The sequence below is a fragment of the Aquarana catesbeiana genome, linkage group LG02, assembly GCF_042186555.1.
Source record: "Aquarana catesbeiana isolate 2022-GZ linkage group LG02, ASM4218655v1, whole genome shotgun sequence".
NCBI lineage: Eukaryota > Metazoa > Chordata > Amphibia > Anura > Ranidae > Aquarana > Aquarana catesbeiana.
In genome coordinates this window covers 146527189-146671367 of record NC_133325.1, presented here as the reverse complement: position 1 = coordinate 146671367, position 144179 = coordinate 146527189, and positions in this window count along the sequence as shown.

The following is a 144179-nucleotide window of genomic DNA, read 5'->3' as shown; positions in this document are numbered from 1 at the left end:
ACCACAGACCCCCCACCTCGGGAAGAAGGGGAAATACCCCCAACTAGGGATGAGCCGAACACCCCCCTGTTCGGTTCGCACCAGAACATGCGAACAGGAAAAAAGTTCGTTCGAACATGCGAACACCGTTAAAGTCTATGGGACACGAACATGAATAATCAAAAGTGCTAATTTTAAAGGCTTATATGAAAGTTATTGTCATAAAAAGTGTTTGGGGACCTGGGTCCTGCCCCAGGGGACATGGTCAATGCAAAAAAAAGTTTTAAAAACGGCCGTTTTTTCAGGAGCAGTGATTTTAATAATGCTTAAAGTCAAACTATAAAAGTGTAATATCCCTTTAAATTTTGTACCTGGGGGGTGTCTATAGTATGCCTGTAAAGGGGCGCATGTTTCCTGTGTTTAGAACAGTCTGACAGCAAAATGACATTTTGAAGGAAAAAACTCATTTAAAACTACTCGCGGCTATTGCATTGCCGACAATACACATAGAAGTTCATTGATAAAAACGGCATGGGAATTCCCCAAAGGGGAACCCCGAACCAAAATTAAAAAAAAAAAATGACGTGGGAGTCCTCCTAAATTCCATACCAGGCCCTTCAGGTCTGGTATGGATATTAAGGGGAACCCCGGCCAAAATTTTAAAAAAAAAATGACGTGGGGTTCCCCCTAAATTCCATACCAGACCCTTCAGGTCTGGTATGGATTTTAAGGGGAACCCCGCGCCAAAAAAAAAAAAAAAAACGGCGTGGGGTCCCCCCAAAAATCCATACCAGACCCTTATCCGAGCACGCAACCTGGCAGGCCGCAGGAAAAGAGGGGGGGACGAGAGTGCGGCCCCCCCTCCCTCCTGAACCGTACCAGGCCACATGCCCTCAACATTGGGAGGGTGCTTTGGGGTAGCCCCCCAAAACACCTTGTCCCCATGTTGATGAGGACAAGGGCCTCATCCCCACAACCCTGGCCGGTGGTTGTGGGGGTCTGCGGGCGGGGGGCTTATCGGAATCTGGAAGCCCCCTTTAACAAGGTGACCCCCAGATCCCGGCCCCCCCCCTGTGTGAAATGGTAAGGGGGTACATAAGTACCCCTACCATTTCATGAAGAAAGTGTCAAAAATGTTAAAAATGACAAGAGACAGTTTTTGACAATTCCTTTATTTAAATGCTTCTTCTTTCTTCTATCTTCCTTCATCTTCTGGTTCTTCTGGTTCTTCTGGCTCTTCTGGTTCTTCCTCCGGCGTTCTCGTCCAGCATCTCCTCCGCGGCGTCTTCTGTCTTCTTCTCCTCGGGCCGCTCCGCACCCATGGCATGGGGGGGAGGCTCCCGCTCTTCTCTTCTTCTTTTCTTCTCTTCTTCTCTTCTTCATTTTCTTCTCCGGGCCGCTCCGCAATCCATGCTGGCATGGAGGGAGGCTCCCGCTGTGTGACGGCGCTCCTCGTCTGACAGTTCTTAAATAACGGGGGGGGGGCCACCCGGTGACCCCGCCCCCCTCTGACGCACGGTGACTTGACGGGACTTCCCTGTGGCATTCCCCGTGACGTCACAGGGAAGTCCCGTCAAGTCACCGTGCGTCAGAGGGGGGTGGGGTCACTGGGTGGCCCCGCCCCCCCCCGTTATTTAAGAACTGTCAGACGAGGAGCGCCGTCACACAGCGGGAGCCTCCCTCCATGCCAGCATGGATTGCGGAGCGGCCCGGAGAAGAAAAGAAGAAAAGAAGAAAAGAAGAAGAGAAGAAGAGAAGAAAAGAAGAAGAGAAGAGCGGGAGCCTCCCCCCCATGCCATGGGTGCGGAGCGGCCCGAGGAGAAGAAGATAGAAGACGCCGCGGAGGAGATGCTGGACGAGAACGCCGGAGGAAGAACCAGAAGAGCCAGAAGAACCAGAAGAACCAGAAGATGAAGGAAGATAGAAGAAAGAAGAAGCATTTAAATAAAGGAATTGTCAAAAACTGTCTCTTGTCATTTTTAACATTTTTGACACTTTTTTCGTGAAATGGTAGGGGTACTTATGTACCCCCTTACCATTTCACACAGGGGGGGGCCGGGATCTGGGGGTCACCTTGTTAAAGGGGGCTTCCAGATTCCGATAAGCCCTCCGCCCGCAGACCCCCACAACCACCGGCCAGGGTTGTGGGGATGAGGCCCTTGTCCTCATCAACATGGGGACAAGGTGTTTTGGGGGGCTACCCCAAAGCACCCTCCCAATGTTGAGGGCATGTGGCCTGGTACGGTTCAGGAGGGAGGGGGGGCCGCACTCTCGTCCCCCCCTCTTTTCCTGCGGCCTGCCAGGTTGCGTGCTCGGATAAAGGTCTGGTATGGATTTTTGGGGGGACCCCACGCCGTTTTTTTTTTTTTTTTTGGCGCGGGGTTCCCCTTAAAATCCATACCAGACCTGAAGGGTCTGGTATGGAATTTAGGGGGAACCCCACGTCATTTTTTTTTTTTAATTTTGGCCGGGGTTCCCCTTAATATCCATACCAGACCTGAAGGGCCTGGTATGGAATTTAGGGGGACTCCCACGTCATTTTTTTTTTTAAATTTTGGTTCGGGGTTCCCCTTTGGGGAATTCCCATGCCGTTTTTATCAATGAACTTCTATGTGTATTGTCGGCAATGCAATAGCCGCGAGTAGTTTTAAATGAGTTTTTTCCTTCAAAATGTCATTTTGCTGTCAGACTGTTCTAAACACAGGAAACATGCGCCCCTTTACAGGCACACTATAGACACCCCCCAGGTACGAAATTTAAAGGGATATTACACTTTTATTGATTGACTTTAAGCATTATTAAAATCACTGCTCCTGAAAAAACGGCCGTTTTTAAAACTTTTTTTTGCATTGATCCATGTCCCCTGGGGCAGGACCCAGGTCCCCAAACACTTTTTATGACAATAACTTGCATATTAGCCTTTAAAATTAGCACTTTTGATTTCTCCCATAGACTTTTAAAGGGTGTTCCGCGGCATTCGAATTTGCCGCGAACACCCCAAATTGTTCGCTGTTCGGTGAACTTGCGAACAGCCAATGTTCGAGTCGAACATGAGTTCGACTCGAACTCGAAGCTCATCCCTACCCCCAACACAAGCAGAGCAGGAGGAGGAAGAAGACGTGGTGGAAATTGGCACCACAACAGGTGAGTGTCTGTGACCACAGGCTCAGGTAAGAGATGGATGCCGGCATATTTATAATACATGGGTTTTTTTTGGTTTCTCTCTTTTTAGGTGATCGTGATGTTGTGGATCCAGGGCATTTCACCTCGGAAAGTGCACAGATCCTTATTGGGGAGATCATGGGGTGTAATTTAGCATTGGAAAACCTCAAGAAAAACATCAATGATGTTATTCAAAAAAATAATAACATCATTGATGTTTTGGGGAGAGTTTAAAACCCCTCCAAATCCCTTTGTTTTTTTGTGTGCTACAATGTTAAAAATGTTTTAGCAATTTTTAGAAAAGCCAAATTTTGAGGATGCACACAGTGTGTCAACATGTGCTATCTGCCATCATGGGAGATCAATGGAGGCGTTTTGGGGGTGCAACCCCTTCCTCAATAATAAAGTAGCTGAGAGGAAGGGGTTGCTCCCCCAAAACACGTCCCTTGATCCCCCGTGATGGCAGCTAGCACATGTTGACATTCGTAAATTGGTGTGCATCTTCAAAATGTGGCTTTTCCTGGGGTGACTTCACCCCATCTGAACGCAATATCAAACACAGTTCCTAAATACTCATGTCTGATATTGCCTTCAAGTTTTACCTAATGTGAACTTTGTAAGTTCAAGATTTGTGTCTTTCTTGTTGTTTTGAAACATGCCTGTTTTATCTTAAATGGACATTTCTATTTTTGATAATGCCACCACAAAAATTGTTATACAACAAACATGTTGGTTTGTTTTAAAAACCTTTTCTAAATGCACATGTGATTGTGCAGGTATTAAAAAGATTGTTAATCAAGAATGTGTGGATTATTGTCTCAACGCTACAACACTTTTGTGGTGATGTAATTGCTGCTTTCTGTGACAATGGGTGTTATTTCATAAGGGCAAATCCACCACCAAGTGCAGTTTCAGTGCATTTTCAAGTGCACTTGTAGTGCAACGTGTATTTGCCTTTAGTGAATAACACCCAACAGTGCTTTGTATAAGGTTACACAATCACACCATTTTCAGGACTCACCACATTTCGGTCAGGGTCAGCTAAAACAAACACAAGCAGTAAATGTCACCAAAGATTTGCTTAATTTTTTTTTATTTGATCAAGGTTTCACAAATTGTCTGGCATATTGATGCCCCCCCTACCCGCAAAGAACTCAAGGTATCTTAGCCGGACATCATAGGCACTCAGGGAGGGCAAGCCAGAACGGCCACTTTCAAGCGCCGTCAGGGTTGTTTCATTTATAATTCTGGCCTCAGGCCCAACTGAGCCAGCATAGTTGGCAGAATGTTGCCATAAAAAGTTATGTAGAACACAGCACGCCAGGATTATATGATTCAGTTTATACTCCGCCATATGGATGGGTGTAAGAAATAGGCGGAATCGGCTGGCCATGATTCCAAATGTGTTCTCCACCACTCTTCTGGCTCTGGCCAGCCAGTAAGTAAAAACCCTCTGGTCCGGGGTGATCGGGAATGGCCGCATAAGGTGGTCCCCCAGCGCAAAGGCTTCATCCGCAACGAAGATGAATGGGAGTCCTTCCACATTGTCTTCTGGAGGTGGCAAGTCCAAGCTGCCATTCTGGAGACGCCTGTAAAACTCCGTCTGGGCGATGACTCCACCATCGGACATCCGGCCATTCTTCCCCACGTCCACATACAGGAACTCGACACCAGCCGACACCACCGCCAACATCACAATACTATTGAACCCTTTATAATTATAATAGTATGACCCCGAGTTGGGTGGTGGGACGATGTGGATGTGTTTCCCATCAATTGCCCCTCCGCAGTTAGGAAAGTCCCACCGCTGGGCAAAGTGGGAGGCCACAGTCTGCCATTCCTGTGGCGTGGAAGGAAACTGTTGAGGAAAACCAAAAAATAATTAGTATTTTTGCACATAAACATGGAAAGCAGATTAGACACAAACATTCTTGGCCAACATCCAGATAACATTTATTAAGGGGAATTTTACAACACCAAAGTATAAGGTACACCTATCATATTCCCCCTCCCCCCCTCTCATCGGCCATTTCTAACATTATAGGGGGGGAATCATGGACAGGTAACCCTCTCCACTCATTGAGAGATGAATGCCTAAATAATGGGTATTACTTGGAACAGCCCCTCCTTAGTTACACTATTGGCAGCCCACTGGACAGGTAAGAAGTGTCATAATACAAAGATATAAATACACATTGTACACATTTGAGCACATTTGGAAATTCTACTATTACCTATCAAGATAATAATAGGATACAAAAACTTTAAACAGTACCATTTGAAAGTATACAGGCAGGCCCTTGCACTACATGCTTTGGGGAATTCATCCATAAATCTGAGCACAGAAGAGATGGGTAGAGTGTGTATGGGTTTGCCAAAGTCAGCAGATAGATGATTGAGGATAGATAGAGAACTGTTATCAGCTGACTTAGCAGTTGGGGGGAGGGAGGGTTAAAAATGATTTGGGGACCCCCCCAAAAAAAGCCTCTGGCACTCTGCCTGAATTTAAAGCACCAATCACATTTTAAAACATTTTAGAGGGTGTTTGGGGTAAAGCACTACTATGGAGCTGACAAAATACATTGTTAAGTGACTACATGAGGTGAATATAGGGCCTGTAGACCATGCTGGGGAGGTTAGTGAAGGCAAATATGTATGAAGGAGCAAAATAATAATTACATAAAAATCCAGCATGCATGAGGACAAAGGGGACATTCACAGCATATTCCAATCATGGTAATTAGGGAATGAGGAAAGAAATACAATATATTATCAAACATTAAATACAATAAAATGTGATATTAAAGGATAAAAATCTTACCTTAATATACTACTTCTGTAGGACCTGGATGATGGCAGAACAGGTCTCTGGGATAATGATACCCAGAGCCTGGGGGGAGATGCCTGTTGAAAACTTCAAGTCCTGCAGACTTCTCCCTGTCGCCAAGTACCGCAGGGTGGCGACAAGCCTCTGCTCCGGAGTGATGGCTTGCCTCATGCAGGTATCCTGCCTGCTGATATAGGGAGTCAACGAAGCCAACAAACGGTGAAATACGGGGTCCATCATCCGGAGAAAGTTCCTGAAATCATCAGAATTATTCTCACGGATCTCACGGAGCAAAGGCATATGACAGAACTGGTCACGCTGAAGCAACCAATTCTTGGTCCTTGAACTCCTCCCCACCCTGTTCATGGACTGGACTTGTGTCAAGGTCAGGACCCCAACACCAAGCCCCCGCACAGCACGAACTCTACGAGGAGTAAGTATACGCAACATGGCTAGAAAACGGTCGACTGCTCAGAACGAAGTAACCGAACGCACTGAAGAACAGCAAGGCCTGTGAAGAGCGACCTGAAAAACAGTAACAAACGAACAAGAACACAATGACTCAAATAAGTCACGCGTAGCTTGCTTGCACGCACTGAGGAGCAGATACAAACCCACAAGCACAAAGTGAACAGCAGAAAACGATCTGAAAACCACGAGTCTGAAAAAGCGCGAATCGTCTCTCACCAAACTTTTACTAACACGAGATTAGCAAAAGGAGCCCAAAGGGTGCCGCGCTTGGTTCTGAACTTACCTTTTCTAGTCTCGTCGTACGTGGTTTACGTCACCGCGTTCTTGGCGATCGGAAATTCCGACAACTTTGTGCGACCGTGTGTACGCAAAACAAGTTTGAGCCAACATCCGTCTGAAAAAATCCTAGGATTTTGCTATCGGAATGTCCGATCAATGTCCGACCGTGTGTACGGGGCATTAGAGTACAGATTCCCCCATATAAAGTGTATTTCCATCTTTGCAGCTATTTTCAATTTGTTGCATATTCCCATTCGCATATGAAATGTAGCATAACTATACTATAAACTATTCAAATATTTCTCCTTATCATTTTATTTGCAGAAAAATCATATATATATATATATATATATATATATATATATATATATATATACAGTATTTATCCTATTTAGCTTTTCCCTTCTATGTAATGTTAGCAAGGGGACTGGTAAGTTATGTTTATCATAATTAACATTGTCTCATGTCTCCACATTATCATCTGTTAGTGCAGTATATGTAGTCTTAGACTGAAAGATGATTCAACCACTAAATTACCAAAATAAAGAATAACTATTTAGCTGTCAAAGACCTGAAAATTGAGCCAGTGATGATGGGGAGATTGTCCAGCTACTGTCCAACCAGTCTGGCCTCTCACCAGCAGAAACCATGGTGTGATACTGGAACTCAGGGTCAGCCTATCTACTTTGCTTCTTAGTCCCTAGTCACTTATAACATGCCATGCAACAAGGCCTTTAACTACCTACTGGGCCTCAGATACCTAACCTGGTTATTGATCCCTGAGCTAAAACCAGCTATAGAATCTCAGAACAGAAGGCACAGAGTTACTGTACCTAAAATAACAGGAGCTGCATATAAACTCTATTGCAATAAACAGGTTCACCTGCTAAAATATTGAAAGGTGACCACTACATACATAAAGTAACACAGACTTAGCATCTGGCACTGTGCATGTGAGATAATAACAATAGGACAGAAATGTGTCTGTCACTAGGATTCAGAGGAATAAGTTATGGGCAGCTACAGTTAACCCACCAGAACACTGGAAAATTACCTAATAGTCTCTGCTTCTGGCCTGGATAAAATACAGCAGCAGCTCCTGTATGTAGACGTGTGATCTCCAAAAACCTCTCTACTACCATTTACTTTTTTCCTCTGTGTTCCTGACCCAGCCTCCCGGAGACATAAAGGGCATACATAATTAAGGGCATACAATAAAGGGCATACATAATTAACTGTGCAATATTACGAGCACAGGTATCCACAAATACAGACATTAGGGGCAGCAGATGCCTACATATGTAAAATTCGGACCAAACATGGTTTCGGTCCAAACTGTAAACTCATCCCTAATTACTAATGAAGAAAACACATTCCCTTGTTTTACTTGCCCTTTCATATAGTGTTGGCAAGCCTATATTTCTAGACTCTGTAGCTCATACATGTCTTGGGCTACAGCAGATCTGGACATTTGATCTAATTCAGTAATTTTTATGTTCCTTTAGTAATAGGGAACATAGACAAACAGTCAAGGACTCACCTGGACATTTTTTAACATTAAGTGAAAAGGTAGAGTAGAATTGCTGGATCTGCAGTGGAGTTGCTGAGCCTGGAGATAGAGATATGGACATACTGCTGCTGCTCCTCTCAATGCTCTTCAATAGACTGTCATACATTTAAAATAATATAGATCATAGAATTACGTTTGTGTAGTTAAGTTTGTCTAAATAGACAGCAAATTAGTAGCAGCATGCCTTCAGTAACCCTTTGACTGAAAACTTGAACACGGTCATCAATTCAGTAATAAGTCTCTCCTAACTTGAACACGGTCATCAATTCAGTAATAAGTCTCTCTTCTGACTCTGACTTTTGGGTTGTGCTGTTGAGCTCCCTAAACAACAGATGTTTTACAACAGAAGAGTTAACAGTCTCTAAAAAATACATGAAAAGGAAATCAAAGCTCCACCCGTTGACTTAAAAGGAGAATTAAAATTGTTATAAATGCAATTTTACATAAAGTATGTACGCATCTGCCAAAAAAATGTAAAAAATAAAAAATACAGACCATAATAAATAAAAAATATAATATTTTTTTTTTGCATATTTTCTATTTTGAAGCTACAGTTTATCTTATAATCTTAGCAATTATGTAATTTGAAAGATATTCAATTTCCACTTTTAATCAGCCTAATTTAATAACTATATTTCACATGTTTAACTTCTAAAAATGGCTTAAATATCAGGATGTTAAAGTTTATCATGTGCTTTTATTACTTTGAATGATTTCAATGTACAGTATACTGTATGTGTGTACAGAATTATAAACTTTACACTTTGATTTAAATATAATAATATAATTTTATATCTATATCTTAAATATATCAAAGTGTCAAGAAAAAGCTCTGTATTTTTTTCTGTTCTTCTATAGCGGTTACAGCTTATAGTTGGGCTGACAGCTAGATAAGATCTAAGATGCTTCAAAGAAGTTTTGGAGGTGAAGTAACAGTTTCTGGAGCAGCTCTGGAGACATCTGCTGGGCGCTGTGGGTGGGCTGGGAGTGGATGCTATAGGTTTGTGAAGCTCTGAAGCTGAAGCCATTCCAGAATTTGAGCTAGCATGCAATACTTCCAACCCTACTGTGAATTCTTGCAAGCAATATAAGATTAGATGGGTTGGACAGTTTTACAACAGCAGGGCAAATATAGAATAACACATGGCACAATTACCAAGGTAGCACTGATTGTTCCCTATAGCTGCCTGTGAAATAACCAGTCCAGAACACACTAGGCTGGCAAAAGAGAACTATGCTAACACATCTGTTCCAGTAGTAACTACCCTAATGTGGTAAAGCAGTGCAAAGACAACGTTAAAAAGGGGAGTGCAAATAACTATACCAAGAGCAATATAGCCTATCTACTGCAAAAATGCCCTGCTTACCACTGGCTAGTGGCCTAACAAGTCTGCCAGAGTTGGGCCGTTGAATAACTCTTAGGAATGCTCACTTTCTTGGTTAGAGTTCCTGTAATCTCAAGGTAAATAGAAGCATTGCACAGCAACTAGTTATAGTGGCAACAACAGCCAAATAAACACAACAGGGTGCTCAATAGGTCTCTCACAACTCTGTGTTCTCATACTGTTCTCTCAGGCACATTCCACTCCTGGACAACCACTCCTATAGGCAGGATAAAAGTGGATGGAGAGTAGGCCACAGCTTCTCAATGAAATCAGGTGAATGGCAGCTCTAAACGTTCCTTTCAAGCCGGTGTTCCGTCAGAATCGGCGACCCATCAGATTAGGTAACGGAAGTGATGTTTCATCAGCTGCGCATGTGTTACCACCACTACCAGGTTTGCTAATCTGACAGAATACCTGTAATCAGAAGAAGGCAGCGGACATCTTACTACACCCAGCTACGTCTTGAATTTTACAGTAATTTTAGCAATAAAGTGAGCGTATGTAAAAAAATATAGTATATTGACATCTGTGATGCTGTTTGGATGTTTAATTTTGAAAGCCTAAAGGTTTAGCGCTAAGCAGTCAGGTTGTACCAACATGGCCTCCACCACCTTCCTACTGCTGTGGTGTCCAGCTTCTTTCAAAATTTAACATCAAAACAGCATCACAGATGTCAATATAATATATTTATTTACATACGCTCACTTTATTGCTAAAATGTGTGTAACATGTCTGGCGTTCTTATGCCTGCAGGTGTTCTGTCAGATTAGCAAACCTGGTAGCGGTGGAACACATGCGCAGTTGACGGAACGTCACTTCCGTTGCCTAATCTGACGGGTCGCCGATTCTGACGGAACACCAGTATTCATTGGTGATCTTGTAGCTCTGCCCTATATTGCTCTGCCACTGAAATTCCCTGCATCCTGGTTCTCAGCACAGCAGTTCTGTCCATCTGTTTACTTTAGCGGACTCAGGGCACAGCATATTTCTTCCTTACAGCAGCCTGTTCCATACACACAGTACATCACACATGGTCTCCTCACCTCCTCCCTCAGTCGGTTGGAGTTGGAGATTTGGTCAGGATCAATGGTGTCCTCAATGCTGAGAAATACAGACACTTATCCATAATGCCATACCAACAGGGAGGCGTGTGATTGGCCCCAAATTTTTTCTGCAGCAAGATAACAACCAAGAAGAAAGAGTTATGGGAATGATGATTTGGTTCCTACAGTGCCCTTATCTCAATCATCGTCTGGGATTACATGAAGAGACAGAAGGATTTGATGCAGCCTACATCCACAGAAGATCTGTGGTTAATTCTCCAAGATGTTTGGAGCAACCTACCTGTTGAGTTCCTTCAAAAACTGTGTACGTACCTAGGCGAATTGAGGAATTGATGCTGTTTTGAAGGCAAAGGGTGGTCATGCTAAATATTGATTTGATTTGGATTCATGAGCTCTGGACTCATGTCAAAATTTGAAATATTTGGATGTAGCAGGAGGCAGTTTGTTTGCGGAAGGGCTGGAGAGCAGTACAATAATAAGTGTCTGCAGGCAACAGTGAAGTATGGTGGAAGTGCCTCACGCCAAATATTGATTTGATTTAGATCACATCCCATGAGACATTGTAAAACTCTGACATTCACAGACATGATTAGGCATGACTAGGCATGATGGGAATTGTAGTTCCTGAACATCTGGAGGGCCATAGTTTGAATACCCCTGATTTAGATTATTCTTCTGTTCATTTTTATTTTGTTAATGGATAAAATGTAAATTATTAACACTTCTATTTCTGAAAGCCTTCTTAAATTTACAGCATTTTTTCACACCTGGTTAATAAGACTTTTGCATGCATGTCTTTTCAAAGTTTGTGCAGTAAGTAAAAAAAAAAATATTAAGAAACAAAGAGATCTTGCTTGAGATTCCATGGTTAATCCTATAAAATACAACAAATAATTTCTTAATTAACCTTCAGTTTTTGTATTCATCTATTAATTTATCTAACAGTTTATATTAGCTATCATCATCATAAATCAGCATTAGAGACATTTTAGGTAGAAATCTTTTGATACCAGGGTAGCACCAATCAAATCCCATTGTGTATCAAAATAGTAGGAAGCGCCAAAATAGGCAAACAAAATTGTAAAGTGTAAATTTGTATATTGTATATAAATTAGATTTGTGAAAAGATAGTTTTTAATGGTAGGCATGTAAATAATAGTGAATTTATAACCAAAGTAATTTTTTTTCATTTTTAGTTAGAGTGACCCAGCTGGGTATTCACCCTATCTACTTGTCCAGGTGCCCATTGTCATTGGGCCAGATAGATTTGACATTTTTCACTGAAGTGGGGATGCCTGTTCTGGTGACAACTCTTAAAGATGGAATATCCACTCACTTTGGAGACATTTCCGTTCACTTCTTTCTGCATATTTGGGAGGAAGGAAATTTCTCCAATGGGACACAAACAGCAGAAAAGTAACTGAAAAGAGTTGTAATCAATCCCTACTTTATTTAAGTTTTGGTTACAATTATACTTTAAAAAATGTAGTCCTTAGTTAGAAGAAAGGTAAATTTGATCTTAAGCATGCTAAAACAGTAAGGTTTGAATCAGTGTTAATTTTGGCATCAAATTTCGATTTAGTTTTAGCCATAGTCTTTGGACTAAAATGCCATTTTAGTTTTAGTCATCGACAATTGATTTATTTTTAGTCGTATTTAGTCGACTAAAATCTGCAGTACATTTTAGTTGACTAAAATGATTTTAGTCGACTAAAATCATTTTAGTCGACTAAAATCATTTTAGTTGAATAAAATCGAATGTGTTTAGTTAAATTGAAATGCATTATTTAAGCATTTCTCTAGAATTTCCAAACTCATTATATACACCTGGAGTAACAAAATCTAATATTATGTTATTAATTATGGTATTACAGTTTGAACAAACTCACAGACACAGGTTTAGCTGCTCTGGATGGTCTGAGGAGGCCTGTAATGCACAGGGCTCTGGATGGTGGTCTGAGGAGGTCTATCATGCTGCACAGTGCTCTGGACAGTGGTCTGAGGAGGCCTGTCATGCTGCACAGTGGTCTGAGGAGGCCTGTAATGCTGCACAGTGCTCTGGATGGGGGTCTGAGGAGAGGAATGTAATGAACAGTGCTCTGGATGCCGGTGGTCAGAGGAGGCCTGTAATGTACACACTCACAGTGCTCTGGGCGGTCTGAGGAGGCTTGTAATGCAGAGTGCTCTGGATGGTTGTGAGTCAGGACTCTCAACAGGAGGCCTGTAATGCACAGTGCTCTGGACGGTCATCTGAGGAGTCCTGTGATGCTGCACAGTGCTGACTGCTAAGCATGCTACCTTGCTTGCTGGGAGCTGAAGCACTCACAGGCTCTACATAGATGGAGCTCCGAGGAAACCCGAAGTTCACATGGGTAAGTGTCCCTCCCTCATATCTTCGTTTCTTTTTCGTTCGTTGATGTAAATGGAATTGATTTTCATCATAGTTTTCATTAGTGGACGAAAATGTGACTCACTTTTATTTCGTTTTTGTCACTGTAAAAAGGCTGCTGCCAAAAATTTTGACAAAAATGTTTGGATAGACTAAAATAACCCTAGTAACCAGATTATGTCAAAAGTAATTGAAAGAAAATGTGGTATGGTTTAACAAAATGTCACTACTGAATTAGCCACATTAGTTATCTTTATTATTTTGTTATTAAGGTTCAATCTCTAGATGTGTGTCTAAATGGCTTAGACTTTATTTGTGCATGTTCCAGATTGTAACAGATCAAGACCTAAGATTTATATGCACCACCACCTTCTCTCTGCAAAGCTCCATTCCTCTTATTTGTTTAGCAAGATGCTACAAAAGCCACTTAAAAATCCTTCTTAATGCTGCATACACACGGTCGGAATTTCCGTCAAAAAAAGTGTGATGGGAGCTTTTGGTCGGATATTCCGTCCGTGTGTATGCTCCATCCAACTTTTTCTGTATGAATTTCCGCCAGCAAAAGATTGAGAGCTGGTTCTCTATTTTTCCAACACAAAAAGTTCTTGACGGAAATTCCATTCGTCTGTATGCAATTCCGACGCGCAAAAAACCACACATGCTCGGAAACAATACGACACATGCTCGAAGCACTGAACTTCATTTTCTCGGCCCGTCGTAGTGTTGTATGTCACCGCGTTCTTGACGGTCAAAAGTTCCGAGAATTTTTGTGTGACCATGTGTATGCAAGTCACGCTTGAGCAGAATTCCATCGGAAAAACCACCCAAGATTTTTCAGACGGAAATTCCGATAGTGTGTACAGGGCATAACTTACCTCACCCTACTATTTTTGGGGCTTTTGCTGTAGTTGTTTTTTTCCCCCTCCACTCGCATACTGCCATTCTGCTCTAACTGTCACACTCCATGAGAACCTTCTTAGATGTCACCATCAGCCTCTCTTTCAAATGCGAATGGGTCCTTGTCTGCAGTCTTCCTCCATCCACAATGTTGTATTTGAAGCAGTTAAATTTTAAATAAAATTAGTGCAAACACATTTATTAACCAGTATAATACAAACATAGTAAAATTTGCCAGTTGTAGATGTTCAACATGTCTCATTATATACAGCCTTTATCTATCCTAAACACGAGAGGCTTGCACTATGTTTCTCAAATCATTTGGAATTGGCATTTTATACTTACAAGAAGTATCAACTAGCTTTTATTTTTATAGGCGTTATACACTTGTTGATACCAATTCCGCCATTTTTTGACACTAATGACTAGAATTATATATTTACTGAGACTAAAGACTAGAGTTATACAGTACAATAAAAAATATGTCATATTCCTCCTTGACCCCACAGTGTGTTTAGATGGCCAGAGTAAAGTAATAAAAAGAGTTTTTCTCCCTTAATTAGCCTTTAGCTTGTAGTACAGGTATAGATCTATGGTCAATGTAGAATAAATGTAGGAATCGGGGATCAAATGTATTAGCTCTGTTTGAGCTTGAGCTCCCTTACTCCCACCAGCTGGCTGGCAGCTGACTATTTTGGGATATATACAGTTCAACAACATTTGGGTTTGCCAAACTGCCCATAAAAAGCTGTAAATTAATATCCCATATTTATTAGGCTGTGAGATATAAAGCACTTTATAATCCATTGAACACATGTCATACAGCTGTACCTATCACAAAACAAATAGTTTTCTTTAGTTTTGCTAGAAGGATAGGCTTTTGGCTGAGTTTTAAAAAGGACCAAAGGGTTCCCTAGACTGACTATGTGTATTCAGCAAATGGAAATGATGCCATAAAGCTGAAAGGAGACATGTAATAACATATAATGAGAGATTTATGCTGCTGGGTTATTGCATAAATCAAGTGTTGCTAGGTGTCAATTAAAAAAAAAAAGCTAGATCAGTGTCTCTGTCTTTCATTTGATCTCCCTACTTCGATTGCTCTAAGTAATCCATTCTCGATTTGCTTTTATTTATCTTGGTGCCATCTTGCTATGGCCTGGAGCATCTTCAAGTGCCAGTATTGATAGGGCTTGAAATTTTTCCACACTCCCTAAGACTCCTTAGTCTTTAAATCCAAACATACTCTCACTCCTGCCAGGGAGAAGGTTTTTTTTTTTTTTTTTTTTTGGCTGAGTGTGTGAGTGCTGTAAATCAACCAGCAGCAAAGATTTGACATCTGGATGGGATCCAGATAAATAGCTCTACAAGAAAAGCAAGGCACGAAAGCGTACAGCTACCTAGAGGGAGGCAGGAAGAGGGAAGCCGAAGAAACAAGAAGGGAATAGGGGGGGAACAAAGAAAAGATACAATAGGCGCTATTCAGACTTGAAAAGCTAGCAAAGAGACAGAGAAACTGCAACTGGTTCTCATAGACAGACAATTTTGTAACAACACAGAATAAAAATCGTGGTTATTTCAATCATTTTCTGTTTTGGATCATAGGAAATCACACATTTTCTATAAAAATTTCTGAATGTTTTATGTATAGGTAAGCTTACTTAAAAAACAAAGCTGTTGTGCAGAGTGTAGTATCCCTTAGCAATTAACCTTATTTTCCCTTTCAAGTTGGTGATTGCTTTTGCTTCATACAGTTCACACATTTCTCTTTGCTTTGTTAAAGGGCACCAGACCATTAATATTTCAGATTTCTGTGTTGCAGGTCAGTTGTGTAACATGATGATTCTTACATATGTTTTCCTTCTGACAAAAAAACTGGCAATAAAATGTTACTAAACCCAGGACCCTGCATTCACTATATCTGGTCTCCCACAGTACACTGAACATGGAAATGCAATTATTTTAGTAAATATAACCTGCTAAATACCTTTTTCTCATCAACAGTATATAGCAGTCTTGTGACTTCTATCAGTGTCTGGTTAAAGCTTATAGGAGGAGTTTTCATTCCCCCCCTGATTGTCCTGTGAGTCTGCAGGACCCCAGCTCTGTCTGGACAGTGCTGATTGGCTGGGTGCTGATCACATGCACCCTCCCAAGAAAAAACAACCTCTCTAGCAATACTCACCAATACACACCAAACTGAGCATGTGCAGCTTGCCCCCAAGGCTCTGTTCTATCAGCAGATAACTTGGGGACAGTGGAAGAAGGAGAGGATAATTTTTACACAATGCAGAGGATTAACCCCTTAGGTTCCACAATGAGTATAACAAGCATGCTTTACTGCATATACAGACTGATTTTACTGTTGTGGGTTTAGGTGGTAAATAAATGATGTCCTTTCTTCTCTAATGTATATCTTATATACTGTATATACACTGATTAGACATTCAAGGCATTTCAAGAAAACCTGTACTTATAGATATGGGTGGTTTCCTCGCTATTAGGGATGAGCTCGATGTTCGTGTCGAACATAAGTTTAACTCGAACATCGGGTGTTTGCCCGTTCATATTAATATATATATATATATATATATATATATATATATATATATATATATATATATATACACTCTAGTGTTTATATACAGTGGGGATAGAAAGTATTCAGACCCCCTTAAATTTTTCGCTCTTTGTTATATGCAGCCGTTTGCTAAAATCATTTAAGTTCATTTTTTTCCTCATTAATGTACACACAGCACCCCATATTGACAGAAAAACACAGAATTGTTGACATTTTTGCAGCTTTTTAAAAAAAGAAAAACTGAAATATCACATGGTCCTAAGTATTCAGACCCTTTGCTGTGACACTCATATATTTAACTCAGGTGCTGTCCATTTTTTCTGATCATCCTTGAGATGGTTCTACACCTTCATTTGAGTCCAGCTGTGTTTGATTATACTGATTGGACTTGATTAGGAAAGTCACAAACCTGTCTATATAAGACCTTACAGCTCACAGTGCATGTCAGAGCAAATGAGAATCATGAGGTCAAAGGAACTGCATCTCTGGAGCTCAGCCACAGTGATCTTTGGGTTCTTCTTTACCTCTCTCACAAAGACTCTTCACCCCCGAAGGTCAGCTCTAGGAAGGGTTCTGGTTGTCCCAAACGTCTTCCATTTAAGGATTATGGAGGCCACTGTGCTCTTAGGAACCTTAAGTGCAGCAGAAATTTTTTTGTAACCTTGACCAGATCTGTGTCTTGCCACAATTCTGTCTCTGAGCTCTTCAGGCAGTTCCTTTGACCTCATGATTTGCTCTGACATGCACTGTGAGCTGTAAGGTCTTATATAGACAGGTGTGTGGCTTTCCTAATCAAGTCATGTGATGTTTCAGTTTTTCTTTTTTAATAAATCTGCAAAAATGTCAACAGCTCTGTGTTTTTCTGTCAATATGGGGTGCTGTGTGTACATTAATGAGGAAAAAAAATGAACTTAAATGATTTTAGCAAATGGCTGTAATATAGCAAAGAGTGAAAAATTTAAGGGGGTCTGAAAATACTTTTCGTCCCCACTGTGTGTATATATATATATGTATGTGTATATATCTATATATCTATATATATATATATATATATATATATATATATATATATATACTCTGCATTCAATGTAGCGTATATATACAGTGCATACTTTCTAATACACTTCAGGTGGTGTACACAGTATCTAATACAGTGTGTAGAGTTTCTACTACACTTCTGGTAGTGTACACAGTATACAATACAGTGCAGCCGTTGTACAGTTTCTAATACAGTGCAGGCGGTGTACACAGTATCTAATACAGTGTGTACAGTTTCTAATACACTTCAGGCAGTGTACACAGTATCTATTACAGTGTGTACAGTTTCTAACACACTTCTGGTGGTGTATGCAGTATACAATACAGTGCATCCGTTGTACAGTTTCTAATACAGTGCAGGCAGTGTACACAGTATCTAATACAGTGTGTACAGTTTCTACTACTTTTCTGGTGGTGTACACAGTATCTAATACAGTGTGTACAGTTTCTTATACACTTCAGGCAGTGTACACAGTATCTAATACAGTGTGTACAGTTTCTAATACACTTCTGGTGGTGTATTCAATACAGTGCATCCATTGTACAGTTTCTAATACAGAGCAGGCGGTGTACACAGTATCTAATACAGTGTGTACAGTTTCTAATACACTTCAGGCAGTGTATTAATGCATACACAGTATCTCACAAAAGTGAGTACACCCCTCACATTTTTGTAATTATTTTATTATCTTTTCATGTGAAAACACTGAAGAAATGACACTTTGCTACAATGTAAAGTAGTGAGTGTACAGCTTGTATAACAGTGTAAATTTGCTGTCCCCTCAAAATAACTCAAAACACAGCCATTAATGTCTAAACTGCTGGCAACAAAAGTGAGTACACCCCTAAGAGAAAATATCCAAGTTGGGCCCAAATTGTCAATATTTTGTGTGGCCACCATTATTTTACAGCACTGCCTTAACCCTCTTGGGCATGAAGTTCACCAGAGCTTCACAGGTTGCCACTGGAAGAAAAATTTTACAGCGCACACATGCAATAAAACATTCACCTCCAGCAAGGCTAGTTTAAAAACACCTAAACATTCTCAAAAAAATATTTTCAAAAATATGGGGATTTGGTCACACCATATTGCTATATGGTACTAAGCCCACTTATTGCGACAAAGTACCCCATGATTAGTGGGTCCTACACTAGCCATACATTTGGGAGATCCTGCTTCTCTGAACCATGAGAGCTACACTCTTCTAAATGGGAGAATCTTGAGGTCTCCACCTATGACACAAGTGGACACTAATGAGAGGTACTTAATGAGGGAGTAGGGTGCTCTTATCCCAAAAGGATTTGGTCAGAATCCATACAATACACAAACAAGATATTTGGGGGGCACACCTTCTCATTAAAGCTGGTGCAGCCGTAAGACCATACAATAGAAGAAAAATTTCACCAGAGATTCACAGGTTGCCACTGGAGTCCTCTTCCACTCCTCCATGACAACATCACGGAGCTGGTGGATGTTAGAGACCTTGCGCTCCTCCACCTTCCATTTGAGGATGCCCCACAAATGCTCAATAGGGTTTAGGCCTGGAGACATGCTTGGCCATTCCATCACCTTTACCCTCAGCTTCTTTGGCAAGGCAGTGGTCATCTTGGAGGCATGTTTGGGGTCATTATGATGTTGGTGTACTGCCCTGCGGCCCAGTCTCAGAAGGGAGGGGATCATGCTCTTCTTCAGTATGTCACAGTACATGTTGGCATTCATGGTTCCCTCAATGAACTGCAGCTCCCTAGTTCTGGCAGCACTCATGCATCCCCAGACCATGACACTCCCACCACCATGCTTGACTGTAGGCAAGACACACTTGTCTTTGTACTCCTCACCTGGTTGCCGCCACACACGCTTGACACCATCTGAACCAAATAAGTTTATTTTGGTCACATCACACCACAGGACATGGTTCCAGTAATCCATGTCCTTAGCCTGCTTGCTTCAGCAAACTATTTGCGGGCTTTCTTGCGCATCATCTTTAGAAGATGCTTTCTTCTGGGACGACAGCCATGCAGACCAATTTGATGCAGTATGCGGTGTATGGTCTGAGCACTGATGGGCTGACCTCCCACCCCTTCAACCTCTGCAGCAATGCTTGCAGCACTCATACATCTATTTCCCAAAGACAACCTCTGGATATGATGCTGAGCATGTGCACTCAACTTCTTTGGTCGGCCATGGCAAGGCCTGTTCTGAGTGGAACCTATCCTTTTAAACCGCTGTATGGTCTTGGCCACCGTGCTGCAGCTCAGTTTCAGGGTCTTGGCAATCTTCTTATAGCCTATGCCATCTTTATGTAGAGCAACAATCCTTTTTTTCAGATTCTCAGAGAGTTCTTTGCCATGAGGTGCCATGTTGAACTTCCAGCAACCAGTATGAGAGAGTGAGAGCGATAACACCAAATTTAACACACTTGCTCCCCATTCACACCTGAGACCTTGTAACACTAACGAGTCACATGACACCAGGGAGGGAAAATGTCTAATTGGGCCCAATTTGGACATTTTCATTTACGGGTGTACTCACTTTTGTTGCCAGCGGTTTAACCAATAATGGCTATGCGTTCATTTATTTTGAAGGCATAACAAATTTACACTGATATACAAGCTATACACTCACTACTTTATATTGTAGCAAAGTGTAATTTCTTCAGTGTTATCACATGAAAAGATATAATAAAATGTGAGGGTATATTCACTTTTGTTAGATACTGTATGTATATATATATATATATATATATATATATATACAGTGGGGATGGAAAGTATTCAGACCCCCTTAAAATTTTCACTCTTTGTTATATTGCAGCCATTTGCTAAAATCATTTAAGTTCATTTTTTTTCCTCATTAATGTACACACAGCACCCCATATTGACAGAAAAAAAAACAGAATTGTTGACATTTTTGCAGATTTATTAAAAAAGACAAACTGAAATATCACATGGTCCTAAGTATTCAGACCCTTTGCTCAGTATTTAGTAGAAGCACCCTTTTGATCTAATACAGCCATGAGTTGTCGGGGATCCTCTGCCATTCCACCTTGCAGATCCTCTCCAGTTCTGTCAGGTTGGATGGTAAATGTTGGTGGACAACCATTTTTAGGTCTCCCCAGAGGTGCTCAATTGGGTTTATGTCAGGGCTCTGGCTGGGCCATTCAAGAACAGTCACGGAGTTGATGTGAAGCCAGTTCTTCGTTATTTTAGCTGTGTGCTTAGGGTCATTGTCTTGTTGGAAGGTAAACCTTCGGCCCAGTCTGAGGTCCTGAGCACTCTGGAGAAGGTTTTTGTCCAGGATTTCCCTGTACTTGGCCGCATTCATCTTTCCCTCAATTGCAACTAGTCGTCCTGTCCCTGCAGCTGAAAAACACCCCCACAGCATGATGCTGCCACCACCATGGTTCACTGTTGGGACTGTATTGGACAGGTGATGAGCAGTGCCTGGTTTTCTCCACACATACCGCTTAGAATAAAGGCCAAAAAGTTCTATCTTGGTCTCATCAGACCAGAGAATCTTTTTTCTCACCATCTTGGAGTCCTTCAGGTGTTTTTTTCGCAAACTCCATGCGGGCTTTCATGTGTCTTGCACTGAGGAGAGGCTTCCGTCGGGCCACTCTGCCATAAATCCCCGACTGGTGGAGGGCTGCAGTGATAGTTGACTTTCTACAACTTTCTCCCATCTCCCGATTGCATCTCTGGAGCTCAGCCACAGTGATCTTTGGGTTCTTCTTTACCTCTCTCACCAAGAGCTCAGATTCTGCAAAGCCTGCAAAAGGACTCTAGGATTCATGGTATCAAAGAGAGGGATCATTACTGGCTGGCAACCCTTCTTGATCCATGTTGCAAGGGTAAAGTTGCAGAACTCATCCTGCCTTCGCAGAGGGAGCAGAGGATGAAACATCTTCAGGAGGCCTTGAAGAAAGGTTTGTGTAATGCATTTACAGACCCTGGGAGGTTACCATTTCCTGGTGCTGGACAACGCATTGCTGATGCTTCGTTCAGTCAGAAGAAGAGCGGTGGAGAAGGTGGCCGGTTGACCGATGCCTTTAAACAATTTTTCAGTCCTCAGTGCCACGGTCTGATCAAGCAACCATCGCCAGCGTCTGCATTATATGGTGCAGGAATATCTAGGGGCAAGAGCAGACTTAGAGACCTTTCCAACAGAGCATCCACTGGGTTACTGGGTCGTGAGGATGGACCACTGGCCAGAACTTGCTCAATACGCAATTGAGCTACTGGCCTGTCCTGTATCCAGCATGCTTTCTAAATGCACATTCAGTGCTGCTGGAGGGTTTTTAATGGATCAAAGAGTACGCCTGTCCACAGACTGCGTTCATAGGCTCACTTTTTATAAAAATGAATCAGTCTTGGATCAGCAGCTATCAAGCACCTGATGCTGATGTAACTGATTGAATTTGCTATGGATGTGGGATCCCTTGACTGCCTATGCTGACTATCCTATTCCTCCTCAATCTTGATGATGCTAGCTTCCAACAATATTTTTGGTTTAGGGCACCACCACCACCACCCAAGGCCCAATTTTTCTGCCCCTGTTTATCAGGGGCATGTAATTACAATTTTTGATATAATATTTCACAGCAGAGCCTGTTCCTGCACCCAACGAGAGTATCTGTGAGGGGTTGCAATGTTGTGGCACCACCACCACCTAAGGCCCAAATTGTCTGCCCCTGTTTAACGGGGGCATGAAATTACAATTTTTGATATAATATTTCACAGTAGAGCCCGTTCCTGTACCCAAGAGTAACTGTGAGGGATTACAGTGTTCTGGCGCCACCAAAACCAAAGGCCCAATTTTTGTGCCCCTGTTTAACAGGGCCATGTAATTTCAATTTTTGATACAATATTTCACAGCAGGACCTGTTCCTGCGCCTAACAAGAGTAACTGTGAGGGGTTACAGTGTTCTGGTACCACCAACACATAAGGCCTAGTTTTTCTGCAGAGTATATAGGGGAGGCCGAATAGTATATACACTATTGTTCAGAGTATATAGTGCCTGGGGTCCCCCCACGCCATTTTTTTTTAATGTTGGTGCGGGGTTCCCCTTAATATCCATACCAGACCTGAAGGGCCTGATATGGATTTTGGGGGTGACATCCATGCCATTGTTTTATTGGTATTTTTGGCGCGGGTTCCCCTTAATATTCATACCAGACCCAAAGGGCCTAGTAATGAACTGGGGGAGGGAAACCACGCGGTTTTTTTCAATGATTTTTATCTATATTGCCAGGATCCGACAATACATTACAGCCGCAAGCAGTTTTAAATTACAGTTTTTCCTTTAGAAATGTCCTTTTGCTGTGGTACCACTTCTATACTGGGCCTATTCTGGCACTCCTCTCCTACATGTAAAAATCATCATTTTTTTTCTAGAAAATAACTCAGAACCCCCAAACATAATATTTTTTTAGCAAACACCCTAGGGAATAAAATGGCGATTGTTGCAACTTTCTATGTTGCATGGTATTTGCGCAACAATTTTTCAAATGCTTTTTTTTTGGGGAAAAAAACAGTTTCATGAATTAAAAAATAACAAAACAGTAAAGTTATCCCAATTTTTTTGTATATTGTGAAAGATGATGTCACGCGAGTAAATAGATACTCAACATGTCACACTTTAAAATTGCACACACTCATGGAATGGCGTCAAACTTCGGTACTTAAAAATCTCCATAGGTGATGCTTTACATTTTTTTACAGGTCACCAGTTTAGAGTTACAGAGAAGGTCTAGTGCTAGAATTGTAACGCACTCAGCAATACCTCACATGTGTGGTTTGAACGGTGTTTACATATGTGGGCGGGACTGTGGGCGTTTGCTTCTATGTGCGAGCACACAGGGACGGGGGTGCTTAAAATTTTTTTTTTATTGTTTATTTTACTTTCTTTTTTTTATTTTTACACTTTCTCTTTAAAAAAAATTTTGATCACTTTTTATCTTATTACAAGGAATGTAAACACCCCTTGTAATAGGAATAATGCGTGATAGGTGTTCTTTATGGGGAGATAGGGGGTCTATAAGACCCCACATCTCTCCTCCAGGCTTGAAAGCATGAGATCAAAAAAAAAATTGATGACCCCATGCTTTCCAGCCGCGATCGCGGCTTTGTTTACAACCGATGGTCATAGAGATGGAATCTCTATGCTCGTCATTAGGGATGAGCTTCGAGTTCGAGTCGAATTCATGTTCGACTCGAACATTGGCTGTTCGCAAGTTCGCCGAACAGCGAACAATTTGGGATGTTCGTGGCAAATTCGAATGCCGCGGAACACCCTTTAAAAGTCTATGGGAGAAATCAAAAGTGCTAATTTTAAAGGCTTATATGCAAGTTATTGTCATAAAAAGTGTTTGGGGACCCGGGTCCTGCCCCAGGGGACATAGATCAATGCAAAAAAAAGTTTTAAAAATAGCCGTTTTTTCAGGAGCAGTGATTTTATTAATGCTTAAAGTCAAACAATAAAAGTGTAATATCCCTTTAAATTTCGTAGCTGGGGGTGTCTATAGTATGCCTGTAAAGGGGTACATGTTTCCTGTGTTTAGAACAGTCTGACAGCAAAATGACATTTCGAAGGAAAAAACCCATTTAAACTACTCGCGGCTATTGCATTGCCGACAATACACATAGAAGTTCATTGATAAAAACGGCATGGGAATTCCCCACAGGGGAACCCCGAACCAAAATTTAAAAAAAAAAATGACGTGGGAGTCCCCCTAAATTCCATACCAGGCCCTTCCGGTCGGGTATGGATTTTAAGGGGAACCCCGCGCCAAAAAAAAAACGGCGTGGGGTCCCCCCAAAAATCCATACCAGACCCTTATCCGAGCACGCAACCTGGCAGGCCGCAGGAAAAGAGGGGGGGACGAGAGTGCGGCCCCCCCTCCTGAACCGTACCAGGCCACATGCCCTCAACATTGGGAGGGTGCTTTGGGGTAGCCCCTCAAAACACCTTGTCCCCATGTTGATGAGGACAAGGGCCTCATCCCCACAACCCTGGCCGGTGGTTGTGGGGGTCTGCGGGCGGGGGGCTTATCGGAATCTGGAAGCCCCCTTTAACAAGGGGACCCCCAGATCCCGCCCCCCCCCTGTGTGAAATGGTAAGGGGGTACTTAGCCCTACCATTTCACTAAAAAACTGTCAAAAATGTTAAAAATGACAAGAGACAGTTTTTGACAATTCCTTTATTTAAATGCTTCTTCTTTCTTCTATCTTCCTTCATCTTCTTCTTCTTCTGGTTCTTCTGGTTCTTCCTCCCGCGTTCTCGTCCAGCATCTCCTCCGCAGCGTCTTCTATCTTCTTCTCCTCGGGCCGCTCCGCACCCATGGCATGGGGGGAGGCTCCCGCTCTTCTCTTCATCTTCATCTCTTCTTCCTTCTTCCCTTCTTCTCTTCTTCTCTTCTTCATTTTCTTCTCCGGGCCGCTCCGCACCCATGCTGGCATGGAGGGAGGCTCCCGCTGTGTGACGGCGTCTCCTCGTCTGACAGGTCTTAAATAACGGGGGGGGGGGCCACCCGGTGACCCCGCCCCCTCTGATGCACGGGACATGACGGGACTTCCCTGTGGCATTCCCCGTGACGTCACAGGGAAGTCCCGTCAAGTCACCGTGCGTCAGAGGGGGGTGGGGTCACCGGGTGGCCCCGCCCCCCATTATTTAAGAACCGTCAGATGAGGAGACGCCGTCACAGCGGGAGCCTCCCTCCATGCCAGCATGGATGCGGAGCGGCCCGGAGAAGAAGAAGAAGAGAAGAAAAGAAGAAGAAGAGAAGAGGATGAAGAGAAGAGCGGGAGCCTCCCCCCATGCCATTGGTGCGGAGCGGCCCGAGGAGAAGAAGATAGAAGACGCCACGGAGGAGATGCTGGACGAGAACGCCGGAGGAAGAACCAGAAGAGCCAGAAGAACCAGAAGAAGAAGATGAAGGAAGATAGAAGAAAGAAGAAGCATTTAAATAAAGGAATTGTCAAAAACTGTCTCTTGTCATTTTTAACATTTTTGACAGTTTTTTAGTGAAATGGTAGGGGTAAGTACCCCCTTACCATTTCACACAGGGGGGGGCCGGGATCTGGGGGTCCCCTTGTTAAAGGGGGCTTCCAGATTCCAATAAGCCCCCTGCCCGCAGACCCCCACAACCACCGGCCAGGGTTGTGGGGATGAGGCCCTTGTCCTCATCAACATGGGGACAAAGTGTTTTGGGGGGCTACCCCAAAGCACCCTCCCAATGTTGAGGGCATGTGGCCTGGTATGGTTCAGGAGGGGGGGCCGCACTCTCAACCCCCCTCTTTTCCTGTGGCCTGCCAGGTTGCGTGCTCGGATACGGGTCTGGTATGGATTCTTGGGGGGACCCCACGCCATTTTTTTTTTTTTTTTTGGCGCGGGGTTCCCCTTAAAATCCATACCAGACCTGAAGGGTCTGGTATGGAATTTAGGGGGACTCCCACGTCAAGTTTTTCAAACTTTTTTTTGCATTGATCCATGTCCCCTGGGACAGGACCCAGGTCCCCAAACACTTTTTATGACAATAACTTGCATATAAGCCTTTAAAATTAGCACTTTTGATTATTCATGTTCGTGTCCCATAGACTTTAACGGTGTTCGCGTGTTCGAACGAACACAAACAGGGGGGTGTTCGGCTCATCCCTACTCGTCATCCGGCGGGTGGATTCTTTCTCCGGGTCCCCAATGGCACATCGCCTGTAAGAGCAATCACTGCCGCTATGATCATTCTAACGGTGCACAGAATTGCCGGCTCTAAAAGATGATACCTGAATGATGCCTGTAGCTGCAGGCTTCATTCAGATATCTCCACTGTAAGTCAAAGACGTCATATGACGTCCTTGGGCTGGAAGTTGTGGTATTGTTATAAACATGGGAAAGATGCGCTACTTTACCGACATACTAAGGACACCCCCCAGGCACAATATTTAAAGGAATATTTCATTTTTATTGTTTCACTTTAAGCATTATTAAAATCAGTGCTCCCAAAAAACCGGACGTTTTTAAAACTTTTTTTTGTATTGATACATGTCCCCTGGGGCAGGACCCAGGTCCCCAAACACTTTTTATGACAATAATTTGCATATAAGCATGAAAATGAGCATTTTCGATTTTTCACGTGCGCATCCCATAGACTTTAACGGTGTTCTCACAAATGTTTTGCCCGTTCGCATGTTCTACTGCGAACTGAACCAGAGGGGTGTTCGGCTCCTCCCCATCTGACTAACTCTGGTTTCAGCACTTCCAAATTCTCTGACCTGGAACAAGCAGCAAATCAGTGCCCAGGCTTGAGATTAGTTAAGCTATTGGATCAACATTAAAGCGAAGCAATGAGCATGTTTAAGAGAATGAATCAGTAATGTTAGCCATTATATTCAATAGAGACTTCCCTTGCAGTATCCAAACACAGTAGGTGACAATTGGATGAAAATTGTTGGGTTGGTCAGCAATACCATGTCTATGGGCAACACTAGACAGACCAATGTCCTTTCACTATTCCTATTCCTGATTAGCCTGTGTTGGCAGTGCTTTCTCTCCTGCTACAGCCCCCCTACCTCATTCAACAAAACAATATAATCCAGGATTCCAGCTTTTGGAGCATTTTTTTTTTCCTTGGAGCTGTTAAATTATGCAGGCACATGCGAACACCTTCCTAAATATATGGGCAGTATCATGATCCAGCCAAGAGTTAGTTGGCCTGGATCACATTTTCACTTCTCTTCAAATCTGTATGATAGTCATAGTCCAGCCAGGGAAATGTTAATTCAGAATACACATAGCATTCCAACAAGTGCTGAGGAAATTTGTGTGCCTGTACAGTGGGGGGTGAAGGGGTGGCTTGGCCGGTCATAGACACTTAAGGTCTTAGGGAACCCATGCCATGCCCAATCTACTGGAGGTCATTGGAAAAAATGGCTGTTATGTTGGTGGTCAAAGAAAAAAATGCCCCCCCACATACAGACAGATGAAAAGTTCATTAGTGTCATGCAGTCTATGACCACATAACAATGCAGGCACCATCAAATGGGGGGTCAATCAGCCACAGCTCAACGACCCCTAACAACACCTGGAGGAATCCCAGGGTTCCATGAAACTTGGGTTGAAAATAGCTGTATTCCACTGCAACCTGTTATCACAGTTTGGAGGTGCGACATATGTGTGTACTTTATTTTCAAAATTCTGAAAAAAAAGGTAATAACTCTCATCCCATGCAGCGAACAATCATAAAACCTTCTGTAAAAACCTGGTGGCGCAGATAGAAGCTGTTTGACATCAAACATTCTAGTTTTTTGGGAAATATGAACTATTTATATAATATTATTAATAATATTTGGGTCTTTGGCCCTCAATCTAGGAATATTAAATATTTTAAAAAAAATAAACTGGTTTTGATTTCTTGAAGAATGCAAAAATTTGACTTAGGATTGTGTGTGTAGTTGTATTGTATCATCAATACACAATAGGTTGGGTTGTAAGTCACTGCTAGTCTGTATGAGATTGCATCATGTGGATGCACCCTTGTGTTACCTGTATTACAGTGGTTGGCTGACAGAGCACAAGATGGGAACGGTGATTGCGTATAGTTCCCAGCCCACAGGATAGCTTAGGAAATCTTTAGAGGTGTGGGGAAATCACCTAACTACTTCAAAACCATTAGGGGCTATTCGCATAAGGTGATTTGAGGTTGCAGTCAAAATGGCCGAGATTCTGCCTACAATTCCAAATCATGGCAGAACGCACAACTTGCGCTTGAGTGCCATTATTCTTAATGGCACCCCAAACATGGTGTGATTCTGCCGCAATTGTCACATGAAAAAATTGTGTGGCATTCGCAGCAAAACGTATGGTTAAAAATCATACTAAGCATGTCTCCCAAAAAAGGAGCAGTAGCTTCTTTTGGGCGACAAACGCACATAGGGCATGCCACTGAAGTGAGTAAGCTGCTCTATATGCGACACATGTTTCCCTGTGTACTGTAAGTCACGCTTACGCAAGGTCTAAATGGGGCCATAGAGTGCACCAGATTGTATGCAATATTTGCATCTGCCGATGTATGTCCAGCCACCTAGATTATGGTAGAGTCTCCCTCTAGTGGTGGCTGACAGTAGGTAACTGTGACTGTGTGTGTTTGCACTATCTACAGTGTATATGCCAGTCTGCTTGTGTGCAGAGTGTACTGACTAAAGTTGTCTGGAGCAAGGCTCCTCATAAGCCTGAAAGTTGTGAGTGGGGCGCAGTGTTAATATTAGTGTGTGCATGTTGTTAATGGCCGCTTCCTATGTCTAGATTGGAGATCTTTGTGGTTCTCATAATGATTGGCTAACTGCGGAAGCGCTCAGTCTGGTAAAACTAGCGTTCGTAACGGAGATAGCACATTCGTCACGCTGCAAATTTAATAATCTTTTAATGCAGCGCATTCTCTTCTTCTTTATAATGCTAGAATAATGAAGTTGTGTTGCTGCTCATATTCACACAGAGTTCTCACAAACTGAGTTCTTTATTATTTCTCGTGATCTCCTGAATAATATTTTTTTTTTCGTCAGATCTCCATAATAATGTTTCGATTTTATTTTTATAGTGATCTTTTTCTAATTATTTTTTTTCTCAAGATCTCCTTTTTTTTTTTTTTTTCTAGTGATCTCCATAATATTTTTTGTCATTTTGTGTGTCAAGTTACCACAACACTATTACTATCTTGTATTTTTTAACCTCAAGGAGATTGGTTGGTGTTGGTGTTCCTTGTTAATTTGACATTGTATTTTTTAAATTTACCAGCATACTCACAAACTGTCCTTTTTTAGTTAAAACACATAGCCAATGATTTTTGTAAATAAATAGACATTTATTAAGAGGTCATAACAAAATAAAGAGGAAGGCAACACTGGATAAACTGGTGAAATTAGTGAAGCCTTTGTACCCCAGGGCACACATCAACTATTTGACATGCAAAATTGGTAACCTGAGGAGTCCGTTTAATAGGGAGCACAATCCGGCCCAGGACTCCGAGAGATCAGGAACAGCAGCAGGAGACATATATGTCCCCAGGCTGTGGTCATACACAGCCTGTGTCTTTTGCCAGACCAGACCAAACCCAGGCCATCACTCTCTTGTCTTCCTTCCACGCTTCCTTCCATGCTTGCTTCAAGGCTGTGGCTCTGGTGTTGGAGTTGTGGCAGGAGGTGAAGGTGGAGGATGGTCCAACTCACACAGGTGGGTTTTGCTTGTGAGTTCGCCCCTCAACTCCTTATTTAGGGCCATATATATCACTTCCTCACAAAAGAGGCATTGGTCCACCTCCATTTCCTGCATTTTTTTGGCAGCCATGCAGGCATAGGCCTCAAGAAGACTGGGGGGGTTCTGAGGGCCGCAGAAGCCTGCCAAATTAACCCAAGTGCTGACTCCTCCACGCTTCTCCCCTTTCTCTGCCTTTTTTGTTGAAGGCGGAGGGGAGGAACCTGGGATTCGGTCAGGCTACTGGGCCCAGCCACCTCCTGGCTGCCACTTTCCCCTGCCACCTCCTGGCTGCCACTTTCCCCTGCCCCAGCCTGGCTGCCACTTTCCCCTGCCACCGCCTGGCTGCCACTTTCCCCTGCCACCTCCTGGCTGCCACTTTCCACAGCCTCCTCCTGGCTGAGGCTTTCCTGTGTATGAAAAAGGGACATCGTTTTAGTTTATTGTTCATCAATCACACACAATTTTGAGAAATATGTTGAACAATGCTATACCTGACTCAAGCTGGGCTCATCCACATCTTCTTCCTGGGTGAAAGGTCCAGGTTGAACATCAGAAGCCTCAGCTGGGGTGGAAGGAAGAGTGGAAGGAAGGGTTGAGACAGACGGCCTGATTTCAGTCTGGTCTGGCAGAAACCGCAGTCTGTCATAGTACCACAGCCTGGGGACATAAACATCATCTGCTGCTGCTCCTGATCTCTGGGAATCCTGGACCTTCTTGCGCTCCCTATTATAATTGCTCCTTAAGCCACCAATTTTGCACTTCAAGGTGACCGGATGTTAGAGTGAGAGCGAGCGAGCCTCCCCCAGCCCGATGCCTCCGTGACCACTGGATTCAGCCAGCGTCCGGGCCCGACTGTCGGAGCCTCCCTCACCCTGCAGACCTCAGCGCTCTCTTGGCTGCCTGGCTCCCCTAGTTCTGCCCTCCCGGCGGCGTAGTGACATAGCCGCTCGGGAAAGTATATAGAGCGGAGCTTATGAAACGGTGTGGAGGAGCTCAGGCTGCCTGCTTGTGACAGTTGCCCGGGCAACGGCCTCGGTGTCGGCGGGGAGAAGCAGCGTGGACGGCGTGTACCACCGGCGAGGGGATTAACCCCCAGAGGCGTCCCTGCGCTGCCCAGGTATTTGGCAGTATCAAGGTACCATCCTTTGCAGCTACACCAGGGGTGGACTGTTTCTTCCCATTTTTCTTTAAGGCTTAGTTTTCCAGTTTTCTACTACGGACAGGGGGAGGGGGTGGTTCAGGTGGGCCCAGGCAGCTTGACACACTGTCACTCAACGATTAATTTGGCATTTAGGCAGGCTTGGGTTATCTGACACTCTGATACATTGTGATCTGTGCCTGTTAGAGGAGAGGACACCCCCTGGTGGCTAGTGAAGGGTCGCGTTAAAAAGAGAGACGCTAACCCCTCGCCATATTACACTAATTGAATTGAGCTGAAACACCGCCTAGTCTTAAAAGTGGATAATCACCTAAGTAGTACCCGCAAACAGGTAAAGGCAAAGAGAGGGAGAAAGGAAAGCATCAACTCCGCGAGCGGTTCAATCCTTTCACACACTCCCTTGACTTACCTAATAAGCCATGACCAGGAAAAAGGGAGAGGAACTGCAACAGCAGGACAGCGCCAGCTCCCAAACGACCCGCACATCAAAGGAAAAGGCGAGTCAGGCAGCAGCTGCCGCCGCGGCTAAACTGGAAAAATTTTCGCATCTCCCTACCTCATCCCCATCCAAAAACACCCAGCAGCAGCAGGATGGGCTGCATGCAGGGGGTTTAGGGGATAGGAGGAGTCTAGGAAAAGGGCCAGCGGCATCACACACAACAAAAACGGTGAGCAGCAATAGATCTGCCGGCGAGTCCGCGGGATCAGCAGCTAGCAAGACTGCGGCGCATGACGCCCCATTAGAAGCCGAACCCACACTAAAAGATGTCCTATGTGCTGTGAATTCTTATAAAGCCTCCTTAAGCGACCTGTGCGACCAGCTGATGGGATTAAAAGAAGAGATACCTACGCTAAACCAAGAATTGCAAAGGACTATTGTTAGAACAACTGCATTGGAGGAGAGAGTTAGTCAGGCTGAGGACGAACTAATCCCATTGAAGCAAGAGCTCAAATCATTAAAATTGCAGATGGGCTTGCATAAAGGCAAAATAGAGGAAATGGAGAATAGGTCTCGCAGGAACAATGTGAGGATGGTAGGCCTGCCGGAGCGGTGCGAGGGTCCCCACCCTGAGGAGTTCCTGGAGAAGTGGCTTAAGGGAGTGTTTGGGATGGAAACCTTCTCCCACCTCTTCGCTATTGAAAGAGCTCACAGAGTCCCAACTAGGGCCCCAGCACTTGGAGGACACCCTAGGCCAATAATAATGAAGCTCTTCAATTACAGAGACAAGGTAACATTGATGCGTAGGGCTAGAGAGCTGGGGGATATTCTATACAATGGAGTCAAGATCTTACTTTTTCCTGACTATTCCCCAGACCTACAGAAACGGAGGGCTGAATTCAGGGACATTAAGCGCAGCCTGCGGTCCTACAATCTAGAATACGCTCTGCTGTACCCTGCACGATTGCGCATCACTGCCTTGGGGTCTACCCACTTTTTTGACACTATAGTGGGGGCAACAAAGTGGCTAGATGACAATAAAGCGGACCTGCAGAGCTAGGGATCAAACAAGGCCAAACCTGGATAGGAAAAGAGGACAATGTGACTTTTTTTTTTCTCTTTGTTTTTTTTTTTTTTTCTTTCTTTTTTGTTGTCCTTTTTCGCTTCTTTTTTTATAGCAACCAGTAATGGACACGGGGGACGCGGGAGGGGGGAAGGGGGGGGGATGTGAGATGGAAGCACGGAGGAAGGATGTGATTTCACTAGTTCTGTATGCTCTAAATGTTGTCTCGGGGTTTTGGAAGAGGGTGGAGGGAGGGGGGTAAGAGTGTGGTAGCGAGTCACAATATATTTTTTCAGCACAAGCATGGGGAGGTATTCTCTGTATGGCTGGGAGGGGGGAATAAGGTCACAAGCACAGCCCCTAGGGCTAGCCTAACTAGGCAGAGGGGGGGGTCACAAACAAGGGTGGTAACAAGGGGGATGCAGGGGGAGACATAGGGTTAGGCAATGGGGTAAATACAAGGTACATATAGTCACGAAGGGTGGGCTTGTAATAATAAATGTAAAGTATATCAGCACGTGGAGTTTGCACTTGCAGCTAGGAAATACGGGGGGAGGGGGAGCCCCCGGACGCGGGGGCCCTCCGCCCGTCCCCAATTTACTTATTTCTTATTCTTTGTCTTTTTTTAACACAACCACAGTGCTCACGAATAATTTGGCATTTACTAGCACACAAATGAAACGCCCTCTCCTTTTTGGACACTTTTTCTTTTTTCTTTCTTTGGCTTTTTTTTCTTTTTTTTTTTTTCCTCGTCTCTTTCTTTCCTTCTCTCCTTGATGCGCTCTTGCCCTCTCTATCAAAACATTTCTTAAAATGCTAAAGATAGGCTCTTGGAACATCGGGGGTATGGGTGACCCAGTTAAAAGGGCAGCAGTTTTCGCAGCAATGGAAGCTCATGGCGTTGGACTGGCTTGCCTGCAGGAAACTCACCTCACTAATGATACCAAACTACATGTTCGGAACCATAAATTTCAAGTACAGTATCATTCAGTTCACACCTCATATTCAAGAGGGGTGAGCATATTGGTGGGGAGAGGTATCCCATTTTCCTGCAGGGAAGCCAGATTCGACGCGTTGGGTCGCTATGTCTTTTTGAGTTGCGTCGTGGAAAACAAGCCTCTGGTAATAGCAAATATTTATATCCCTCCCCCGTTTAAAACAGAGATCATTTTGGAGCTGCTGGAATTTGTGGAGAGCAAGCTAGATGTACCGATAATTTTGGTGGGGGATTTTAATGCAGTTTTGGATAATAAAATGGACCGTTTTCCGCCTATAAACCGGGCGGAAAGGTTATCGGAAGGCCGCCTAGGCCAACTTCTGGTAGAAGTTGGGTGGTGCGACCTGTGGAGATCCCATAATCCAAAAATCCGACAGTACTCTTGTTATTCGGGATCACACTCCACTCTCTCACGAATAGACATGGCAGTAGGTAACAGTGAAGCTTTGCAAATAATAGGGGACATAGAGTATAAGCCGAGGGGTATCTCAGACCACTCCCCCCTGATCCTGACTCTGAATTTAAATGCTAGATCTAGCCGGAAAAGGTGGACAATAAAACCACTATGGTTGGATTTAATAAGTAGCCCAGTAGAAGTTATTTCCAAACTAAAAGAGTTTGTAACGTTCAACGTAGGCACAGCCCCTGCGAGGGTAGTGTGGGACACTTTAAAAGCGTTCCTTAGGGGACTATTACACCAACAGGTTGTCATAGTAAAGAAAAAATCAAGGGAACGGGAGGTGAGGGCTAGTAGGGAGGCTATGGAGTCAGAAGCACAATATGTGGCGGACCCAACCCCCGCAAAGCAGGAGGTCTGGCTCAGTAAACAACAAGAATACAGGGAATTAATTAATAGAAGAGCAGAAAATAAAAGACTGTTCCAAAAGCAAAATTACTATGGCGAAGGGGAGAAAGTAGGTCGGATGCTGGCACTTATAACTAAGTCTAACCTATCCCCATCGGCCATTCTCTCAATTAGGACACCGGCTGGTGAGATTACTTCTGACCCCGCCAAGGTCCTAGAGACCTTTACCATGTTCTATAGGGACCTGTACAGGTCGCGCCGGAGGTCGGACCGGCGTGATATGGATGGGTTTGTGGAGGGGGTGGATCTGCCCGTGCTTTCGGAAGGGGACAGGAGTGAGATGGAGTCTCCCCTGACCCTGGAGGAGTTGCAAAAGGCTGTTGCAGAGCTGTCAGGCCAGAAATCCCCTGGCCCGGATGGTCTGCCATTGGAGATTTACAGAAAGTATGGGGAGGCCCTACTTCCGGAGCTGCTAAAAGTACTGGAACAGGCGACTAAGGATGGGAGGCTACCCTCATCAATTTCGGAGGCTGACATAGTGGTGATACCAAAAGAGGGAAGAGACCAACTGGAAGTCACCTCATATAGACCAATATCACTACTGTGCTCGGACGCCAAGATCGTAGCAAAGGTGCTAGCGTCCAGATTAAATAAGTGTATCGCAAAACTCGTGCACCCAGATCAATCGGGATTTATTCCCGGTCGGTCTACCAGCACCAACATCAGAAGGGCATACCTGAATCTCCAGGTTCCAACGGAGAACGCGGGGCCTAGAGCCATACTGTCTTTGGACACCGCCAAGGCCTTTGATAGCCTGGAGTAGGAATATCTTTGGTGGGTGCTGGAGAAGTTTGGATTCGGCCCCGTATTCATCAACTGGTTAAAAATTCTTTACAATCATCCAAGGGCAAGACTCAAAATAAACAACGACTACTCGGAAAGCTTCCCCCTCGAAAGAGGGACAAGACAGGGTTGTCCCCTATCCCTGTTGTTGTTCGTCTTAGCTATGGAGCCACTGGCGGGAGCGGTGAGATCATCACCTGAACTACAGGATTTCCATAGAAAAGGCGAGGAAGAGAGAATAGCGCTTTTTGTGGACGATGTCCTATTCTTCCTTGGGGATATGTCCTCCTCGCTGGAGAAAGTAATGCACCTATAGGACTTTGGAAAATTCTCAGGGCTGACCATCAATTGGGAGAAATCATCGCTCCTGCCGGTCGATTCATTGGCCAATTCTATCTCAATGAGTTTACCCCAACTGAGAGTTACGGGGAAAATGAAGTACCTGGGTGTCGTGCTGTCCAAGGACCCTGGTACGTTTATCGAAGACAACCTGGTCCCCCTCCTATCAAAACTTAAAAAAAAATGCGACATCTGGTGTAGACTCCCCCTATCTATGGCGGGCCGGGTTAACCTGATCAAGATGGTATGGCTGCCCCAGTTACTATACTTGCTCCACAACTCCCCAGTATGGATTGGGGAGAAGTGGTTCCAAAGAATCCAATCCCTTTTTAGGGAATTAATCTGGAAAAAAGGACAGGCCAGGATAAGCCTACAAAAGTTACAGTGCCCCGCCACGGAGGGGGGACTGGGGGTTCCCCACCCGTTTACCTACTTCCTGGCAGCACAGTTACAGCAACTTGGGGTTTGCGCCATTGACGGGGGGGAAGTAAGAGCGCCCAGATCGCTCTGCAGAGAAGCCCACATAGCTCACTGGTTGAGGCATTGGAGGCAGACTCATTTCAGGGAGAGACTTCGATACTTAAAATGATTACCAGGGTCTGGCAGACAGCTAAGCGAATAATGGGGTACAAGGGATTTTCAGAATATTCACCAATCTGGAACAACAAGAACCTGCAGGAACTATTATCCGTCGACAGGAACAAACTGTGGGAGAGGAACGGGATTCGTCGACTGACTCAGATATATGAGGGGAATTCCCTGAAACCCTTTGAGGAACTGAGGCACGAATACGGGCTACCAAGCCGTGTATTCTATAGCTATTTACAGATTAGACACGCCTTAAGCAAGCAGTTTGGAAGCCAACCCCCCACATGGTGTAAGATCCCACTATTACAAACAATAATCAAATCAGAGACCTCCAAGGGGTCAATCACAGAGATATATACTCAATTAATAAAGAAAATGAATACGCATGTAGGCTCTTTCGGGGGTAGGGACAGATGGGCGGCCGATGTGGGGGAGATAACGGACATACAGTGGAAAAGGATTCTGGAACTAGGATCGGAGGTGTCGGTCTCTCCCTCACAAAAGGCCTCCCATCTGATGCTATTGCACAGGTCCTACCACACACCAAAAAAGCTCTTTATGTTTGGTCGTCGAACCAATGACGAGTGCCCCAGATGCAGGGGAACAGGAGATCTGATCCATATGTTTTGGAGATGTCCAAAACTAGTGAGATACTGGCCCGAGATTGTAAAGAAAATAAACACTACGTTTAAAACCAACCTAGAGATAGATCCTAGGACTTGTGTGCTGGGGCACGTTACTAATGAACCAAGAGATAGGAACACGACGGTTGCGGTAGCAAGATGCCTGTTCCAAGCCAGAAAATTAATCGCACAGTCTTGGCAATCAAGAACTCCTCCCACCCTGGAAGAATGGCTGGGAACTGTCAACTCCACAGTGTGGAATGAGAGTACATTCCACACTAGGTCAGGCAGCTACAATAAATTTATAAGAATGTGGAACCTGTGGATTCAAACAATGCCGTGCCCGTCATTTATACTATCCTAGGGCCGAGACTATCCGCTTTCTATCAATGGGGTGGGTTGAGCTAAGAGCAGCCCAGAGGTTAGAGCCGAGTAAAGAATAATGTATGGAACCTAGGTAGGTCGTTAGATGTGCCTTGAACATATAGGGGTAAATAGGGGGGGGATATAGGAGGGTGGGTGGGGGGGTTCACCAGATAGAAAAGTATTAACACATATAGATACGTATAATAGCTATATGAGAATACGCGGTTAATCGGCTTTGCATGTTATGTATCTTGCAAGGAGGTATTATTGTAATTTTGTACATTGAAATTTATATTGTAATACAACATCTACACAGCTTTATGATATAAAAGGAGGGAAGAAAAGAAAAAAAAAAAAAAAAAAAGGGGGGAAAGCATTGAATGGCCGCAATGATGTGACTGGATATGGGACACACGTGAATAACATTCTGACGACAGTCCCTGGACAAAGTTAACTGAAGTGGCAAAAAAAAAAAAAAAGGAGGGGAGAGAAAAAAAAAAAAAATTTTGCACTTCAAATAGTTGATGTCTGCCCCGGGGATCTGCAGCTTCACAAATTCCAGCAATTTATCCAGTGCTGCCTTCCTCTTTAGTCGACAAACTAAAACCTAATGTCAGGCTAAACTCTCCTAATCTTGTCCCAATATAGGCCTCAATCTATAAGCAGTATAGGCCACTGATGCCCCAAGTTAAAATTGTACCTTTGGTAGAACGATCGTCGCTTCCGCTACTCCTTCCTCCGCTCACAGATCGTCGCACGCGTGTTACGCTTTATATACACTGCACATTCATTAAACTCTGCCCACCCCTGATATTCTTTCTAGTATTTTCCTCGCCCCTTCTCTTTCAGCGCAGTGGGAGAGCACATAGCGGAGAAAGAAGTGCATGAAGGCAGCAGCAGCAACAACGAAAGCCCGGAGCCACTAACGTCCCGATCCCGGAGGAGATTTAAGGCCTCAAATATGTCCTTTGTAGAGATGGTGGAGATGGTGGACATCTTGAAGAGGGCCGACTATGATGGGAAGCATGGACCTTGCCCAAACCCAAATCTGAGAAAGGCCAAAATCATGACTAAAGTAGTTAAAAGTCTGCACAGGAATTTTGGGGTGTGATGATCCAAGGATCAATTGAGGAAACGCTGGTCAGACCTGAAATTGAGGGAGCACGATCAGTACAGAAGAATCAAGAGAGTTCTTCAAAAAAAGTAAGTAGTTGTCCTGTGTTCCTATTATTATTATTATTACTTGCATGCTGCTCCATGTGCTTTTCTTTACTGCTGTACAGTTTAAAATGGCAACTTTCAGGTTTGTGGGCACAGTAATCGTTCGTAGTAAACATCGTTCGTTCACCCACTAATACAATGTTTTTGGCAGATCCAGGTTAACTACATTTGTTCAGGCCTATTTGTCTTAAAAGAAGTTTAGTACATTGTTGTCTAGATGGGTTTGTAACTAGAATGAAATGCAAACTTGATTCAGTGTAAGGAGAGGACACTCAGCAGCTGTTTACACATCTGGACGCAGGAGCACTTGTGTGGGACACCAGAACAAACTTTTTAGGGTGTCCCACACGGGTGCTCCAGTGGATACTAGGGGTGTCTCCATGTGTGAAACTTTACCAAAAAAGGTAAGTATTCCAGCTTTAAGAAAGGGAACAAATGATGTCTTCAGCTTGGAACTCTGCCAAAACAGACAATTGTACAACACTTCCAAGCAATGTTTCATATTACTATTTCTGCCCTCAAATATCTGTGTGCTAAGTATACCTTTTTTTTTTTAATTCACATAGGGGAGAAAAGAATCAGGACATCAGAGGACACCAGGGACCCCCAACCTCCTAAAGAAGGTGAAATCCCCACACCACAAACAGAGGATGTGGAGGAAGGAGAGGTTTATGATGCGGGCGAAATAGTGACCACAACAGGTGAGTGTCTGAGACCACAGCTTCAGGTAATAGATGGATGCCTGCATATTTATAATACATGGTGTGTTTTTTTTTATTTTAGGTGATGTGGATATTGTGGAAGAAGAAACACATTTCACAAGTACAAGTGCACAGATCCTCATCAGGGAGATCATGGTGTGCAATAGGGATTTACAGAAGATCAAGGAAGACATCAATGATGTGGAAAAAAGACTCAAAAACATCACTGATGTTTTAGGCAGAATCTAAAACACACCTAAATTTAACAATTTGTTTTTATTTATCTAACTTTTCTTTAAAAACTTGAAAGCCAAATTTTGAAGATGCACACAGTGTGTCAACATGTGCTATCTGCCATCACGGGATATCAATGTACGTGTTTTGTGGGTGCAACCCCTTCCTGGCAACTAAAGTAGATGAGAGGAAGGGGTTGTACCCCTGAAACACGTCTATTGATTCCCCATTATGGGAGCTAGCAAATGCTGACATTAGACACAGGATCAGGAGGGAAATCCCCATTTTGACTCTCAATTTGTATGCATCTTCAAAATTTGGTTTTCACAGGGGTGACATCACCCTATCTGATGAAGGCAAGATCAACACAGTTTGGACATACTAATGTCTGATATTGTCTTCAATTTATCAAAGTTGAACTTTGTAAGTTCCTGAGTTGTGTATTGTTTAGTGGTTTAAAAACATGCCTGTTTACCACAAAAAAGGATACAGTATTTCTACTGTCAAAAAAATAAAAAAAATGAATTCCAAAAATATGTTGGTTTGTTCAAAAACCCTTTTCTAACGCACATATGAATGTGCATAGAGTAAAAATGTTTCTACTCAACAATGTGTGGCTTCTTCTTTTAACGCTCAATAGCAGTTTTTTGAGTAAGTTGGTGTTTACAGTGACAATGGGGTTATTTACTAAAGGCAAATCCACTTTGCACTACAAGTGCACTTTCAGTGCACTTTTGCAGTGCACTTGTGGTGCAAAGTGGATTTTCCTTTAGTAAATAACACCCACAGTGCTTTATAATTTGCAACAATCAGGCCATTTTCATCACTCCAAAAAATTAATTCATGGTGCTGAAAATGATGAATATTTTTATCAGTAATGCATCACATACATTAACAACAAAAACAAGGCGTGTGTGTAGCAGACCCACAACATAATAGTTAGCTGAAGAAGAGATTGTCACCTCATGTATTATTATTATTATTATTAATAAACAGGATTTATATAGCGCCAACAGTTTGCGCAGCGCTTTACAACATGAGGGCAGACAGTACACTTACAATACAAATCAATACAGGAGGAATCAGAGGGCCCTGCTCGTTAGAGCTTACATGTATCAAAGAAATTACGTTGCACTATTGAAGAAAATGGCCAAAAAAAAAAAGCCCATTGGATAACCTAGGAGACAGCTAAAAGAAACACAAGCAGTAAATCAAAGGAAATATTATTTCAGTTTAAAATAAAAATGTATTTAAAAAATGTTTCTTAACCACTTCAGCCCCGGAAGGATTTACCCCCTTCCTGACCAGAGCACTTTTTACAAATTGGCACTGCGTCGCTTTAACTGCTAATTGCGCGGTCATGCAATGCTGTAACCAAACGAAATTTGCGTCCTTTTCTTCCCACAAATAGAGCTTTCTTTTGATGGTATTTGATCACCTCTGCCGTTTTTATTTTTTGCGCTATACACGGAAAAAGACCGAAAATTTTGAAAAAAAATGATATTTTCTACTTTTTGTTCTAAAAAAAATCCAATAAACTCAATTTTAGTCATACATTTAGGCCAAAATGTATTTGGCCACATGTCTTTGGTAAAAAAAATGTCAATAAGTGTATATTTATTGGTTTGCGCAAAAGTTATAGCGCCTACAATCTAGGGTACATTTTCTGGAATTTACACAGCCTTTAATTTATGACTGCCTATGTCGTTTCTTGAGGTGCTAAAATGGCAGGGCAGTACAAAACCCCCACAAATGACCCCATTTTGGAAAGTAGACACCCCAAGGAAATTGCTGATAGGCATGTTGAGCCCATTGAATATTCATTTTTTTTGTCCCAAGTGATTGAATAATGACAAAAAAAAAAAAAAAAAAAAAAATTACAAAAAGTTGTCACTAAATGATATATTGCTCACACAGGCCATGGGCATATGTGGAATTGCACCCCAAAATACATTTAGCTGCTTCTCCTGAGTATGGGGATACCACATGTGTGGGACTTTTTGGGAGCCTAGCCGCATACGGGGCCCCGAAAACCAATCACCGCCTTCAGGATTTCTAAGGGCGTACATTTTTGATTTTACTCCTCACTACCTATCACAGTTTTGAAGGCCATAAAATGCCCAGATGGCACAAACCCCCCCCAAATGACCCCATTTTGGAAAGTAGACACCCCAAGCTATTTGCTGAGAGGCATGTTGAGTCCATGGAATATTTTATATTTTGACACAAGTTGCGGGAAAGTGACAATTTATTTTTTTTTTTTTTTTTTTTTTGCACAAAGTTGTCACTAAATGATATATTGCTCACACAGGTCATGGGCATATGTGGAATTGCACCCCAAAATACATTCTGCTGCTTCTCCTGAGTATGGGGATACCACATGTGTGGGACTTTTTAGGAGCCTAGCCGCGTACGGGACCCCGAAAACCAATCACCGCCTTCAGGATTTCTAAGGGTGTACATTTTTGATTTCACTCTTCACTGCCTATCACAGTTTCGGAGGTCATGGAATGCCCAGGTGGCACAAACCCCCCCCAAATGACCCCATTTTGGAAAGTAGACACCCCAAGCTATTTGCTGAGAGGCATGGTGAGTATTTTGCAGCTCTCATTTGTTTTTGAAAATGAAGAAAGACAAAAAAAAAAATTTTTTTTTTCTTTTTTTAATTTTCAAAACTTTGTGACAAAAAGTGAGGTCTGCAAAATACTCACTATACCGCTCAGCAAATAGCTTTGGGTGTCTACTTTCCAAAATGGGGTCATTTGGGGGGGGTTTGTGCCACCTGGGCATTCCATGGCCTCCGAGACTGTGATAGGCAGTGAAGAGTGAAATCAAAAATTTACGCCCTTAGAAAGCCTGAAGGCGGTGCTTGGTTTTCGGGGTCCCATACGCGGCTAGGCTCCCAAAAAGTCTCACACATGTGGTATCCCCGTACTCAGGAGAAGCAGCAGAATGTATTTTGGGGTGTAATTTCACATATTCCCATGGCATGTTTGAGCAATATATAATTTAGTGACAACTTTGTGCAAAAAAAAAAAAAAAAAATTTGTCTCTTTCCCGCAACTTGTGTCACAATATAAAATATTCCATGGACTCGACATGCCTCTCAGCAAATAGCTTGGGGTGTCTACTTTCCAAAATGGGGTCATTTGGGGGGGGTTTGAACTGTCCTGGCATTTTATGCACAACATTTAGAAGCTTATGTCACACATCACCCACTCTTCTAACCACTTGAAGACAATGCCCTTTCTGACACTTTTTGATTACATGAAAAAATTATTTTTTTTTGCAAGAAAATTACTTTGAACCCCCACACATTATATATTTTTTTAAAGCAAATGCCCTACAGATTAAAATGGTGGGTGTTTCATTTTTTTTTTTCACACAGTATTTGCGCAGCGATTTTTCAAACGCATTTTTTGGGGAAAAAACACACTTTTTTACATTTTAATGCACTAAAACACACTATATTGCCCAAATGTTTGATGAAATAAAAAAGATGATCTTAGGCCGAGTACATGGATACCAAACATGACATGCTTTACAATTGCGCACAAACGTGCAGTGGCAACAAAATAAATACATTTTTAAAAGCCTTTAAAAGCCTTTACAGGTTACCACTTTAGATTTACAGAGGAGGTCTACTGCTAAAATTACTGCCCTCGATCTAACCGTCGCGGTGATACCTCACATGCATGGTGCAATTGCTGTTTACATTTGACGCCAGACCGACGCTTGCGTTCGCCTTAGCGCGAGAGCAGGGGGGACAGGGGTGCTTTTTTTTTTTTTTTTTTTTTTTTTTCTTTATTATTTTTTTGCTTTTTTATCTTATTTTAAAACTGTTCCTTTCATTTTTTTTTTTTTTTAATCATTTTTACTGTTATCTCAGGGAATGTAAATATCCCCTATGATAGCAATAGGTAGTGACAGGTACTCTTTTTTGAAAAAATTGGGGTCTATTAGACCCTAGATTTCTCCTCTGCCCTCAAAGCATCTGACCACACCAAGATCGGTGTGATAAAATGCTTCCCCAATTTCCCAATGGCGCTATTTACATCCGGCGAAATCTAAGTCATAAAATGCTCGTAGCTTCCGGTTTCTTAGGCCATAGAGATGTTTGGAGCCACTCTGGTCTCTGATCAGCTCTATGGTCAGCTGGCTGAATCACCGGCTGCATTCTCAGGTTCCCTGTTGAGACAGGAGAGCCAGAGAAAAACACGGAAGACGATGGGGGGGGGGGGGGCATTCTCTCCCACTGCTTGTAAAAGCAGTCTAGAGGCCAATTAGCCGCTAGGATTGCTTTTACATGAAAGCCGACCGCTGGCTGAAAAGAATGATACCAAGATGATACCTAAACCTGCAAGCATCATTTTGGTATAACCACTCAAAGTCGTGAATGCTGTACCTGAAGACAAAAATATGGCTAACAATAAAGCACAGTAAATGGTAAAGTATAAAAAATTGCATACCTGAAAAGCAAACATGATAAAACATAATAACAATAAAACATTGCAGAATAGAATACAGTAAAAAAGAGCAGAACAATAGAGAGAATAGAGAGAGAGAGAATAGAGAGAGAACAATAAAACTACAACTATTACTTTTTATTTTATATTTTTGTTTGTGTTTTTTTTTTTTTTTTTTACACTTTTTTTGTAACTGTAACTTTTATAACTGTAACCGGTTCCAGGTTCGGGTCTCTCAAAATGCGATGGCATCTTGGGAGACCCTGTGAAAGTGTGTCCTAGTCTGTGCAATGCTGTACCCTACGCTAATACTCAGCTAGTGAATGGTAGCATTCAAAACATTCACCAATGCAAAGACCAGGATTGTCAGGACAGGAGGGACAATAATAGCGGGTGTCACGCCTATATCCGCGCTTACTGCAGACACGACATCTTTTTTGGGGGAGTTCGTTGGGTAGGGGTACTCGGGAGGACATAAAGAAAATGCCTCTCATGCAGCCGACTGCATTTGGTTGGGGATGTGAATGGGGGAAGTACGGGCGCTGCAGAAGCGGTGGGTTCCCAATTAGGATTGGCGAATGCAGCAGGAAGGGCATTATGGGCACGACGGGCCTGTGTTTGTCTTCTTTGTGGCAGCGGGACACTACTTGTGCTTGCCACCTCACCAGCTTGAACTGCACTTATGGGACTCGCCACGTCACCAAGTGTTACTGCAGTGCTGGTTTGACTACGACCGGGGTGTACTAGGCCGCTGGCGCTTGCCAGTTCACCAAAACGCTACCAAAAAAACTGTTAACGATCGCAGGGATCAGGCCTGACTCTGCGAACGCTGCAGTTATGCGTTTAGTGTTTTGTAAGTGACAGTGATCGATCGATACTGCACTTGGGTGGGCTGGGCTGGGCCGGGCGGAGGGGCAAAACGCAGGTGCTAGCAGGTATCTGGGCTGATTCCGCTAACACTGCGTTTTTGGGAACCCTAAACTGCTGGGGATGCCAGTATAGATCTGATCGGATCAGATATTGATCCGATCAGATACTATACCACTAAGGGAGGTGTACGGTGCGTGCGTGGGTGTTAGCGCTACTGGCACTAACCTGACGCTGCCTGGGGCTGGTGCTTGCCAGTTCACCAAAATGCTACCAAAAAAACTGTTAGCGATCGCAGGGATCAGGCCTGACTCTGCGAACGCTGCAGTTATGCGTTTAGTGTTTTGTAAGTGACAGTGATCGATCGATACTGCACTTGGGTGGGCTGGGCTGGGCCGGGCGGAGGGGCAAAACGCAGGTGCTAGCAGGTATCTGGGCTGATCCCGCTAACACTGCGTTTTTGGGAATCCTAAACTGTTGGGGACGCTAGTATAGATCTGATCGGATCAGATATTGATGCGTTCAGATACTATACCACTAAGGGAGGTGTACGGTGCGTGCGTGGGTGTTAGCGGTACTGGCACTAACCTGACGCTGCCTGGGGCTGGTGCTTGCCATTTCACCAAAACGCTACCAAAAAAACTGTTAGCGATCACAGGGATCAGGCCTGACTCTGCGAACGCTGCAGTTATGCGTTTAGTGTTTTGTAAGTGACCGTGATCGATCGATACTGCACTTGGGTGGGCTGGGCCGAGCCGGGCGGAGGGGCAAAACGCAGGTGCTAGCAGGTATCTGGGTTGATCCCGCTAACACTGTGTTTTTGGGAACCCTAAACTGCTGTGGACGCTAGTATAGATCTGATCAGATCAGATATTGATGCGATCAGATACTATACCACTAAGGGAGGCGTATGCTGCGTGCGTGGGTGTTAGCGTTACTGGCGCTAATCTGACGCTGCCTGGGGCGACGCATATCACCGCCGGGCGATCAGGGGGCTAAATCTTTATTCGGCGGGTGCCCTGACACTATAAAAAATAAACAAACTAACCAGCGTCACCCGTAACGGTTATACAGTGATCAGTGGTGAAAGGGTTAACTAGGGGGCAATCAAGGGGTTAAAACATTTATTAGGTAGTATATGGGGGTCCCTGTCTCTATAAAACGCTGACGGCGAACCTAAATATTTACCTCACTAACTAGCGTCACCAGCGACACTAATACAGCGATCAGAAAAATGATCGCTTAGCGACACTGGTGACAGGGGGTGATCAAGGGGTTAAAACTTTATTAGGGGGGGTTAGGGGGGTACCCTAGACCTAAAGGGGGGTAATACTAACTGTCCTAACACTGTAAATGTCACAAACTGACACCAATACAGTAATCAGAAAAAAAAAAAAAAAAAAAAAAAAAAAACCTGCTGGTGTCAGTTTGTGACAGGGGGGGGGGTGATTGGGGGGGGATCGGGGGGCGATCGGGGGGGGGATCGGGGTGTTTTGTGTGCCTGGCATGTTCTACTGTGTGTGTGTGTGTTGTGCACTCACATTGCAGTCTTCTCTCCTCGGCCCGGAACGGAAAATACCGAGCCGAGGAGAGATGACATCATTTCCTCTGCCTCTGTGTACAATACAGAGGCAGGGAAATGATCCCATTGGCTGAGAGCGATCGCGAGGGGGGGGCCACGAATGGATGGCCTCCCCCTCACCTCCGATCGCCGGGGGAGATTTGCCGACCGCCGCTGGCACCGGGGGGGGGTCCGATCGGACCCCCCACCCGCGGGCAGGCAAGGACGTACATGTAAGTCCTTTTGCCTGCCCGTGCCATTCTGCCGACGTATATAGTCGTGCGGCGGTCGGCAAGTGGTTAAACATTTTCTGGCATATCAATGGCCCCCCTACCCGCAAAGTACTCCATATATTTTAGACGGACCTCGCGGGCGCTTTGGGGGGGGCAAGCCAGGACGGCCAGCTTCAAGCACCGTTAGGGTTTGGTCTTGAAATCCGGCCTCAGGCCAAACTGAGGCCACATAGTTCATAGAATTTCTCCTTAAAAAGTTGTGGAGAATGCAGCATGCAAGGATTATATGGTTAAGTTTATATTCCGCCATGTTGATTGGCGTAAGGAATAGGCGTAACTGGCTGGCCATTATCCCAAAAGCATTCTCCACGACTCTTCTGGCTCTGGCCAGCCAGTAGTTAACAACCCTCTGGTCCGGGGTGAGGGTCCTCATCGGGAACAGCTGCATCAGGTGATTACCCAGCCCAAATGCTTCATCAGCAACAAAGACAAACGGCAGACCAGCCACATTGTCTTCTGGAGGTTTCAATCCCAAGCCACCACTGTGGAGCCATCCGTAGAACTCGGTCTGGGCGATGACTCCACCATCCAACATCCAGCCACTCTTCCCCACTTCCACATAGAGAAACTCATATGTCGCCGACACCACCACCAACATCACAATACTATTAAACCCCTTATAGTTGTAATAGTATGGCCCCGAGTTGGGGGGTAGGACTATGTGGACGTGTTTCCCGTCTATTGCCCCTCCGCAGTTGGGAAAGTCCCACCGCTGGGCAAATTGGGAAGCCACAGTCTGCCATTCCTGTGGAGTTGAAGGAAACTGTGGAGTGAAACAAGAAAAAAATAAATTAGTACTTTTGCACATAACATTGTTTTGAAGGAGTGTTTAAAGACAAAAATATAAGGTCCACTTATCAGATTCCTCACCCCCTCTGATGGCCCATTGTAAAAATTTTAGGGGGGAGGAATATTTTGGACAGGTAACCCTCTCCACTTCATTGAGAGCTGAATGCATAAATAATGTGTGTTACTTTGGCCAGCTCCTCCTTACTTACACTATTGGCAGCCCACTGGACAGGTAAGAAGTGTCATAATACAAAAATATGAATACACACTGTACAAATTGAAGCACATTTTTACATTCTGCAATTACCTATCAAGATAAAAGGGGAACAAAACTTTAAACAGTAGTATTTGAAAGTATTCAGGCAGGCCCTTTCACTACATGCTTTGGTGAATTTATCCATAAATATGACCACAAAAGAAGTAGGTATAGTGTGTATGGGTTTGGCAAAGTCAGCAGATAGAAGATTGGTATCGATTGACTTAGCGGTTGGGGGGAGGGAGGGTTCCAAATGAGTTTGGGACCCCCCAAAAAATGCCTCTGACACTCTGCCTGAATTTAAGGACACAAATAACATTTGTACACATTTTAGGGGGTGTTTAGGGTAAGTACTACTATGGAGCTGACAAAATACATTGTTAAGTGACTAGGCTAGGTGTGTATGGGCCCAGGATAGCATGCTGGGGAGGTTAGTGAAGGCAAATATGCATGAAGTACAAAAAAGGAACTTTAAAAAATTCCAGCATGCATAAGGATAAAGAGGACATTCACAGCGTATTACAATCATGATAATTAGGGAATGGTGAAAGAAATACAATACATTAGCAAACATTAAATACATATAATGTGATGTTAAAGGAAATCTTACCTTAATAAAGTCCTTCTGCAGGACCTGTATGATGGCAGAACAGGTCTCTGGAATAATGATCCCCAGAGCCTGGGGGGGGTTTGCCAGTCGGGAACTTGATGTCCTGCAGACTTCTCCCCGTCACCAAGTACCGCAAGGTGGCGACTAGCCTCTGTTCAGGAGTGATGGCTTGCCGTATGCAGGTGTCCTGCTTCATAATATAAGTGGACAGCAAAGCCAACAAACGGTGAAAAACGGGGTCTGTCATCCGGAGATAATTCCTGAAATCATCAGGATTATTATCACAGATCTCACACAACAAAGGCATGTGAGAGAATTGGTCATGCTGGAGCAACCAATTCTTCGTCCATGAACTCCTCCCCGCCCTGTTCATGGACTGGGCTTGGGTCAAAGTAAGAACCCCAACACCAAGCCCCTGCACAGCATGAACTCTACGATGAGTACATACCCGCAACATGGCTTCAAAACGGTCGGCTGATCAGAACGAACTGAAAAGGCCTGAGAAGAGCGAGCTGAAAATCAGAAACGAGTGGACAAGAACGCACTGAGAATCAAATACATACTATAAAAATACGCACCGAAAATCAGATGCGAACTGACTACACGCACTGAAAACCAGATACGAACCCACTAGCACAAACTGAAGAGCAGTAACGATCTGAAATGCACAAGGCTGAAAAGCGCAAATCGTCTCTCACCAAACTTCTATTAACACGAGATTAGCAAAAGGAGCCCAAAGGGTGGTGCACTGGCTATTGAACTTCCTCTTTATAGTGCTGTCGTACATGTTGTACATCAGCGCATTCATGACGATCGGAATTTCCGACAACATTTGTGCGACCGTGTGTATGCAAGACAAGTTTGAGCCAACATCCGTCTGAAAAAAATCCCAGGATTTCGTTGTCGGAATGTCCGATTGTGTGTACGCGGCATTAGTCTTTCTTTTCAGAATGGTCCAGACAAACTGTGATCTTGCATTTCTTAGCTATGTATTAGCTATCTGTTTGCATGTTAAAGCAGAGTTCCGCCTGAAAAAAAAAAAAAATAAAAGTCAGCAGCTACAAATATTGCAGCTGCTGACTTTTAAAATAAGGACACTTACCTGTCCAGGGCACCCGCGATGTCCTCATCAGAAGCCGACCCGTCCCTCGGCTCCTGGCAGGAGGTGCCGGCATCTTCAGAATCTTCAGTAAGGGAATCAGGAAGTGAAGCCTTGCTCCCTACTGCGCATGTGTGAGTCGCTCTGCGCGTTCTGAGTGGTCTCTGCTGTCTTCTGGGACCTCTGTGTCTCCCAGAAGACACCGAGGGGGACGAAGGAGAGGCTGGACATGCCGTAGGTTGCCACGGATACTGCGGCAATCTTTCGCCGGAAGTGGGAGCAAACACCTGGATTAGACAGGTATCTGCCCCCCCCCCCCTTAAAGGTGCCAAATGTGACACCGGAGGGGGGGGGACCGGATAAGTGGAAGTTCAATTTCTGGGTGGAACTCTGCTTTAAACTTCAGACAGATATCAAAGACACAAATTACTTCAACTCTGTAATCGTTACTACATTATTAAATGTATTTTTTAAATACAAGCAGTGTAAATACCTGAGTTTGACCTTGTATAAGCCTTTTGTTGACCCTGTACAGCAAAGTTCAGAAAAGGAGAGGGAGAGCAGCACAAGGAACCAATCAGTTCATGAGTTGAGGAGAAGCATGCTGATAGGGTGAGAGAGCAGAGTGATAGAGGGAAGAGCCCATTACTGTGCTGCTTCTCCTTTCACTGTCCAGTCACAGGCTGGGGGTGGGTCCAGTACAACCTATGCTCAGAGGAAGTGGGCTGAATGATGGAAACCATGGGCCAGAGGACATTTAAAGGCAGGAAAAAATATTCCAGGGGAAATCTCTGGATGGAATATTGCAAAATCGAGTTCTGGTATTTTATCTTTTAATAGGCTATTTATTTTTATCTTGTTATATTTGGCTCCAGTTGTACTTTAGGCATCTGCATGGTAAAGCTGGCCATACATTATACAATTTCCTTTAGATTCACCATTAACTTTGTAGTGCAAGAGACTGCCTGATTGCATGTATATTAACAGTTTAAGTTCGACTTCATATTATATGTTTTTGATTAATCTAAAAGAAAAATTTATAAGAAAAATGTATAATGTATGGCCAGCCTTGAGATGAAGAACCCTCGCCAGTTTTTGAAAGTCTGCCATGCAGATGAGAGGGATTACGTTTTAATATTGTGTTTGTGGAAGGTTATCTGTGTTAAAAAAACAAAAAAAACTCTGTGCTAATAAACACAAAAACCTACCCACAAAGTGTGAAAATGTGTTATAAATCAAAACTCAGCATTAAATAAAATGTAAATGGAAAGCTGCCAACATTAATAATAATCTAAAACCATACATGTAAAGCTCTATCATCAGTGTTCACAAACATCAAACTTAGGTAATGCCCTGGGCAGAGTGTCTGACATTATTATGTTTTTGCTCATGTTCGCTAGTTACTGATGCCAATAGCGCTATTTTGTACACAAACTTTTTTTGAAAGCGTATTCACTAAGAATGCATAGCAGTTTCTAATCAATATCACATTATGAGCAGTGTGCTTCCTATTTAAATATATGGTCCATGCGGGAAGAGGTGTAGTAGTTTGAGTGGCTAAATACCTGCAGCCCCACGGTCTTGTGGTGTTGAATGAATGCCCTGGAAGTCATCAATGTGGGTCCTGTGAATTGTCCATGATATCCTGGGAAAGACATCTGAATGGGTCTGGAGTAGGAAGGAGCGTGGAATGGTGGCATAACAACAAGCGCTTTTTGACCTCCTTGTGGTATAGGAGTTATATTACAGGGTAAGGAGTTTGGCTATCTTTTCTGGTGGTGGTGGCGGCTGGATTAGTTTGCTTGCACTCTGGCACAAGAGAATTTGGGTCTTTTGTTTTCACAATAACTTTTGTGTACTTTATTATTTTGAATATAAAAAGGACTTTATTGCAAACATAAATTGCATGTGGTGTATTGTAAATTTAATTGGAAATTACCTATGTTTGTGAATGCTAAGGATAGCACTTTAATACAGGGGAAAATGGGAAGCCGTCCTGGGCCCAGTCATTGTTGTGGGGCCCAAAGCAGCTGCCCCTTGAGCCCGCAAAAACTGTGACTGATAGCACAGGAGTTGGGACACACCTGGACAGCAGCATTGTATTCAGCATGGCGGGCGCATGGCAGTCTCCACCGTTCTGTGCTTCAGGTCTTAGACAAAGCTCCTCCCCCCAAGCCCACGGAGGGAAGGGACACTGCAAGCCAATGGGAATACAGTGTGTAGAGAGCGTGAGGGTGGGGGGGGGTGTTACAACAGGCGCCGCCTGCTCCAGCTGTACTCAGTGTGCTCACCTGCCTGGTTAAAAATAGATGATTAACCTCAGTCCAACAGACAGCCTTTCGATGCTACTGCCTAATGTGTTATATTACACACACATACACACTGGCTGCTGTATTATTACACTTCGCCACTGACTGCTGTGCTGTCACAAGGCAGGGAGTCAAAACAGTTGCATTAGATTTTCTTGGTCTGAACCTTCCCCTAATCTATGTCCCTGTGCGGGACACACTGTCAGGAGGATATGTGGGATATGTTGGCAGGAGTTGCTGCAGGTCCTCTGTTGGTGAGGGCGCTGGACTCTTTATTAGGACTAATTGCAGGGGAGCTGAAGTGCTGTGAGTAATGAATCGGGGGAAAAACTGAGGCACTGTGAGTAGTGTAGAGTATAGTGAGTATTATTGGAGCAATGTGAGTAACTTGGAGTACTGGGACTAATTTGTAGTACTGAGCGTAATCTGGAAAAGCTTGGAGTAACTTGTGAGCAACTTGAAGTACTGTGAATGATTTTGGAGTACTGTGAGTGACCTGGAGTAACTTGGAGCACTGTGAGTGTTCTGGAGTAACTTGGAGCACTGTGAGTGTTCTGGAGTAACTTGGAGCACTGCGAGTGTTCTGGAGTAACTTGGAGCACTGCGAGTGGTCTGGAGTAACTTGGAGCACTGCGAGTGGTCTGGAGTAACTTGGAGCACTGCGAGTGGTCTGGAGTAACTTGGAGCACTGCGAGTGTTCTGGAGTAATTTGGAGCACTGCGAGTGTTCTGGAGTAACTTGGAGCACTGCGAGTGTTCTGGAGTAATTTGGAGCACTGCGAGTGTTCTGGAGTAACTTGGAGCACTGCGAGTGGTCTGGAGTAACTTGGAGCACTGCGAGTGGTCTGGAGTAACTTGGAGCGCTGTGAGTGGTCTGGAGTAACTCAGAGCGCTGTGAGTGGTCTGGAGTAACTTGAACTGCTGTGAGTGATCTAGAGTAGCCTGGAGTGGTGCAAGTAATATGGAGTACTGTGAGTAATGTTGGAGTATCTTGGAATATTGTGGGTAAATTTGGGGATTTTTTGAGTAATCTGAAGTAACTAGGGGTAATGTGATTAATTTGGAGTAACTAGGGATATGTGAGTATAGTGAGTAATTCGGAGCATTGAGATTGACGTGATACTAAGCAGGAAGAGAGGAGGCCATGTGACCAGTGATCAAGAAAAGGCTGCCTATTGAAAATAATGGAGGCTAAACTACAGCCTCCACCAAGTATTGCAGCAGTAAGGAGGACCAGCTAGCTACACTATAGCTTTAATAATGCCTGAAGGTCTTATTGACTGCTTTAAAGCGCCCCAACAGTTACCAACCCCAACACTAAGCCAGCTTTGTTTGTTTTTGGGGATGTTGGGGAGGGGCCAAGAAAATGTTAGCCCAGGGTACAATCAAAATTAAAGACGGTCCTGTTTATATGTATGGTTTTAGGTTATCTGTGTGTTTCTAAAGTTTGTTAAACTCGTCACATTACACCTTGTGGACAAATTAAATTGTACAATGGTCATGCTGAAATCTGACCTCCTTTACACATATTGATGAGTATCTGAACTCTTGGCCAATTCCTATGCAGCAATGATATAAATTAAGGTAACAGCTGTTGATAACCACCAGACCTTAATCATATTGGCAGTGTACTAAGATTGTTAAAAAATCAAAGGACCAAGATATTTTAATGATAACCACTCTTAGTAAACTTATTAAAATGATATAGGAAATAAAGAACAGGCAGCAGAGGTCCTTGCACATGCCTCTCCTAATGTACCATATACCCCAGGAAGTATGGTATACATATAGTGGTTTCCAACTCTGAAAGCCAGACATTTAGTATGTACCCCTGCAATCTTTGAATTCAATGTGATGAGCCTTACTAACCAACATCTCTAAGTGGCTGCTTTTTAATTCCTGTGTAGTGTGAAATCTGGTTTATTTTGATAACTGTTTTCCTGGACATATTCATGAATAATGGAATAACTATAGGGATTCATTTTGATGCATCACTGTTCATTATCATTTTCCAGGGTTTCCTGTTCATGGACAGGATACTAATAATTCAGGGTTTTGTCTGGTGACCATTGGCATTCAACAAGAGCCATACTTTCTATAGTCAGTTCTACAATAGTCCTATAGTTTCTTACCACTCACAGACATCACAGGTGAGAATTGTGCTTTAAGCCTGAGTGCCCAATAGAATAGTGGATTCACTTTCTGCACAGATTGTCCTATTGTCTCCACAGTCCTCAAAGTTACAAATATTTAACCACTTCCATACCGGGCCTATCCTGGCACTCCTCCTCTACATGTAAAAATCATAATTTTTTGCTAGAAAATTACTCAGAACTACCATACATTTTATATGGTTTTATATGGTTTTTTTAGCAGAGACCCTAGGGAATAAAATGGCATTTGTTGCAACTTTTTACGTCACACGGTATTTGCGCAGCAATTTTTCAAACGCCTTTTTTTGGGGAAAAAAACTGTTTCATTAATTAAAAAAAAAACAAAACTGTAAAGTTAGCCTAATTTTTTTGTATAATGTGAAAGATGATGTTACGCCGAGTAAATAGATACCTAATATGTCAGACTTTAAAATTGCGCACACTTGTGGAATGGCGCCAAACTTTGGTACTTAAAAATCTCCATAGGCGTCGCTTTAATTTTTTTTTACAGGTTACCAGTTTAGAGTGTAGCACCCTGATGTTTAGACAGGGTTGCTATCAAATTTAGTTGCCAGGCGATAGGTGCCTTGGCCAATTGTTAGGAGGTCAATTGATTTCCCCCTAATTCTGGAATTGCTGTACTTCTCTTTTCTGTCACTAGATGGCCGGGTGTCTGGTGTCATTAGACAAGGATGGGGTTTCTCAGCCAATTGGCAGGGATTTTCTTGGGTCCCTTGGCCTGCTAGGAGAGCCTATTTATTTTGGTGGAGTCAGGTGATCGGGGTTCTGTGCCACCTGAACGGGTGGACAAGTGTTGTGTTGCCCCGGGCTGCTAGGCCAGGAACCTAAGGCCTATCCCGGGGACATCTGGCTGCTAGGCTAACTGAGAGCCTATCCAGAAGTAGTGGAGGGTTGGGACTGCGGGCTTGTAGTCCAACCAGAAGTAACGGTTCCGCTGGCCGGGGAACCAGTCGTGGTCGGAGGTAGGGAAGCTGACGCCACTGTCGGACCATCCACCTTGTTACCGGAGACCACTGTGAGTAAGCTGAGGCCAGTACCAGAGCAGACTTCTCGCCAACCGGGGACGGTGAAGAAGTGGGAAAGCATCAGCAAGTGCCAAGTCAGGGACCCAGCAGGACAGCATAGGTGACGCTTGTGGACTGCCAAGCTAGGGACCTAACCTGTCAGCAAGGGTGAAGCTTGAGGAGTATCTTAAGTGCCAAGCCAGGGACCCAGCAGTGAAGCGGGGGTGACGCTTGAGGAAGATACTGAGTGTTACAGTGAAAGAGCCCAGGGGATCCAGGGGCTATTGGATCTGAAGTCTAATGAGAGAGACTGGGAGCTCGTTGAGTGAAGACCCACAGTGAGTGAGTGTGGGGTAAAGAGAACTGTTCATGCTGCAGATAGTTGAATACCTTTACCGTTAGTAACAGCTACAAGATTGTTGCCATAGGAGACAACGGTCCTACCCATACAGAAGTGGTGTCCGGCTGGAGGCCTTCACCTGTATAGCTGTCTGCCTATAGAAGTCTGCCAATTAACATTGCATCTACTTAAGGGTGTCCTGGCCCTAACCCTCTCTCCCACAGTTCTGTTTAAGAGACAATAAATTTCTTTGCATTCAAGAAGTGTCAAGAAGTGTCTGGCACCCATCATTGCATTACACCCACCATGCCTTGTAACTGACTCCACACAGAAGGATGTCAGCTGTCCCTAACTCTGGGGGACACCATTAGGCCTAGAGAGGCCCAGGACTTTGCTACAAGAGTTACAAAGGGGGTCTTGGACTACAAATGTTGCTCTTGCTCTAAAGCTCGTGGCGATACCTCACATGTGTGGTTTGAACGGCGTTTACATATGTGGGCACGACTTACGTATGCATTCACTTCTGTGCGCGATCACGTGGGGACATGGGTGCTATAAATTTTGTTTAATTTTTTTATTGTGTAATTTACGTTTATTGTTTTATTTTTACACTTTCTCTTAACATGTTTTTAAATCACTTTAATTCCTATTACAAGGAATGTAAACATCCCTTGTAATAGGAATAGTGTGTGACAGGTCCCCTTTATGGAGATATCTGGGTCTGGGATATCTGAGATATCTATAAGACCCCACATCTCTCCTCTAGGCTGGAAAGACCGAGATCAAAAAAATAAATAAACAATCTCGGCCTTTCCAGCTAAGTCCCCAGCAATGTTTACTTCCGCGGACCGGACGCCATAATGTCCCACCCGGTTCTCTGAAGGTCACAGATATTACTGGGGGCCATCTGTTCACCGGAAATCTCTATGCTCAACTTCTGGCACCGGCGGATTCCTTCTCTGGTTCGCTGATCGCATGGACGAGCTGGAGGGCGGCGGGAGGGGGGATGTCCCCTCCCGCCACCTGTAAGAATGATCAAGTTGCTGAACTGCCCCTATGGTTGTTCTTACGGTGCTGGAAATCGCTGGCTGAAAAAGATGATATCTGAATGATGCCTGTAGCTGCACCCATCATTCAGATATCCCCACTCAAAGTCCAGGACATCATATGACGTCCTTGGGATTGAAGTGGTTAAAGGGGGATTTTTTTTTCCACTCCACTGAGAACTTTGGTAAAATATTTCCTAGAAATTAATACCTATATACTGTATTTGTGATGTAAAACATACTGTGCACATTAAAGGAAAAGTCTGTCAGATATTAAACAAATTTGTATTGTATGCTCAGATACAGTAATTTCCAGGACTTGCACTCACATGTACAGCAGAAAAGGGGCTACAAGTGCAGCACTTTGACCACCTAGAGAAGAATTATAATAAAACAAATGAAATTATTTTGTTAGGGGTGTTTATCTCATACCAGAGAATGACTGTTCAACTTTAAAGCGGTAGTAAACCCAAAACCAAAAATGTACCCCATTGCAGCTTACCAATCCTTAGATGTGGTGGCTGAATTAGTTTTATTTTTTAGGCTTTTTTCCCCTTGTTTTCACCTGGTGATTCAGCCAGTAACATACTGTAATTGGACGGCCATAGATGGTTCGAATCTCAGCCGGTTCAGCAGGAACCGGCTGAGGTTTGAACTGTGTGTGGGCAGGCTGAATGTACCAAGTTCATTGGCTGATCAACTGGGGTACAACCAGCCTGCGGAATTCAATTGTGATTACTGCTAGTGGCTACTATAGCCGCTAGCAATAATTACTGTTTTCTCCCAACCTGGACACCTATGGACAGCAGCATTGTTAATATGGGGGGGGGGGAGTGTAATGCAACCGCCACATCTAAGAATTGGTAAGCTGCAATATAATAAATGTTTGCTTTTGAGTTTATTACATCTTTAAACATCCAGCTAAGTTGGGAGAATTTTTTAAGTTTACCCCACCTATTCCAGTTCCATACCATTAAGCAAAAATTAGCTTGTAAAATAGAATAAAACGTGCATCCTTAACTATGTAGCACACCCCACGTAGGAGCTGCAGATAAAAGGGATCCCCCCACTCCTGGACAGCCAGGCACACTGAAGCTTCACAGGCACACGGAGTCAGAAAACAGTCCGTAACTTTTTTTAGGGGTTAACAACTTGGATAGGAATGGGAAGTTATGGAATGCCCACTTGACTTCAGCAAACTTCAGGAATAGCTTCCTAGTTGAATACAGTCTCCTTCACTTGCCTCCTGCACACCCTTGGCTTCTCTCTGGCTCAGCCTCTGCTGGTACACTCCTGGGGGAACTTGACAGTCTCCTTGTCGATTTAGCAATGGCCCATTACAGGCAGGAAATCACAGTATCTTGACAGTAGCACAAGTGGAGTGACACAACGTGTAACTTTTCCTTCTACTTCCTTTGTGGTCACTGATCCCAGTACCACCTCTTCAGGTCCTGCCAGTCTGCCTGGCTGCAGCTGCCTCTCTCACTAGCACTCCAGGCTACCTCTTCACGCCAGTCCATCCAACTGACTCTTCATCAGCCCATCCGGCTGACTTTCAGTAGATCTCTCAGAGAAGGATTGAAGACCTAACACTTTCCCGCCGGGCCAAAGTAGAATGACGGCCAGGCGGGGGCTCCATTGTCCTGACTGGACGTCATATGACCTCCTTCAGAACAAGCCACTCAATCAGTGTCCGTCAGTGCTGCCTTATAGTGTCCATCAGTGATGCCTGTCAGTGCCTCCTCATCAGTGCCGCTCATCATTTCCCATCAGTGCCACCTATCAGTGCCCATCAGTGCCCATAAAGGCTGCTCATCAGTACCACCTATCAGTGCCCATCAGTACCCCCTATTAGTATACATCAGTGCTTCATATCATTGCAGCCTGTCAGTACCCATCACTGCTGCATATTAGTGCCTCCTCATCAGTGCCCGTCCGTGCCGCCTCATCGGTGCTCATCAGCGCAGCCTATCAGTGCCTGTCAGTGGAGCCTCATCAGCGCATATCAGTGAAGGAGATAAATTGCTTATTTACAACATCTTGAAACAGAAACTAAGAAAAACAGGGTTTTTTTTTCAAAATTTTCGGTCTTTTTAAATTTGTTTAGCAAAAAAATAAAAAACTCAGCAGTGATTAAATATCACCAAAAGAAAGCTCTATCTCTCTCAAAAAAATGATAAAATGTTGTTTGGGTACAGCATTGCACGACCGCGCAATTGTCATTCAAAGTGAGACAAAGCTGAAAATTGGCCTGGGCAGGAAAGGGGTGAAAGTGCCCGGTATTGAAGTGGTTAAGCACACCGTTGTCTTTAAGGGAGACTGGCTACATGTGGCAGTCTCCCCCCTTTGCTAGGCTGGATTCACACCTATGCATTTTTAGTGCTTTTTGCATTTTGCAGATTTGCACTACAGAACTTGTTCCATAGGAAACCATGTTAAATGGACTGTAGTGCAAATCTGCAAAATGCAAAAAGCACTAAAACTGCATAAGTGTGAATCCAGCCTTAGTCCCCAAAAGTGTTATACTACTCACTCTGTCCTCTCTTGCTTCCATGCCTCCCCATGTCTATTTGTGGAGTTATCTCAGCCCCTTGTATAATTCTCCTTTAAGGGGGCGTGGTGGGGTGTGTGTCCTATGCCTACATACTTTTGCTAATAGGTGTCCCTCGTTCCCATCTTAAAAAGTTGGGCAGTATGTGCAATAATAAAGCCTCACTCCCTACAGAGTACAGTGGACATAGCATGTGTGCCGCATCCAAACTTGCCGGCCTGGAAACCTTGAGTGTCCGAATGAAAAGCCAGCTAGCTGACAGGAAGGAATGTTTTCACATTCTTTAAGGGATCCGCAGTCAGTAGTAAAACCTAATGATCACAGACAATTAATATTTTCTCTGCTTAAAAGCTGTAGTAGCCTCCCTGACGGTATTCCCGAGTGTAGCTCGGGGTTAAATTTCAGTCCCATTAGCAGTAACCCAGAGCCACACTCCGGATTACATTGCAGGATCCTGGTGCGGAGTTACTTACCTTGTCCCCAGGATCCTGCGATGTCCCCCGCTGTGTCTGCGGGCTCTGTCTCCTCCGAAGCCTCTCCGTGCCAGGCTCCGTTCCCTGCGAGCGTCGCGACGCACGGGGGCGGAGCCTGGCGGCAAATTCAAAAAAATGTACAAACCATAACACATACAGTACTGTAATCTTACAGATTGCAGTACTGTATGAAATTATTTCACATCCCTTTTGTCCCCAGTGCTTTGGCCCATGCCCTGCATGCAGTTTTATGTTATATATACTGTTCTTTCTGCCTGGAAAAAGGAGATTGTCCATAGCAACCAAAAAGTGTCCCTTTACGCCAAAAGTGGCTTTAGACCAGCTAGAAAACAGCGATAGTAAATTAGAACATTTGCAGAATTGAGCGATAGTGAATCGTGGGGAAATTTATATTATTATATTATTATTTTTTTTAATTATTTATATTTATTTATTATATTATAATTTATGTTTTTGTGTTTCAAACTTCATCATACCCGGGATATCTACTAGACTCTTGTTTGGACAGATTTAAGTGTGTTATTGTTAAGAATTACAGGCCTACAATATAAAACGCCAAATTTCCATGAAAATAATTGTACCGCTTTCAGCACCTAAAATCCGAAATAATCATACCGCCAGGGAGGTTAACTGTTAAAACAATTAATGTCAGAATAGGCACATTGCAGTAGAAATTGAAAATCAAGCCTGAGATGCTTAAGTCTAAAACTGAAGTCATTTATTGTATGTTCCTGTAGCGGTACCCCGAAGGGGCTGCTGGTTGATGATGACATAAGCTCTTCCCTTCTAGTGCAGAGGCTGCCAGCACACACAGAGCACAGTTCAAGCACATTGACTGAAGGAGCAGTGTAGGGGAATGCCTTTTTATGTGATTTATTGCTTTAAACTTAAACAATGGGGGAGGCAGCAAGGTATGGGATACAGTAGGCCATCAGGTACAATAAGAGGACACTTTTCTTTGTGTTACAATCTTCAGAAGCAAATCTTCTGCTACACTTTAGAATACATACCCCTTTAAAGTGACTAACGGAAATACCAGAGATAGGGACCCCATGAAAGAATAACTACTTGGTTCGAACATCCCAATATCACCCATTCACCAGTATGCTGTGGAACAGTCAGTACTCACGAGGCCAGCAAACAGCTGCGCCCATTCAGCTTCCTCCAGGTGCCTTCTAGTGAGGTTCTGTAAACTGGATCCCTCAGGGTAAACTCGGGGTGTTGAAGATAACCTTAGATGTAGGCCCCCAGCTCTGCCACAGCTGGGCCTCGATCAACTTGACTTAGTGGGAGGTGTGTGTGTATGTGGGGGGGGGAGGGTGACATCCCTTCTACAGGAAGACCCCGCTACTCTCTGGAGTTCACACTATTTATTAGTCTCGCCAGCCACATATTAGGCCAGGGATTTGCTGGTACTCAAATATTAGGCTAAACATTTGACTCTCCCCTCCCTTTGTTCCAGAATTCTTTAGTAGGCAGGGGGATTATTCAAACCTGCAGCCATTGAAACCCAGAGCAGCCTAAATAAATCAATCACTGCTCCAATGACTACAAAGCTGTCACACAACAAAAAATGAAATTTACCTAACATCCTTGCAGCTAATGCAGGAGCGTGCTACATTCCTTAATAGCCACACAGGATATACATCCACTTTGTGTGCAACAAATGCCTTAGTAATCACAGTTATTACCTTGTAAATATATCAGAAGCATCATCACTGTGCTATAAATAGCCTGTGCAGGTAGCAGAGCTGTAGGAGGGGCCCAGCACTCCCCAACACTACGGGCCGCCTGCAGAAAACTACAGGAAGGGGCAGATACCAGACCAGTTATTCTGCACAAGGAGAGAGCCTGTGATTGGTCTTTTATACAGAAAGCTCCTATACAAGGGCAAAGATTAAAGCTTGATTAATGTACAGATCTGAAAGAAATACACAAAATGCATCAAGATTCAAGTAAGAATATACATGCCTCTTGTATTTTGACAATATTTGATTATCCTGGAGCTCAGCTGAATTGTGCACATATACCCAGGTATATATAGTTATTTTTAGAGATACCTCCAAATGAATTTTGCCGCAAAGTCCCATTGCAGGGGCCCCTGAGAATGATGCAGTGTCTGTCTTTTTGTTGGAGACCCGAAGACAAAATGAATGGTCATGGGGTATCCCTCAACTTGTCTGATCAGCCTGAAATGGAACTTCTCACTGGCAAGAACAGTGGTGTGGCATTGAAACGTAAAGACAGCCTATCTACTCTGTACTGTAGTGCTTCCCTAGTAGTGTTTAAAATACCTAGAGCAGTGTAAAAACTCTATTGAAACAAACAGATTCACTTACCAATATACAGCAAGTTGGCCACTACATACATTCAGTAGCACAGACTTAGCTATCAGGCACTGTGCATGTGAAACAATAACAAAGACAGGGCAGAGATATTCTATATGTCACAAAAAGATTTAGATATACACAGCTGCAGTTAAACTATTAGATAATAGGAATATTTGTATAATGGTCTCTTCTGGTCCAGGATTTAGTAGCATGGACAGGATATGTGGTTTAGTCCTTTTCTCTCTATATACCTCCTTCTGCCAGGGTTTGAAAGCCACCATCTTTGAGGCAGGAAGTGCATACATAATATATTTACAGGCATTTACAAATTCAGACAGTAGAGGGCAGTAGATCCCTACACTTGTCTTTAATCAAAACAGATAAACAAAATCTGATTGATCATTATTCATTTTTTTGGTATCACCTGTTGTTAGACATTCTATACCTAATAGAACCATTTGAGTTGAATAAAATGGAAAAAGTGTATGACCAAAAGTAACCAGTCAGAATCCATCCTGTACTGGCTGTACAATGCTGCACAATCCTTTGGGACCTCTGTACATGAACTTTTGCAACAAAACTGCTTTTCTCTTCATGCAAGTCAAAAAGAATGCAGAAGCAGCTTAAAGCAGCTTTATGCAGCTAATAAGGTCAACTGCAGATAAAATTTTCCTCAGATAGGACTCAGGAGTATTCCATATTGATCTCAAATGCAAGCTAAATGTACTAGACATCATGCCGCTTTTTAGTTCATTTACACAACCCTCTAGATTTACGAAAAACAATGTAACAAAAGGGTCTACCTAAACAATGCAGTCCCTATTCAATCAGGTAACCCTTCACCCTTCTTAGGTGTTGGTGGATATTAAGATATGTGTATATAGGTGTGTGGCAAACTGTAAGGATTTCGTATCCACTGTGCCCAAGTTAATGTGTAAGAAACCAGGCTCTTTGGGATGCTTTACTGAAAAAGCCCGGTGGTAGTCATTGTTGATGGTTGGTGGTTCATGTTATATAATTGGGCCAGAAGAAAGTAGTGATACTCGTGGCAGAGAAGAATAGTGTCCTCCAATGCTTACCTCCCCATTGTTCGGTGCTACATAGGACAGCCTCAGAGTCTTCCAAAAAATGTTGTTGCTGGATTACACTAGTCATCAACTTGTTCAGCTGCATTTAACAGTCCAGTTATGTCAGTAAAGCCTCCAATTGCAAGGAGGTGATGATGGATGAATGATGTGTTGAGTTAGCAGGTTGTTAGGTGTTTGCTTCAGACCCCACACACCCTGCTTTTCATTCTTGAGCTGGCATAGTCGGTACCCTAGATTTATTTGGTATTTCAGTGTGCTTGATTTTGGATGTGGCTGTACACCCGGGCATTGTCGACAACATTGTCGACTTTTAATTATCGTCTATTGCCTATTAACTGTGATTACAATTTGTCTATTTTTTCTATATACTGATCAATAAAGTTTTTTCAAGGAGAAACCGCTGGCTTGGTAGGTGTTTGTGGTTCATATTAATATTAATAGGAAAATGCTGCTTTGCTGGCCAATAGCTTGGCCAGTCCTTGATGTGTGTCATATTGGAAACCAAGAAATACTGCCGTGTTAAGCTTTGTTTTTACATTGTAACAATAGACTGCTGCCATGCCAGCCATGTGCTGTTTGATGTGTCTTTTGCTGTTTTTGGCAGAGATAGTGAACACACTCCATTACAATTAGGAGTTGAAATGTGCATTTTACATTTAAACAGACCTGTTTACATTACTAGGATTAGTTCCCTTTGAAATAAAAGGCTCAGTGTATGTACCTGGAACATTACGTTGGTGATGCTTTTAAACAAAAAATGAAAAAAAGAGGTTGAAGATAGAAAACAGCTCATCAAACAAAGAAACGACAAATCAGTTCAAAGAAATCAATAAATATACAGTATATAATAAAAAGAGCAGTGTATTTTCTCCCTCTAAGCAAATACCTGTTTTCTTTAAAGAACATTATCCATATTGCTGCCTTCCCATGTGTATGTAATGCATTCTCCTGATTGGCTACAATGGAAATCAATCAAGCTCTTGGAATTTTCTGCTTTTTCTGTCCAGGGATGGCAATTTAGTAAGGTGTGTTGCCAAGGCAACAGAAACCCTAGACATTATAGGCCGAACTTATTGTTCCAGAGAGCCGAAAGGCAGCAAAACAGGAACATATCCCAAATGGAGGCAAAAAGAAATATCCAAACTGACATAAAATAGAATTATTGAATGCAAAGAAACTATATTAAAATTTAAAGTGTGCACTTGTAAACAGTAACAGCATGACATAAAGTGTGGAACTAACCTGTACCAGCCAAAATGAGAAATCAGAACAGGAAAAGACACGAAAAAATAAATAGTTTTTATTTTCATAAAATCTATTCTATCTTTTATGTGATGACTACCATACACATTTAATATAGCTCTCAATATTTGCATTTATTAAAAAAAAATGCAACATACAGATTATAAATTTGAAAGAAATGTATCAATCATCTGATCTGTCCAGAAAACCTTGGTCCTCTGACCAGTGAACCCCTGTATCCCAAGGGATATACAATATTACTACAGTTGTCACATTTGATGAGACAAGAGCAGTGAAGCTGGAATCTCATGCAGGTTCTAAAAATGAAAACTGCATAGAGAGCTTCAACTGGATATTTGTAAGCTCTTTTACTTACACATCATAGGAATGCAGCATAAAACCCTCCAAAAATAGCAACAATTCCTACTTTATGGACACTTTGTCAAGTCAGAAAGCGAAACCCGACTAGTTTATGGAGATGTAGGCAGTAGTGATTGGCAAATGGGTTTGATTCAAGAACAGGTTTAGCAAATGTGTCCAAAAATCTGTGAATTACAAATGTTAAAGTGTTACTAAACCCAGTAATTAGGGATGAGCCCATGGTCCAGTCAAACGTCAGTTCGACTCGAACATCGGGTATTCGTTTGTTCTAAAACGAACCGAACATATGGGGCGTTAGCTGGAAATTCGAGCGCCCCATAATGCACTGCAAGATCGCAGTGCATTGCTGTATGATGATCAGTCAAAGCATGCACCTGTCCTGCATGCTTTGACCAATCACAGCGCGCTCTCTTGAGAAAGCCATGATTGGCCAAAGGCAAAGTGCCTTTGGCCAATCATGGCTCAGGGGGACTAAATTATATAAGGCTGCTTACATAACGGCCGCGTATAGTGTGTGGAGGGAGATAGATTGGGCTAGATTAGGCAGGCAGGTATATATATATATATATATAATATATATATACACAGTCAGGTCCATAAATATTGGGACATCTACACAATTCTAATCTTTTTGGCTCTATACACCACCACAATGGATTTGAAATGAAACAAAGATGTGCTTTAACTACAGACTCTCAGCTTTAATTTGAGGGTATTTACATCCAAATCAGGTGAACGGTGTAGGAATTACAACAGTTTGTATATGTGCCTATGTCTTTTTAAGGGACCAAAAGTAATGGGACAATTGGTTGCTCAGCTGTTCCATGGCCAGGTGTGTGTTATTCCCTCATTATCCCATTTACAAGGAGCAGATAAAAGGTCCAGAGTTCATTTCAAGTGTGCTATTTGCATTTGGAATCTGTTGCTGTCAACTCTCAATATGAGATCCAAAGAGCTGTTACTATCAGTGAAGCAAGCCATCATTAGGCTGTAAAAACAAAACAAACCCATCAGAGAGATAGCAAAAACATTAGGTGTGGCCAAGTCAACTGTTTGGAACATCCTTAAAAAGAAAGAACGTCCCGGTGAGCTCAGCAACACCAAAAGACCTGGAAGACCACGGAAAACAACTGTGGTGGATGACCGAAGAATTCTTTCCCTGGTGAAGAAAACACCCTTCAAAACAGTTGGCCAGATCAAGAACACTCTCCAGGAGGTAGGTGTATGTGTGTCAAAGTCAACAATCAAGAGAAGACTTCACCAGAGTGAAAACAGAGGGTTCACCACAAGATGTAAACCATTGGTGAGCCTCAAAAACAGGAAGGCCAGATTAGAGTTTGCCAAACAACATTTAAAAAAGCCTTCACAGTTCTGGAACAACATCCTATGGACAGATGAGACCAAGATCAACTTGTACCAGAGTGATGGGAAGAGAAGAGTATGGAGAAGGAAAGGAACTGCTCATGATCCAAAGCATACCACCTCATCAGTGAAGCATGGTGGTGGTAGTGTCATGGCATGGGCATGTATGGCTGCCAATGGAACTGGTTCTCTTGTATTTATTGATGATGTGACTGCTGACAAAAGCAGCAGGATGAATTCTGAAGTGTTTCGGGCAATATTATCTGCTCATATTCAGCAAAATGCTTCAGAACTCATTGGACGGCGCTTCACAGTGCAGATGGACAATGACCCGAAGCATACTGCGAAAGCAACCAAAGAGTTTTTTTATAGGGAAAGAAGTGGAATGTTATGCAATGGCCAAGTCAATCACCTGATCTGAATCCAAATGAGCGTGCATTTCAATTGCTGAAGACAAAACTGAAGGGAAAATGCCCTGATTTGGATGTAAATACCCTCTAATTAAAGTTGAAAGTCTGCAGATAAAGCACATCTTGTTTGTTTGATTTCAAATCCATTGTGGTGGTGTATAGAGCCAAAAAGATTAGAATTGTGTCGATGTCCCAATATTTATGGGCCTGACTGTATACAGTGGGGACGGAAAGTATTCAGACCCCCTTAAATTTTTCACTCTTTGTTATATTGCAGCCATTTGCTAAAATCATTTAAGTTCATTTTTTCCTCATTAATGTACACACAGCACCCCATATTAACAGAAAAACACAGAATTGTTGACATTTTTGCAGATTTATTAAAAAAGAAAAACTGAAATATCACATGGTCCTAAATATTCAGACCCTTTGCTCAGTATTTAGTAGAAGCACCCTTTTGATCTAATACAGCCATGAGTCTTTTTGGGAAAGATGCAACAAGTTTTTCACACCTGGATTTGGGGATCCTCTGCCATTCCTCCTTGCGGATCCTTTCCAGTTCTGTCAGGTTGGATGGTAAACGTTGGTGGACAGCCATTTTTAGGTCTCTCCAGAGATGCTCAATTGGGTTTAAGTCAGGGCTCTGGCTGGGCCATTCAAGAACAGTCACAAAGGTTGTTGTGAAGCCACTCCTTCGTTATTTTAGCTATGTGCTTAGGGTCATTGTCTTGTTGGAAGGTAAACCTTCGGCCCAGTCTGAGGTCCTGAGCACTCTGGAGAAGGTTTTCATCCAGGATATCCCTGTACTTGGCCGCATTCATCTTTCCCTCGATTGCAACCAGTTGTCCTGTCCCTGCAGCTGAAAACACCCCAACAGCATGATGCTGCCACCACCATGCTTCACTGTTGGGACTGTATTGGACAGGTGATGAGCAGTGCCTGGTTTTCTCCACACATACCGTTTAGAATTAAGGTAAAAAAGTTCTATCTTGGTCTCATCAGACCTGAGAATCTTATTTCTCACCATCTTGGAGTCCTTCAGGTGTTTTTTAGCAAACTCCATGCGGGCTTTCATGTGTCTTGCACTGAGGAGAGGCTTCCGTCGGGCCACTCTGCCATAAAGCCCCGACTGGTGGAGGGCTGCAGTGATGGTTGACTTTCTACAACTTTCTCCCATCTCACGACTGCATCTCTGGAGCTCAGCCACAGTGATCTTTGGGTTCTTCTTTACCTCTCTCACCAAGGCTCTTCTCCCCCGATAGCTCAGTTTGGCCGGACGGCCAGCTCTAGGAAGGGTTCTGGTCATCCCAAATGTCTTCCATTTAAGGAATATGGAGGCCACTGTGCTCTTAGGAACCTTAAGTGCAGCAGAATTTTTTTGTAACCTTGGCCAGATCTGTGCCTTGCCACAATTCTGTCTCTGAGCTCTTCAGGCAGTTCCTTTGACCTCATGATTCTCATTTGCTCAGACATGCACTGTGAGCTGTAAGGTCTTATATAGACAGGTGCATGGCTTTCCTAATCAAGTCCAATCAGTATAATCAAACACAGCTGGGCTCAAATGAAGGTGTAGAACATCTCAAGGATGATCAGAAGAAATGGACAGCACCTGAGTTAGATATATGAGTGTCACAGCAAAGGATCTGAATACTTAGGACCATGTGATATTTCAGTTTTTCTTTTTTAATAAATCTGTAAAAATGTCAACAATTCTGTGTTTTTCTGTCAATATGGGGTGCTGTGTGTACATTAACCACTTGCCGACCGCCGCACCCCGATGTACGTTCAAAGTTTGCCGGCGGATATCATTGTTATGGCAGCAGCTAGCTGCCATAAACCCGGTATCCCCGTTTTCGTGTGGCGGTCGGCTTTCAGATAAAAGTGGTCGCTTACTGAAGCCGTCGGTAGTGGCGGAGGCGATCGTGTCCTTCTCAGTGCTGTGCCTGGAGACGAGTGAGGAAAAGATGGCGCCCACTCGTCTCCATGACACTGCTGGGCGGAAGCGACGTCAAAACGCCACTTCCGCCCATACGTCTTAAAGGCACATTTTTTTTTTCATGTCATTTTTTTAAATGACTTTTTTTTATTTTTTTTTTATTGCATTTTAGTGTAAATATGAGATCTGGGGTCTTTTTGACTCCAGATCTCATATTTAAGAGGTCCTGTCATGCTTTTTTCTATTACAAGGGATGTTTACATTCCTTGTAATAGGAATAAAAGTGACATAATTTTTTTTTTTTTTTTTAAACAGTGTAAAAATAAATAAAATAATGTAAAATAAATAATAAAAATTAAAAAAAAGTTTTAAAAACCCCCTGTCCCGACGAGCTTACGCGCAGAAGCGAACGCATATGTGAGTAGCGCCCGCATATGAAAACGGTGGTCAAACCACATATGTGAGGTATCGCCGCAATTGTTTGAGCGAGAGCAATAATTCTAGCCCTAGACCTCCTCTGTAACACAAAACATGCAACCTGTAGAATTTTTTAAACGTCGCCTATGGAGATTTTTGAGGGTAAAAATTTGACGCCATTCCACGAGCGGGCGCAATTTTGAGGCGTGACATGTTGGGTATCAATTTACTCGGCGTAACATTATCTTTCACAATATAAAAAAAATTGGGTTAACTTTACTGTTATCTTATTTTTTTATTCAAAAAAGTGTTTTTTTTCCAAAAAAAAAGCGTGCTTGTAAGACCACTGCGCAAATACGGTGTGAAAAAAGTATTGCAATGACTGCCATTTTATTCTCTAGGGTGTTAGAAAAAAAAAAATATATATATATAATGTTTGGGGGTTCTAAGTAATTTTCTAGCAAAAAAACAGTTTTAAACATGTAAACACCTAAATTCCAAACCGAGGCTGGTCCTTAAGTGGTTAATGAGGAAAAAAAATGAACGTAAATGATTTTAGCAAATGGCTGCAATATAACAAAGAGTGAAAAATTAAAGGGGGTCTGAATACTTTCTGTCGGTTACAGTATATCCACCTGACATCCGGCCGTAGCCGAATGACGGCTTCAGCGCGGATGTCAATTCCCGGGAGGCCGTCATATGACGGCCTCCCCTTTCCTCGCTCCCCGTGCGCGCTCACGAGCGCGCAACGGGGAAATTCTGTGTTGGCCGTGTCCCTTGGACACAGCCAATCACAGATCGCTGTAAACGGCCAATCACAGCGGCCGTTTACAGCGCGATCGCTGCCTCCAATGAGAGATGATCTAAAATGTAAACAATTGAGATCATCTCTCATTGCTGGCTCTCTTTCCTCACACAGAGACAGCGTGTGAGGAGAGAGAGATCTGTCAGCCATCTGTGAGTTTGTGATTAACATTTACTGTGCCTACAGTGCCCACAGTGCCCATCAATACAGTGCCCATCAATACAGTGCCCCATCAATACAGTGCCCCATCAATACAGTGCAGCATCAGTACAGTGCCAATCGGTGCCCACCTGTGCCAAATCGGTGCCCACCTGTGCCAATCGGTGCCCACCTGTGCCAATCGGTGCCCACCTGTGCCAATCGGTGACCACCTGTCTGCCCAGCGGTGATTAGTGTCCAGCTGCACATCTGCACAATCAGTGACCACCTGTGTCACCTCATCAGTGCCCACCTGTGCCACCTCATCAGTGCCCACCTGTGCCACCTCATCAGTGCCCACCTGTGCCACCTCATCAGTGCCCACCTGTGCCAATCAGTGCACATCTGTGCTGCCTCAGTGCACATCTGTGCCGCCTCATCAGTGCCCATCTGTGCCGCTCCATATGTGCCGCTCCATCTGTGCCGCCCCATCTGTGCCGCTCCATCTGTGCCGCTCCATCTGTGCCGCCCCATCTGTGCCGTCCCATCAGTGCCCAGCTGTGCCACCTCATAAGTGCACATCTGTGCAATCTCAGTGCACATCTGTTCCACCTCATCAGTGCCCACCTGTGCCGCCTCATCAGTGCCCACCTGTGCCGCCTCATCAGTGCCCACCTGTGCCACCTCATTAGTGCACATCTGCACACATAGGGCGGCACAGTGGTGAAGTGGTTAGCACTCTCGCCTAGCAGTAAAAAGGGTCGCTGGTTCGAATCCCAACCACGACACTACCTGCCTGGAGTTTGCATGTTCTCCCTGTGCCTGCGTGGGTTTCCTCCGGGTACTCCGGTTTCCTCCCACATTCCAAAAGCATGCTGGTAGATTAATTGGCTTCTGTCCAAAATTGGCCCTAGTATATGAATGGGGAACTTGGATTGAGAGTAGGGAATGATGTGAGTGTGGGATGTACAGGGTTAGGGATAATTGTAGACACCCACACTCACTCAGGTTGAACTGGATGGACTGGTGTCTTTATTCAACCTTACTAACTATGTAACTATGTAACATCTGTTCCACCTCATTAGTGCACATCTGTTCCACCTCATCAGTGCACATCTGTTCCACCTCGTCAGTGCCCCTCTGTGCCACCTCAGTGCCCATCTGTGCTCATCAGTGCCGCCTCATCAGTGCAGGCTTAGCAACCATGGCCAAAAGAAGCTTTTCCGCCGAGGAGGCGTACCAAATACTGTCCCAGGCCGACGAGAGCAACGGGGAGCTCTCTTTTTCAGATTCCCTTTCCGATTCCGAGTCGGACATAAACTATGAGCCAGTCCTCAGTAGTGAAACACTGAGTGACTCAGAGGAGGAAGAGATTCGGCCCGCCAAACGAAGGCGTTCTGGTGGGGAGGCAGTGGCATCTACCAGCACGGCAGTCCCATCCACCAGCACGGCAGTCCCGTCCACCAGCACGGCAGTCCCGTCCACCAGCACGGCAGTCCCGTCCATCAGCACCGCAGTGCCTCGGCAAGAAAGGCCAAGGACCCAAGCCAGCCTTCCCTATGCCCTGCAGAACCCCTTGTGGCTTCCTCCTAATTCAGGAGAAGCCAACATTCCCCCTTTCACTGCCCAGCCAGGAGTCCAGGTGAACACGGATAATTTTTCCCCAATAGATTTTTTTAATTTATTTTTTACCGAGAACATGCTGTCAAGTATTGTGGCCCAGTGCAACCTTTATGCACATCAATTCATTGCGAATAATCCAACGTCCTACTATGCCCGTCCCTACGAATGGAGAGACCTAACGGTGGTGGAGTTGAAGGTTTTTTTAGGGCTCACATTTAACATAGGACTCACGAAAAAAAACACTTTGCTGTCCTATTGGTCAACCCACCCCCTCCAACACCTGCCAATATACTCCAAGGTGATGCCCAGAAACAGATACCTCATGATATTGAGGTTTCTTCATTTCAACGACAATACCCAGTGCCCTCCCCGAAATGACCCAAACTATGATGGACTTTTCAAAATTCGGCCACTTTTAAATTATTTTTCTGCACTATTCCCCCTGCTGTTTACCCCAGACAAAAACATATGTGTGGATGAGTCCCTTCTTAAGTTTAGTGGCAGGCTTAAGATGAAGCAATATATTCCCAGTAAAAGGGCACGCTATGGGGTGAAGGTATACAAATTATGTGACCGAGTCACAGGTTACTTGTATGCCTTCAAAGTGTACGAAGGGAAGGACACCCAGCTGCAACCCCCTAATTGCCCAGACTACTTGGGATCAAGCAGGAAAATTGTTTGGGATCTCACATACCCCCTACTGGAGAAAGGCTACCACCTGTATGTAGATAACTTCTACACATCTCTGCCCCTGTTCCACAACCTGCATCAGATGAAGACGCCTGCATGTGGTACCATCAAAAAGAACTGGAAGGGCTTTCCTCAAAGTCTGGTCAATAAAAAATTGAGAAAAGGAGAAACGGCGAGTCTACGAAACAACGAGATTTTGGCAGTGAAGTGGAGAGACAAAAGAGATGTATACATGTTGTCTTCAATCCACGATGATACCTTCATGGAAATCCCCAGAAGAAATGGCCCCATACAGAAACCTAAATGCATCTTTGACTATAATTTGTTTATGGGGGGAGTCGACTTGAATGACCAGATGCTAGAACCGTACCTTGCCACAAGACGGACATACCATTGGTATAAGAAAGTCGCAATTTATTTTTTTCATTTGGCCATCTACAATTCTTATGTCATTTATCGTAACTCCACCCAAAACCCCAAACGCTTCCTTGGCTACCAGGAGGACGTTTTCACTGCCCTTACATTCCCGAACGGCTCCCCAGAAAATATCCGATCTGATGTTCTAAGTCGACTCTCCGAACGCCACTTTCCAGATAAGATCCCTCCCAAACCAACAGGCCAACGACGGCAAAAAAAATGTAAGGTGTGTACCAGAGCTGGATTCAGAAGAGACACATCTTATTATTGTGCACAATGTCCTTCTGAACCAGGCCTCTGCGTAGGTGAATGTTTTCGTCGTTACCATACTTCAGTAAATTATTAGTGAAGTATGGTAAACGTAAGCCTCCGTTCCTGCAATTTACCCTCACACCCCTTATGCCACTGCCTCCTCTGTAACTGACCCTGGCTTGTTATTTGACCACGCTTCTGCCTAACGATTCTGCACATACCTCTGCCTGATCTGGAACTGACCCTGGACTGTTATTCGACCATGCTTCTGCCCAACGATTCTGTACATACCTCTGCCTGATCTGGAACTGACCTTGGACTGTTTGACCATGATATTTGCCTGCCTCTTGGACTGATCTTGTACCCTGCAACTGGACTAGTGGGATTCAACACAGGGGTCTCACATATGTGAGGGGCTCCAGAATTGTTTTTCTGGATGAAGAAAACAATTTATTTTGTTTTCTCAATCCTAGATTAGGGTCTGGAGACTCGGAGGCTTCAAAGAGATTTGGGTGGGAGAAGCCTCTACCCCTGTCCCCATTCTGTCCTGAACGAGGCCCTACTTCTGCCTGTAGGACTTACTGCCGTCACGCCTCTGCCTGTTGCACTGACCACACCACATGGACCTGCCTACTACCAGGACCAATATTTTTGGCACTGCGGACAATATCTCTGCCTGCACTGACCCTGGACTTTATATGGACAGTAACCCTGCCTGCTGCCTGGACAATTGTGTTCGCCGCTGCTGACCAAGTCCCTGCCTGCTGCCTGGACCAGTGCTAACCTCCTGTGTACAACTGCGCTACTACAACCACAGGTAATCTTTTTTGTTTACGCTTTGCTCAGCATAATGTATTTTGGGGTGTAATTCTTGGTATGTGCATGCTATGTGTCCCTGGAACACCTGACGGTGTTCCTTGCATGTTTGGCCTCTGTATGTGGCCAGGCAGTGAAAAAGTCCCACACATGTGGTATCGTAATACTCAGGAGGAGTAGCAGAATGTATTTTGGGGTGTCATTTTTGCTATCTAAATGCTATGTGTTGGAAATATCTTATAAACAGACAACTTTGTGTAAAAAAAAATGCGTTTTCATTTTTTTCCATATTTTCCAAAAACTTCTGGAAAAAAATAAACCATTCAAAAGACTCATTATGCCTCATAGATTATACGTTGGGGTGTTAGCTTTCCAAAATGGGGTCATTTTGTGGGTGTTTCCATTGTCCTGGTGCTCCAGGGCCTTCAAAAGTGCAATAGGTGGTTGAGAAATGTGATGTGTAATTTATGCTCCTAGAACACCTGATGGTGCTTCATGCATGTTGGGCCTCTGTATGTGGCCAGGCAGTGAAAAAGTCCCACGAATGTGGTATCGTAATACTCAGGAGGAGTAGCAGAATGTATTTTGGGGTGTCATTTTTGCTATCTAAATGCTATGTGTTGGAAATATCTTATAAACGGACAACTTTGTGTAAAAAAAAATGCGTTTTCATTTTTTTCCACATTTTCCAAAAACTTCTGGAAAAAAATAAACCATTCAAAAGACTCATTATGCCTCATAGATTATACGTTGGGGTGTTAGCTTTCCAAAATGGGGTCATTTTGTGGGTGTTTCCATTGTCCTGGTGCTCCAGGGCCTTCAAAGGTGTAACAGGTGGTTGAGAAATGTGATGTGTAATTTATGCTCCTAGAACACCTGATGGTGCTCCATGCATGTTGGGCCTCTGTATGTGGCCAGGCAGTGAAAAAGTCCCACACATGTGGTATCGTAATACTCAGGAGGAGTAGCAGAATGTATTTTGGGGTGTCATTTTTGCTATCTAAATGCTATGTGTTGGAAATATCTTATAAACGGACAACTTTGTGTAAAAAAAAATGCGGTTTCATTTTTTTTCCACATTTTCCAAAAACTTCTGGAAAAAAATAAACCATTCAAAAGACTCATTATGCCTCATAGATTATACGTTGGGGTGTTAGCTTTCCAAAATGGGGTCATTTTGTGGGTGTTTCCATTGTCCTGGTGCTCCAGGGCCTTCAAAAGTGTAATAGGTGGTTGAGAAATGTGATGTGTAATTTATGCTCCTAGAACACCTGATGGTGCTCCATGCATGTTGGGCCTCTGTATGTGGCCAGGCAGTGAAAAAGTCCCACACATGTGGTATCGTAATACTCAGGAGGAGTAGCAGAATGTATTTTGGGGTGTCATTTTTGCTATCTAAATGCCATGTGTTGGAAATATCTTATAAACGGACAACTTTGTGTAAAAAAAAATGCGGTTTCATTTTTTCCCACATTTTCCAAAAACTTCTGGAAAAAAATAAACCATTCAAAAGACTCATTATGCCTCATAGATTATATGTTGGGGTGTTAGCTTTCCAAAATGGGGTCATTTTGTGGGTGTTTCCATTGTCCTGGTGCTCCAGGGCCTTCAAAAGTGTAATAGGTGGTTGAGAAATGTGATGTGTAATTTATGCTCCTAGAACACCTGATGGTGCTCCATGCATGTTGGGCCTCTGTATGTGGCCAGGCAGTGAAAAAGTCCCTCACATGTGGTATCGTAATACTCAGGAGGAGTAGCAGAATGTATTTTGGGGTGTCATTTGTGGTATAGACATGCCATGTGAGAGAAATAAGCTATTACAATGACAATTTTGTGGGGGAAAAAAAAAAAAAAATCTCAATTTTGCAAAGAATTGTGGGAAAAAAATACAACTTCAAATAACTCACCATGCCTCTAACTAAATACATTGAAATGTCTACTTTCCAAAAAGGGGTTATTTGGGGGGCATTTGTACTTTCCTGGCTTGTTAGGGTCTCAGGAAATGAGATAGGCCTCAGTATATCAGATGTGATAATTTTTTTATGATTTGCACCATAGCTTGTAGACTCTAAAACTTTCACACAGACCAAATAATTTCCACAAATTTTTGGTTATTTTTACCAAAGATATGTAGCAGTATAAATTGTGGCCAAAATTTATGAAGAAAAATTACGAATTTGCAAAATTTTATCACAGAAATTAGAAAAAATGTGTTTTTTTTCAAAATTTTCGGTCTTTTTTCATTTATAGCGCAAAAAATAAAAAACCCAGACGTGATCAAATACCACCAAAATAAAGCTCTATTTGTATGAAAAAAAGGACAAAAAAATCATTTGGGTACAGTGTTGCATGACTGAGTAATTGTCATTCAAAGTGTGAGAGCACTGAAAGCTGAAAATTGGTCTGGATAGGAGGGGGGTTTAAGTGCCTAATAAGCAAGTGGATATACTCTGCATTACTCTGCAGACTAGACTACTCTGCAGACTAGATATTCAGGTCTGGTATGGATTTTAAGGGGAACATCATGCCAAAATGTTAAAAAAAAATGGCGTGGGGGTCGCCCCTAAAATCCATATCAGACTCTTATCCGAGCATGCAACCTGGCAGGCAGCAGAAAAAGAACTGTACCAGGCCACATGCCCTCAACATGGGGAGGGTGCCCCAAAAGCACCTTGTCCCCATGTTGATGGGGACAAGGGCCTCATCCCCACAACCATTGCCCGGTGGTTGTGGGGGTCTGTGGGCGAGGGGCTTATCGGAATCTGGAAGCCCCCGGCCCCCCCCGCTATGTGAATGGGTAGCAGTACATTGTACCCCTACTCATTCACCAAAAAAGTGTCAAAAAAGTAAAAACGACATTTTTGACAATTCCTTTATAAAAAAGTGTCCCGTGATGTCCATCCTTCTGCAATGACAGTGCCGATGGACCCTAAAAATAGAAAAAAAAAAGAAGCGTCACCTCGATGGGAGGCATCCTGCCGACTGCTGTATTTTCGCATTGACAGTTGTTATATAGCCAAGGGTGGGGCCGCCTGGTGACATAACCGGGTGACCTCGCCCCTTCTGATATCATGTGACGTCAGAGGGGACAAAGTCATCCATTTATGTCACCGGTGGCCCCGCCCTTGCCTATATAACAGCTGTCAAAGCAAAAAGATGGCAGTCGACGGGACGCCTCCCATGGGGGTGGAGTTTTTTGTTTTTTTCTCTTTACTGTCGGACACCGTGATTGATTGATGGATCGCGGGACACTTTTTTTTTATAAAGGAATTGTCAAAAACTGTCTCCTGTTGTTTTTACTTTTTTGACACTTTTTGGTGAATGGGTAGGGGTACAATGTACCCCTACCCATTCACATAGGGGGGGCCAGGATCTAGGGGCCCCCTTTTTAAAGGGGGTTTCCAGATTCCAAAAAGCCCCCCGCCCATAGACCCCCACAACCAATGGCCAGGGTTGTGGGGATGAGGCCCTTGTCCCCATCAAAATGGGGACAAAGTGCTTTGGGGGACCCTAAAGCACCCTCCCCATTTTGAGGGCATGTGGCCTGGTACTGTTCAGGAGGGGGGCCGCTCTCTCGCCCCCCATTTTCCTGCGGCCTGCCAGGTTGCATGCTCAGATAAGGATCTGGTGTGGATTTTGGGGGGACCCCCACGCCATTTTTTAAAAAAAAATTGGCATGGGGTTCCTCTTAAAATCCACACCAGACCTGATGGGCCTAACCACTTACAGACTGGAAGATTCTCCTGCTTAATGACCAGGCCATTTTTTGCAATACGGCACTGCGCTTTAACTGACAATGGCGCGATCGTGCGCCACTGTACCCAAAGAAAATTTACGTTCTTTTTTTCCCCACTAATAGAGCTTTCTTTTGGTGATAAGTTATTTTTTGCGCTATAAACAAAAAAAGAGCAACAATTTAAAAAATGTATATTTTTTTTTTACTTTTTGCTGTAATAAATATCCCCAAAAATGTTTTTAAAAATTAAATTTCTTCATCAGTTTTGGTCAATATATATTCTTCTACATATTTTTGATAAAAAAAAAAAAAAAATCGCAATAAGCGTATATTGATTGGTTTGCGCAAAAGTTATAGCGTTTACAAACTATGGGATAGATTTATGGGATTTTTATTATTATTTTTTTTTACTAGTAATGGCGGTGATCAGCGATTTTTAGCGGTACTGCGACATTGCGGCGCGCAGATCGGACACTTTTAAAAACATTTTTGGGACCACTGACATTTTGACATTTATACAGCAATCAGTGCTATAAAAATGCACGGATTACTGTATAAATGTCACTGGCAGGGAAGGAGTTAACACTAGGGGCAATCAAGGGGTTAAATGTGTTCCCTCGTTTGTGTTTTTAACTGTGGGGGGATGGAACTGACTAGAGGAGGCGACATATCGTTATTCCTAGCTAGTAGGAACAGACGATCTGTCTCTCCTCTCCTCACAGAATAGGTATTTGTGTGTTTACACACACACGTCCCTGTTCTGGCTCTCGTATGTAAAAGTATGTAAAAGGGCCGACGCACAGCTCCGATGGTTCGCGGGATTGTGCCGAGTGCCGACCTGCCACAGTATAATGACGCGGCATTACATTTTTTCCTTTAGAAATTAAATTTTTCTGTGGTACTGTTATAAACATGGGATGCTACTTTACAGGCAGACAAAGGGGACCCCCAGGCATGATATTTAACCACATGCCAACCGGGCCACAGCTACAGCGCAGTCGGCTTATTCTGGGAGGGTGTCCATGGACGTCCTCACAGAATCGCGCTCCCGTGGGCTCCCTGGGGTGCGCACCCGGGAATTTCTGTGACCGTCGGTTCCTCCGGACCCCGGGCGTCACGGGGTAAAGGGCCAATGACAGTGGCCCTTTACCACATGGTCGCTCCGTCCAATGATGGAGCGATCACTTGTCAACAAACCGGAGCTTGTCCGGTGCAGCTCCTCCCCTCTCCTCGCACCGATCGGTACAGTGTGCGAGGAGAGGAGGGAGCCGGACGCAGCAGCGCTGTGGGCTGTCTCTGGAGTGCCCACAGTGCTGATCTGTGCCCATCCATGCTCTATCCATTCATCCATGCCTGGCTCATTCATGCTCCATATGTGCCCATCCATGTTCTATATGTGCCCATCCATGATCCATATGTGCCCATTCATGCTCCATATGTGCCCATTCATGCTCCATATGTGCCCATCCATGTTCCATATGTGCCCATCTATACTCCATCCATCCCTGGCTCATCCGTGCTTCATCCATCCCGGCTCATCCATGCTTCATCCATCCCTGCCTCATCTGTGATCCATCCATCCCTGGCTCATCCATGCTCCGTTCATCCCTGGCTCATTGGTGCTCCATCTATCCCTGGCTCATCAGTGCTCCACCCATCCCTGGCTCATCCATGCTCCATCCATCCCTGGCTCATCTGTGCTCCATCCATCCCTGGCTCATCTGTGCTCCATCCATCCATGGCTCATCCGTGCTCCATCCATCCCTGGCTCATCCAAGCTCCATCTATCCCTGGCTCATCCATGCTCATCCATGGTTATCCATGCTTCATCCGTGCTCATCCATGGCTCATCCATGCCCATCCACGGCTCATACATGTCCATCCACATCTCATACATGCCCATCCAGGGCTCATTCATGCTCATCCATGCCACATCAGTGCTCATCTGTGCCACATCAGTGCTCATCTGTGCCACATCATTGCTCATCCATGCCACATCAGTGCTCATCCGTGCCACATCAGTGCTCATCCATGCCACATCCATGCCACATCAGTTCTCATCCATGCCGCATCCTTGCCACTACAGTGCCACTACAGTGCCCATCAGTTTCTCACAAAAGTGTAATAGGTAGTCAAATTCGATTTGAAACGTATGTCACTGATGGTGCTCCCTGCATGTTGTGCCTCTCTATGTGGCCAGGCTGTGAAAAAGTCTTACACATGTGGTACAGCCATACTCAGGAGGAGTACGAGGAATCTATTTTGGGGTGTCATTTTTGCTATGTACATGCTATGTGTTAGAAATATCTTATAAATGGACAACTTTGTGTAAAAAAAAAATGTGTTTTCATTTTCTTTCCATGTTTTCCAAAAATGTGTGGAAAAAGATTACATGCTCAAAAGACTCATTATGCCTCATAGATTATACGTTGGGGTGTTTACTTTCCAAAATTGGGTTATTTTGTGGACATTTCCATTGTACTGGCGCTCCAGGGCCTTCAAAAGTGTAAGAGGTAGTCAAAAAATGAAATTTTTAATTTATGTCCCTAGAACGCCTGACGGTGCTCCCTGCATGTTGGGCCTCTGTAAGTGGCCAGGCTGTGTAAAAGTCTCACACATGTGGTATCATCATACTCAGGAGGAGTAGTAGAATGTATTTTGCGGGGTAATTTGTGGTATACATATGCTGTGTGTGAGAAATAACCTGTTAATATGACAATTCTGTGGGAAAAAAAAAAATCTTTATATTGCAAAGAATTGTGGGAAAAAATTACAGCTTCAAAAAACTCAATGCTTCTTACTAAATACATTGGATTGTCTACTTTCCAAAAAGGGGTAATTTGGGGGGTATTTGTACTTTCCTGGCTTGTTAGTGTCTCAAGAAATGAGATCTGAGGCCTTCAGTACATCAGGTGTGATCAGGTGAGATCAATTTTCAGTGATTGGCACCATAGCTTGTAGACTCTATAACTTTCACACTGACCAAATAATGTACACTGATTTGGGTTATTTTTACCAAAGAAATGTAGCAGTATAAATTTTGGCCAAAAATTATGAAGAAAAATTACTAATTTGTCAAATTTTATAACTGAAACAAAGAAAAATGTATTTTTTTTTACTAAATTTTCGGTCTTTTTTCATTTAAAGCGCAAAAAAATAAAAAACTCAGTGGTGATCAAATACCACCAAAAAGAAAGCTCTGTTTGTGTGAAAAAAAGGACAAAAATTTATATGGGTAGCATGTTTTCTGACTGAGTAATTGTCATTCAAAATGTGACAGCACTGAAAGCTGAAAATTGGTCTGATTAGGAAGGGGGTTTAAGTGCCCAGTGGGCAAGTGGTTAAAGGATACCTCATCTTTATTGTTGCACGTTAAGCATTAAAAATCACTGCTCCTAAAAAAACGTTCATTTTAAAAACTTTTTTTGCATTGATATATGGTGCGAACCGAAGCGGGGGGGGGGGGGGGGGGGTTCCGCTCATCCCTACCAGTAATATGAAAATAGTTCATTTGCCCCCCCACAGTGCTCACAGCTTATAAATCTTCTTTTAAGGTTAAAATATTGCAACTATATACCTTTTTGGATGATCTGTATACCACGGTTAAATCACAAACTGCACAGTTTCTTCAGTGCTGAGAGTTCAGGAAGTCAGAGATTATCACTGCAGCCTGTATACACGCCCACATGTATGATGTCAATATCATGTGACCTGGCTATCTCTGAGAACAAGAAACTGTTCTCTCCAGCATAAAAGACACAACTGAGCATGTGCAGGTTGGCTATTGCCTGAGTGTTATCTGGCCTGCCCCAGACAGACATTGCAGATAGGGGAGGGGGGGGATCTATGCATACAGGATAAAACAGCCTTTTTACACAATGCAGAGGATCAACCCCTTAGGTTCCACAGTGAGTATAACAAGCATGCTTTACTACATATACAGACTGATTTTACAGTTGTGGTTTTAGTAACACTTTAATGCAAAACCGATTGAAGTCTATAGGAGGAGAATCTTGAAAATCACTTTTCTCCATTTTCAAGACACTAATGCCGTGTACACACAGGCGGACTTTTCGACCAGACTGGTCCGACGGAACGAATCCGTCGGATAATCCGACCTTGTGTGGGCTTCATCGGACCTTCAGCGGACTTTTTCTGTCAAAAATCAGACGGACTTTAGATTTGGAACATGTTTCAAATCTTTCCGGCAGACTCGAGTCCGGTCGAAAAATCAGTTCGTCTGTATGCTAGTCCGACGGACAAAAAAGGATGCAATGAACTTCCTTATTCTAGTCCCTTCGTACGTCATCACGTTCATACCGACAGACTTTTGAACGGACTTTAGTCCGTTCGTGTGTGGGCAAGTCCGGTCGTCCGAAAATCTGTCGTAACTCAGTCGAAAGTCCGTTGGAAAGACCGTCGGATGTTTGATGCTGAAAGGTCCGCCCGTGTGTACACGGCTTAAGTGGTAAGAAATTTGCATGGGGAGCTGGTATCTCTTTTAATAAAGCTTAAAGTAAAACATTAAAAATAAATACATTTCTTTAAATAACATGCTTTCAGTGTGTCCTGAACTTGCCTGTGAAGTGGTGCATCCTACAGACAAAGGGAATGGGAAGCTTCAATGTATATGCTTCTGCTCCATGTGTGTCTGCCATATAGTCCCTTTCACCTCTAGTGTATTGAGGTGCAAGTACTGATCATCCAGCCATGTGGAACAATCGCAATAGGATCCAAAAGGCTGCACACTTGAAAACTGCATCCAATTTATTGATAATCTTTAAAATACCATGAATGAAGTCATGAATAAGTGCTAGCAGCGGGAAACGCGATGACTGTGTTTCCTGCTACCAAGGTGTCTCTGTTGCTGTTTATGGTATTGTAAAGATTATCAGTAAAGTGGATGCAGCCCTTTGGATACTGTTGCATTTATTCCAGATGCAGCCACTGTCTTGGTATTCTGACAGCCTCAATCCTTAGTGAACCAGTAAATCTTATGATTGCATCATTTACTGTAAGAAGCTTTCACAATGTATGTAAAAACCAGACTTAAAGTGAAAGGAAAGCCTAATACTTAAAGTGGATGTAAAGGTACAGCACAGAGCAGCCTCAGAATTATTTTTCTAGGTTTCCCCGCCAGCACTCCTGACTCCTCCTCTATGTCCAGTGGCCCCAGGGTAAGCACCCTGGGGACACTTGTGTGTGCTCACTCCTGAGCCCAATCGCTGCGTCCATTGACACAGACAGCGGACTCAGCCACGCCCCCTTGCTCCCTTGTCACTGGCTTTGATTGACAGCATTGGAAGTCAATGGTTCCTGGTGCCCCAGCAAAGCCAGTGAGACCCAGAAGTGAGGGGAGAGAAGAGCTGCAGAAGTGCACAGCACTGGATCGAATGAAGGGCTCAGGTAAGTAAAAGGGGGTTGAGGTGAGTGGGGGATACTGATGTCTAAACATTTATTACCTTAATGAAAGGAATGCATTAAAGCGTAACTCCACTTTTGTTGGGTGCGAAAAAACATTCCCCCCTGGGTGATCTATGTGCATTGCAAGGATTTTAACAAACTTTGTTGTCGATTCCTACCTTTTGTTATTGTGAAGAAATAGCTGTTTGTGTCCATCTGGGAAAGTGAGTCTAATGGGAGTGGTTTCATAATTATCAATCAGCTGCAGCACCTGCAGGGCACTAATGAGGAAAGCTGCTGGGCCTGCATTCTTTTAGAAATGATTTCCTAATTGGGAGTATCCCCCAAACATGAAGCTTTTTGTTGCAGGGGATGCCTGAAATCTGATTTGTATCTTAGTACAGACTTCTGGGAAAATCAGTGAGCCAATCACACAAGCAGGAAATTATGTTTCTTAGGGGGCGTTCTGTACACATTCTATGTACAGAACACCTCCAGGTAGCCATATTGCATTGCATTTTACAGAAAATTACAGAGCTGCAGATTGAAAAGGAAAGGTAATTTTTAATAACATTCAATTAAAATATGACTTGCGTCGCAATTATTGTATTATATATACTATATTATTTTTTTTCCTGCGAAAGTGGAGTTACCCTTAAAGCATTTTCAATATAGGAGAAGGGCCTGCACAACTGTGCAAAACTGAAGGTAAGAAGTTTAAGGTAAAAAATGTTTAGGTTTTAGAACCACTTTAAATTCTCCCCTGCAATCATTAATGTAAGCTAAGTTCAGGCTAATGTCTCAAAATGAAAAAAAATCACAGTTTTTATACCTTTTATTTAGCAGTATCGAATTCCTGTCACATGCCTTTTCCCTTTTCCCTTATCCCTCTCCCTTTGACATCACTTTGAGAAGTGACACTGTTCCTGTGTAGCCAATGGGCGCATACAGAATAAGAGGAACTGATTATAGGTTCCCTGGTCAGTGCTCTCTCCTGAATAAGGATGCTTTGTGCATCTTAATTCATGAGAAAAATTAAGAAATAAAAAAAGAACCATTCACACAGGACACAGGAGGGCTGGGGGAGTCCAGTGAACATATGCAGTAAAGCTGTGCAGGGCTTTGAATCAAGACTACCACAGGAGAAGGGAGCTGGATGCAGGGAGAACTGTCAATGGAACTGACAAACGGAAGTGCCCTGAGGTCCCAACTCAGCTCACAGTCTACAATGAGCATTATACCTTAACTCCTTATGATCCCACCTTGTAGTGTGAGTGTAACACATAATGACCAGAAAACTTCACCCGATACCACCATGTAGTGTAAGTAAAATCCCCTGGATTCCACTTTGTAGTGTGTGTGTGAGTGTGGTGCTGTATACAGGTGCACTGTGCTTTACATAAAAGAATAAAAAAAAAACTACTGCACTGACAGGTGCCCTTTATTGTTAAAGAATGGGTGGGTAGATAATAAAAAGTTACAGCTTCACATAAGAAGGTTTCGAGCCACCTAATGCACAAGTAATAAAAACAAACCAGAAAAGTGCTGCCACCTAAGTGTAGACGTTTAATGGGAAGTAAAGGGTTAATAACAAAATACACTCACTCTGTGTGACGGAAGATGCTCAGAGAAGGATCCACTGGGACCATTGAAGCCTACAGAGTTTGGCAGGTAAGAGGCTGGAATAGCAGAATTTAGCAGGGAAGCTGGTGGTGAGAGGTAAGCCACTGTGCTAGCATTGCAGTGGCGCACCTCTCACCACCAGCTTCCCTGCTAAACTGCACATTCTGCAGATGGCTGGGAGGGACGAGGGCAGTGCTAGGCAGGAATGGGAAGGACAGGGGTGGGTTTGCTCAAATCTCTGCTGGATTTCTCACACAGACAACAGCTTTAGGAAGTCCCTGTGAGCTCTCAAATTCACCTGAGCAGGCATACCATTGTCAGTAAAGAACAGAAGACTGATTATGTAGCTCAGATTAGTCTTTCTAAGCTAGACAATCAGCAAGTCTAAAAATGCACAATATCAAAATTAAAGATATTTAACATAGTAATCATCAACAGTTAATTTTCAATTTTTTTCTAACCAGTTTAGGACTGCCCTATAGCAGATTTAGTGCTACAGAGCGGCACCTGTGCACCGCGTCATGTATAGATACATGATTCAGCTCTAGCGGGTAAGGCTTGCACGCCTCTGGGGGCTCGCTCCCGCTGTGATCACACACAGTGGGAGCCCAGTGGTGGGTTTCAGCGGGCTCGATGTCCGCCAGCACCCGCCGATGAATGAGGAGAGAGGTAGAACGGCAGTCTGCCTATGTAAACAAGGGACATGGATCTATGCCTTTCCCTACTAAAAGCACCTCCCACACAGTACACAAACACAGGCCAAGCACACATTTAAACTTTTGATCGGTCCTGATGGTAACCCCTACCCAGCCATTGTCATTAGTACAGTGACAGTGAATATTTTTTAGCACCGATCACTATAATAATGTCACTGGTCCCCAAAAAGTGTCAAAAATGTCAGTTAGTGTCCAAGTTGTCTGCTGCAATATCGCAGTCCTGCTATAAGTCGTTGAGCGCCGCCATTACTAGAAAGAAATGTAACAAAATAAAAATAACTTTTTTTATTTTTTAAAGATAACTTTTGCACAAACCAATCAATATACACTTATTGGGATTTTTTTGCAAAAATATGTAGCAGAATACATATTGGCCTAAAATTATGAAGACCTTTTTATTTATTTTTCATTAGATATGTTTTATAGCAGAAAGTAAAAAATATTGTTTGTTTTTGTTTTTGTTTTCAAAATTGTTGGTCTTTTTTTGTTTATAGCACAAAAAATAAAAACGCAGAGGTGATCAAATACCACCAAAAGAAAGCTCTATTTGTGGGAAAAAAAAAGGCATCAATTTTATTTGGGTACAGCGTCGGACGACCGTGCAATTGTCAGTTAAAGTAACGCAGTGCCGTATCGCAAAAAATGGTTCGATCATGAAGGGGGTAAATCTTCCGCAGGTCAAGTAGTTAAATAACAATCATGTTATACTTACCCGCTCTGTGCAATGGAATTGCACAGAGTGGCCCTGAACCTCCTGTTCTTGGGTGTACTGCTGGTGCTCCTGGCTCATCCTCTGAGTGTGCCCCCATAGCAAGATGCTTCCTATTAGGGCACACTCGCAAGTTTGATTTCCTGAGCCATGCTGCCTGCTTCCATAGACACAGACAGTGCAGCTCAGCTCCACCCCCTACACCCTTGTCACAGGATTTGACTGGCAGCAGTGGGAGCCAATGGCCCCCATGGCCTCAGCAAAGCCTGTGAGACCAGGAAGTGAGAGGAAAGAGCTGCTACAGACTGGCACAGCACTATATTAAGTGTAAGGGGGTGGGGGGTGAGAGGGGGATATTACTACCTAAACATTTGCAGGGAATGCATTAAGGTAAAAAAAAGTTCAGGCTTTAGAACCACTTTAAGCTAGACATACTATATGTGAATTTAAGCAAATTTCACTCTGTGAGTGTCCCTGTTGCCACCATACCACCTGACATCCTTTAATTGAATTATTGAAGGAGCCAGATGGAAATTTTTTGGCTGAAAAAAAACAGCCCCGCTGTTCATGTGTTCTGACAGCTGCCCATGCTGGCTTTCAGAATACCATAGCCACAGCAGGAGCTTTGTCCTTCTGCACTGTATAGTGTGCGCTGCAGGCTGAACAAAAAAAAAATCTGTGTATTTGCACCTTAAAGCATATCCATGGTCAAAATTTAAAATCATATATTCATTTCTAGATTGCATGTCTAGCCTCCTCCCATTAATCGAAACAATTGTGACGTTTGTAAATTTACTTTGTGAAGATCCCCACACATTTACTTTCTTGAATTCTGTGACACCCATTCACTATGTCCTGTGAGTAGGAACATTTCACAGAGCCTGCCTACTGATCTACAGAGGTGCTGGGAGGAGGAATTTCAGGAGGAGGGGTCAGTACAGGAATTACAGCCTGCATGCAGAAAGGTACCATGGGATATGTAGTCCTTATAAATTAACAAGTAAACAGCAGGGGAGAAGATGCAAAGCATGCAGGAATCCAGGTAGTTGTGGAAAGAGATGGCCAGCAGACAGGCAGAATTCACAACATGAAAGGAGATTTTGCAAGTAAACTTATATTGGATTCTCAAGAATAACTTTTGTTTGTCTTACTATTACAATGCTGATGTTATAAAATTAAATTGTATGCTGTGACTATAGATCTCCTTTAACCACTTGCCGACCACCTACCGTATATTTACTGCAGCAAGTTGGCTCTATTGTGCAAAATCACGTACCTCTACGTCATTTCGTGCAATAGCCACAAGGGATGCCAATAAGTGGTTACGGGAAACAAGGCAGATCGCCGTTCTGACAGGGAAAAAGGTGGAGATCTTGTGTTCCTGCAAAGCAGGAACACCGATCTCTGACTTCATTCAGTCACAGCAACTCCCACACAGTTAGAGAGCACACTTAACCCTTGGATCGCCCTGATGGTAACCCCATCTCAGCCAGTGTCATTCGTACAGTAACAGTGCATATTTTTAGCACTGATCACTCTATTAGTGTCACTGGTCCCCAAAAAAGTGTCAAAAGTTAGGTGTCCGATCTGTCTGCCGCAATGTTGCTGTCCCGCTAAAAATCGCTGATCGCCATCATTACTAGTAAATAAATAACAATTTCATAAAAATAGCCCATCGTTTGTAGACATTATAACTTTTGCACAAACCAATCAATATAATCAATATACGCTTATTGGGATTTGTTTTACCAAAAATATGTAGCAGAATATATATTGGCCTAAATTGCTGAAGAAATTAGATTTTTTACATTTTTTTTATCAGATATGTTTAATAGCAGAAAGTAAAAATTTTTTTTTTTTTTTTTTTCAAAATTGTCCCTCTTTTTTTGTTTATAGCGCAAAAAATAAAAACCACAAAGGTGATCAAATACCATCAAAAGAAAGCTCTATTTGTGGGGAAAAAAGTACATACTTTTTTTTAGTGTACAGCGTCGCACGCCCGCGCAATTGTCAGTTAAAGTAAAGCAGTGCCCTTTCGCAATAAATGGCCTGGTCATTAAGGGGTTAAAACCTTGCGGGGCTGAAGTGGTTAAAGAGTAACATCACTTTTCTTGAGAAAAAAACATTCCTTCGCTGGGTGATCTATACATTTCAAGGTTTTTAACAAACTCAGCAAAGCCTGTGAGACCAGGAAGTTAGAGGAGAGAGCTGCTACAGACTGGCACAGCACTATATTAAGTGAGGACTCAGGTAAGTGTAAGGGGGTGTGTGTGTGGGGGGGGGGGAATATTACTACCTAAACATTTGCAGGGAATGTATTAAGGTAAAAAAAATGTTTAGGCTTTAGAACCACTTTAAGCTGGACATACTATATGTGAATTTAGGCAAATTCCTGACAAATTTCACTCTGAGTGTCCCTGTGTGAGTGTTTGGGGGTTACAGATTTTAACTTGTAAGCAACAAATGTCAGAAATAAGCTTAGGCATGAAAACCCCCTTCCTAACCAGACCAATTTTCAGCTTTCGGTGCTCTCACAATTTGAATTTCAATTACTCAGTCATGCAACACTGTACCCATTTGAAATGTTTGTCCTTTTTTCACACAAATAGAGCTTTCTTTTGGTGGTATTTAATCACTGCTGTTTTTTTTCTTTTTTGCGCTATAAATCAAAAAAATACTGAAAATTCGGTTAAAAAAAAAAAATTCTTTGTTTCTGTTAAAATTTATTGCAGAGTATTGGCGAGTATTGGCGAGTAGTGGCGAGTATTGGCGAGTATTGGCAGAGTATTGCATAGTATTGCAGAGTATTACATAGTATGGCAGAGTATTGCAGAGTATTGCATAGTATGGGCACTGAGCAGCGCTGTGGGCTGGATCTGTAGTGCCCACAGCGCTGCAAACGATCTCTCTCCTCTCACACTGTACCGATCGGTACAGAGAGGGGAGGGAGGGAGGAACCGGTTTGTTTACAAGTGACGCTCCGTCATTTGACAGAGCGATCACGTGGTAAATGGCCGCTATCACGGATTTTCCCAGGTGCGCAGGAGCGCGATTCTGTGAGGACGTCCCATGGATGTCCACCCAGAATAAGCCGACCACGCTGTAGCAGTCTTTCGGCTATGGCCCGGTTGGCATGTGGTTAATTAAAATAGATGTAAACCCAATCACTAAGATCTCATATAAGCTTTAACATATTAACATTTCAAAAGCAATCTTCTAGATTTTTAATCTGCAGATTTTGCTTAAATAGTACCTGGTGATACTGCGTTGAAGATCCTTGCTTAGGCACTTTCTTTGGAGTGACAACACACTGTCCCTGTCTACCAATTGTGCTCCTGAAATGTATTTGAACACACATTAGGCATGGTTCACTGTTTCCATCAGGAAACCCACCCTGAGAGATTCAAAGCAGCTGTCGCGGTAGTGCATGTATGTCGATGGGAGTGGCTGTGAAGAGGCCGCAGGAGATTAGCAACACTTACATGCTACAAAGTATGAAAAAAATAATATTTCTTAAAATAATGGCAATTTCTTAGACACAGTGTTTTAACAAACTAAATGACATTTGATTAGAGTTTACATCTATTTAAAAAAAAAACACTGTATTTTTTTGCATCCAGATAAATATATATTACAAGAAAGGCTAACGTATGATGCAAAACAAAGTTAGCATGTGTCTATAACAGCAAACATATAAATACTGTATGCCTATGTAACCTATCACTGTAGTTGTGCCTGGACTACAACTGTTCAAATCCAGAGCTGAGTAATGCTGCCATCTATGGGAAAGATTGCAAATGACATCAATAAAGAAGATTTATTTCTTTATAGCCCAGTAGTGTGAAATGGCAGGAGTTATTTACCTACTTTTCATGCACACGCACGGAGTGTGCTGCCACACTGTTAAAAAGAATTAGTGCTGCAGGATATTTCCTCGACTCCCAAAAGTCACCATCCAAGGAGTAGAGTCACACTCCTGAAATAAATAGGCTGGCCAGAGCAATGGTTTATTGCACAAATAAAACACTGAAATGCACTGACCAGCAATCAAAAAAATAAAATACAGTAACATGTTATATTTGGAGAATTTTCTAACATATAGCCTATAGCATGTGTGCAATCTTCTTTTTTTTAAAGAAATTTGCAAATGCTTATATATTTATTTAATTCACTGCTGCAATATTTAGGTAACTTCTTTATATATAGGGGTTTTATTTTTTTAAAAAAAGAGAAGAAATACATTAGAATAGATGCACATTAATGTAATTTCAGCTTTAAATTTGCCTTGAAATAAAATAAAACTCTATGCATACTAAAAAAAATAAAAAAATAAAAACAACATAAAATCACACTGAATTCTTCTTTAAATTACAGTGTGCTGCAATACTCCAGAGCACCCTGTTGTTTCTAAATGCTTGCACTATGATTTTAAATGTAAAAGGATGACATTAAAATCTCATAAGAGCCAGCCCAAAGGAATGCATCCGATTCTGTATACGAATTAACTGAACCTCACACAATGTTTAGGAGTCCTATATACTACAAACTGCCATAACTTACTGCACTAACTCATCATGGTAGATTTCATTACAGGTTAAGTGTGTCTACAGTCAAAACATTTTTTTAAGCTGAACTCCGATCAGCTTAAAAATATGACAAGTGTGTGCCAGCTGTCAGAATACAATATCCACAGTGAAAGATTGATCCATCTGTGCTGTTTAGCGTGGATGGAAGAATCTGTTAGATTTCTTTTGTTTGGTCCTCCGGCTGGACAAAAGAAGTCTTTACATGTATAGCCACCTCTAGGGTCCTACAAGCTTCCTCTCTGACAGTTCTTGTATTGACATCTGCTCCCCAAAGCCACTTCCCTTCTCTAGTAGTGTTGCTTTCCCTCTCACTGATGTCATCACATACAATGCAGGACCGGAAGACGATGATGAAGGACCTGTCCACATTTCAAGGTGGGAGTGAAGAAGACGAGAGCACAAGCTGCTATGGGCTGGCAACAGAAGGTAAGTATTTCTCTCTATAAGATTCCACCATTATATACTGTATATAAAAGAGGATGTCCAGGGTTGCTAATAAGTTGCTAAGGCCCCATATTTTACACCGTGGGATAGAGGCAACAAACATGTAAATTCTCTAACACCAGATAAGGGAGATGCAGCAGAAAGATTCTACGGGCGTCATTGGGGATAAAAATATGAAATGTGAATTCTGGGCAGATATAAACAACACAAATTAATGTCATTCAATCATCAATACATTCATTTTTAATTGCAAGCAGTGTAAATATCTGAATGTGAATTAGTATCAGTCTCTTGAAGCCCCTGAACAGCAGAGCTCAGAGGAGGTTCATGACAGCCTGGGCTCAGAGGAAGTGGGTTGAATAATGTTAGCTCTCATTCAACCTGAAAGAATACCTAATGGTTGAAACTGAGGGGGACAGCTCCAAACTGAATGTGTGTATTGCAGCAAAAGTTGAGTTATGTTTAATCTTTTAATGGGCTACTATTTTTTTATTTTTACTGGAGCTCTGCTTGAAGGTACAGGATTTGTTCTGACAGTCTATGCAACTGCTGGCCCTGCTGTTAGTTTTAGGCCAGGGCTAAATTGACAAATTTATTTTCTGGTTATGAAGACATTAAAGTACTTGTCGACAAGGGCCTGAAATCAATGATATCAATACATTGCAAATTTTACAAATTTTCAACAATGAGTTAAAGAGGTGTCCAGGGTTACCTGCCCAGGGTTCCAGCGATGTCAGCACCCCAGCTGATTTTCAAATCGGCTGTCAGGTGCTTCCATCGACATCCCTGGTAAGGGAAGGTTACCTGTCAAAAATAGGTACCCGTTCCCCACCCCTCCCCCGTGAAAGGTTCCAAATGTGGCACCGGATGGGGGGAGGAGACAGATAAGCGGAAGTTCCATTTTTGGGTGGAACTCCGCTTTAAATCCATTGCTTACAACTGATTAAAATCACCAATGTAGCTCCAGCTTTAGAATCCCCCTAACATTTTAATTTTCTTTTCAATGTTTTTAAAGTTTTTTTTATGATTACAACATACTAATAACAATGCTGTTGGAACTATGAGTGAGAAAAAAATGTATATTAGTATAAATTTGTATATGTAAATGTTCAGCAGCTTCATGGGTAAGTTCACTAAGCACACAATGATAACACACTGGGAACTGGCTGGAGAGGTCTTCTCAAACCTGTGTGCCATGTCCTTCTAAGAGGTCACCGTTGACTATGATTATAAAATTGTATGAAAAGAAAACAGTCCATGTAGCCTACAGCAAGCAGTCACATTCTTCCTTTCATTTCCTACATTTAGACTGTCAGTTTATTTGGGCAGCCCTTTTTCCCATGCCCTGTATTTGTATCTGCTTTCTATGGAATTTCTAATGTGTGCCCTTTATTTTGATGTATGAGGCTGTGCAATATGCTGGTGCTTATATATAAAGGATAATAAAAAGTAATACCCAGCACTGAAAAATGACATCTGGAATATGACTGGTTTCTATGAGTAAACCACACTTTTCTTCCAGACATTTTGATGAGGCGCTTTACCTCCTTCCATTACAGGAGACTAAATGTCAGTTAAGTGTCTGAGGAATTTTGTACAAAAAGTTCTACATAGTGTATAAATATAGCACATAAAGATCTGACTACAGGTTAATGTACGTTTATCCTTGGGTTCTTTAGTATCAGAAAATTGTTAAAGCAGTTTTAAATTGTATGTACCCATTCTGGTAGTGTAACATCAGAGTAATCCTTAAATGTACAGTGTGTATAGAAAAGAGTAACATTTTGTTGCTTAACGCCAAAATCACAGAGTTGGAAAAATGACCCCCCCACACACCTAAAAATGACTTGTAAACTCAATCAGGTATAGCTAATCACCTTCTCAATGGCACACAAAGCCATTTGACTTTCAACTGTGATCAGCTGTGGTCATTTTGATTAGTTCAGCATGAAAAGAGCTTTCCTGGAGCATTTCAGTCCCTGGTAGTGCAACTGAAGCAAACAACAAACTATGGGTGGCAAGGCATCGTAAAAGAATCTCAGGGATAAAGTTGTGGACAGGCACAAGTCAGGAGATGGATACAAAAAAAATGCAAAGGCGTTATCAATGCCTAGCAGCACAGTGAAGTCTATCATTAGGAAGTGGGAGGTATTTGATACAATGCAGACCCTCCCTGGATCAGGACATTGCTCCAAACTGGAAGAAAAACCCAGAAGAAACTGGTCAGAGAGGCTACCAAGAAGCAGTTGCAGGAATTTATCACAAAGAGTGGTCATTGTGCGCATGTGACAATATCACAAATTCTCCACAAATGTGGTTTGTATGGGAGGGTTGCAAAAAAAAAAGCTACTCCTCAAGAAAGGCCACATGCACTCATGACTGAGCTTTGCCTAAATTCACCAAGATTCTGAGGCCACATAGAAAAGTGTTATGGTCAGATAAGACTAAAATTTAATTATGTAGCCTCAACACCAAACCATATGTCTGGTGGAAATCCAATACAGCTCACTGTCAAAATAACACCATTCCTACATTAAAGCATAGAGGTGGTAATATCCTGTTATGGGGGTGTTTCTCTGCAGCAGGGACTGGAGCACTTGCCGGGATAGAAGGAAAAATGGATGGGGCAAAATGCAATCAAATTCCTCCTATCCAGATGTGCAAAGTTAGTAGAGACATATCCCAACAGACTAAAGGCTATAATTAAAGCAAAGGGTGGTTCAACAAAATACTGACACAAGGGGGTGATCCTTTTTCAAACTCAGTAATTCTGTTTTTGAATTGATTTTTATTTTTTTTCACGTGCTCGTGTTATATCTTTCACTTGGATGTTTTAAGTTGCATGGAGTAAATACAGCTGGATAAAACAAAAACTGTGTCTATCTTAATTTCGGGCTGCAAAACAACTAAATGTGATTATTTTAAAAGGGGGTGAATCTTTTCTATACCCATTTGTATAATTAGTATGAGAAGTAGGTAACCATAATACAAATGCCTTGTAATATGTACAGTGTAATGCTATTACAGTCTGAGTGAAGAGATTAACTTTGCTTTTACTATAGCAGGAGGGCTATATAGTAGGGGCACAGAAGTGGCCAGTTTAATTTTCCAAAATGGACACTAGGTTTTAACATAGCTAGGGTTGGGAACCGTATAGTGAACAGTAGGTAGTGAAGGTGCTTAGGTTACTGCTAGAGGTCCCAAGGGTAGTAAGTGGGGTGTCCCATGTACAATGAGGGAGTACCAGCCCTGCCTCCGCCAGTGTGGGGCATTCTGGGTAGAGGGCTCTGTATATATAGTCTGGCAGAAGTTTTCGTACGGTTGGTTGATCATGGGAAGCAGTGTAAAGATCAAGGCATGCAAAAATGTAATCTTTGAGGCTCTAGCTCGTGGGAGCTTCCTCTTGGTGGGGAAGCAAGGAAGGAGAGGTGCAGGACTAATGGGCTTTATTCACATCCCTTTGACATTGAATGCAGGATTTTGGCAAACCCTCAAAAATATTAACTATTCTCAGTGTCAGGAACCATGAAACAGACAGAGACAGAAAATGCAGTAAAAATCACACCTTTTAATAAAATGGTAAAAATGGTATAACTGGTAACATAGTCAAAACCTAGCCAGGGTTCGGTAGCCAAATTGGGTAGTCAGATCAAACCAGGAAATCAGGAAGATCAGTGTAGTCAGAGGCAGCTGACAGAATCAGGAACCAGAAGGGATGTCAGCCAGGCAAGTCTTCAACAGGAACACAGCAGAGAGTCTCTAGATATGTTGACCAAGGCAAAGGCATTGAATAAATGAACCAGGCAGTTTAAATAACCAGAAGGGGCTGGCTGTGGGCTTGACTGGCGAGCAGGAGATGATCAACAGGTGTGCCACTGTGGAAGGATTACTGGCAATTAACCGACAGCTGAGAAACCTGAGCACAGAGAAGGAAGGCCCGAGAGCCCAGCCCTGACACTCAGCTTTCATCTCTGCTGTTCTTTAACTGTTTGCAACTAAGGAATGTGCTGTCACCATTGGGAAGTCTGGAAGAAAGTATATATGTAAATTAACTGTGTATCAGTTAAGAGTTTAAAATATTTCATTGTGTGGATTTTTCCTCCTCCTAACATCAAGATGGCAACATCTTCCAAAAACAAATAGCTCCTAGGTGAATCTGCTAATTACTGTAATGCCTGAGGAAGGTATGGAACTGGCAATTGGGTGGTGCTGGTTATGCCAGGCCAGGGGGACCCCCCAGGAGTGTTTTTGTATTGGTGCTCAGGGGATAATCCTGTGCTCATAGACTAGAGCCTCGGTGAGTTTACAGGAAACAACTTATGTCAGACAGGAATAGGTTAAAGAGTGCAGGTCCTCCCCCACCACATAGCTGTATATGTAGTGGATATGCAGCCCAGCATGTGGTTAGGCAACACATAACATCACCAGGATAGTGTTGGAGAATTGTATATGATGTCTCGGTCAGAGTTTTCAGACATTTAAAGTATATCTAGAGCCATGACCTTTTCTGTAAGCTTTAAATGGTGTGGAAGGGTTAGAACCCCGTCAGGTTTTCATTTCTGACACCATTTCCATTATGGGGATTTACTTTCTGTATTTGTACTGGTGACCACTGTCACTGGGACTGGAAGTAAGGGCAAATCCAAAATGTTGCATTGTCACCAGAACAGGAATAGAAGGGAAGTGTTCCAATTGGTACACATAGGAGAGAGCTGTTTCAGCTCTGTCCAGCAACAGATCCTTGATATAGCGATCTATTGCTGGTTATTTGTACACAGCAATAGAGCAATATTAAAGTGATCTGTTGCACCACAGCTACATGGGGAGGTCTGAATTAGATCTCCACTGACCAGGTTATACACTGGAGATCAAAATTAGAGAACAACCTACAATTTCGTAAATTTCAAGGTCACTGCTTAGTCCTATTTGAAAAGATCTAAACAGGAGTAAAACAGCAGGTTTGTTAAACATATTTCATGAGTTACATATATTTTGAAGCACAGAATAAAAAACTTCAATGAGATTTGAAAAAACTTTTGATAAAAGTTAGAGACCACTTTCAGATACCTCCCAGTTATTGGTGTTAATCTGGCACCTTGTGCTAATTTTTTTTAATTATCTGACAAACCCTATTTACCGAACAGCCTAACTTTCCAGTTTTCACTGACTTTGCAAGCTGACTTTGCAAGCTGGTGAGCCGTTCTAAGGTGACTGAAACCCTCTGGCAGAGAGGGTGACAGCCCAGGTTGTGGAACGCTACGCTGTTGATGCGGAAGTCGGCTATAGTTAGCCAGCGGAGCATTGGTTCTCCTGTTTTTTAAACTATTTTTAAATTATTTACAATAAACTCTGTTTTCGGATTTACACTATGAGGCTCCCCTTTTCTACATTTATATGGATGTCTACCGCTGGGGATTATTAGGAGGATTTCCGTGGTAAAAAGGGGAAGATTACGGCAACCGTGTGAAGGGTCTACTACAAAGGAACATTGCTGCTGGATCCTAGCCTACACGCCTACTACCCCTGCAGGGGTTAGGCGCTCTGGTGAGTGCGGGCACGAGTGGGGTTACAGATGAAGGCGGGGAGCAATGACGAATCATTATACTAATATTTTTGGATTGGTGTACTGAAGTTTTTACAGACTATACGCACATTCATTTTTTCCAGGATTTAGTTATTTATAGTTATTTATATACACCCATTCAAAAAAGTTTTTATCATCATTCCCACACAGATTTTTTCACAATATATTTTAGTTTTATTTGTTTTGCCATTTTTTCACTGCTGTGGATTCACTTGAGGACTTTGCTCTATTTTAATCAGCTTTTTTAGCTATCTAGCTATTCAGCGTGTTATTTGGTATCACTGTTATTTATTGTTTATGAATTCTATTTATTCCTTTCATATTTTAGATCACATATTTTTCTAGCACTTTGCACTTTATTGCACATCAATGGGTTTGGTTTAGATTATTTTCTTATTTATTTTATCATTTATTTCTTGTTTAATATATGTTGATCACTCTTGAACAGCACCAATTCCCCTGTAATAGGATTTCCTTAGAGTGAATACAAATGTTTATCAGAACCTTCTTCGACAACATGCCGTTTTCAGATCCTCAGAGAGTTCTTTGCCATGAGGTGCCATGTTGAACTTCCAGGGACCAGTATGAGAGAGTGAGAGCGATAACACCAAATTTAACACACCTGCTCCCCATTCACATCTGAGACCTTGTAACACTAACGAGTCACATGACACTGTGGAGGGAAAATGGCTAATTGGGCTCAGGGTGTTGAGTTATTTTGAGGGGACAGAAAATTCACACTGTTATATAAGCTGTACACTACTGTACATTGTAGCAAAGTGTCAGGTACAAACAATGACGATGGATAATCTGGATGCCATTTTCATGCATTACACAAGCATTGAATGCTCACAATGTTACTCAAATTTTTAGCAACTGCAAACCTGTGAAAAAGTAGCCAGTGTGCCAAATCGTGCCCTCTTCAGCCTGATTTAATCTTATCTTAATGTAACATTAAGGCCTCATGCACACTGGGCAATTTTACAGCTGTTGTTTTGGGCGTCAGATGTTTTTTAACTGCCTCTAAAATCCTCTGTAAGTTATCCTATTTGTTTATGCACACATAGGCTTTTATCAGCTTTTTTTGGCAGGAGAGTTTAGTGGCAGAAAAAACCCTCTGCCAGCGTGTTCTGGAGCAGCAGCGTTCTTGCAGAAACAATGCTGACAGCTCCTAAACCCTACTAAACTCTCCTAAACTGTACTAAATGTTGGTGTCCGGCATTTAGCAGAGTTTATCTTTATTTTTTTTAAGTGAATAGCTATTTGTTAAGAAGCGGGCTAGGAAGCCGGCCGCCGCATCTCTAACAACGGATGAGTCATCAGCTGTCAGTGGGGTTCCCTGCTGACAGCTGAATGTAAAAAAAAACATTGCCGGCAGTAAAAAAAAAAATGGGCCCCCCCCAAATCCATACAATACCCTCATTGGCTGGTATGAGCCTGATCATACTCAAGCAAATCTCAGTATGAAATATAACAATCACCCACAATTTTCATGATTTTTAGTGCATGCAGACTTTTTAACACATGATCGCTGAAACAATTGTTCCCTATACATTAAGATAAAGCCATCCAAGCTGAAGTGTGGCAAATTTAAAAAAAAAAAAAAAAAAAACAGCACCAGAGATAGTACTTACAATGAATAGAAAGTATACCATGTGCTGGTGGCTGCTGTGTTTGGTTGAAATTTTAATTCCCTGTATTTACCCACAGCAGCAAACTAGCGGTGCTGTTGGGGTTAATATGTGGGTGACAAGCACTCATAAAATGGACAACTATGCCTGTGCTTTCCATCCTCCCAAGCTCACCCCCAGCTCCTTTACTCCATTTACAGAAACCGTATTATTGGTTCCCTGTGGATGAACAGAAGCTTTGCCTCCTCTGATCATAGAATGTGTTTTATAGAAATAGCTATGAGTACTAAAACAACTTTAGAGAAAACTATACTCTAAAAATGTTTTAATTCATGTAAACCACAAGAATCAAGATTGCCCTGAATTCTTCCAAGGTTATCACTTGTTATCACAACATAGAACACCTTTGGGATGAATTAAAGCGGAGACTGCGGGCCAGGCCTTCTCATCCAACATCCGTGCCTGATCTCACAAATGTGCTTCTGGAAAAATGGTCAAACATTCCCATAGACACACTTCTAAACCTTGTGGACAGCCTTCCCAGAAGAGTTGAAGATGTTATAGCTACAAAGGGTGGGCCAACTCAATATTAAAGCCTACGGACTAATGCTGGCCATACACTATACAAAAAATCAGCCGAAATTCGGTCATTTAGACAGTTCGTTTGTTTTTCAGCCAGTTAATGGGCACAAAATCGATAATCGTTGGGGCATTTTTAAGCCGAAAAAAAGAAGGACAAGTTTGGAAATTTTCTGCCGAACGAACAATAAGCTGAAAGGTTAATGTGTTTCCCGTCCGTACTGACTGCACTAGGTATATGTAAAAAAAAAGAACAAAAAATGTATTCATTTATGTCCACTGAAGGATTTATCGGTCATTACATAATGGCACTATCGTTTGTGCTCACGGCCGAAAGTTCGTTTTTCGAAAATGGGTTCGGCCAATTTTTTATATAGTGTATGGCCAGCAGAGAACTGGGATGCAATAAAAGTTCATGTACATGTAAAGGCAGGGTGTCCCAATACTTTTGGTAATATAGTGTACACATATATATATATATATATATATATATATATATATATATATATATATATATATATACACACACACACACCCACACACACACTTGTGTGTCAGAGCTCCGGGGTGCACACCCTAAGGCAATAGGCTGAGCACACCTATGAGGCCACTAAAAGGATTTGGTAACCAGTCCTGAGCCACAATAAAGAAAAATGGTTTAGAATTTAGAATTTTTTATTTTGAATAGCATAATGAAGATTATATAGGCCTACACATCTATCCAAATATATCCAAAAAGAGGAACAAATGGAAAGAAAAGTGGGACAGATGGATTTGGTTCCAAAAGAGGGACAAAAGAAATCTATAAAATCCCTCCAAAGTGAGGTAGTTCCTGGTTGTTGCTAGAGTCACAAGAACTAGTGTTCCCATTGGAAGAGTACACCTCTAATAATGTTTTAGTGAAAACTCTAAATTTGGGATTGTCTTTCATATTCACATTTGGTAAACAGGACAATTAGTGAGGTTGAATCTCCCTAACTGGGAGACAGACAGCAATAAAAATCTGACAGGTGTTCTAATCCATCTGCGCTCTATCCAGCTATAATTTAAGTAAAATATCTTATTGTTATAAGTAGTTTATTAAATCCCCAGCACCTGTCCCTTTGGCAATAAGCTACAGAGAAGGACTGTGCTATTTGTGTGAAAGCGGCTGTCTCTCTACAGCAGTCTGATAACCCCTGCTGGATCAAACTTGGAGTTCTCCAATCAGAAAGTAGTATGAGCTTTGCTGAATGCGGGACTGCATCTCTGTCTCTGTAAGGGGCATTTGGGGGCTGCTGCAGAGAGACCACTGCTTCCACATATATAGCAGTATAGCAGTGGTTCTTCTCTGCAGCCAAAAGAGAAGTGCCTGGACTGGCATTCAATCATTTAGACTACAAATAACAATAAGTCATTAAGGCTGGGTTCACACTAGTGCAAATTGGATGCGGGCTTCCCCGCATCCAATTCACATGACAGGGGATTTTGACCGGCTCTCTAGGGAGCTGGTTCACACATCTCTGTGGTGGCTGCGGAGTGAATTGCACAGGAGTCCTGTGTGCCTTTGGCTCCATTTCAGAACAGAATTCAGGCAAAAATTCTGCCCTGATTCATCCCTGAAATGGAGAACATCACATCAGTGTGAACCCAGCTTTAAATGTAAGTATATTAACTGCATATGCCTACTTTCAAAAATGGTATGGTATGGTGTGGAATGGGGAAAAGGGGGGGGGGGTGTAAAGTGGCATCTCTTTCATACTGCTCACAATATTAGTAGCACATCTCAGTTTCCTGTAAGCTCAGTGATACAGAAAGGAAATGAGTTATTGCCTCAATAACATGCCAGATACATGCAATCATTTACGCATCAACAATCTGCTGATTCATTCAAGATATGCACACTATATTGTTAATAACATGCTTTTTAGATTGCCTAAACTTGGAGGGGGGTTACACGTTGAAGATTGCTGTCATAACAAAAATTTGTTATTTAATGGGATTTGCCAAATATTCTAAAATATTTGATACATTTATAGAAATTTTCAATCAATGAGTACCTCTCAAATGTTGTCCCTTCTCCTGGTTACTGGGATAGATATTTAAAAAAAAAATCAAGTTGCGCTATGCCAGTAAATTTGGATGCAACAAAAACAGAGAACGCATTATTTGTCATTCTGGGAAACAACCAATCCTCCATCTGTAAACAGTTACAACCTAAAATTTATGAGTGTGTTTAGACATGACAAGGCCAAAAGACATATGGTAGGAGTGACACAGAATATAAATTAGTGGGCTGGTTTGCCCAGATGAAAAAAAAAAAAAAAAGAGTTTCTTCACATTCATTCTGCCTTGTTTGTTGACAGCAGCCAATAAGTGTGTCTGCCTGTTGTCTTCAAACTGATTAGTAGCACCAGCTAACATTGATTAGCAAATCCGGACCACCACAAGGCTGTTTGTGTGTCTCTTTGCACTATTAGTGGATCTGCTGTCAACTACTCATCAATCCTTGTGGTTGTGGCAAATGTGTGAACAAATGTATTGCAATGGCTTAAAATCTAGCCCACTTCCAGTTTATTTTTTGGAAGTGATCACTGTTGAGAAACCCTCATAAGAAAAGCAGCTCAGATTTGATAAAGTAAGAAACAACATGAAGTGAAGGTGCACCTGTGTTCATCTTACAGCTCAAACTGCATGTAGGTCAATTTAAAGCACTATTAAACCCAAAAGCATTATTATATTACAGTGTAGCTGCATTTAATTATGTGATGGTTGCATCTGTTTTCTTTTTCTCTTTCTATCCTTTCTTTTCATCTGGTGATCCAGCAAGTGAATCTGTTGTTAAGCAGTAGTAAACCGCTGAAAAAAAAACCCTGCAAGACAATAGCATAATGTGCTAGTATTCATCGCATATCAACACATTATGAAATACCTTAGAACGAAGCTCTGCAGCGGCGCCAGGTCACCACTGAGGGAGCTGACATGTTCGCTCTCACAAAATGCAACTGACAAAAGGCCATAAACACAGTGCATGGACATGCACAGAACGCGGAGTACAGCTAACGCGTTTCGGGGTGCACCCCCTTCCTCAGAGAATACCAACACATTATGAAATACCTTAGAACAGTGGTCATCAACCCTGTCCTCAGGGCCCACTAACAGGCCAGGTTTTATGTATTACCTTGGGGAGATTCAGACTAGAATAATGCAATCACTGAGCAGCAAATGATATCACCTGTGATGTATTTCACAGGTCTGTTAGTGGGTCCTGAGGACAGGGTGGATGACCACTGCCTTAGAACGAAGCTTTGCAGCGGCGCCCGGTCACAGCTGAGGGAGCTGACATGTTCCCTCTCACAAAATGCAACCGAGAAAAAAAAAAAACATTAAAATCCATGCGTCCGGTGCCCTGAATGTAGATTAGGGCCTGGGCGCATGGATTAGGGGGGGCCTAAAAAATAAAACTAATGCAGCCACCACATGGAATGATTGGTAAGCTGTAATATATTATATTTTTGGGTTTGGATTTAACACGGCTTAAAAAAAAAATATATAGAGCCCCTTTCTTCTATGAATAGATTTTTTAATTGAAAACTGGTACATTTCACTTCACCATGCTTCACACTATAGTAAATCAGGTTCTGGATGTGCTTCTGTATGTATAAGGGATTAGTGGAATGATTTCAGGGAATTGGTTCTGTTGTAAAATTACCAAGTGTAAACTCTCAATTTCACTAGCTGTGCTGTGTAGCCAACATTTTGGGAAAAATGGATTTAGAGTATTTTAATTTATATCAGTTAGCACTATTTGTGTTTTTTTTTTCCTCATGTTTTTGATTTTTGTGTAGTCTTGGCTTCTTTTCCTTAAATGAAGACAAATATTTAGGCAGATAGGACACAACTATCTAATACTTGCAGTAATTTAGAGGAAATAAAAACTCTATATTTTGCATATTGCTACTGAAGGCTACCAAGCATTGGAAGAGACTGATGCACAGTACATGTAATCAGATGATTGTCCGGATTATATGATCACCATGTTTGGTGCATATTAGCAGATTGCTGTTTACATTTCAAGAGATCTGTTGATTAGGTCTGTCTAGTCTTCTGTTTACCCATGCAGATAAGCTTGGAAGATCGGAAAAGGATACTTTCTACCTGGTCTAAAATCATGGCAAGTCCCTAGTTAAAGTTTTATCCCTATAAGGCCAGCCATAGATGGTTCGAATCTCGGCTGGTTCAGCAGGAACCGGACGAGATTCGAACCATGTATGGGCAGACTGAATGTGCCAAGTTGATTTATAGATCAACTTAGCATCATCCAGCCTGCTGGATTTTACATATGATTATTGCTAAAGGCAAATATAGCTGCTAGCAATAATCACTGTTCTCCCCCGGGAGAATGCAATGGCTCGACAGGAGGGATTCCCCTGACAACAGTGTCTATGGCCTAAATATCCACAATCTATCTTCTCCCGCCGCTGTCCTCTCCCCGAGCCCTGTTCTCCCCGAGCCGTCTCTCCCGCCACTGTCTTCTCCCGAGCTGTCTGTCCCACCGCCGTCTTCTCCCCACCACCGTCTCTCCCGCCGCCATCTTCTCTCCGAGCCGCTTCTCCCGCCGCCGTCTTCTCCCCGAGTCATCTCTTCCGCCGCCGTCTTCTCCCGAGCTGTCTCTCTCACCGCCTTCTTCTTCCCACCACCGTCTCTCCCGCCGCCATCTTCTCCCTGAGCCGTTTCTCCCACCGCTGTCGTCTCTCCCGCCGCCGTCTTCTTCCATTTCTTGTCTTGAGGCTGTCATTCTCCGTTGTGACGTCCCCCGCTTTCTGACATCTCTTATAAAGTCATGGGGCGTGGCCACCCAATGACGTCACCCGGAGAGCCCACCCCTTGTGACATCCCAAGGGGGCGAGCTCTCCGGGTGACGTCATCGGATGGCCACGCCCCATGGCTATGTAAGAGATGTCAGACAGCAGGGGATGTCACAATGGAGGAAGACAGCCCCAGGATAAGAGCACCCTTTTTTTTTTAGCAGGTAACCGGCGGCGAGGAAGAAGACAGCAGCGTGGGAGAAGACAGCTCAGGGAGAAGATGGTGGTGGGAGAGGACGGCCCCGGGAGAGATAGCGGCGAGAGAAGACGGCTCCGAGCTGTCATGTTGAGGGTATGAGGCCTGGTATGGTTTGGGGGGGTGCTCGCTCGTCCCCTCCCTTTCCTGACCTGCCGGGCTGCATGCTCGGATAAGGGTCTGATATGGATTTGGGGGGGACCCCACGCCATTTATTTTTACAAACATTTTTCTCATACGAAACCAGATTGTATGATTTTTGTTTAACCGCTTGCTGACCAGCAGCCGTCATTATAATGCGGCAGGTTGGCACGGCTGCGGAAATCGCTGTAGGTGTACGTTGGCTGCTTTAAGATCGATAGGTGGTGCGCGCATGCCAGCGGCGCGACGCTGGAGCTAATGCTCGTGGCCAGCGGCCGCGATGTCCGCTGGCCACCCGCAATTGCTTCTCAGAGAGCCAGACCGGGGATCTGTAAATGTAAACAGACAGATCCCCATTCTGACAGGTTAGTAAAGAGAGATCTGCTCCTCCTCTAGTCAGTACACTGCCCCCACAGTTAGAAACACCTCCCTAGGGAACACTTAACCCCTTGATTGCCCCCTAGTGTAAACCCCTTCCATGCCAGTGACATTTATACAGTAATCAGTGGCTATTTTTAATGTGTCTAACCAAATTAAAATAATTACCTTACAGAAAGGAAAATACCAGGCCACTGGAAAGCAGAAAACTCTTATTTTTTGTTTTGTAAGTGTTTTCCAAATTCAGGTGGTGCTTTATTTTCCTTTCTAAATGCTGTTCAGTTATACTGGTTGGCAGCACAGTGGCTAAGTAGTTAGCACTTCCACCTAGCAGTTCTAGGGTTATTGGTTCAAATCCCAATCAATACGCTACCTGCATGTTCTCCCTGTGCCAGTGTGGGTTTCCTTGGCTCCTGTCTAAATTGGTCCTAGTTTGTGCATGTATGAATTTGAGCTAGGGACCATAGATTGTGAGCTCCTTGAGGTCAGGTGATGTACAATATATATGTAAAGCGCTGCATAAATTGACAGTGCTATACAAGTACCTGTAATGATAGTAAATACATTGGTTTTGGTCACTTTTATTTTACTCCTATTTTTGTAAATTTTTATGTTTGATATCTTTTTACATTTTTATGTTTTATATCTAAAGGTTAGATCTTTAACACAGGATTCCCAAAGCAAGAGCACAGAAAATGTTACTCTTTTAAACAGGTGTTCGATTGAAACCTTGGATGGAGCCATACAGAAAGAGGGAAGTTAGTCATCACATGAATTTACTCACTTGTGTGATAATAAGCTTAAACTACTGAGCTCTGTAGCAATAGCCTTATTTTACAACAAAAAATGGAAAGCATGTTAAAAGAAGCCTTAACGTAGACCTGCTAACTGATAAAGACACTACAATATTTTTCTAGCATTGGCCATAATTAATAAATAAATATGCATAAAATCACTATACATGGCCTTTAAAAACCGCTGACCATCTGACTTCAATATTTAAAGCCAATGAACCAGAACAAGTATACAGATCAGGCAAGTTAGAGAAAAGTCCTTGTCTGTATAGTAATTTGAGGGTTAGTGTCTCTACTCTGAAACAAAAGGGTCTGAATAACAACCAAACAAAAAGAATAATGAAAAGGAGAGATCAGTAATGGCAACCTAAGTGTTATGCCTCGTACACACGGTCGGATTTTCCGACGGAAAAAGTGCGATCGGATTGTGTTGTCACAAATTCCGATCGTGTGTAGGCTCCATCGGACTTTTTCCATCAGAATTTCCAACACACAAAGTTTGAGAGCAGGCTATAAAATTTTCCGACAACAAAATCCGATCGGTTAAATTCCGGTTGTGTGTACAAAAATCCGACGCACAAAGTGCCACGCATGCTCAGACTAAATTAAGAGACGAAAGCTATTGGCTACTGCCCCGTTTATAGTCACGACGTACATGTTTTACGTCACCGCGTTCAGAGCGATCGGATTTTCCGACAACTTTGTGCGACCGTGTGTATGCAAGACAAGTTTGAGCCAACATCCGTCAGAAAAAATCAGATGGATTTTGTTGTCGGAATGTCTGATCAATGTCCAGTCGTGTGTACAGGGCATTACTCTTTAGACAGGTCTCCTTTAAATAAGCGTAATAGTAAAAAAAAATACTTCTTCTTATGCTGTGATAGGTATTTTCCAGAAATCAAATCTTAATCTGAAATCATGTGGAGGTAGCCTCCAAGAGATGGGCAAAGAACCAGTGGGTAGGAATTTTATAACAACATGTCACCCAGCAGTTCTAGATACATTGTTTTAATCACATCGGATGGAAATTGCACTCTGTAGATTTTTATGTTTAAAGTGTTATATATTTTTTAATATTCTGCATGCTTAATTTCATAATTAAATATCATTTAATGTCTTTATATAAGCAAAATTTGTCATTCTCTGCGTTTTCTTAACAATATGAGCACTTTTTTCTCTTATCTGCAGGGCTGTGATAGAACACATATCATGAATTTTGAAATTAATTTGCTTGTTTTCATTAGCAATTGTGTATCAAATAGCCAGACTGAATATTTTAATATTTCAAGTTTATTTTCATATAATCATAGTTGACTACTTTGCATAGTTTATGGGCTTACTATCAAAGGTGAAACTAAGAGAGGATGTGAGACACAAAGCTGTGGGGGTGCTTGAGGGCTGTTTGAAGACCAAGTTGAGGTCTCCTCTGCCCACTAAAGAAAAAGGAGTAAATGTGTTAACTGCACATTGGTACCCCTCTGGTGCCTCTCACTACTCAAGGGATGCACTGACATGTGTGGGGAGGCACATGAAGCTTTGACAGTATGTAAAACAATACATGAAGACTCTTCATGTGTAGAGTTGGGTGAATGGATGAACACTCGAATTATCGGGGCGTTTGACCTTTTGTTCAGGCCACCGAATGACCACAATGCACTACCCTGCCGCACAGTGCATTGGAAGCCCTGATTGGCTGAAACAATGAAAGCTTTGCCCAATCAGGGCACATAACACTGTCAGAGCCATGATTGGAGAAAGTAATGATGACTCTATCCAATCATGGCTCATTGCTCTTAGTCCCACCCCACACTATAAAAATATTCTCCCCATAGCGGCCATTTGCAGTGTGATATATGCATGGGGAGAGATAGAACAGTGCTGCTAGCGAGTTAGTGTGCTATATGGATGAGTATAAATATAGTGAGTATGCCTCAGGTTCAGGGTCGGCCTAAGACATTTGTTGCCTGGGCCCAAGAATGAAATAATAATAAATAAATAAATAATCACGCCCACCAAATGGCCCCCACATTCATGAATTTATATAATGATAACTAAAATTACATTTATCAGAAAATCTGATTAAAAATGCCATAAATCTATTCCTGATTTTGTAGACGCTATAACTTTTACGCAAAGCAATCAATATACGCTTGTTGCGATTTTTTTTAACCAAAAATATGTAGCGGAATACATATTGGCCTAAACTGATGAAGATTTTTTTATAGCCAATATCTATAGGAGGGGTTTCCATCATCCCTGCTAAGTTTCATTTTATACAGTATGTCTTATTTTGAGTCTGATGTGTAATATATTTGAAGTTGCGTATCAGAGACCGGTATTGTCATAATATTGAAGCCTCTTGATATTTGCATACATTCAAGGATTCCACCATTTTTGTTAAGTTAATCAAGTAAGTTAAGTTGATTAGTAAGTTTTCTTTTGTGTGTGGGAGCACATAACAGTGCTTAGCGGCAGGCCTTTTACTGACACTTTTTTTATTTTACCTTCAGTAGTTTATTGTAAATAGTAGTGTGGTGATTACCTATTATACTAAAGATTGGCATGTGGAATATATAAACATCTACAGATTTTATGCAATAGAGGAAATCCGGATGGCCGCACTCCGGTGAAAAAATGTCTTTATTGAAAAAAAATCAGTCCATACAGCAATCAAGGACAGTGGATGAATCACTGACGCGTTTCACACCCCTTACTGGTGCTTAGTCATAGCTAAAGGTACGGTATCTGACAAAAGTGATTACACATTTTTGTAAATATTTTATTACATCTTTTCTTGTGACAACACTGAAGAAATGACCCTTTGCTACAATGTAAAGTAGATAATGTACAGCTTGTATAACAGTGTAAATTTGCTGTCCCCTCAAAATAACTCAACACACAGCCATTAATGTCTAAACCGCTGGCAACAAAAGTGAGTACACCCCTAAGTGAAAATGTCCAAATTGGGTCCCATTTGCCATTTTCCCTCCTCGGTGTCATGTGACTAGTTAGTGTTACAAGGGCTCAGGTGTGAATGGGGAGCAGGTGTGTTAAATTTGGTGTTATCGCTCTCACTCTCCCATACTGGTCACTGGAAGTTCAACATGGCACCTCATGGCAAAGAACTCTCTGCGGATCTGAAAAAAAAAAATTGTTGCTCTACATAAAGATGGCCTAGGCTATAAGAAGATTGCCAAGACCCTGAAACTGAGCTGCAGCACAGTGGCCAAGACCATACAGCGGTTTAACAGGACAGGTTCCACTGAGAAGAGGCCTCGCCATGGTCAGCCAAAGAAGTTGAGTGCACGTGCTCAGCGTCATATCCAGAGGTTGTCTTTGGGAAATAGGCGTATGAGTGCTGCCAGCATTGCTGTAGAGGTTGAAGGGGTGGGGGGTCAGCCTGTCAATGCTCACACCATACGTCGCACGCTGCATCAAATTGGTCTGCATGGCTGTGGTCCCAGAAGGAAGCCTCTTCTAAAGATGATGCACAAGAAAGCCTGCAAACAGTTTGCTGAAGACAAGCAGACTAAAGACATGGATTACTGGAACCATGTCCTGTGGTCTGATGGGACCAAGATAAACTTATTTGGTTCAATTGGTGTCAAGCGTGTGTGGCGGCAGCCGGCTGAGGAGTACAAAGACAAGTGTGTCTTGCCTACAGTCAAGCATGGTGGTGGGAGTGTCATGGTCTGGGGCTGCATGAGTGCTGCCGGCACTGGGGAGCTACAGTTCATTGCGGGAATCCTGAATGCCAACATGTATTCTGACATACTGAAGCAGATGATCCCCTCCCTTTGGAGACTGGGACGCAGGGCAGTATAGCAACATGATAACGACCCCAAACACACCTCCAAGATGACCACTGCCTTGCTAAAGAAGCTGAGGGTTAAGGTGATGGACTGGCCAAGCATGTCTCCAAACCTAAACCCTATGGAGCATCTGTGGGGCATTCTCAAACGGAAGGTGGAGGAGCGCAAGGTCTCTAACATCCATCTACTCCATGAGGAATCCAGTGGTAACTTGTGAAGCTCTGGTGAACTCCATGCCCAAAAGAGTTAAGGCAGTGCTGGAAAATAATGGTGGCCACACAAAATATTGACACTTTGGGTCCAATTTGGACATTTTCATTTAGGGGAGTACTCACTTTTGTTGCCAGCGGTTTAGACATTAATGGCTGTGTGTTGAGTTATTTTGAGGGGACAGCAAATTTACACTGTTATACAAGCTGTACACTCACTACTTTACATTGTAGCAAAGTGTAAGTGTTGTCACATCAAAAGATATAATAAAATATTTATAAAAATGTGAGGGGTGTACTCACTTTTGTGAGATACTGTACATGTCTAAAAAACATATATACAAAGATTGAGCCTATCTCCATTGAACCTACAGATGTAACCAATGAAAAATTCAAAAAGGCAATCAGGGCAGCTGAAGCAATTGCACCAAAGGAGAGGTGCAGCCACAATGCCCTTTAACCCCTGGTATGCCAAAAGATGCTCACTCTTACAAAAAAGTTTTAAAAACTATGTAAAAATATAATATATAAATGGAGTGTAGAGGAACATAAAGAAGCTAAACCAAATTATTTATGTCATAAATTATGTATATATAAGAGAAATGGTGTGTGTGTGTGTGTGTGTGTGTTTATATATATATTTATATATATATATATATATATATATATATGCATTTACCTATGATACACATACAGTATGTGTGCAAACAGTTAAAAAAAAAAGAAAAACACTAAATATTGATAAGTCAAAAAAAGGAGGAAAATCCATTATAAATTTATTAAAACTTGTATTATTTATTTATTAAATCCATTATAAAATTAATAAAATAATGAATAAATAAATGGATACCATGACAAAATCAATAAAATGCATTATATATCTGTAGCGCTGGTAGATTTTTATCTACCGCTGATAGGTAAATTTAGTGGGTCGCTTATTATAGGAAGTTAGATTTGCCTCTGTTCCAGCTTGGCTGACGTTGCATGCAGTTCCACATTGTGCCGGTGGGTGTCGTTGTCACTGGCGGCAGGTGTTGGAAAAGCAACGTGTTGAAGCGAATGAGTGCTCCTCTTTCCCAGAGATAACTCGTGGAGGTGGTCCTCCGAGTTGCATTCTGGGAGAGGGTATTTATGGGACAGACACCATGTTTTAGGGTTCGTTTTCAGCCACCTGCTGGCCCTCCTGGCCGACAGGTATGCATTAGGAATACCACCTCGTGGTCCTCCGTTCCGGAGCCCCACGTCGCTACGGCATGTGGGTGGGCCCAGAGGCCTGTGTGGGGCCTGCCACAGCAGCGGAGGAATGGTCCTGAGCTGTCTATCCTGAGTAAAGAAGCTGGACAACCGAGAAGATCCCAGGGGAGGACCCGTCATGGAAGGATCATGCAGAGTGCTGGTCTGAAAAGGGGCCTGGTGACTCGGTTGGAGGACGCATTCCGAAGTAATCTTACAGTATAGTACTGCCGGGTTGGCTTAAAGGTTCAAGTACTGTATCTGATTTTCACCACAAACCAATACATCCTGTGGCAGAGGATCGTACTGATTTTATTCCAGATAAGTCTGTGGCAGAGACTTTTGTTCGTGCTACGTGCTGGCTGCCAGGCAAGTGAGAGATGTCTATCCAGGTGGGCAAAGATTGAATCCTACAAAAAAGGGACTATTCAATTGCAAGTGTTCAATTACAAAGAATGTTCTGAAGAAATACAACAGAAAGGTATTTGAGCTTCCCTGCAGCTTTCCTATTACCTCTTTCCTGCTACTTCCCTTGTTTGTTTCATTAATGCATTGGAAAACCTACTCAAGTGTTTGGTGCTTATATCGTCCAGAGGTAAACTCAACGGAACCCTAGACCCGTTGCCGGTGAAACAGAGGTGTCGAGAGTGAAGGTAACAAGCCCGCTTAAACCAGCAGCTCCACCGAGAGTTATTGCTACATATCATATGAGTAAATGAATGCATGTATGTATATATACATACATGCAAGATATACAAACTATACCAAAAATACAAAATGTGATGCGTTCCAGGAGTGATAGGGATGGACACCCGAATCGTAACAGTCCTACAATGTGTCAATTATAAATATCCAAATAAATCTCCCAACAATCCAAGAACACATGAAAGATGTATAAAACAACAAAAACAAATAAAAACCAACAGACCCCACACATAAAGTTGAGGACTAAAAAGAAGGAATATAGATGACTCAAAGAAATTAGGATTATTTCACAAGATGAAGTTGCACAAGATGAAGTTGCACAAGATGAAGTCGTACAAGATGAAATTGCACAAGATGAAGTCGCACAAGATGAAGTAGCACAGAAGCTATGATCATATAGAGAGATATATGCCCAATACATAGAAGGTAACCAACATCTCCAATATTGTATATGTGCATATAAATGTATGTATGGATGCATGATTGTAAAACATGCATTAGGGAATGCCATAGAGCAGCGATGGAGCTACTCTAAATCAATGTTAACACATATAAAAATGTGCAATAAAGGAGGAAGACAGGACAGGGCTCTTCATTCATAGAAGTGGGAAACATCCCATTCAAAATTTAAACCAGACGGTTTTCTAGTATTAAAAGAGAATATCCAGTATACCTCCTTTTTGCACAGACTCCTGAATTTATCCCCACCTCTTACTGGTGACACCACCTTCTCTACCCTCTGAATAACGAGGCTGGAGATATCTTTATTGTGACTGTCATTCCAATGTGTAGTAACGTTAGCATGATTCTTTTCTATGTCATATAGATGGTCTCACGAGGGCCACGTACCTGATGTGAGACCGAAGTAGTAGGGAGGCCTCCCTTGCACCTCGGGTCCTTAAAGCCTCTGGAGATGGAGACAGAGACTTGGTGGGGACACCGAGTGGCAGGGGTGCCAAGGGTGCGGAGCACTGTGCAAGGCTTAGTCCAGGGTCCGAGCCGAGGTCAAGTCCAGTTGGGCAACGAAGCATAAAATGGTTAATCAGAAGACGAATGGTTGAGATGCAAGCCAGGGTCGGTTCCAATCTGGCAGCTGAGTGCAAAAGGGGCAAAGAAGTAGAATGGTTAAGGTACAAATCCGAGGTCAAAGGCAAGCAGCAATCAAAAGTAGTCAAATAGGTTTCCAGGTCACAACAGGTTCAAACAGCTCACACACTAGCACAGGAACAAGGGGGGACTGAATATAATCCAGCAATTTGGGAGTGTCTGGTCTGGAATATATATATAGGGAACGAAAGAAGGTAGGGAGTAGGGAAAGCCGCAGTTCGCTGCTTCTGTCGGCAGTTATCCTAACCCCCCACATATAGGGGAAACCACAGGGGACTATTTCGGTACTGGAGGTAGTAGGGTATTGGTACAAACAGGTGAAGGAAAGATAGTAGAATAAAAACTAGGTTTTTAATAGAAAATCATTTTAAAAAAAGAGATAAATTTATCTCGAAAGTACAATAACATATACAGTTGTCATACAGAACAAAGCAGTACATACAACCACATGAATTGTATCCAATAATAACAGAGATTGCAACAATGACTTGGATTCTCGACCGGTTTCGCGGTGTTCACCGCTTCCTCAGGAGAGTAAAGTCTATAATGTGGCATAAGGACAGATAATAAATATACAGAAATTCACAAATGCATAACATTTTTGTAATGGTGGCAGCGAGATCATTAAATAATACATTGAACCATAATATACAAATTGAGTATAAGAAAGGACAGGCTCACCCGTTCAGAATTTCTCTGTGGATATGTGGGATATAGGGAAGTTTGAGGTCACTTCCTGTGCGCTTCCTGGGCATTTTCTCGCTTTTTTCCATCAGGTTGATGTCACTTCCTGTGCGCCTCCTGGGTATTTTCCTGCCTTTTTCCATCAGGTTGAGGTCACTTCCTGTGCGTGTCCTGGGATTTTCCTGCCCTTTTCCATCTAGTCTTCTGCACAGGTTGGCTGCTCAGTTGGCACGGATTTCCTCTTGTGGCAACGCGCCATTGGTGCTTGCGTAGTAAGCCATGGACTCTTACAGATGGTCATGGAGGTGGTCCCTCAATCTATGTGTAGTGCGACCCACGTACTGTATTACTGGCACAATTCACAAGTGATAATGTAAACAAAATACCTCGTATTACAGTTAAAAAAGGATACTTCACGCAAACCGAAATACTGAAACCAAGACCCCCTGGACACCTCCCACCATCTTTGGACAGACTATCCCCCAAAGCACCAAAGCCAAAAGTCTCTGAGTCATCTTTGACTCAGAAATGTCAATGGATGCACAAACAGGATCAGTAGTCAGCAGATCTCACCATCTTCTCCGCCTGCTACATAGACTCATCCCCTTCATTCCAGAAGAGGACAGAGCAGCAGTAGTTGGAACAATCATTAATTCCCGACTCGACTACGCGAACTCCCTCTACATAGGACTACCTAAATATCAGATTGCACGCCTACAACTCATCCAAAACACTGCAGCAAGACTGGTAACAGGAAAAAAACCCTGGGAATCCATCTCTCCATCCCTGAGGAGCCTACATTGGCTAACCATAAGGAATCGGATCACATTCAAGACCCTCTGCCTCACCCACAAATGCATATAAGAAAACGCTCCTCAATACCTATGCGAGAACATAAAATACTACACACCTTATCGCAATCTTCAATCAGCGAAACAAAACCTCCTCCTCATTCCCAAGTCCCGCTACAAATCAAAGGGAGACCAAAGATTCGCAGTCCAAGGACCACGGCTATGGAACGCTCTACCAACTAACATCCACTTATAAGAAAACCATCAGGCCTTCAGAAAAAACTTAAGACCTACCTTTTCTAAGGAGCTGGATGACACAGGATGGATAAGCGCCTCGAGGCGATTCTGTTCGCATTTGCAGTGCTATACAAGTCTTTCATTCATTCATTCATTCATTCATTCATAAGATCTTAGATTGTCTATTCATTGTAGTCTAACAAATAATGTTGCCCCTTTTAATATGGGCGCAACATGAACATCCATTAGTGCCACATTTAAAGTGCTTTTAAACTGTACCAATGCAATGCAATTGGTGTTTTTTGCTGGAATATAAACTGAGAGACAATGATCTACCCAAGGTGGGTCCTCTACGAGAAATGGTTTTAACCCCCCCCTAGACAATATCTGAGCATATATAGGGTCATTGAATAACACAGGTAAATACTTAAGAACCACATTCTTAAGTTTGTCAAACTCAGAGCTTGAAAAGATAGGAGCCTCAATCTGTGAACTGAAATCGTCCCTGAATTTACTTCTAGTTCTAGTTCTGTTTGTGGTTGTATATGTATGTTTATTCCTATCCTGTAACAAAACATCGAGTGAAGTGCTCTCTGCAATATTGATTGCTCTATTGAGGACGGGTCTAGAATAGCCCCTGTCCTCAAAGCGCTGGGTCATGTCTGCCACCTCCGTGTTAAACATAGTCTCCTCACTACAGATGCGCTTTAATCTCAAAAATTTACCTACTGGTAATATGCCTCTCAAAGTGTGTTTGGGGTGACTAGAGTCAGCTCTTAGCAAGGCGTTGCCTGCAGATAGTTTTCTATATAAACTGGTTATGATTCTGCTTTCCATGCCTGTCAGTGTGACATCAAGATCAATCAAGTCAAATCAATGGACTTGAGATCCCAGTGTCTAGTGAATCTTGAATTTAAACTGTTGTCATTCATATAAACCAACCAGTCATCCAAACTATTCACATCACTGGAGACAATGAAGAGCAGATCATCTATGACAGTAAAATAAAGTGTCTGAACGATGGGGACTGTCAAATCCAAAGATGCGGGACCTCTCCCACTATCCCATGAAAAGGTTGGCCAAGGAAAGGGGAAATTTGGCTCCCATGGACACCCCGCACTTCTGGAGATAAAAGTCCCCGTCGAACATGAAAAAGTTATAAGTAAGTAGATATTATAACAGAATAAAATTAACTCTTATGCACTAAAGAATATCCGCTATACCTCTGCAAAAAGAAAGAAACTGCCTGCAAGCCCAACACATGAGGGATCGAGGAGTAGAGACTTGTGACATCATAGGTGATCCACCATAACCAGTAGTCCATTTGAAGTCTTTTAGTTTAACCAATAACTGTTTGGTATCCCTTAGATAACCAGGCAGATTGACCACCAAAGGTTGTAGCTGGTGATCCACCCATTGGTCCAGATGCTCGTTCAAGGATCCAATGCTACGACAATGGGTCTGCCCGTGAGGGGATGGCATCCCTTGTGAACGTTAGGGAGATGATGGAAGATTGGCTTAGTTGGGTATTCTGGAATAAACATGTGCCTTTCGTTTTGTGTAAAGATACCAGCTACTACAGCTCTAGCTAACATCAAGGACAAATCCTTGCTGAAAGACTGTGTGGGATCCCTCCTGAGTTTAAGGTAAGTGTCAGAATCTGATAACTGGCGTAGAGCTTCAGCTCTATACGCTCCAGAATCTAAGACAACAACTGAGCCCCCTTTATCAGCATTCCTAATGATAATGCTGTCATCATCCCTCAGGGTTTTAATTGCCATTTTCTCAGCAGCTGTAAGCATCTTGTGCGATTTCATCTTGTGCGACTTCATCTTGTGAAATAATCCTAATTTCTTTGAGTCATCCAAATTCCTTCTTTTTAGTCTTCCACTTTGTGTGGGGGGGTCTGTTGGTTTTTATTTGTTTTTGTTCTGTTTTATACAACTTTGGTGTGTTCTTGGTTTGTTGGGAGATGAATTTGGATATTTATTATTGACACATTGTAGGATTGTCGCGATTCGGGCGTCCCTCCAAACACAGCCTTTGATGTGTGTGTCGGTTTGTCGGAATTGTCATCAGTCCATCCCTATCACTCCTGGAACGCATCACATTTTGTATTTTTGGTATAGTCTGTATATCTTGCATGTATGTATAGATACATACATGCATACATTTACTCATATGATATATAATGCATTTTATTGATTTTGTCATGTTATCCATTTGTTTATTCATTATTTTATTAATGGATTTTCCTCCTTTTTTGACTTCTTATCAATATTTTGTCTTTTTCTTTTTATTGTTTGCACGCATATGTGTAGTATCTTAGGTAAATGCGTGTGTGTATGTATATATACACATACATCTTCTATGACATATATACTTTGGTTTAGCTTCTTTATGCTCCTCTACACTCCATTTATATATTTTTATATAATTGTTAAAACTTTTTTGGTAAGAGTGAGCATCTTTTGGCATACCAAGGGTTAAAGGGCGTTGTGGCTGCACCTCTCCTTTTGTGCAATTGTTTCAGCTGCCCTGATTGAATTTTTCATCTGTAGGTTCAATGCAGACAGGCTCAATCTTTGAATATTATTTGTGCGTATATATATATATATATATATATATATATATATATATATATATATATATATATATATATTGTACAGGACGCCATGTTTCCCCTCTGTTTGGACTGTGGTCCCTTTAAGGGAACAAAAAAGGGTTAACTCACCTGTAAGAGGAAGTGGGTTTAAAACAAGACAGGAAGTTAGAGAGAGTGTGGAGGAGTGTAGAGGAGAATGTGGATGGTGTTTTGGTGTGCAGCAACAGTGAATAGCAGTGTCCTGCCTGGAAGCCTCCTGCTAGAGGAATCTACCTGCAACAGAAACTAAGGACTGTTTAACTGCAAATTTCTTTTGTTTTGCTGCTGTAAAGCTATTTAAGTTCAATAAATCTCCTTTTGAGTGAAAAGCCTGTGTCCTGCGATCTAGCTGGTTCCCCAAACATTACTATATATATATATATATATATATATATATATATATATATAAATTTTTTTTTTTTTTTTTAGACATGTACCTTCAGCTATGACTAAGCACCAGTAAGGGGTGTGAAACGTGTCTGCTGATTCATCCACTGTCCTTGATTGCTATATGGACTGATTTTATTCAATAAAGAATAAAAAAACCAACAGATGGCGGATCTACACTGAGTGTGGATTTGCTGCTGTAATGGCAGCCAGATTTTCTGGTGAGTGTCCTTTTCACAAGGGTGCAGTGGATAATCTGGAACACTGTACTGGATCACATCTTCATTTTTCAAGTCAGCACCAAATTTTTTGTGCACATCTTTGCACTGAACTATTGTGTTTTCATCTACAAGTTTATATTGCTGATCCTATCATGAGACTGTGCATTTAAATCTATATTGTTTTTTTATTGTTAATTTCCATCCACATGATTGGACTTAACACAGTATATATCCGTGCGTTATTGCATGTTTAATGCAGTATATATCCGGCCAATACTGCACTTTTAACAATGTATATATCGGGTGTTACTGTATGTTTAATGCAATATATATCAGTGTGTTAATGTACGTTTAACGCAGTTTATATCCGTGCATTACTGCATGTCTAACACAGTATATATCAGTGCGTTGCTGCACGTATAATGCAGTATATATCAATCTGTTACTGTACATTTAACGCAGTATATCTTAGTGCATTACTGCATGTTTAACGCAGTATATATCAGTGCGTTACTGTACGTTTAACACAGTATATATCAGTGCGTTACTGCAGGTTTAATGCAGTATATATCTGTGTGTTACTGCATGTTTAAATCAGTATATCAGTGTGTTACTGTACATTTAATGCACTATATATCCATGCGTTACTGCACGTTTCACACGGTATATATCCATGCCTTACTGCACATTTAACGCAGTATATATCAGTGCATTACTGCACGTTTAACACAGTATATATCCGTGCATTACTGCACATTTAACATAGTATATCTCAGCGCGTTAGTGCACGTTTACCACGGTATATTGCAGTGTGCCAGTGCAGTTTTACTGCAATATGTTGTAGTGTGTCAGTGGAGTATGTCTGTGTGGTGAGTACTAAAGTTAAAGTGCACCAAATACCACTTTCCATTGATAAAAGTGCATCCACGTACACATTTCCACATCTTTGTTACAATTTTTAATAAGCGCTCCCATGGCACTCTGAAGAGGCCAGCAGCATATGTGTCCACAGGCAAAGGTGGACATGGTCTGTCCTCAAGCAGGGCATCGTTTCCTCTGTTTAGTGTTGTCGCCCGTGACTTCCAGCTACAGCATGCAGAGAAGGTGGTGGATTGGCTTACTAAACCATCATCCTTCTCCTCCGTCACCCAAGCAAAGACTAGTGCACAGTCCACTGCAGCTGCCAGAGTGATTTATTCTGCCTCCTTGTCCACAGCTACTCCTGCCACAGCCCCAGCATAAAGCATGGAGGAGTCAGCTGAGTTATAAACACAGCATCAGCCACTTGCTCCTTAACCATGCACAGCCATTACTTGATTCAGATTTTGGTTCTGAGGTTGAGGAACGTTTGAACATGAGCCTACAGAGAGGGGAGAACACTGGTAAACAACAAATTGGCAGTCATGTTCCCCCAGCTGCAGCGTATTGCCAAGTTGTCTCCAGTGATAATGAGGATGGAGGGGATCGCACTGTTGCAATTTGCAAACTTTGCCTCAAGCACATCAAGCATGGCAAAAACGCCAGCCATTTGGGTACCACATAACCTCCTACCACTTAGCCCGTTGGCAAGAACACCTGAAAGCCACACAAAAGGGACGCAATTCTGCTCCTTCTCACCCCTTACCTTTTCAGTCTACCCCTGCTATACCTTAATGACCTCTCAGCAACCTCCACTAACAGGGATGATGGTATAGTGCAGTGTGTCCCAGGTCCTTGCCCAGGTCCTTGCAGCATGTCTGCCAGTAGCACGCCACCAGCTGTAGACTACAGCAGGCAAACTTCTCTACCCCATCTGAGGCAGTGGAAAAAAAAATTCAGTCACTGACACCCACATGCCCAGCATCTAAATTCAAGCTTGTCAAAGCTGCTGGCTTTATAACTCCTGCCTTTCCGTCTGGTGAGTTCTCCCCCTTATGTGAATTTGCAGAATGTGCTGTACCACAATGGCAGGTTCTTATCACGTAAGGCTATTCCAGCTCTCTACCATTACATGGAAGACAATGTTGTGGCATCGTTGGGCAAGGCAGTCAGATGCAAGGTTACTCAGAAGAATGCAGGACAGAGCTTAGTGTTGCAGCTTGTTGTCCCGGCACCTCTCCATACAGCTAGTGGTGTTGATGTGGGATTTGTCAGCTCCACCCCCTCCTCCTGCTCCTCCTCCTCCTCCATGCCCTCCTCTGTTAACTTGTCCCATGAACTACAAGTACCCCCTAAGCATTCAAGAGGCTATTCAATTAGTCAGGCTGAAAGGTGCCATGCAGTCCTTCTGCTGGTTTGTCTAGGGCACAGAAGCCACATCGGAGCAGAGATTCTGGCAGCTCTGCAGGGGGAGGCCCAGAGGTGGTTCACACTATGCCAGCTGTGAATGGTGGTGTGCGATAATGGCACAAACCTCTTGTCCGCCCTTAGACAGGGAAAGTTGACACATGTGCCATGCCTGGCACATGTCCTCAATTTGGTGGTGCGGTGTTTTTTAAATAGGTACCCAGGATTGGAAGCTCTGCTGAAGCAGGTCAGAAGTGGCATCAAGGAAAAGGATCACAATTGGTTGGCAACCCTCCTTGACCATTGTTACAAGAGGAAAGTCTCGGAACTCATCCCGTCCCCACAAAGGGAGCAGGAGACGAAATTTCTGGAGGACATCTTAAAGAGGAGTTTATGTAACTCCTTTCCCAACTCCGGTAAGTTACAGTCTGGTGGAAAATGTCGTTTTGAGGCTTCAGTTGGTCAAGGGAGGAGCGGTGGAGAAGAGGGTCGTCTCAGTGATGCCTTTCAAAATTTTTTTTAGTCCTCAGCGACCAGGGCTGTCAGCTTTCACATCCCATCAGCAGCGTCTTTATCATATGGTGGGAGCTTATCTAGGGGTAAAAACAGATATGTACTTTTGCAGCCAAACAAAACGCCATCTTACCGTCTATTTAGGTCTGAAGTTGCCACGGTCCTGCACATGTGATCAGCTATGACACCAGCTATAGCAGAACTTAAAATGTAAATTGAGAGGTGACATCAGTACACTGGTTATCACCAGGGACATGCCTTGAATGTAGCATACGCCGCACATAGTATAGTATACTTTGATATGTTTGAGTTAGATCTATTAACATTTATGGAGCATTTCTATTTTTCTATTTTAATGTATGCATTCCAGTGATTAGCTGCATGCCATTTCTCAGGGAACATTTCCTGATGGTGACAACAGTGGCCAATGCCTGTGTATTGAACGTTTTAAAACCACCCACTCATAGTTTCCATCTGAAATCCATGTGACAGGGTGCCAGTGCAGAAGTACAATTGGGAGACAGTAATATAACAGTAATGCCCTGTACACACGATCGGACATTGATCGGACATTCCGACAACAAAATCCATGGATTTTTTTTCGATGGATGTTGGCTCAAACTTGTCTTGCATACACACGGTCACACACAGTTGTCGGAAAATCCGATCGTTCTAAACGCGGTGACGTAAAACACGTACGTCGGGACTATAAACAGGGCAGTAGCCAATAGCTTTTGTCTCTTAATTTATTCTGAGCATGCGTGGCACTTTGTGCGTTTGGATTTGTGTACTCACAATCAGAATTTCCGACAACGGATTTTGTTGTCGGAAAATTTTATAGCCTACTCTCAAACTTTGTGTGTCGGAAAATCTGATGGAAAAAGTCCGATGGAGCCCACACATGGTCGGAATTTCCGACAACAAGCTCCGATCGCACATTTTCCGTCTGAAAATCCGACCGTGTGTACAGGGCATAAGCGGCAGAACAAGAACCTTTTTTTTGGCAGGATCCCCTGGTAATGTATGAAAACTGCAGATTTTTTAAATGTCATTTAGTTAGGGTTTACATCTACTTTATTGATTATTTTGCTATACAAAAAACTATAAATTATGTGTGAGATGTAATATACTAACTTATTAACACTTAAAGGGAAACTAATATAGCGTATACAATTGCGACACAAGCCATTACGTAATTGAATGTTATTAAAAATTACCTTTCCTTTTCAATCTGCGGTGCTGTCATTTTCTGTAAAATTCAATGCAATATGGCAACCTAGAGGAGTTCTGTACAGAGTTGGAATATGGAACGGGATGTAATTTGCTGCTTGGGAGATTGGCTCACTGATTTTCCCAAAAGATATAAGGATACAAGTCAAATGTTAGGCACCCCCTGCAACAAAAAAAAAAAAAATGTTTTCGTGAGATATCCTCAAAGGTTTAATGCAAGTGCATTAGATGATTAATATTGAAAAAGTCACTCCCATTCAAAATCACTCCATTGACACCATTGACTTAATCAAACTACTTTTTTTTTTCAGAGCAGAAAGAGGTAGGAATCTGAAAAAAAGTTTGTTAAAGTCCTTGATCACCCCAAGGGGATTTTTTCTAACAAAAGTAGAGTTATGCCCCGTACACACGATCGGACATTCCGACAACAAAACCGTGGAATTTTGTTCGACGGTTGTTGACTCCAACTTGTCTCGCATACACACGGTCACACAAATGTTGGCCAACAATTACGAACGTGGGAACATGGTGACATACAAGACGTACGACTAGCTGAGAAAAAGGAAGTTCAATAGCCAGTGCGGCTCCTTCTGCTTGATTCCGAGCACGCGCAAACTTTTGTGCGTCGGACTTGTGTACACATGATCAGAAATTCCGACAACAAAGTTTGAGAACCTGCTAGCCAACATTTGTTGGCGGAAATTCCAACAACAAATGTTCGATGGAGCATACACACGGTCGGACTTTCAGCCAACAAGCTCACATCCAAAATCCGATCGTGTGCACGGGGCATAACTCTTTATAGCACATCTAACCCCCCCCAAAAAAAATGTTTTAAATGTTGCAGCATGATGACTTTTGAAATTATATTACCATGAGATTTTAGTTATTGGGTTTAGATATACTTTACCAAGATGGGTACATAAAAAACAAAAATACATAAAGACATGAATTCTGGAGTAATAGGTTTCATTGTATGTGTGAATGTGAAGAAACCTAGCATTTGTAAGAAAAGCCTGGGTGTGAAGCATCCCAGCTCCCAGGTGTGCTTGTGTGATTAGAGTCTTCTTATATGACCAGGGTGTAAATATGTGTGCCCTGCCTTTTGAAGTCTGCACGTTTTACAGTAGCTGATTGTCCAGAGGAGTGTCTGCAAGGAAGAGGAAGCAATAAACAAGCGCACACAGGCTCAAGGTGTCCACATATTTATCCTATAATGAGGATCGTAGGGCACAGAGTCAGCATGAAATTGGCTGAGGGTGTAATGGGCCCTCCTATTCTTAAGACCACTCAGAGTTCACATGGGAACTTTCATGCCGCTCATTAAGCCTGTTTATTGTTCAGGGCTAATTAAAATGTTACACTCTTCTGCTTTTTACATCCTCACTCCAGTTAATGAATCTACAGACAACACTCCACAGGGTGTTCAGTGCCAGGATATAAAGAGAATATGGAAGCTCCATGCAAAGAGGGGGAGCAGCAATTACACTTGGCACAGTGCAGCATTCTTAGTATAAAACCCCCTCCCCTCCCCCCCCAAACCTTTAAAACTCCCCCTGTATCCCGGTTAATTGTATAATGCTCCCCACTGGGAGAATGCCGTAAACACTGGCAATATATTTGATGTTAATTGGTATATCAGCTCGCTCTTACTTATTCATTCCACAATCAAATATCCATGCAGCACTAACAGCACTGAGAAGAGTGCAGAAAGTCTGCTACAGTGCCAGTTTGCAGAGGGACACCTGAGAGGAAATTGCTTCAAGGCGTCATGGAACAGCTGAGTGTCAAAACATGTTGGTGGATTTATATATTAACTACATCTGTACTAGAAGATTCTAACACAGGATAGCTTGATGTGAAATTAAGTTGTAGTCGTGGCCTACAGACATTGATTGTACTTATTCAGCAGGCCCTCCTTAGCCCCATAGTTTGTGTACTATAGGCCCTCCATAGCTCTATGGTTTTGTGTACTGTAGACCTCCTTAGCTCCATGGTTTGTGTACTGTAGGCCCTCGATAGCTCTATGGTTTGTGTACTGTAGGCCCTCCATAGCTCTATGGTTTGTGTACTGTAGGCCCTCTTTAGCCCCATGGTTTGTGTACTATAGGCCCTCCATAGCTCTATGGTTTGTGCACTGTAGGCCCTCCTTAGCCCCATGGTTTGTGTACTGTAGGCCCTCCTTATCTCCATGGTTTGTGTACTGAAGGCCCTCCATAGCTCTATGGTCTTTATGTTGCAGGCCCTCCTAAGCTTATGGCTATTGTGCTGCACATCTTGCTTAGCCTTATGTTTAATTTGTATTATGCCTTCTTACCTTTTATGTAACATGCAGTGTGTAGTATCTATATGCAGTGTAGTATACCTTCTTTACCCATATGACTAGTGTGTAGTATGCCCTCCCCTCTGCTATGGTTAGTGTGCTGTAGGCCTCCTTACACTATGATTGCTGTGTGTGGCCCTGTGGTTAGTGTGCTGTAGGCCTTCCCTATGGAAAGCGTGCTTCGGTTACTGCTTAGCCATATAGTTATCGTGCAGCAGGAAATCCTTAGTCATATGGTTAGTGTGCTACAGCCCCTACATACAGTAGCCCTATAGTAAGTGTGTTGCAGGCCCTCCTTAGAGCCATTGGTATGCAAACTGCAGGCCCTCCTTAGCCATGTGGTTAGTGTGATGCAGGTCATCCTTGACCTTCTAAATAGTATGCTGCAAATCCTTAATAGCCCTGTCGGTTTGTGTGCTGCAGGCCCTCCTTAGAATCCATGGTCAGTATGCTTCAGGCCCTACTTAGCACCATGGTAAATGTCCTGTGGGGCCTCCTTAGCTTTATGGTTAGCGTGTTACAGGTCTTATGTAACCCTATGGCATGTGTGCTTATTGCTATCTGTGCCCCCATTACGGAGATTAACCCTCTTTATTTGTTCTGTTTACGATTATCACTAAAAGTGGAAGTAAACGAAAATCCTACATTTTGGGTTGTCCCCAGAAAAGTAATATTGGGAAAATCTTCCAATAGGGACACTAGTTCTGGGGGTCCCCAAGGAATAACTTTCATTTTCAGGGATTTCCTCTCACTTCCTGTTTGGCTATGGGACAGGAAGTGAAGGGAAATCTCTGTGATGGGACAAAAATAGCGAATACAAATCTGACTGGGGTTATGATCCTCCCTTACTCTGTCCAAAATGGAAAAAAAATGCCAAAATGCAAAAACTTAAAGCAGGGATCTTCAAACTACGGCCGTCGAGCTGTTGTGAAACTACACATCCCATGAGGCATTGTAAAACTCTGACATTCACAGACATGACTAGGCATGATGGGAATTGTAGTTCCTGAACAACTGGAAGGCCATAGTTTGAAGACCCCTGACTTAAAGTTTATGGTCAGTATGCTTCAGGGCCTCCTTTGCTCTATGTTTAGTATTCTACAGGCCCTCCACCACGTACTGCCAAGGCTTTCCCATATACTCAGTCAATGATACAATGACTGTTCTTGGCCTGATGCTATGATGGTAAAAGACACACTGCAACACGCTATATCTTATGACCTGCCATTCAGTTCCCACCACAGTGTGAATGCTGTGTGAACATACAGACCAAGAAGAGCTTGCATCTCCTGGTTTGTGCAGTCATGATGATCAAAATAATTTGATGGGAACATTTTAAATAATGCATTTCAAAATGTATGGGGATGTCCATTTTTCTAGATATATTTTGGTCTTTACAATTGAAACAGAATCTTTTTCTGCTCCCATCCCAACCCCCCAAGCTAATCTCTCCAACTGGACATTTACAACCAGCAGCATAACTCACATACCTGCGTAGAGCAGCTTGCGTTCCCTGGGGTGTACATAACAATCTGGTGCGCTGGAGCCCTTCTGGGAAGAGCTGCCACACTCTTGCCTAAATGTTCTGGGAAAAAGCAGCCTTGGGGAGAATAGATTGTTTTAAGACCCCCTCCAGTTTTATATAATTGGTGCTGTGCAATTATCTATGTCTGACTTTAGAACCAAAACCCTCTCCCTAAGACTCAGTTATCTCATTTGCTCAGAGAACCATTTATGGTTGCATAAAGGCATATTGGAAGTAACATTGGAAAACAATGACTATACTGTAAAGGTGAAAAAAAAATATGTACTATAAAGTTGAACTCCAGGGAAGTAGCTAAATTGACAGATGAAATACATATAAAGGGGGCTGTTTACTGGCCAAAGGATTTGTACTTTTATCCAGTGCTGAGATTTACACAGCTCTGCTACACCGCACAGTTCTGTCTGGCAAAGCAGAGGACCTAATTGTTCATGTTAGTTACACTTACAGCTCTTGTACCTCCCCTAGCTTTTTACTGGACAGTAAAAGGAGAAGGACTACCTCTTTGTCGTGCTTCTCCCTGTCCCAATCTGAGATCAGAGAAGACAGGATCAAACAGTGTTTTTACACAATGCAATCTGAGCTTTGCTGCACAGTGGATTGCAAGAGACTGAAACCAGGTGAAATTTATGTATTTAGACTGTGTGCATTTTTAAAAATACATTTAGTGACTTTGATGAATACAGAGATGCATTAATCTGTATTTTTATATCTGTCTGGAGATCTTCATTAAAGTGTTACTAAACCCACAACAGTAAAATCTGTCTGTATATGCTTAAAGCATGCTTGTTATACTCACTGTGGAATCTAAGGGATTGATCCTCTGCATTGTGTAAAAACACTGTTTGATCCTGTCTTCTCTGATCCTCCCCTTCTTCCAGAGTCCCCAATCCATTTCCAGATAGTACAGAGGCTAGGGGACAAGCTACACACGCTCAGTTTGGTGTTTATTCCTAGAGAGGGTTTTTTTTCTTGGGAGACCGCATGTGATCAGCACTGTCCAGACAGAGGGTCTGGGGTCCTGCATCCTCATAGGACAATCATGGGAGAATGAAAACTCCGCCTACAAGCTTTAACCAGGCACTAATAGAAGTCAGAAGACTGCTAAATACTGCTGATGAGAAAAGGTGTTTAGCAGTTTATATTTACTAAAACTATTGCATTTCCATGTTCTGTGTACTGTGGAAGACCAGATATAGTGAATGCAGGGTCCTGGGTTTGGTAATAATTTAAAAAAGTACTTTTTTAGAAAGTGTTTAGAAGGCAAGGAGTAATGTAGCAAATGCAGTAACCCAGGGACACTATTTCCCTTTGTGTTATTGTACTATCCTGTTCTCTTTGTATTGCTTCCTTTGTGTGAAATCCCTGGTGTTCTTGCCAGTCCCTCTGCGTTTCTATTAAAAACTGACCACACTAAGCAGGAGAACACACCGTGGTCAGTTCCCCAGCTCTGCTGGAAACTCAGCCTGCTCTCCTCCAATGATCAGACTTGTCCTGACAAGCCCCCTCTGCACAGCCATTCACTGAGAAGCTCAGTGTTCTGTTGCTTCTCCTCCCCCGGCTCTTATGCAGCTGAGAACAGAGGGAACAGAGGGCATGTGATCACTTATAAAAAAGGGAAAAAGGGTATTTATAATGTTTTTATACACAAATGTTTTCTCTTTCATTTCAGTTTTAAATTAAATGGGTTGTTTTACAAGGTGATTGTTTACAATCACTTTAATACATATTTATGTTGTACTTCTTGGCTGAAGTTAAAGCAGAGTTCCACCCAAAAGTGGAACTTCCGCTTATAAGTACTTCGAGCCACCTGACATGCCACAATTGGCATGTCATTTTTTTTTTGGGGGGGGGGGGGGGCTGGGTACCTGGTTTGGAGTGGGACTTCCTGTCCCACTTCCTCCTTCAGACTTCCGACCACCTAGGCGAATCCTAGGCGGCCCCTCCCTCCCGGCAATGTTCTGGGACACGTGACAGGTCCCAGAAGATTGTCTGGCCATTGACGGAGCGCAGCGCGGCTCATGCATGCACAGTGTGCGCCCGGCTGTGAAGCCGTAAACTGTCACAGCCGGGCGCCCACACTCACAATGTCGGCGCTGCGAAGAGGAGGGGGAGAGAACGGAGGCCTCGGGCAGCCGCATCCCTGGGGCAGGTGAGTGGCTGTTTATTAAAAGTCAGCAGCTATACTTTTTGTAGCTGCTGACTTTTAATAAACTCAAAAACCAGTGGAACTCCGCTTTAAAGTGGTTGCAAACTTCAGACATGAAATATGAACAAAGCATATCCTCTATAGTGAGTAGTTAACTCAATTAAGAGCACCAATGGGTGGATTTACTAAAACCGAAGAGTGCGAAATCTGGTGCAGCGCTGCATAGAAACCAATCAGCTTCCAGGTTTTTTTTGTCAAAGCTTAATTGAACAAGCAGAAGTTAGAAGCTGATTGGCTACCATGCACAGTTGCACCACATTTTGCACTCTCCAGTTTTAGTAAATCAACCCCTAAGTGTCAGTTTTATCTGCTGCTTCGTTCCTCTGCTATTAGCATGAATCTGACAAGTTTTCCTGACACCAAGAGAAAAATGAACAACAAAGGGGGAAAGGGAATTTGGGACTTTAAATGAAATTGCGCCTGGTAAGGTCGCACATTTCCATCCCTATGACTACAATATATAAAAAACCCGCAAGCAGGAGCTAGCGAGTGAGGGAAGGGGGAGTGGGACTTTGAATGAAGCCAATGGTTTGCAAGCCGACACATAACGGTGGGTCAATAAACTTTATTGCATATTCATACAGACAATGGTATCAAACAATGTCAATTTAACACTTGGTAAAATGTTAGCAATGATAACCAAAGATCAACGTAAAGATCATTAGCATAGTTATCAAGGATATAACAGGTAACATGAGTAATAACATAGGTATGAGCAATATTACTAGATAAAAACAAGGGATCACCAGGTGTCAGAATGCGTAGATAGTTAAAACAAGGTAATGCCTGCCTGATAGCTGGCCTCAAAATCCTGTTAAAGGGTAATAGCCTGTATAGCATGGACTGGAACAATGAAGGGGAACTGGTAGCTCGACGCGTTTCGTGGTTCAGGACCACTCATCAGGAGCAGACATGTCATGTTTCTGGAATTTAAAGATAATAGTATCATGGGTCAAAATTAAAGTGGGTACATGAGGGCAGGTAGTCCCCCAAAAATAATAGTACTCACAGCAGGCATGGGTAGACGGTGAATGGCCAGGCATGGCAAGTCGTCCGGAACTAATGCCAACCGGGAGCTGAGGCGGGCATTCCCGCCGCGGCGACCAAAGCAGGCAACCCCCCGAGGCGATGCAGAGCCGCGAGGCACCCTAGAGTTGAAGGTGGCAGATGAGTAATAAGGCAAGGGGGTATGAGTGCAAGAAGGGAGGTAAGGAAGGTGAAAGGTGGGGGGAAGGGGGAGTGTAGGGGGGTGGTGGGGTGGTGTGAAGATCCGTGATGGAGGAGGTGACGTGAGGAAAAGAGTGAGAGGGAGAAAGGTGAGTAAGGCTGGGAGATACAGCAAGTGAACAACCAATTCAAAAGAGGGAATAGGAAAATATGAGTAGAGTGGCCCTTCCCCCCACCTTTCACCTTCCTTACCTCCCTTCTTGCACTCATACCCCCTTGCCTTATTACTCATCTGCCACCTTCAACTCTAGGGTGCCTCGCGGCTCTGCATCGCCTCGGGGGGTTGCCTGCTTTGGTCGCCGCGGCGGGGATGCCCGCCTCAGCTCCCGGTTGGCATTAGTTCCGGACGACTTGCCGTGCCTGGCCATTCACCGCCTACCCATGCCTGCTGTGAGTACTATTATTTTTGGGGGACTACCTGCCCTCATGTACCCATTTTAATTTTGACCCATGATACTATTATCTTTAAATTCCAGAAACATGACATGTCTGCTCCTGATGAGTGGTCCTGAACCACGAAACGCGTTGAGCTACCAGTTCCCCTTCATTGTTCTGATCCATGCTATACAGGCTATTACCCTTTAACAGGATTTTGAGGCCAGCTATCAGGCAGGCATTACCTTGTTTTAACTATCTACGCATTCTGACACCTGGTGATCCCTTGTTTTTATCTAGTAATATTGCTCATACCTATGTTATTACTCATGTTACCTGTTATATCCTTGATAACTATGCTAATGATCTTTACGTTGATCTTTGGTTATCATTGCTAACATTTTACCAAGTGTTAAATTGACATTGTTTGATACCATTGTCTGTATGAATATGCAATAAAGTTTATTGACCCACCGTTATGTGTCGGCTTGCAAACCATTGGCTTCATTCAAAGTCCCACTCCCCCTTCCCTCACTCGCTCGCTCCTGCTTGCGGGTTTTTTATACCAAGAGAAAAATGGTGACAGGAGAGGGACCTCCAGCAAACTGACAAACTGACAGCTTCAACGCTTGCTGTGTGAAGGGAATGTGTCCCTTTCTACCAATCACCTCTCAGAGATCTCCGCAGTTTTTTTCTGAACTCTCAGACAAGCCTTATAAATTCTGCACTTTGAACGAATGTAGAGAAGAGATGACTGCAGATAAACAGGTACAACGTATTTAGGAGGATTTCATCTCTGTGTATCACCTGAGGCCAGACACTTGGGTATATGTAAGGGTTTAAATCTTTTTAAGGTACTTTGGTTCTCACTACTATCCTTGTTCTAGTCACTCCCTTTCTATAATGGTACTTTCTCATTGTTTTTTGTAATGGTGGTCATGATCTAATTCTAGTAATGGTTGCCTTCTGTTCTACACAACTTTGGCTTCCTTCCATGTCATTTTGCATAACAGCTCTTTAACTGTTCAGAATAGCGTTGACTTCTCACCATGGAAACCTGTTCATTTTTCAGCACCGAATAATATAGCATAGCATTTCATTATTGGTAGAAAAAATGTAAATGGTTTATCCTAATGTTTTTTCATCCACATACATTCCAGTGTGGTTGTACAATATGCTATGTTTAGGTTGAATGGCACAAAAAATAAAAATATCAAAAATACAATCAAGAAATAGTAAGCAAAAACTGGCTGAAAGATGAGATTGCAAGTTGTGGATGGCTTTATAAAATAGAAAGACACTGGAGAGGAGAAAAGGGATTTGCTGCTCACCCCTTGGAAACTGAAAACAAAGGAAAGGTTCCCCCAGGGTGGGGTTTTTTGGCAGCACAATAAAAAAAAGGGAGTCAGATTCAATATCAAAAAATATAACAATTATTATTTGTTATATTTTTTGATATTGAATCTGACTCCCTTTTTTTATTGTGCTGCCTAAAAACCCCACCCTGGTGGTTGGCTTTATAACCTAGGTCTAATGAAAAATTTCCCAACATATCCAATCATTGTTACCTAAAATTATATACAGGATGTATGTAATAAAAAAGGGGGGAGTTTTGGGGATTTTATATGAAGCGTATGGGAAGTATACACCTCCATCCCATAGACATTTATGGAAAAGGGGGGAATTTGGGACTTTGTATGAGGCATTAGACAACCAACTCTGTAAGTAAATGGTAAATCCCTAAAAACGTGTTATTATGCAACCCACATAGCAAATTGTACATGCCTGGATAAATATTGTTCTAGAGTATATATCCACACATAAGAGAACATAGTATCATTCATGTATATACAGAGAAAGCATCATGGCACATAGCAACCAAAATAATGTAAACTAATATGTACTCCCTATCAAAAAAAACAATTGCATTGCAGGAATCTGATGTAAATATGATATATAGTATGAATTAAATAAAGCATATCTGTGAGGTATAATGGCATCAATAAGGCTCTACGCGTTTCGTTGAATCTCTCCACTTCTTCAGAAGCAGATGCATACCATATCTGCAAAAAAGAATATATATATATATATATATATATATATATATATATATATATATATATGTATCAATGTGGTCTAATAGTTACCCAGAATGTCAGGAGAGGGCCAGAGAGGTAATTAAATATCACTGGAATACTCACATGTCGGCTAGGATAAAAAATGGTACTGTAAAAAAAAGGCTGCCAGAATTGTCTGTCCCGGGAGCTGTAATGATGGAGACTCGGAAGAAGGGGCCGCCTGGCGTACACAGAAAACCCCAAGAAAAAAGAAGTATCCATATAGGTACCCTGTGGTATTGTGTGATAGTATCTCCAGGATATCTACAAAAAATTGTTTGAGTATTGACCATCCCTGGTACCATACATCATTAACAGGAACCACAGTGACTATAGGGGAAGGAATAATTGTGAATGGGGGACAAAGCTGAACCATACCCTAGAGGTGAAAAATGACACTGGTGAAGCAAATGCTGCATGGGACCAACCATGCAAGGCTCTGTGAAAAAGAAAAAAGGTGAAAAAGCATATTATTATATTATTGATGCCATTATACCTCACAGATATGCTTTACTTAAAGCGGAGTTCCACCCAAAAATGGAACTTCTGCTTTAAGGGAGGTGACCCCCTGACATGCCACATTTAACTTGTCATTTTTTTGGGGGGAGCGGATACCCTCTTTTTAGAGGGTCCCAGCTCCCACTTCCTCCTGGCGCACCGCGGCACCGGAAGGGAGATCACCTCTCCCCCCTCCCTCTCGACAATCATCTGGAACACGTCACAGGTCCCAGATGATTGCCCGGACAGTCACGGCGCGCAGCGCGCAGTGGCACCATCGGCTTCATATAGCAGCAAGTTCAAACATCATTGGCCGTTTTTTTTCTTTTATCTTCATTCCATGGGGTAACCTTTTTTCTTCCTGTTAACCACCGCCGCAGCGAGGTACGTCATTTCCTGTGGCGCCTTGGCTCCTGGGAGATGTGTATCATCATTCCCAGGAGTTAGTGGGCATCGCCGCCTGTTAGCATCGCGTTATTTCCAAACAGGAAATGACACAATACAAGGCGGTGAAAAGCGCCATTTTTAAACCTTATCCCAGGAGAATATACCAGTGGGCTTCACACGCCCTCAATTAAGATGGGAGTGCGCTGGCAGTGAAAGATAAAGGTTAGTTTTACACAACAGTGGTATTGCATATAATTACCTTGTTAGAAAGATACTAATAAGGATATCATAATAAGTTACAATGCCATCCACAGCTCTGCCCCCAGCTGCATCACTAGCCTAGTCTCAAAATACCAACCTACTCGTCTTCTTTGTTCCTCCCAAGACCTCCTGCTCTCTAGCTTCCTCATCACCTCCTCCCATTATCCGCCTCCAGGACTTTTCCCGAGCCTTGCCCATCCTCTGGAATTCCCTATCCCAATCTGTCAGACTGTCTCCAAACGTATCCACTTTTAGGCGATCCCTGAAAACTTTCCTCTTCAGAGAAGCCTATCCTGCCTCCATCTAATAACTGCACTATTTTCTCCATTAGCTCATCCCCTACAGCTATTACCCTTTTGTATAACTTGACCCTCCCTCCTAGATTGTAAGCTCTAACAAGCAGGGATCTCTGATTCCCCCCTGTATTGAATTGTATTGTAATTGTACTGTCTGCCCTAATGTTGTAAACCACTGCGTAAACTGTCGGCACTAGATAAATCCTGTATAATAATAATAATAATAATATCACAGGTGTCAAAGGCTGATAGCATAATATGACGGGTGTCAAAGGCTGAAACTCCGCTTTAAATGTATGTACCTTCTTATGTGAACTGCCAAAGTGTACGCACAGTGGTGTAGGAATATGAGCAACTATGCTACAAGTAAAATGAAAATTAATGTGTTAGCTATTGTTTTAGATGGCTTATTGTTTTTACGGTTAAAGCGATGAGCTTTTTTTTCACATATACGCGTAACATTCTCGACATCCTGAATATCATCTATTCCTTTGTTTTGCTCCTTTTTTTATTTGCCTTTATTTCTATGTCTTTCTCCCTTTCATTATTTTATTTGTTCCTTTACTAGGTTTCCTTCAGTCTCCCCCTCTCCAGAAGCCTCATTCCCCTGGCCAGACTCAGCCCTGACAGCTTTAAGCTGCTATGTGCACTGAACGTCTGGCTGTGTTAATATGATTTATAAGGACAGTATAACACCAGGCACATTGCAGTCTGTCACTGCAGTCTCTCTGATTAAAATTCTGCTCCCTCCCCGACTGCAGCAAGCCACAAATGGAATATTCTACATAATTTCCAAAAAATGCTTGTTTTTATCAGCCATTTCTCCAGGATCAGGTGACCCGAGCTTTAGCGCTAGTGACTCCCTAGCTGTGCTTTTGGCTTTTTACTAGGTCACATTTATCAGGTCCCCAGACGACTTTATCGCCTGCCTCTTAACAATTTTCATGCTGGAAAGGGTTGCAGGACTAGACTGTGGCAGAGCAGCATATGAGCCGCTAGAAAATGTAAGAATGGTCAGCAATAAACATAAGATACACTATAATCCCGTAGTATAACCATGCATGTCGATATAATGACTTTGGAAGTCAGAGGTCTACTGTGATATACTATGGGAGCAGTGTAGTCATTACATCCTTTTTCTAAGAATTCTATTCAAAACACTATAAACTACTGCTTGTAAAATAATCTCATTGCCTTTCACTGCAGGTTAAAAGGCTGTGGAACACCACTCTGGATCGATAGAAAAATGGCAGACTTGGCACAACGCAGTGCTGAAATGAATTCAAATACCATTTTTTCTTAGATGTCTACATTAGTGTTTGACAAGCCCTTGCTTCAATTGACTTGTACTGCTCATCTAACTTCCATTTTTACTTCTGTGTTCTTATAATATGGGCACCCAGCTTCTTTATCAATGTGTCAGCAAGAAAATCTCTGTGTTGCTCATAGCATTTCTTGGGGAAAAAAATAGCAATAAAAAAAATAATAATAATATAGTATATGTATACAATTGTGACTCAAGTCCTATTGTAATTGAATGTTATTAAAAATGACCTTTCCTGATAAAACATTGTGACTTATGGGTAAACCTACATACTTCCTACCTGCCTTTACATTTTCCTTGTTTTTTAATTTAGTCTCTGCATTGGTATATTTATCCTCATTTATGGTCAGCAGCAAACAATGATTCTTGACTCTATTTCTTCTATTACCTGTTTTTCTTGTTTATATTTGCTAATTCAAGAACCTCTATTTTGTTGTGAGGTTTCAAAGGTATGTACTATAGAGCTGCACGATTCTGGCTAAAATGAGATAAGATGAGAATCACAATTTTTTTTTCTTAGAATAAAGATAACGATTCTCGTGGCGTAGCATCATCTTTCACATTATACAAAAAAGTTCAGCTAACTTTACATTTTAGTTTTTTTTTAATTAAAGTGTATTTTTTCCAAAAACATTGCTTTTGAAAGATCGCTGCGCACATACAGTGTGACATAAAATATTGCAACAACCGCCATTTTATTCTCTGCTAAAAAAAAAAAATATAAAATGTTTGGGGGTTCTAAGTAATTTTCGAGCAAAAAATACTGATTTTAACTTGTAAGCAACAGAAAAAGGGTTGGTCTTTAAGTGGTTAAACTGCCCTCATCTACAGACAGAAGTTCACTCCTTTGCTCTAAAAGAACGAAATGTTACAATGTTTCTTTTTATCTAGCCTGAGAAATGTTGTGATAAACTTGGCAGGCTGCCTGATTTTTTTTTTTTTGACAGCTGTGGGCTTGAGCAATGAACTCTCTGCACTGAATCGAGGAAATGCTGTGTTAATATCACAAGGGTGGATGAATCACAATCTCAATTCTTTAACGTGCAGCTCTAATATGTACTTATGTTGTAAGTACAACATTGCCACAGTTTTATACCTTTGTAAGCATTGTTACTCTTTTTCTATGCTTATATGCTTGTCTTTTTTTTCGTATAAAACCCAATAAAAATATATTAAAATAAAAAAAATGTAATTTCCTTTTCAATCTGCAGCACTGTAATTTTCTGTAAGATGCAATGCAATATGGCTACCTGGAGTTGTTCTGTACACAGAATGTGTACAGAATGCCCCCCAGGTATGTCATTTCCTGCTTTTGTGATTGGCTCACTAATTTTCCCAGAAGTCTACACTAAGATACAAGTCAGATTTCAGGCATCCCCCGCAACAAATATTTCATTTTTGGTGAGATACTCCAAATAGGAAATCACATCTAAAGGGATGCAGATCCTGCAATTTTCCTCATTAGAGCACTGCAAGTGCAGCAACTGATTGATAATTATGAGACCACTCCCATTAAATTCACTTTCCACATGGGACACAGACAAACACACAGAGATTTCTTCAGAATAACAAAAGGTAGGAATCTGCAACAAAGTTTGTTAAAATTCTTGCAATGTACATAGATCACCCAGAGGGGAATGTTTTTGCTCAACAAACGTTACTCGTTAAAACATTTCTTTTGTTTGAATGTAAACAAGGCAGATCTCTGTTCTGACAGGGGCAAAGTGGTGGATATTGTGTTTCCCGCAAAGCAGGGAACAAAATCTATCTCTTCCTAGTAAAAGCACCTCGGACAGTAAACAAAAACCCTTTGATCGCCCTAGATGTTTAACCCCTTCCCAGCCAGTGTTATTAGTACAGTGACAGTGCATATTTTTAGCACTGATCACTGTATTAGTGTCACTGGTTCCCGCAAAGTGTCAATTAGTGTCTGATTGTCTGCCTCAATATCGCAGTCCCGCTATAAATCGCTAATTGCTGCCATTACTAGTATTTTAAATAAAATTCCATAAATATATACCATAGTTTGTAGAATACATATTGGCCTAAATTTATGAAGAAATTATATTTTTTTTTATTCAATGTGTTTTCTAGCAGAAAGTAAAAATATTGTTTTTTTTTTTTCAAAATTGTCGACCTTTTTCTGTTTATATTAAAAAATAAAAATCACAGTGATTATCAAATACCACCAAAAGAAAGCTCTCTTTGTGGGAAACAAAATATAAATTTTATTTGGGTACAGTGTCGCACTACCTGAGCAATTGTCAGTTAAAATGACGCAGTGCCGTATCCCAAACAATTGCCTGGTCATGAAGGGGGGGGTAAATCTTTCGGAGATCAAGTAGTTAAAATCACAAAGCTTACCAGAGGAAGAAAAGATTGTTATAAAGCTGCAGTTTCAGATCTTGCCAGTAATTGATAATAACCCCAGCTGTCCATAGGGGAATAATTCATATAGGCTTCTCCACCGTGTTTCATGCGGCAAAGGCCACTTTCTCAGGGACAACTGGCATAAATATCTAAGATCACAAACAAACAAAACAAATTGAGCAACATACAGGATCATATACATCAATAGGTGTAAAGTTCTAATGACATATATTCATAGACATACCACCCGCAGTAGATGCTCAAACTATATGCAGCTTATAAGAGGGGGCAAACTTAGGGTGGAACTGCCATTGTCATGTTTGTAGACTGTTTCTACAATAAACATGGATGCTTGTGATTTATTCAGTGTGCGGCAGCTCTTTCTTTTGTACAAATAACAGTTACTTTTATTTCTAATCAGGTAAATATTACAAATTCGTACTCCCTACTTGTGCACAGTATGTGGTGAGCTGTGAAAAAGACCTGAATAGTAGTGAGATTAGAAAGAAGCACTAATAAACTTTTAGGCCTGGTTCAAACCTATGCAGTTTGCTTTTGATCCATTTCTGCAGTGCTTTTTTGCGGTGCGTTTTGCATTTTTGCACGCGCGTTTTTGACACTTGCTTTTTTTTGTTTTTATTTTTTTTAAAGGGGAGATATCTTTATTGTTAGGCAGATTAAAAAACACAAAACATATTAAAAATACATAAAAAAAAACACTGCATGTGTTTCCACAGCGCGTCCATTGAAGTCTATTGAACCAAAAACACATTGCGTTACGTTTAAAAAAGTCCCTGAACCTTTTCCAAAAATGCATATGTGTGAACCAGGCCTTAGAGTCCCCAGCCCTCGATGGGATAGCCTTAATGGGATAGCACAAAAGGCACCATTCCGCTCTTCTCTCCCCCGCTCTTTGCTGGGCAGATTGCTATTGGTTTCGCCATTCACTCCCCTACTCAACAACAGTGGGTGATTGGGTGTTTCTGGTGGGCGCAAAGCCCACACTCTATGGCTCTATATAAAGCCTGGCTCTCCCTCACGGACAGCACTGATGAGAAGACCGGACCGCTGCTCCCACCCCCCCCCTCCCCTTTCTGTATACAGATTCCCATAGTGTTTTGTTTAGTGGGGTTTGTCATTCATTATAATATGGATGGACACTGTGACTGGATTTTCCTGATATTATTATTTATATTTTCTGAGTCGATATTGCTAAATTTATGATTTATTTGGTTTCTGGTATATGAAATTGAGGTTACCCTTAAATAAATACCGTGGACAAATATTTACCAAAATGAACTGATCTTTATTCTTATCTTGCTCCTTTGTGCTATTCCATGATAGGCTTCCTTTAGCACAGTTGTTATGTTTTCTTGATATCCCTTTGATGAATAATAACAAAAAATAGTCAAAATGATGTACACTAGTAGATCTTTTTTTTTTTTGTAGCTTTATTTGGCAGAGGGCTGATCCAAGACTTGCCTTGTATTCAGTTTAAGTAGATGATTTAGAAAAAAAGCACCTCAGCACACACCCAGCCAAAATACAGTATGTTGTAACTGATTGCAGTTGTTTAGATGCATTGAGGGAACTGAGATCTGTCCTCTGTGTTGATAAAGAACACAGCTTTATAGATTGGGAAAGTGTGATTTTTTTTTTCTAAGGGAAAATGATTGTTACAGGTATGGACACCAAACTTATGTTTGTAGTAAATGTTTTAAATAACTTTTTTTCAGAAATACAACTGGAAACTTGTTGCTTTAAAGCTGAACTCTGGGCATATATAAAAGGCACATATTAACCACTATTAGCCCCGGGAGATTTGCCCCCTTAATGACCAGGCCATTTTTTGTGATACGGCACTGCGTCGCTTTAACTGACAATTGCGCGGTCGTGCAAAGCAGTACCCAAACAAAATTGACGTCCTTTTTTCCCCACAAATAGAGCTTTCTTTTGGTGGTATTTGATTACCTCTGCGGTTTTTATTGTTTGCGCTATAAACAAAAAAATAGCAACAATTTTGAAAAAAAAAACAATATTTTTTACTTTTTGCTACAATAAATATCCCAAAAAAATTAAAAAAAAAAAACTAATTTCTTCCTCAGTTTAGGCCGATATGTATTCTTCTTCATATTTTTGGTAAAAAAAAAAATAATAAGTGTATATTTATAATAAGAGATATATTTATTGCATTTTTATTATTATTTTATTTTTTACTAGTAATTGCGGCGGTCTGCGATTTTTATCGGGACTGCGACATTGCGGCGGACAGACTGGACACTTTGACACTTTTTTGGGACCATTGACATTTATACAGCGATCAGTGCTAAAAAAAACCACTAATTACTGAGAGCTCAGAGAAGAGCAAGGATAAGGTGCACAAGGTGCCAATCAGGTTTGCTGCAGTGAAAGAAGCATGCAGAGAGGAGGACTCATCCTGCTCTGCACAACTTCAGTTGCTCTCTGTTCTCAGCACCGTGCTGAAAATCAGAGCCAATAGAGGCCGAACTGCTGAGTTACTGCTGCTTCGGGACTCTGGGCTTCAGCAAAATGGCAGCCTTCAGCAAGAAAAAGCAGGAGCAATTCTGGAGGCAATTTACAGCACACTCTAGTTTAGGTAGCATACTAATTATTATGGAATTTATGTTCCTTGCTAAGGAACATTATTTTTTTTATCAAGTTGTTATGGTTAAAGTTCTGCTTTAAGACTTTTGTCTTTTTTTTTCTGGCTGTGTACGATCGGGGAGATTTCCTTTTACTTCTTGTCCCAGAAACGCAAAAGGAGTTAGGAGGAACTCTCTCCAGACTGAAGGGAAATCATCTTTTAGACAGTTACCAATTGAAAAGGGTTTCCTTATTGGATGGTTTCCTCTCATATCCTGTTCCTGTCAATTCCAAAAATGTCCCTATTGGGAGGTCCTCTTTTTCATATAACAGAGATGATGGCCACCTTGATGAATAGAGAGAGGATTTCTCTCCCTAGTGAGCATACAGACAGCAATAAAAATCTGAATTTATGCTATCATTGTTTTCGTTTAGATTACACATGCCTTTGATACCGATTTCTGGGACAGACTTTATGACTTCTGATCCTTTTCATCTAAACTCTATTTCATCTAAACTCTATGACTATTAATTAATAGTAAAGCCGCGTGCACATGATCGGACTTTCCCGACGGGAAATGTTTGATGACAGGCTATTGGCGGTAAATTCAATCGTGTGTATGCTCCACCGGACAAATGTTGTCAGACTTTCTGCCAACAAATGTTGGCTAGCAGATTTTTGAATTTTCCGCGGACAAATGTGTGTTGTCGGATTTTCCGAGCGTGTGTACACAAGTTCATCAGAAAAAAGTACAAAGTACAAACAAGCATGCTCGGAAGCAAGGACGAGCCAGAAGCGGTCGGTCTTGTAAACTAGCATTCGTAATGGAGAATTAACATTCGTGACGTGGCAAATTATGAAATCTCAAAATGCAGCGCACATTCTCTTCTTCTTTAATGGGATAATAATGAAGCTACTTTGCTGGTGATACTGATGGAGTTATTGCAAACAAATTTTCAAAGGTTTTTTTTATAGTGATATCAAGAATAATATTATTATGTTTTTTTTTTTATTTGAGCAAGTTACCACAACACCATTATCCGTAGTTTTTAAGATGAAAGATACAACTATGTTGGTGTCCCTTGTCAATTGTACATTGTAGTTTTTAAAATGTAACTGCTTACTCCCAAACTGTCATTTGAAGTAAAACACATAGCCAAGTATTATTCTACACAATTTTTTTTATTGTGCATTAAAAAAGAAAACAAATAAAATTACACATGCTATCTGCCAATAGAACTTAACCAAAAAGTGCATTCTATGCATCCAAAAATATAGAAAATATACCAAATCAAATCATTATTCAACCAAAAAAATAATGTCAAAGCAATAACTCCAAGGTCAATAATAAATAACACAAATATAAAGTAAAAGTGTGGCGCTAAATGTGTGAAAAACAATATGCAAGTGCCTACAGAAAATAGATGCAGCTTGAAGTGACACTCCAAGGTTCACAAATGAATATATAATGAAGTATATATCAATCAACAACATGCGACTGGACTAAAACCTCAAATTGCACTAATCCCCTAAAGGGTGCAACATGAAACCTCATATATAAATATAAAATTGCACCAATAATGGTGAAAATACTTCAGCAGAAGTCTCTTAAGACGAAACGCATAGGGTCTCTTTGCTGATCCCAGCCACTTTTTACCACGCTATTTTAATATTTCGGAATCAATTCTATTGTCATGTTGAATTGAATATTGGATGATCCTTTTTCAATAAACCCTATACTCATTTTTGGATTTACACCATGTGGAGGCTCTCTCTTTTTTATTCCATATTTTGATTATTGCCCTCCCGATCGAGATGCTTGCATACACCTTGGAGTAAGACGACAAACTAGATATCCGGACGGATGCCCAGGTCTCCATTCCAGCTGGGACATCTCATCTCCTCAGACCAGATCCACACTGTCATCCACTATATGGTTTAAGCGTTTTTGACTCTCCGCTCATGGCTTGTGAGTCCACCATTGCTGGTAAGAGTACCCCATCTTCTTTACTGTTTGAGATTACCATTGGGAAGGATACCATTTGATTATCATCTTACCACTCAGAGCAGTTTGAGAAGATCTGTGAATACTACTATCTATATCTCTATGAACTTTCCTTGGTGTTAGCAACACGGATTCCTTATTCATTCATGAACTTTCCTTGGTGTTAACAACACTGATTTTTTGTTTATACATACAATTTTACACTTATTGTTTGTTCACATCTTTTATGTATGAGTGAATGATTTGTTATAATAATGGCTACACATTCATTTTAATCTAATTTGATAAGTATTTTCACAATTATTGGTGCACTTTTATATTTATATATGAGGTTTCATATTGCACCCTTTAGGGGATTAGTGCGATTTGAGGTTTTAGTCCAGTCGCATGTTGTTGATTAATATATACTTCATTATATATTCATTTCTGAACCTTGGAGTGTCACTTCAAGCTGCCTCTATTTTCTGTAGGCACTTGTATATTGTTTTTCACACATTTAGCACCACACTTTTACTTTATATTATTGCATAATTTGTCTGATTGTTGTGTTGGCTGCTCCTGTCCTTTGGGATTGGCGCGGTACTATCACCCTATTATCTGAATAATAAATAACATGTTATCTCCTCCGATTCTGCAACATGTCTGGTTGACAAACGGCCATTCAGAGACGAACTGAAAAGCACAAAATTAAAAGCGCAAACTGAAAAGCGCTAAATGAAAAGCGCGAAAAGAAAAGCGCGAATCAACACTCACCAAACTTCTACTAACACAAAATTAGCAGAAGGAGCCCAAAAGGTGGCGCTAAAGAGCTGAAAAACCATATAGTATGTCTAGTACGTCACTACGTTTGTAATTGTTGGCCATCAATTGTGTGGCTGTGTGTATGAAAGACAAGTTTGGGCCAACGCCCTTCGGACAAAATTCCACGGTTTTGTTGGTAAACAATCTGATCATGTGCATGAGGCTTTAGTGCCTTCCTATGACCCACAAGAGAAGCATGGCTATTGGTCAACTTTTTTAAATCTAAAATGTTTCTAATTCACTAGTTGCTACAGTTTATTAATATTTTCATCCTGTATAATTGGTAGCTAATTACACACGAGTGGATACATTTGGACTCGGGAAAATTGCATAGACCAAATCACCATTAATTAACTTGTGTGATTCCTAATATGATGTACAGTATATGGATCATATTAGGAATATCCTTCTATTGAATAGACAAAATAGTTTGTAATTTATAAGTCATTGTTACTATTGTGGAGTTATTACTTATGCTGTATTATTTTTTTTCTCCCTCCCCTCCTTGTTATGCTTTTGTATTAATATCCGAGTACTTTACAATAATTTTATAATAAAGTGGTTGTAAAGGCAGAAGGTTTTTTATCTTAATGCATTCTATGCATTAGGATAAAAAAACCTTCTGTGTGTATCAGCCCCCCAATACTTACCTGAGCCCCATCTCTATCCAGCAATGTGAACGAGTGCCTCAGCCATCCGGGACGCCCCTCCTGATTGGCTGAGACACAGCAGTGGTGCCATTGGCTCCCGCTGCTGTCAATCAAAGTCAGTTAGCCAATCAGGAGAGAGAGGGGGCAGGGGCCGAACTGTGGCTCGGGTGCCCCCATAGCAAGCTGCTTGCTGTAGAGGCACTCAACAGGAGGGTGGGGCAGGAGCACTAAAGAGGGACCTGAGAAGAGGAGGATCCGGGCTGCGCTGGGCAAATCCACTGCACAGAGCAGGTAAGTAAACCATGTTTGTTATTTTTTAAAGAAAAAAAAACACAAGACTTTAGTATCACTTTAATTCTTATCTGTGAATTTCTAACAGTATTCACAAAATATTAATAATTAATTAAGTCATTGATTATATTCATGGTTTTATATGTTTATAGCCCTGAAAGTGTTCACAAAATATTATTCTGGACTTTTATATATGGAGTGCCAGTTCTATTCCTTATCCTATAGCAATAAAAAATAAGATATAAGAAAAAATAAAAGAAAAAAGTTTTGAAAAAAGCCAGCCCTGACTTCTCTAGTTGCTTCTAAAATGGACCTTTCCCATCAAAGCTATACCAGGGACATGCAGCTATGCATGCTAATCTGTAAACTTCCTTAAATCATTTGAAAAAACAAAACTTTTTTTGTTTACTTTTTTGAATTGATTTTCCCTTCCTGGTATAGTGAGGCACTAGAAAAGTAGCCAACACCTCACAGGTGCCTCCTGGGAAAGCTACTTCATCAGTGCCCTCCAAGGAGAGATCATTTCTAAACTGCAAGATCTCAGGGAAAAAATACTTTTTTTTATCTTCAACAGGCGAATGTATAGTGCATGTGCCTCATCTCATGCAAGCACTGTATGACATTATAATCTTCTATTAAAACTAGATTGCATAAAATCATGGAGGGAGGGTTTTTTCAGTGAATAGGTCTAATGTGTTACATTGCATGCACAAGATGAGGAGCAAATGTCATTGCTGGGAGAGCTGAGAAGAGAGGAAGATGCTGGTCACTGATGACCTTTTTTAAAAAAATGGCGATGCAGTTTCTCACCTACTGGCGGGACAAAGCTCTAAGACTTGGGAAACAGAACAAGGGGGAGGCCGGTAAGTACTGCTAATTTATTATTTTTAATAAATAGTTTGCACTATTATGAGGCACACCCCTAGCTGTGTTACTATAGTGCTAGTGTTTTTGTATAGAGTAGGTAAATTGTCAGGCTTGGCTGGCAGCCAAGCCTGTGGATTTTTCTGGATCAGGGTTGAGTGACTCAGGAAGGGCTGGTATAACTCACAGGCAGCATCTCTGAGACCTCCCCCTACTTCTGGAAACTAGCAAAAGATTCCAGAAGAATGGGCATGGAGGGGAGGAGGAGCTTCCTGGAGTATTCTGAGGGCCCTGACTAATCCCCAACAGATGGGTTGGAAGGGGGCAGACCCCCTCAAATACTCAGGGTCAGCCCAGCTGGGGCAGTGTGAAGTTTGGGTGGAGGATGAAGATGGAGCGTTAGGCTGTCGGAGGCCTTTGAGGGTAGCCCCTAGTCTGGGATGGGGGGGTGAACTCAGGCCTGGGCTCGGGTGTGGAAGGGACCCCTTCTCATGATGCACAGAGGGATCCCGACCAGAAGGCACAGGAGCAAGGAGAGGACAGCAGGAGAACACTGCTGGGCAAATCTCTAGGGAGGAAGACAGCCACATGGGCTGGTGGTGACTGTTACAGTCAGAAGACTGAGAGGCATGCCTGAAGGGACTGGGTGCAAGCAGTCTGGGATGGATGCAGAATCAGTCTGGGAGGACTGTGGAGAAGTAGCCAGGAGGGCTAGTGAAAGGGGCAGCTGCAGCCAGGCGGGCTAGCAGTGCCTGAAGAGGTGGTACTGGGATCAGTAGCCACAGGAAAAGGACAGCTAAGCACTAAAGACCTTTTTTCTGCTACATTACCAAGGGGCCCTGAGGTCTCTGCCTGCAAAAGTAATTTGATCTGGATCTGACTGAATCTGTGTTGGATCAATTTGTCAGGGCTAGCTGGTCCTGGGAGATGTAGTTCTACAAGCAAGATTGTGATGGAGGTAGAAGAGGATAAATGTATATATACTGGATGTACAGTATTTCACAAAAGTGAGTACACCCCTCACATTTTTGTAAATATTTTATTATATCTTTTCATGTGACAACACTGAAGAAATGACACTGCTACAATGTAAAGTAGTGAGTGTACAGCTTGTATAACAATGTACATTTTTTGTCCCCTCAAAATAACTCAGACACACACAGCCATTAATGTCTAAACCGCTGGCAACAAAAGTGAGTACACCCCTAAGTGAAAATGTCCAAATTGGGCCCAAAGTGTTTTTTTTTTTGTGTGGCCACCATTATTTTCCAACACTGCCTTAACCCTCTTGGGCATGGAGTGCACCAGAGCTTCACAGGTTGCCACTGGAGTCCTCTTCCACTCCTCCATGACAACATCATGGAGCTGGTGGATGTTAGAGACCTTGCGCTTCTCCACCTTCCATTTGAGGTTGCCCCACAGATGCTCAATAGGGTTTAGGTCTGGAGACATGCTTGGCCACTCCATCACTTTTACCCTCAGCTTCTCTAGAAAGGCAGTGGTCATCTTGGTGGTGTGTTTGGGGTCATTATCATGTTGGAATACTGTCCTGCAGCTCAGTCTCCGAAGGAAGGGGATCATGCTCTGCTTCAGTATGT